The 123,500-nt window shown below is 50.3% G+C and overlaps 1 protein-coding gene across 13 annotated transcripts; it reads left to right on the forward strand.

The window, feature by feature from the left end:
• Positions 1-69,363: 69,363 nt before the first annotated feature.
• DUSP22 (dual specificity phosphatase 22) lies at positions 69,364-117,757 on the forward strand. 13 transcript variants are annotated; one of them, XR_003586267.3, is made up of 10 exons: positions 70,262-70,298; positions 75,246-75,291; positions 79,787-79,820; positions 84,475-84,557; positions 101,812-101,861; positions 110,114-110,188; positions 112,316-112,487; positions 113,342-113,414; positions 114,451-114,598; positions 115,127-117,757. XR_003586267.3 is itself a non-coding variant. In XM_060403552.1 (9 exons), the coding sequence occupies exons 3-9, from the start codon at positions 82,180-82,182 to the stop codon at positions 115,171-115,173; spliced, it is 510 nt and encodes a 169-aa protein (XP_060259535.1). In that variant the 5' UTR covers positions 69,364-69,758; positions 79,787-79,820; positions 82,112-82,179; the 3' UTR covers positions 115,174-117,757. The 13 variants fall into 13 exon arrangements, 11 of the variants coding, with proteins under 11 accessions (XP_060259535.1, XP_060259537.1, XP_042093448.1 ...); XR_003586268.3 differs by having other exon boundaries at positions 114,451-114,568; XM_060403552.1 differs by lacking the exons at positions 70,262-70,298; positions 75,246-75,291; positions 114,451-114,598 and adding exons at positions 69,364-69,758; positions 82,112-82,189.
• Positions 117,758-123,500: the final 5,743 nt, after the last annotated feature.

Raw genomic sequence — 123,500 nt, forward strand, 5'->3', positions numbered from 1 at the left:
GTTCTGCGGGAGGCCGCGTGGTCCCACGGGGTGCGGGCCTCTCCCGGCCACTGCTCTGAGCTCACAGCCTGCCCGGTCTCAGTCCCACAGCCGCCCCGTCCCTCTCCCCACACGGAACCAACATGGAGTGTGTTCCTTTGTGAGTCCTAACCCTCCGCACGTGGCCCCTGATGCTGGGCGTGCTGCTCACACCGCGAGCTCCGTGTGCGGGGGCCCATGGGCCGGGGGCCTGGGCCTGGCGGCCACTCCTGTCGCCAGCCCAGCCTGTGCCCAAGCCAGCCCTCAGGCCGCCCCCGCAGATGCCCCCCGCCTCCTCCGCTCTCACGCCTCTCAGGCTGGCGCCCCCCGCCTCAGCCTCAGCTCAGACCTTCCCCCTCTTCATCAGATACCCAGTCATGCCTCTGCTAAAACAAATGGTTTATCCTTCAGTAACATAGAGAGGTTGGCAGATCCTTTGAAAATTCCAGGTTTTCCTTTCTCCCCAGCCAGCTCTCTAGATGCAAGGAAAGTATAGACATTCTCCCATTGGTGACAAACTTTGTGCCTGGTCTTCCTAGAATGCATGAAAATAAGCATTAATTTTGAATAGCCGATAAACACCAGGGAAGTCCTAAGTGAAAAGGGGTCCCGTTAAATAATACACCATCGCATGACTTGTTCCTAAAGTGACACCTGCTGGATCACAGTCACCTAAATGCTTACTTTTTCTGCCTCCTCAACACCTATTTTCCACGTCCGCCCCTCCACCTCCGCCCCAGGGAGTGTCTCTTCCTCTCCTTCTTCCGCCATTAGAGTCCCACCTTGCCCACTCTGAGATGAACACCTGGCCTCCCGTGCTGGGCCTGCTGTTTACTCTCCTTACAGTCTTCGTTTCATTATTTCACGCAGCTTTATCTTCTCTCCTTGATTTCAAATGCACTGCCCAAGGCTTCACCAGTTTTAAGCCTTGAGCTCATTTTCAAATATGTCCACCAGCCACGATGTGTCCTTGGGTTTATAACTCCATTTGATCACCTGCAGAAAGGACATGGAAATAGTGCCTTCCTCAGACGGGATGCTGTGAGGATTAAATGAGACCATGCTTCAAAGAACCATGCATGGTGCTGACACAGGAGATATTCTCCCGAAACACCAGCTCATTAGGCTGTGGACGCCGACCAGGTCAGAAGCAGGATGTCAAGATGAGCAGGATGAAGCAGGTGGCAAAAGCCTGGCCAAGGCCGAGGAATACCTGACCGGTCTGGCAGGGGAAGCACGCCAGCCCAGGCAGCCATCTGCTGTATTGTGGGTCAGAAAGAAGCCAGGCTGGTAGCTTGACTCGCTAGCTTTCCAGCCTGTGATGGCGTGTTTGGCAGATGATACGGCTTCTTGGGAGACTGTCCAGTCACTGTGAAGAGCACAGTGTGTCTGCTCTGCAAAAGCCACTCTTGGCCAATTGTAAGAATAGGAAGTGATGACAATGATCAGCTCACTGGCCAACTGGAATGGAAGGGGAATTCTTCCACAGATCATTGTAATTCCCCAAACTGACTTGACCAAGTAGCCAGAAGGCTCAAAAGGGGCCTCTCTGCTTGTCAGCCCATGGCAGCCTGGGTGGGTATCAGTATGAGCATTTTCAGTAGCACAGGCTGGCATGTTGCTTCTGACCTGACTCAGGGAACTGCTCATGACCTTCTGACTCACCAGCACCCCTTCCTGCAGCTTCTTGATTCGAGACTCCCTCCCCCGAGGGCTAACCAATGATAAAACTCAGAACCAACAGTTATTAAACGTGTACTAGGTGTCAAGAGCTGCGTTGTTATATCAGCACAGCAACCTTATGAGGAGCCTGCATCCCTTACCCACTTGTATAGGAGAGAAGGCCAGGCTGTGATGTCTGGGTGAGTCGCCCCACATCACATTCGTAGTGAAAGGCAGCTCTGTGCTCCAGGGCTCCACAGTCCGCATTCTTAACTGTTGGACAAGGAGACTGGGCACTTCTCAGCCCAATAAATTTATGGTGAGAGTCAGTATCATAGTTAACAGGTTAAATGAGTGCATATCTGATATGATTTGAAAGGCAGTACGTAGTTATTTAAAACAAGCAAGCCACAATTGAAACGTCATCTGGATGTCCTGAAATCCTTACATTTCTCATCTCTTTGGATCAACTCCTTAAGACTCTATGCAGAGTCTTCCCTTGTGGTCCAGTGGCTAAGACTCCATGCTCCGTCTAGATCTCACATGCTGCAATTAAGACCCAGAGCAGCCCCATAAATAAATGAATTAATATTTTTAGAAAGACTCTATGCAAGCACTACCTACAAGGGCAGGAAGGGTGTGTATTAATAGGCATTGCGTGTTCAGTACCTGTCAGAGCTCCTGAGGGATGCTGGGGCACACTCAGGTATGAGACCCTCTGTCCTAGAATCTCTGTGTCACCTGACTCCCCTGCAGGTGACTCAGAACTCCCTCCATCCCGAGCTCCACCCTCACCTTCTGGTGGCCAGACAGCGTGTGCACCCAGCCCTCCCTCAGCCACTCCGTGGGCTCAAAGTCAGACTTCTTTTTACCCTCTCGGACTTCTCCATTCTAGTCGGTGTTGACACCGTGTCTTCTCCACGCAGGCTGGAACCCTCAGTCTCCCGGTTCTCCCTTTGACTTGAGAGAACCAGCTGAGTCCTGTAGATTCTCCTTGGAAGCCTCTGCCCCTGCTTCCCACTCCTGTGATTTTTGTCCTGGCTCAGTAGCCCTTTGCGCTCCAGCCGCCCACCACCCCGCCCACAGCAGCACAGCTCTGGCCACGGCGCTGCACCCCCAGCATCACCATCGGACGCAGCACTGCAGGCTGTCCACAGGGGGGCGTCCCCTCCCACCTTCTCCAGGCCCCGGGCACGTCCTTCCTGCTCTTCCTGCCCAACCGCAGCTCACAGTTCTCTTCTTTGGACTACGCCTGCCCTCTCTCCACATGAACACTCCTGAGTTTTTACTAAGACCCTTTCAAGGCACACTTTCCCCAGGGCTTTTCCCAGTGGCCCTTGCTGCTCTGTCCCAGGAGAGAACCACAGGATTGAGGACAGGACTCCAGAGGCGGATCCAAACCCAGAGCTTAGCAGCTCAGTGGCCACGGAGAAGCCACTCTGCAGAATGGAAGTGAAATGGGATGGGGGTGCAAAGTGGAATAATGGAAACCAGGCTGCTTCAGGCACCAGAAAGACAGCATGCACATAGTAATATAACACATAGTAATCTTCAGTCCAGTCCAGTCGCTCAGTCATGTCCAACTCTTTGCAACCCCACGGACTGCAGCACACCAGGCCTCCCTGTCCATCGTCAACTCCCGGAGTTCACTCAAACTCACATCCATTGAGTCAGTGATGCCATCTAGCCATCTCAACCTCTGTCGCCCCCTTCTCCTCTTGCCTTCAATCTTTCCCAGCATCAGGGTCTTTTCAAATGAGTCAGTTCTTCGCATCAGGTGGCCAAAGTACTGGAGTTTCAGCTTCAGCATCAGTCCTTCCAAACAATATGCAAGACTGACCTCCTTCAGAATGGACTGGGTGGCTCTCCTTGCAGTCCAAGGGACTCTCAAGAGTCTTCTCCAACACCACAGTTCAAACGCATCAATTCTTCGGCGCTCGGTTTTCTTTATAGTCCAACTCTCACATCCATGTACGACTACTGGAAAAACCATAGCCTTGACTAGACGGACCTTTGTTGGCAAAGTAATGTCTCTGCTTTTCAATATGCTGTCTAGGTTGGTCACAACTTTTCTTCCAAGAAGTAAGCGTCTTTTAATTTCATGGCTGCAGTCACCATCTGCAGTGATTTTGGAGCCCAAAAAAACAAAGTTTGACACTGTTTCCACTGTTTCCCCATCTATTTCCCATGAAGTGATGGGACCAGATGCCATGATCTTCATTTTTTGAATGTTGAGCTTAAGCCAACTTTTTCACTCTCCTTTTTCACTTTCATCAAAAGGCTTTTGAGTTCCTCTTGACTTTGTGCCATAAGGGTGGTGTCATCTGCATATCTGAGGTTATTGATATTTCTCCTGGCAGTCTTGATTCCAGCTTGTGCTTCATCCAGCCCAGTGTTTCTCATGATGTACTCTGCATAGAAGTTAAATAAGCAGGGTGACAATATACAGCCTTGACATACTCCTTTTCCTATTTGGAACCAGTCTGTTGTTCCATGTCCATTTCTAACTGTTGCTTCTTGATCTGTGTACAGGTTTCTCAGGAGGCAAGTCAGGTGGTCTGGTTTTCCCATCTCTTTCAGGATTTTGCACAGTTTATTGTGATCCACATAGTCAATAAAGCAGAAATAGAAGTTTTTCTGGAACTCTCTTGCTTTTTCGATGATCCAGCGAATGTTGGCAATTTGATCTCTGGTTCCTCTGCCTTTTCTAAAACCAGCTTGAACATCAGGAAGTTCACGGTTCATGTATTGCTGAAGCCTGACTTGGAGAATTTTGAGCATTACTTTACTAGCATGTGAGATGAGTGCAATTGTTTAGTAGTTTGAGCATTCTTTGGCATTGCCTTTGGGATTGGAATGAAAACTGACCTTTTCCAGTCCTGTGGCCACTGCTGAGTTTTCCAAATTTGCTGGCATATTGAGTGCAGCACTTTCACAGCATTATCTTTCAGGATTTGAAATAGCTCAACTGGAATCCCATCACCTCCACTAGCTTTGTTCGTAGTGATGCTTTCTAAGGCCCACTTGACTTCACATTCCAGGATGTCTGGCTCTAGATGAGTGATCACACCATCGTGATTATCCAGGTCGTGAAGATCTTTTTTGTACAGTTCTTCTGTGTATTCTTGCCATCTCTTCTTAATATCTTCTGCTTCTGTTAGGTCCATACCATTTCTGTCCTTTATTGAGCCCATCTTTGCATGAAATGTTGTCTAGGTTGGTCATAACTTTTCTTCCATCTTAGCTCCAATCATTGGTAGCTGTGTGGTCATAGTTAAATTGTCTGGACTTCCATTCTTTATAATTTGATTTTCTCACCTGCAAAAACGAGGACAAGTGTATCTCTTTTAGAGAAGTTTTAGGAGAATGAGAATCAACAAATGCAAAGTGCTGAGCCCATGACTCCCAACAATGGCATTTTACTGTGTCTAGTTTGTTTCTTGTCCAATAAAGCCTCACACGCAGTTACAGTGATTACTGCTCTCGGCCCTTTGCACCCCCCTTAAAGCCTTATCTTTCTCTGCCACGTTTTCTACTTATTTTAAGACTGTCTTTCCTTTGACTAAGACTGGAAGAGGGACTACTTACTTGTCATTGCATCTGTTGTAGAGGCTAGCAAAGTGCCTGGCACACAGACCTCAGGAATGTAGGATTTGGTTAAATTTGAGGAAGAAAAGGAGCCTCAGGCAGGCAAGGAGGGTGGGAGGGGGTGTCCTTTGAGACAGAGCAGTGGGGACCTCCGAGCCTGAGAACAGGTACAGGGGAGGGACCCAGGCTGGCTGGGGTCATGGGTTTTCAGAATGTGGCAGCTTCACAGTTTGCCTCCTCGGGATGATGAGAGGCTCGTGCTGCGGTGCTATGTGACGTGTGAGAAGGAAGAGATGCTTCGGTCACCCAGGCTTGGATTCAGATTTGGATTCTGCCCCCAATTGCTCCCTGAGGCTCAGTTCTCTTTCCATACAATGAAGAATACGATGACTAGCTCCAGAGAGTTTTGAGAAGATGAATTCTATGCAAAACGCCTTACAAACAGATTTTCATCTTTGACTGTGATGACTGAGAGATGTGAGGGAAAATGGCCAAAGGGCAGGATTAACCTAATCGACGATCCTGTAGAAACCCCACCGCAGCACACCATCTCTTTGGTTGTAGGAAACCCCCCTCTTGGTCCCTGCCCTCCCATGGGCTAGCAACACAGATTGCAAGTACTGGAAGTGACGCTGCGCTTCATGTGTCATAACCACCTGCATGCAGGGCGTGCCCATCGCGGTGGGGGGTGCAGGGGACACGGGCTGGGGCCCACTGCACCAGAGCCTGAAACGAGCTGTGAAGTCCACCGGTGGCCTAACGCTGAAGGAAGCCTCAGATCCAGGCTTGTCCACCTTCAAAACCAGACTCTCTCCTTGAGGCCGTGTTGTCCCAGAGATGAAGGAGACTTCGGCCCAGTGCTTGGGAAGCTCACAGTCTAATCCCAGCTCTCGGAGAGGGAAGGAACTAATTGATGTGACCAGAAGCAAGAGGCATCACACGCCCTTAATGATCAAAAGTAAAACCTCAAAAGCCCCCAGATGCCTTCCTGATCAACCGCCTTCTCTACTCCAGCCACCCTTTTCTCTTCCCCTCTGAGTAGGGAGAAGGCAATGGCACCCCACTCCAGTACTCTGGCCTGGAAAATCCCATGGACGGAGGAGCCTGGTAGGCTACAGTCCATGGGGTCGCTAAGGGTCGGACACGACTGAGCGACTTCACTTTCATTTTTCACTTTCATGCATTGGAGAAGGAAATGGCAACCCACTCCAATGTTCATGCCTGGAGAATCCCAGGGACAGGGGAGCCTGGTGGGCTGCCATCTATGGGGTCGCACAGAGTCGAACACGACTGAAGTGACTTAGCAGCTGAGCAGGGGAGCTGGGCGAAGACCAGGCAGAAGCCTCTCCTTTTGTCTGTTTTCCAGCATCTATGGAGAGAGGTTCTGCTTCTGAATTAATCAGAGCCACTTGAGAGATTTCTGAATACCATCATGTGACGTGCCGAGTGTGTGTGGTGCTGTTTGGTCTGGGCATCTGATTTTCTGAAACAAATTCCCTTTTAGTGCCAGTATGCACACCAAAGCGAGGCGGCAGCACCTTGCTGCCCTGAGGGGCTGAGAAGGGGCAGCGAGCGGATCACGGATGCTCCTGGGGAAGGGCGTCAACCTGAGAAACAGGGACGACTTTCAGTTTTGAAGATGCTTTGGCTCCTCATGGGCTTACATACTGAGGGTTTACCTTGGAAGAAAGGACCAGGCTGGAAGAAAGGGGACTGTGGTGCCCACATGGGATGCACACATGCTGGCTCCTTGGAAGAAAAGCAGTGACAAACCTAGACAGCATATCAGAAAGGAGAGGCACCTCTTTGCTGACAAAGGCCCATCCAGTCAAAGCTATGGCTTTTCCAGTGGTCGCGTGTGAGTGTGAGAGATGGGGAGATGGGCCATAAAGAAGGCTGAGCACCAAAGAACTGATGCTTTTGAACTGTGATGTTGGAGAAGACTCTTAAGAGTCCCTTGGACTGCAAGAAGATCCAACCAGTGAATCATAAAGGAAATCAGTCCTGAATATTCATTGGAAGGATTGATGCTAAAGCTGAAACTCCAATATTTTGGGCACCTGATGCAGAGAGCTGACTCATTGGAAAAGACCCTGATGCTGGGAAAGATTGAAGGCGGGAGAAGGGAGCGACAGAGGATGAGATGGTCGGAGGGCGTCACCGACTCAATAGACGTGAGTCTGAAAAAACTCTGAGAGATAGTGAAGGGGAGCCTGGTGTGCTACGGCCCATGGGGTCGCAAAGACACATGACTTAGCGAATGGCCCACAACAACAACACGATAACAGTGGCAACAGACCCGCGAGCAGCCTTGGAGACTCTCAGTCCAACCTCTCACCTTCCACACAAAGAGACCAAGGCCAGAGAGGGGGAGCAGCATGCCTAAGGCCACACAGCCTCTACGGGCAGGACCCCCATTCTCTTAGCAGCGGTTCCTCACTCTCCATCACATGGAGTCACAGAACAACGCCAAACAGCTCGGTGGGCAGCGTGGAGGCCCAAGCAGCCTCCACAGACCCCAGACCCTCCTCACAGTCGGCGTCTGTCGCCTCCAGCCTGGAGCCAGCGCCCCCGACACCACCCTCGAGAGTCGGCTCTTTCCCGGGGCTCCCCAGCCCCGCTTCTCTCCTGTCGAGGCCGCACGTTGCTGAGACTGGGGGGCGGGCGCGGAGGGCACAGCCACTGTGCCGGGCCCCGCGCGGCGAGTTAACTGAGCAGATGTGAAATAAAAGAGTCAAGGAGTAAACTGTCTACGTTTCCTTTTTACAACCTAAGTTAGTATCCTTCCTAACTAACAAAAATGAATGAGTTTCAAAAATATAGACACAAGAAAAAAGTATTTCGCAGCTGTTCACTCTTATGTAACGTTTTTCCCATATTCAGATTATACATACATCCTTAAGCATTATTTTATACATTTTTTCACATAAGTCCTGTATTTTAGTTATATTTATTCAAATTTTAAAAAAAGTGTCAAACACACAGAAAATACCAAGGAGCACCTATTTTACCTTTCACCCTGGATCGATCGATTGTTAACAGTTTGCCGTATTTGTGTTCTCCATCTCTTTCTCTGACAAACCATTTGGAAGTAAGTTGCACAAATCAGATCACTTCACCCCTGAATACTTCTGTTTGTCCTCTCTGAGAACAAGGACATTCTCCAACATGACCGCAGCAGCACTGTCACACCCGAGAATGTTAACATATAAAGATGTACATGCTTTTAATGTGATTTACATTTCTGAGAAATGTAAGCTCACACTGCTGCTACCTAGTCGATTTGAATCGGCAAAGTGTCCTGCCAGCCTGGCTCTGCCACGGCCTCCACCACCTTCCCACCCGACAGATGCTGTTGACCTTGAACCCCTCAGGCACAGGGGTGCCAAAGAAACAGGCGAGAGGAGACTGCCTCCTTTCTCATATGGGGGCTGGCTTCTAGGCTCCGCAACCAAAGCCATGAGATGTTAGTATTAGGCTAGCGTGAAGATGTCTGGGAATCCTGCGGGAGAAACACGTGGCGCGTTTCCACCTGCGGAGCCCCCTGCTTTCCCTCAGAGCCGAGCATTGCGCTGATGTCTTTCCCGCGTGAACGAGGTGCGCTTCCTGGCTGCCTTCTGGGGTGGCGTTTCTACTGGAGGGTGCTAGCAAGGCGCCCGGGTTTGCATCAACGCCTCCGCGGCCCCACGTAGCTCCGTGTGGCCCTGCAGCTGAGTGGTCAGGGTGGCGCAGTGACACAGGGGAGGACGAGCGGGCGCTTCCAGACGCACACCCAAGGGGCTCACCTTGACAGGAGCCACAAGAAGCGTGAAGCAAGGACCGATCTTTCCTGAGAAAGGAGATTAGAAACTTCTAAAAAGCTTAACAGAGCTGGAAAGACACAAAGAAGCAGCTGGCGCCCTGCAGCAGGGTCCCTACAATGCCTCCCTCTCCAGGCTTCCTCAAAGGACAGCTCTGGGGAGGTCGGAGCACACAGCACCCTGCCTTTGGGAACTGAGTTGCTCAACTGAGGGATTAAGGAGCAACTGACAGTGTGCCCCTGGGTCGGCTGCTGGCTTTCTACCCTCTGCATCAAAGGCCTCAATTTCAGTTCTTTAAATGTGTAGAGTGGCATCTGGGGAGTGAAGATGCTTTCTGATAAGAAAGGAAACCCATTTTTTCAGAAACTGGTAAAAAAAAGTTGTCGAGTTTGTAATTCCCAGAGCTGAAAGAGCTATATCACAAAAGGAAGTGAAGACTCTGTGGTCCCGAATTTGTAAGATGACTAACAAAACAAGAGAAAATGAATGAGCTCACAAGCGCAGTAACAGACACGAAACTTCCACTCGGCCTTCTTTCCTAAAAGCTGTTTTAATTTGTCCCAATATTTTCCTCAAAAGAAACGCATGTGAGTAGGTTGTAAAGAAAGATAGCTGGCATCTGTTAGGGTAGAAACTACCGGAAACGGGGTTTTGTAATTGTCAGAATAGAAACATCAAACGATGCATGCAAGCTGAGAACCTAGCATCAAGGCGCACACGGCAGGCTCACTTTTCAAGAGACAAGCAAAGTTTTAAGAGCCTTCAAATGTAATAGATCTGTTGAGGGTGGAAGTATAGACAGCTGTGTTTGAGCCTTGGGAGGTGGACATGTGCTTCCAAGGTTCTCTTTGTGTGTGTCAAGGGCCAATGGTCTTCCTTTTACCTAACAGTGGAAAATGTCATGATGACATATCCAATCAAGCCTCTGCTGACTCTTCTTCTTTCTAGTATCTGGTTGAGCTCACACAGTTGACTTCCCATGTCCCTGTGTGCTCCAGGGAGTGGAAATTCTGAGAGGCCTCACAGGGGGAGTCCCCTTCGCTCCCGCCACCTCACACCCAAAGGCAGAACAGGGTGCTGCCTGCAGCCTCACTAGCCTGGCTCTTGAAAGGACCTTCTATTCCATGCATTTTCTTATAAAAGTGAGAGGGGAAAGCCGGCACAAAAGTGGTTTAATAAAAAACACATTAGAATTAAGTTGCTTATGCTCTCATGCTTGTGGTTTGGTTCCCAGTTGACGGTTGTCAGGACTGAAGCTGCGGGGTTTTGCCCAGCAGCGACACTGACTAAGCCGTCTCCCTCTTCTGTGTCAGTCTGCTCAGAATTTGGGGAAGAGGGCTTTGGCTTTGATGAGTCCTTCCATCCCAGGTGCTTTATGCAACCTCTCCACAGCCAAACACAATGGCCAGTTACCAGAACAAACTTATGCTCCTACTTCAAACATAGACTCTTTGTTAATATTCATTGTAGGAGATGATGGTTCTCCTGGAAATAATTTTGAAGGATGTCTTCCAGCTCATATGGCCCTTACTAGGCTTACTTGGGGGTTAACTCGAGCAACTTTAAATGGTTTTGTCACACTGCCCTGTCTCCACAGTGAAGGTTAGGTTTCCTGGATCTCACTTCATCTGTCTCTCCACCTGCAGTGTGGGAAATGACTACCTTGACCACAGTGCAGGCTCTAGAAGGTTCAGGAGGCTCCCTGTGCAGTCTGGATGGGAGGGGCAAGGCTGGGACTGGGTGCTGGGAGTCAGACCCCGAAGGCATCATGTCTGCCTTGTCTTCAGGAAGCACAGGCGCTTTCTTCTGTGTGCACCCAGGCTGATCACCTGCAGTGCGGGGCAGCCATGTGTCAGGCCCAGATTAGACACTGTGGATACTGCATTCATTAGACCTTTACAGTGAGCCTAGAGGGTAGAGAAGGCCACCATCCCGTTCCAGAAGAGGAAGGCCAGGCCAGAGAGGGTTCACGGGGGTGACACACTGAGAGAGGGTGAGTGGGGCTGGAACTCTCTTTGCAAGAGAGCCCTATAAGGGCTGCGTAGTGGATATCCTCAGGAAGCCTGGCCACAGCCTGGCCATGAGGGTCAGGCAAACAAAATGTCTCATTCCTGCAAGTTTGTATCTGAGTGACCTCATCATGGCCACATAATACTGACCCTCATCTCTTTTATATGTAAAATAAGGCTCAGAGATTTCATCCCCCAGTTACCAGGTGAGAGCTTCTAACTGAAAGCCAGCCGGGTCTGCCACAGGTGCTCAGCACGTGGTCACTGTGTCCTGCTCATCCCTCTCCCTCCACCCCAAATGCCCAAATGATTTCCCTCGATGTGCGGAGAGTTGTGCCAGCTGCTGTGCCCCGGCTGCCTCTCATAGCCCATCTTCTGCCAGCCTCGCAGCAGCGACACCACCTGCCCTCCTGCTGAGAGAGGGTGTCAAGGTGAAAAAGAGTGTTCTCTAAGGAAAGTGATGTGAAAGATTCCCAGGTGCTGACTTCTATCTTTCAGCTCATTTACCCCGGTGGGAATTTAACAGCTGCTGAGGGGTTTTTTCCAGTGGTCATATATGGATGTGAGAGTTGGACTGTGAAGAAAGCTGAGTGCCAAAGAATTGATGCTTTTGAACTGTGGTGTTGGAGAAGACTCTTGAGAGTCCCTTGGACTGCAAAGAGGTCCAACTAGTCCATCCTAAAGGAGATCAGTCCTGGGTGTTCTTTGGAAGGAATGATGCTAAAGCTGAAACTCCAGTACTTTGGCCACCTCATGCAAAGAGTTGACTCATTGGAAAAGACCCTGATGCTGGCAGGGATTGGGGGCAGGAGGAGAAGGGGACGACAGAGGATGAGATGGCTGGATGGCATCACCAACTCAATGGACATGAGTTTGGGTTGACTCCGGGAGTTGGTGATGGACAGGGAGGCTTGGTGTTCTGCAATTCATGGGGTCGCAAAGAGTCGACACGACCGAGCAACTGAACTGAACTGAGGGGTGCTTAAGGGCTTCCACGACAGCTCGGTGGTAAAGAATCTCCCTGCCAATGTAGGAGACTCAGGTTGGATCCCTGGGGTCCACCAGGAGTCACTTGGTCAGCGTAAACCATCAGGGCTTATGGTGAGCTGCAGAGTCACTCCGGTTGGTGGGGAGGTTCCACGTATTTGGGGGTCTTCCCCAGGAAGCTGGACAAAGCCAAGTTGGAGGCTTTATTAGGCAGGAGTGTGTGTGTCTACATGTCTGAGTGTTCACACACATGTACATGTACGTGTCCATCATCATCCAGGGCATAAGCCACATCTGCTTCAAGGGCGCACGGAGCCCTTCACTCCTGCGCCTCCTCCTTCCCTGCTCCTCCCTCCCTCCTCCAGGACGCCAGGCCCCCTGCCTCCAGCTGGGCTGCTTCTCATCCTCCCTCCATCCTTCACCTCAGGCCCCTGCTCCTCCCCCACCCCCTCCCCGGGAAGTCCCTCCCTCACTCCTTCCAGCAGGGCTGATAGTTCCATCTGCTGGAGCCAAAGCTCTCCATAATTAACATTATTACTTTTCTATTTAATTTAATAGGTTTCCCCACTTGATTTCTAAGCCTGTGTACACATTAAGTGGTTTTTCGGCTATAAGTAGCAGAAAAATCTGACTTGAAGTACAAGGGAGCACTTGGTTTACTTATAAAGCCCAGAGAAGGCTGGGTCCAGAGTGCTTCAGCCACAGAGATGCTGCTGAGGACGGGCTCTTGCTGTCTCCAACATGGCCACCTCTGCTGAGTGCTCGTCATTTGATGTGGAAAGATGGCACCTCCCATGGCGCAGGGGTTGTATGTCTGCAAGGGAGAGGAGCAAAAGACTCTTTCCTCCACCATGTCTCTCCATCAGGAAGGAAAACTGTTTTGAGTAGCGCTTAGCTCACTTCCCCCCTTGGAAAAGGCAATGGCACCCCATTCCAGTACTCTTGCCTGGAAAATCCCATGGACAGAGGAGCCTGGTAGACTGCAGTCCATGGGGTCGCTAAGAGTTGGATGCAACTGAGCAACTTCACTTTGACTTTTCACTTTCATGCACTGGAGAAGGAAATGGCAACCCACTCCAGTACTCTTGCCTAGAGAATCCCCAGGATTGGGGAGCCCAGTGGGCTGCCGTCCATGGGGTCGCACAGAGTCAGACACCACTGAAGTGACTTGGCAACAGCAGCACCAGCTCACTTCCCCACAGATCTCACTGGGGAATCAGTTCAGTTCAGTTCAGTTGCTCAGTTTTGTCCGACTCTTTGCAACCCCATGAATTGCAGCCAGGCCTCCCTGTCCACCCCCACCAACACCCGGAGTTCATTCAAACTCATGTCCATCGAGTCAGTGATGCCATCCAGCCATCTCATCCTCTGTCGTCCCCTGCTCCTCCTGCCCCCAATCCCTCCCAGCATCAGAGTCTTTTCCAATGAGTCAACTCTTCACATGAGGTGGCCAGAATACTGGAGTTTCAGCTTTAGCATCATTCCTTCCAAAGAACACCCAGGACTGATCTCCTTTAGGATGGACTGGTTGGATCTCCTTGCAGTCCAAGGGACTCTCAAGAGTCTTCTCCAACACCACAGTTCAAAAGTATCAATTCTTTGGCACTCAGCTTTCTTCACAGTCCAACTCTCACATCCATACATGACCACTGGAAAAACCATAGTCTTGATGATATGGACCTTTCTTGGCAAAGTAATGTCTCTGCTTTTGAATATGCTATCTAGGTTGCTCATAACTTTCCTTCCAAGGAGTAACAGTCTTTTAATTTCATGACTGCAGTCACCATCTGCAGTGATTTTGGAGGCCAAAAAAATAAAATCTGACACTGTTTCCCCATCTATTGTTTCCCCATCTATTTCCCATGAAGTGATGGGACCAGATGCCATTTTTCTGAATGTTGAGCTTTAAGCCAACGTTTTCACTCTCCTCTTTCACTTTCATCAAGAGGCTTTTGAGCTCCTCTTCCCTTTCTGCCATAAGGGTGGTGTCATCTGCATGTCTGAAGTTATTGATATTTCTCCCGGCAATCTTGATTCCAGCTTGTGCTTCTTCCAGCCCAGTGTTTCTCATGATGTGCTCTGCATATAAGTTAAATAAGCAGGGTGACAATATACAGCCTTGACATACTCCTTTTCCTATTTGGAACTAGTCTGTTGTTCCATGTCCAGTTCTAACGGTTGCTTCCTGACCTGCATATAGGTTTCTCAAGAGGCAGGTCAGGTGGTCGAGTATCCCCATCTCCTTCAGAACTTTCCACAGTTTATTGTGGTCCACTGGCGAATGCTGAATCACGCATCCTCCCTCACGAGCCCCTGGCAAAGCAGTAATTTGCTACACTTTCACTGGGGCGGTCACGTGCTCCGTGAGCATAGTCGGGTCATTTTAGGGAGGAAGACGGTGTGAGTGACTGGAGGGCCTCTGACTTGGACCAGATGTAGATTGTGTCCTCAGACAACGGAAAGGCAGCAAGGGTATGGCTGAAGGGAGGAGGGAAGCAAGGAAGGAAAAAGGAAGCAAGCTAGAAAGTCGTGGTGGGAAGGGGACAGAAGGAAACAAGATAAACATTAAACAAAACCCAAAAAGCAAGGTTCTAGCTTGCAGAAATTTTTTATACTGGATTTATATTATGACTAAACATACCATCATGACTTAACTACGGCTTGACAGTTTTCAAGCATTTTGAAGCAAGCAAACTTTTATGTCAAATAAATAAAGTATCATTTTAAAAATTCTATGAGTCAATATAAGACAAAGACAATCCATTTTCCATGTGGAAGTGACGCATCACAGCTTTTAGGGTTATTCCTGATTTGGAGAAGGAGATGGCAGCCCACTCCAGTACTCTTGCCTAGAAAATCCCATGGACAGAGGAACCTGGTAGGCTACAGCCCATGGTGTCGCAAAGAGTTGGACACGACTGAGCGATTTCCCATCCACTCATTCACCTGATTTGCTCATGGGAAAGAATGTTCCTTGCCTTTCAGAGTGAAGATAAGCACTTTCCATGGAGACTGACAAGGATACAGAACAGAATTAAATAATAAATTTCTGCAAATTTAATATTTTTAAAAGGAGAGATTTCTCCCAAGCCCTCAGTGTGTAATGTGCTTGCTGAAGGCCCCCCTCAGTTCTCCAGCAGTGTTGGTGGAATCTCAGCAACCATGCCCTGGGAAGACTGACAGCCCTTCTACGGCACTGGTGTCGGAAGAAGGGCAAGACAGAAGATGCACGCTAGAAGCTGTTCTCCAGAAACCAAAGGACAAAGGTGCCCGGTCACGCCCCTTCCCACAGTGTCTGAAAGCAGAGACTCAGCCAGGCCGTGAGGGGTGGTATGTGGACCTAGTCTTACATTCCTGCTGCCGGGTGGGTCCAAACCAGTTTCAATGGTTTTGAAGTGAAACTCACCTGGGTGTGTGTGGTTCGGCCTCATTAGTCGGTCAGGTTTAGAGGCTCCCCTAGGTCAAAGTGAAACCCTCGAACTGGAGCCTTATAAGAGGCTGACCCTTATAGATTATGCAGTGTGTGCTTCAAATTCCCATCACCTGAAACAGGGGGCCTCTCACAGCCCAACAGGGCCCCCTCGCAGCCAGTGACCTCCTGGAGTTCTGAGCTGACGAGATGACTTTGTGTTTAGTGCTAACTCAGGGGAAGGCAGCTTGGACCCCAGAACAAACCCCCTTTACTCTAGACCCTGCCCGCTTTAACAGATTTCCAGTATTCAAAGACGATATACGTTCATAGAACTTATACCCAAAGGAAATCATTATAACTGTACATATATATATATACATACACGCACACAGTATACATGTCCGCACGCACATACGTGGTTCCGAATCTTGCTTTTTCACTTAATGACACAACTTGAAGACTTTTCCCTATGGTCATATTCAGGTCTGCCTCATTCTGTTTCAGTTCAGTTCAGTTGCTCAGTCGTGTCCGACTCTTTGTGACCCCATGAATCGCAGCATGCCAGGCCTCCCCGTCCATCACCAACTCCCAGAGTTCATTCAAACTCATGTCCATCAAGTCGGTGATGCCATCCAGCCATCTCATCCTCTGTCGTCCCCTTCTCCTCCTGCCCCCAATCCCTCCCAGCATCAGAGTCTTTTCCAATGAGTTAACTCTTTGCACGAGGTGGCTAAAGTACTGGAGTTTCATTCCTTCCAAAGAACACCCAGGACTGATCTCCTTTAGAATGGACTGGTTGGATCTCCTTGCAGTCCAAGGGACTCTCAAGAGTCTTCTCCAACACCACAGTTCAAAAGCATCAGTTCTTCAGTGCTCAGCCTTCTTCACAGTCCAACTCTCACATCCATACATGACCACTAGAAAAACCATAGCCTTGACTAGACAGACCTTTGTTGGCAAAATACTGTTTCTGCTTTTAAATATGCTATCTAGGTTGGTTATAACTTTCCTTCCAAGCAGTAAGTGTTTTTAATTTCATGGCTGCAATCATCATTCTGTTTAATAGCTGCAAAATACTCCATGGTATACATATGCAGCAATTTATCTAGTCTTCTATTTTAGGAAATAAAATAGGCTTCTTTGTAAGGCTTCTTTTTTTCAGCCTTAAGAATGGTGCTGCAATAAACAGTCTTAGGCATAGATATTTACAGATAGATACATAGATAGATAGATAACATTTACTTAAAAATACATATCCATGTGGTATATAGATTTGCCTTGAAAAGAACATTGCTTTTTAAATTCAGCAGGAATTGCCCACCAAAATTATCGTAACAATTTACTCTCCCAGCAGCACTGCAAGAACCCTCTGGGTAACCCTCACCAAAACTGGACTTTATCAAACTTTATTTGGCGCCATTGTTGGCACAGATGACCATTTGCATTGCATTGCTATTTTGATTTATGTCTTTAATTATGTGTGTAATTGAGAAATCTCTCCCGTGTTTGGTTGCTGTATACATTTTTATTATTATGAACTGGCTGTTGATACACTATTTTTCTGTAGAATTCTTCACTGGTTTTTACTGATATAACAGCTCTTCGCATAGTAAAGAGAGAAGCCTGTGATCTACTATGTGTTGCAAAATTTCCCCAGTAAATTGTTCATCTTTTGGCTTTGTGTATTTTTTAAGTAAAAGCTTAAAACATTTTTTTTTTGCAAAATTAATCAATATTTTTCTTTATTAATTCTGGCCTTCCTTTATCAAGATTATTTTTGAAATCAGCTATCTTTTCTTAGAACTCACAGTTATTACTAATTTTAACAGATCACAAAAATTTTAAAGGTGATTATATAATCTCAGTGGCTCCTGGGCAATGTTCCTGTGAAAGTTTTAGCAGTTGTAAGCAAGCTTGTGTCTTAAGTGACCTTTTTTCAAGGATGACAAAGTCAAATGCCATTAGCTGCCTGTCCTTCCTACCACGACTTTCTGAGGAAGCTGAATGCCACTTAAATAGTCATGTGAACGTTCATGGTAACAATTATCAATTTTCCTAGTTTTCTTTAATTATGAAAGATTCCTGGGCTATTACGGTCCTAACTGAATGTGCAGTGTATCTTATTCAATGGTGGTATCATTTCTTTTTAATTGGAGTGACATTTCTTTTGCTGAAATACTTTGACAGCGTCCTCAGGGGCACACTGAGCATGCTCAGGCCCCGTGTCTGTGGGAAGGAAGGGGGAGGACAGGCTTGGCTGGGCAGCAGCATCTGCATTCAGCACCTCTCTGATGCCCTGGGCCCACGCGTCCCTCCTTTGGAGCACAGCTGTGGCTCCGGAGCTTTAGAGATGGTCCAGGTCATGCTAAAGGCTGTGTGCTGGGAACGCATACCACACAGCGACCGGGAAATGGTTCTCAGTCACTCACAGCAATGCTGTGCCACTTTTTTCATTTCTTTTCCATAATTTCAATCCTTATGTAATGAATCAGTATTAATTTTACTTTTCAAAATGATAGTGGATGTGGGGAATAGTTGGTGTAGAAATTTAACTCTTGTTGGATGAACAGAGAAGATTCCTGAGTTCATTCATTTTGAAGCCAGTGTGGGAGGGTGAGAATACATGAGCTGACAAGGGTCCCTAAGGACCCCTGGCGGTCAGATGTCCTCACGGCCACTGAGGCGGGTTCTGCAGTGTAAGCCACGGGCCGGCAGGGATGCCCAGCAACCACCAGAAGCTGGAACAGAGACGTGGCCTTGCCAACACCTTGGTTTTGGACTTCTGGTTTCCGAAGTGTGGGACGATGCATTCTGTTGCTCTAATTTACCCTATCTGTGGCAGCCCTGGAAGCTAATATACTCAGGCTCCTTAAGTAGAAAGTTTGACCAAATCCTCCCAGCCAGGATTCACACTGAGGTGCGCCTGATCCTGAAAAGACTCTTGTTTTTTCTCTACTCCACTCTCCCCACGGGGCCACACGAGGGCTGGTGGTGGCTGGATGGTGCACCTGGCCTCCCCTGCGCCAGTGAAGACACCACGGAAGGAGGCAGAGAGGAGAAGCCGCCTCCAGGATGGTACTGCTTCTCTGAGCTTGGCAGTCCTGCAGGCAGGCTCTTTCTCAGAGCAATGGCTGACACACTAGAGTAACTGTAACTCCACAGTCTGGCTAAGAAATATGTATCTTAGGAACACAAATCAGCTTAGGAAAGGCTCAATAATAATAATAAGAGCTGCAGTAGAAGAAGAGTCCGGTGGAGAGCTTGCAAACCCCGTGCTGCTTATTGCACCTTGTCCTCTAGCTAAACCTACCTCTCAGTGTTTCTTTTATGAGGGACCTGAGTCCCAGGGAGTGTAAGTGACCTTCCTAAAGACACACAGCAGAAAGCTGGGGCTGTGACTCTTAACCCTATGAACTGACTCTATGTCAAGCGCTAACCTGATAGAAAGTTGTCGTAAGCGCTGAGCATAGGAGACAGCACCAAGGGCCAACAAGGCCACTGCCGCAGGGCTTCCAGACTAAGGGCTTGCTCTCAGCTCTTGGGGAAGATGCGCTTGTTATCCAGACTCTTGGCCCGGGAATCTTTTCTTTCACTAATTCATGTTGGGGTATAGCTGGTCAGCAATGTTCTGTTAGTTTCAGGTGTACAGCAGCGCGGTTCACTTTTACACACACAGGAGTCTATTCTTTGTCAGTTTCTCCCCATGTCAGCTACTGTAGAGCATTGAGCAGAGGCCCCCGTGCTGCACTGTAGGCCCTTGCTGGCTGTCTGTCTTATACGCAGCACTGTGTGCGTGTCAGCCCCAAACTCTCGGCGTGTACCCCACACCCTTCTCCCCTGGCAACCAGAAAGACCCAAAGGGAGTGGCTGTGAGGAGCTGGGGGCTTCCCTCGGGCCCCAGCCTTCAGGGAAGAGGGGCGGGGCCGGGCCTGAGGGACGTGTGATGGAGGAAGGAGGCAAAGCACCCCTCCTGTGCCCCCCAGCATTCATATTAATACTGACTAGTCCCTAATATCCCCTCCTTCCACAATATCTGGGGTTTGTTGTTTGGGACCAAGTACCCCGATATTTCCTTTTCTCCTCCTCTCTATTCCCCTAAAGCTAAACGTGACAGAAACAGGTAGCACTTGGTGAGAGTGGAGTCGGGCGGGGGGAGATCCCTGCAGGTGGACGAGAGCTGCTGGCGCAGGCCCTGGGGGTGAGGGGCCGGTCCTCGCAGGGGTCCCGGGCCAGCCATCCAGGGTGCCAGAGCTTGCTCCACATCATCAGATCTTACTAACACAAGGGTGCAAAGCAATAACCCTCTAACAAAAAGAAATGTTAAAAGAGACTATTTTATTCATAAATTTTCTTCTCTTTTCCACAGTGAAACCAGGAAAGCCTAAAGAGATTTTAAACTCAGGTTTAAATCAAACCTCTGATCAGTGAACGTGAATAATTTCCCATTCGAAAAAGAAAGAAAAACGGAAGGAAAAAGCTTTTGGAAACTTCCCTGGTGACTCGATTTTCCTTCACCTGTGGTGCTCTCTTTCTCAAGGCCTCATTTTCCATTTTTCAGACATCACAAAGCAGAAAAGAAACTTATCTCACATGGACCCACCCAGGACGAGGAACCCACCCACACCCCGAAGGCTGTAAGGGGGATTGTGGTTAATCATTTCACAGAGAGAAACCTCTTTCTGGGGAGAAGAGAGAGAAGAGGCTGAAATGTTCACTCACTCGACACTGACAGAATGAAATTCGAGAACTGGGGCCCGTAAGACCAAGAGGGACAGAGAAATGACGAGCGGGCGGCGAGGTAGGCTGTCCCAGCGGTGCATGCCGCTCACAGCCCCGCTGCCCTCTCTCCACGCTCCTGGAAGCCCAGGTCTCTGGGGAATTTTATCTGGGATGTTGATAAGGAAACAATAGGGTTCTGGGAAGAACTGTTAAAACAAACAATTAAGAGTGCACTTCTGACCTCAGGCCTGTGTGGACAATAAATGGAACTTACTGTAACCAGAAGCAACTTCTGTTCCCAGACCCTGTGTCTTGCCTTTGGGAGAAACTTGTTCTCAGGCAAGGCAGGCCCTCACCCCTCCCACCCCAAGACTGATTCAGACACAAAGCAAAGCTCTGCTTCCAGCCCCGCTCAGCCGGGCCCTCCACGTTCAGGCGGTCGCCCTGCCGCCGGCACGCTGAGACCTGCAGAGTCCTGGCTTCTGTCTCCGTCTTCCCAGATGCGCTATTTCTATCTTTGCTTTCTTGGTGATTCCCTTTCACCCTCAGTCTCCCTAGACGTCACCTAGGGTTTCAGAGGAAAGCATATTGTGGCACAGAATGCAGTGGGAACTGTCTGCGAATCTGGCTTTTTGATCCTGTAAAGAGAGAGAAATCCAAGTTGCTGCCAGCCTGCCGGATTTTCCTGTCTTTCATGCTACTTCAAGACTCCAAAGCATCAGCTAAAAACGAGTCTTACCACAGAACCAGTAGAAGACAACTTTCCCTATAATATGGAAAAGCAAACACACACACAGCAGCTCTCGGTGCTGACGCTGCAGCCCCGTGGGGGTCTCTTTACTCGTGATAGGAATACAAATGGCGCACAGCCCCTGTGCTGAGTGATGTGGCAGTAGGCGACAGAAACCCTTACCTGTGTCAAGCACTCGTCAATTACTTCTACTTGGAAAAAAGTTTTAATTATATGTTCAAAATGACATGTATACCCCCAAATATGTGTGCACAATATTTATTAAGTCCAGTGAAGTGAAGTCACTCAGTCGTGCCCGACTCTTTGCGACCCCATGGATCCTCCATCCATGGGATTTTCAAGGCAAGAGTACTGCAGTGGGTTACCTTTTCCTTCTCCAGGGAATCTTCCCAACCCAGGGATCGAACCCAGGCTTCTCACACTGTAGACAGACGCTTTACCGTCTGAGCCACCAGGGAAGTCCAATATTTATTAAAGTATTGTTTAAATAGTGAATGATTCAAAACCATTTGAAAATCCAAAAATGGACTCACTAAATATTTTATGGTATTTTTTTACAATGAGAGAAGTATGCAATCTTTAAAATTTGTCGTAGATCAATACTTAACCACATAAAAATGTCACTGATACATTGTAAAGTTCATAGTACAAAATAATATTTATAGTATTGTTTTTATAGAAATGTATATTATGTGATATGAATAAAGCAAAGACAAAAAAATTCCCTTAAAAACTAAAATTTATCACTAGTATTCCTAGATTATGATAAATTAAACTTTTTTCCCTTTTTCTAAAATGCTCGCAATGTATTTTGTGTCCGTATTGTATACAATTATAACTTTTTAAAAGAAATTCACTGGAGGGCCAGTTATAATATTCTTTATTTTTTAAGTACTTTTTAGTATTTTGTTCTTCATCACAATGTTCTCTCCAACATAAAGCCCATAGAAGGCAGCACAGTGCTCATTTCTACAGACTTCATTCAAACTTGAAGAGTACACTTCACAGAAATGAAAACCATTTGTGTTTCACACACCTGTTGTAAACTGGAGGCTAAAGATAACAGCTCCTGCTGAATTCAAAATAAGTTCACAAAAAACAAAAGCAGTCTCCTTAAGAAACAAACAAAACCCCCACCATCTACCACATACTCTTTCAGTGAACGTGAAATTCATTTTTTCCGGTCGATTGTCCAGTTTCTCCCATGATTCTTCCTGTAAAGTGATCACTCAAACTAGACAGCTTTTATTGATCACTGGCAGCACTGAAATCCAAGAATAGAAACTGCACAAACCTAAAACCAAACCTGCAAAGGACAGCTGAGGGGGCGCCAGCCGAAGAAACTGCGTGTGCACAGAAGCGCCGTTTCAGAGTATGAGCTATACACGCTTTTGCCTTTAAGAGTCTTTATTATACATGTGTATACATATGCACGTATGTACACATAAGAAAACAACCGTCGCTGGAGTGTCTCAGTGAAGTAAGCGGGAGCTCTGACTATATATCATCACATTGCTATTAATTAAGTTTGATTTGGGGAAGAATGCACCTCACAGAAATAAAACCGCTCGACGCTGCAAAATGGAAAGGCCTGACGAAGCAGCGTGTGTGTCTGGCCTGAGTGGCAGCGCCTCTGCTCCCTGCTCCGCCGCACCCCCGCACACCAGCGTCTCCAGGAGAGGAGCTTCTGTACGCCTGGTGACCGACTCTGTGCAGCTTCCACCCAGAAGGCACCCCTGACCCCCTGGCTCTGTAGGCCAGGGGGTCTCGAGTTCCCTGGGCCCACGAGACTGCGACAGCTGGAAGGGCAGTCCTTGGCAGACACTGCCCCCAGGGCACCATCAAGACCCTAGGCTGAAACACACCCCAGTCTTTCTGGGAAGGAAGTCTATTCAGCTGGAGGGGTGGGCTCTGGTTTGCAACATTCACAGGGACCTGCACAGATGCTCCCAAGGAATGGAGACTGGTGGATATAGTCTTCGTACTCTGCCTTGCCCCAGATCACAGCATCTTACAGAGAGGAGTTTACACCCTTCTCCGGAACCCTGGTTTTTGTGGCTACTGCCAGGAGCCACCTGTGCTTTTCCTGGCCCTAATGTCCAGCAGGACTTCTGCTTCCAGGTGCCACAGGACTGTAACCAGTAGCAAAGAATACTTAAACAGCTACCACCCCCAGGACACAGCAAGAGGCAACAGACCCAGGAGCTCAGTCTTTCCAGGCAGAGGCCATTTAGCTAATCCTCATAGCTGTAGCTGGAGGGGCTTCTAATTCAGCACACACGCAAGGGCTGACTGACACCTCCGAGGGTGGGCACTCGGCACGCTCGCCTTTGTTGAATGCCAGAGAGCCAGGGGGCTTTGACACGTGTCAGGTATCCCAGGCTTTATGTCCACACCCTGGCTTTTGCAGCTGCCACTCGGGAGAAGCCCTTTTGCCTTACTCTGTTGGCTGGGGCTTGCATCCCTGGGCCTCACAGGACTGCAACAATCAGAAGGAATATTCCAAGAAGGTTGCACCACTGGTGCCCTGCGCAGAGAGCAAAATGACAGAGGCCTACTTCCTTGTCCTGAAGCTTCAGCTGTAGAGGCGGGCGCACCTGGATCCGTGGACATGCTCACGGGGGACCTCAGGTGCTCTCCCTCTGCCTCATGGCAGCTCAACAAGCTCCCCGGAACAGGGCCTGTGCTCCCACCTGGAGCTCACCTCCCTGCAGCTCAGCAGACTCACCCAGAACGGAGCTTGTGCACCCACACGGAGCCCCAGCTTTGGCAACTGCAGCCCAAGGATCAGCTCCGGATCTCCTGGCTTCAAGGCCAGCAGGGCTCACAAGTGTGGTCGCACAGGACCATATATATTTGCGTTATTTCAGAGCTGCTACCTGATGGCCTGGCTTCCAGACAGCCTGGTCTAAGTGTTGGCCGAGGTCAACACTGAGCAGTCATGGCACACCTTCAGCTACTTGGAGATGTTAAAATACAACAGGTGCGTGGATGGTCACAAAGGCTTAGAGATACCGAAGGGCATGACTAAATGATAAGGTTCTCCTACACAAGGCCAGCCCTTTAAGACTGGGAAAAGCAGCTACTCTAACGAATGCGTAGAAACCAACAGGGAGTCGAGCAAAATGGAGAAACAGTGGAATATATCCTGAGTGAAAGAGCAGGATAAAACCTTAGAGAAACACCTGAATGAGACAAACACAAGTAAGTTACTTGATAGTGAATTCAAAATAACGGTCACACAAATGCTTTCCAAACTTGGGAGAAAAATGGATAAACATAGTGGGGATGTCAACAGAGAGATGGAAAATGTTAGAAAGTTCCAAATATATGTCACAGAACTGAAGAATGCAATAACTAAGTGAAGAAGAAATCACCAGATGGATCAACAGTTACTAGAGGAAGCAGAAGTAAGGACCAGTGAGCTCAGAGGCAGGCCAGGGCCTTATTCACGCAAAGAAGCGGAAAGAAGACAGAATGGGAAAAACAGTGAAGACAACATCAAGCGAACGGACGTTTGCTTCACAGAGAGACCAGAGTGAGAAGAGGGAGAAATGAGCAGAAAACTTCTTTAAAGAAATAACGGCTGAAAACTTTCCTAACCTGAGCAAAGAAACAGAAATCCAGACCCAGTAGCCCAGAGATTTTCAAAGAAGATTTACCTAAAGAGACCCACGCTATAGACACATTCTAACTGAGACGCTGAGAACCAAGGCTCAGGGGAGTGAAGAAGCCCCTGTTTCAAGGCTGAGCGGTCAGCTAGCCTCACAGCCAGAGCCAGCGTCTGAGCCTTCTCATTTCTAGCTGAGAAACACTCACCTCCACCATCCTCTGCTAGATCGCATCTCAGAGCAGAGACACAGCTGCCCTACCTGGAAATGCTCCCCTCTGCATCGCCTAGGCGCTCGAGGCTCTTGACTAAGTACTGCTGCCCAGGAGAGGAAGCGCAGTGACTCAGGGAGCAAGCCCATCACAGCTCACAGCTGGGAGTGCTGAGGAATCTCAGTGAGTATCGTGACCTCCCTACACACCTTGAGTTACCATGCCATCATTTCAGCATCCAGTTCAGTGGCTCGTTTCTTTGGGCAACACTATGAACAATGGCTTATCACTTCCTGTTATTTTAAAATCCGCCTATTGATCTCCCCTGGTTGATTTCTTTGTGGCCTTTGACCTGGAGTTTAAAAATAGTATTAAAGGACCTCTCTGGTGTCCCATTGGATAATAATCTGCCTGCCAACGCAGGGGACACCAGTTCAATCCCTGGTCTGGGAAGATTCCACACGCCACGGAGCAGCTGAGCCCGTGCACCGCCACGACTGAGCTGGTGCTCCAGAGCCCGCCAGCTGCAGGTGCTGAGCCTGTGTGCTGCAGTTCCTGAAGCCTGGGCACCCAGAGCTTGTCTTCCGCAACAAGAGAAGCCGCAGCAATGAGAAGCAATGAAGACCCAGCACAGCCACAAATAAATAAAGCTAAAAAAGAATTATTTTTAAAAAAATCTTATTAGATACAGTAATTCCTATACTTGGACCAATTCCGAGAACTGTGTTTTCCAGAACAGAGAATTAGTAGGGATTGCTTTGGCCTAAGTAGAGCCGAGAGTGCAGTGAAAGTGTTAGCTGCTCAGTTGTACCCAATGCTTTTTGACCCCACTGCAACCCCATGGACTGTGGTCCATCGGTCTCCTGTGTCCTTGGGGTTCTCCAGGCAAGAACACTGGAGTGGGTTGCCATGCCCTCCTCCAGGGGAACTTCCCAGTCCAGGGCGCGAACCGGCATCTCCGGCACTGTAGGCGGTTTCTTTACCATCTGCAGCACCAGGGAAGCCCTGTGTCTGGAGAAACAGCGCCTGCTTGCCTGTGCCAGTGGCCAGTGGTCTGTCTGTCATCACAGAAGGGGGACATCCAGACATACACTACAGACCAACCTCCAGGAGAGGCGAGGAGCGGAGCGACGGAGGGAGATGCTCCCTCTCACGCGGATTTTCTTCTTCTGTGCTCACGGCAGAAAAATGGTGATCATCCCCGTGGTAGAAAAAAGGAAACAGGGGCTTGGGGAACTCATAACACCGCAGAGGAAGCCGAGGGTCGGGACCTGCCTCAGCCCCCTCACCTCTGACGAGAGCCCGCTCTCCCACAGGCCCGGGCGGCCCGGGGCCCAGGCCCATGCGACTCTGAGGACCCACAAAAATAAAAGCAGAAGAACCAATAAATAATGGTGAGTGCGTAATGTCGACTCCAACCTGGACTCCGCCATTGAATCACCACACCCATAAAATAAGTTTCCAAGCACTTACACGCCAGGGAGCCACAAAGGCCAAGGCGCCCTTCACTGCATCTCGGAGGGAGCCTGTGCTTGATCGGAGGAGGCGCTGGCCCTGGACCCAGCCCCAGGCCCTAGCAGCTCCTGGGCGCCCAGGCCTGTCCCGCGGCTTTCTCAGCGTGCTGTCATGAGTCCCCCAAGCCCCTGTCTCCTTCTTTTCTCTAACACGGGGATGATCAACAGTCTTCGGCTCGAGGCTGCTGAGGGTAGAAGAAAATACGCGTAGGAGGAGGGGCAGCCCGCCTCATCCCTCCACGTCTCCCCTCTCCCGGCAGGCTGACCTGCAGCGTTTGCCGCGGACGTCTCCCTTCTGCGACCTCAGACAAGCTGCTGGCTGGGGGCACAGCTGTCAGCAGCAGCTGCCTCTCTGGGTCTCAGGTCGTCTTCCTCCCTCTCTCTAGTGAGCACATTCGGAACATCCCTAGAACCTCCCTGTGATGACGGCCACTTCACCACAGAGGAATTCACGTCTCCTGGCTTTTGCCTAAACACAAGCTAACCTCCTGTATAGAATAATCCACCTTGAGCATGTTTTTAAAACTTAGCTACATAACAGTTACTTCAACAATAAGAGACAGAGGAGAAATATATGTCCCATTAGTGGTGAAAATAACCAAGACTGATACATTCTGTAGTATCCTGAGGCCTGTCTTGCTCAGCTATTCATTTGCCATAAATATTTGTAAAAGGTTTTCAAGTGGGGAGAAAGTGGGTGAATATATGGTGCAAGTGATTCTTGTCACACAGATGCATCTTGCCACACAGATGCAGTTTAATTGAGCCCTTATTACAAGGCAATTGATCATTGCCCAAGAGAAGAACAGTTATAAGACTATTTGCATTGTACCCTGCTCATCTTACAGGCCCTTATTCCCTCCCTGCCCAGTTCTTCGAATTCTCCTGTGAACTGGCTGTAACATCTTCCTGGTTCCCTTGTTTAATCACTGAGCACAACAAGACCTTTGGTGCCCGTTCATTTCATATTGTGAGAGTCTCACTTTACTTTTTTGAAAATTATTGACATATTTTGTCACCATTGATGAGATAGCTCTTGCCTCCTTTACACAATCTTATCACGTTCTGACATGGACCAAAGCCTAAAACAAGGTCTTTAAATCATAGGCCCATGATAGGCCTAGACTATCCGACAGAAGAAAAAGATGTCAAATAAAATAAGTGTTATGAGAGGAGCGGCCTCTCTACAAGACATCTGGAAACCCAGCCTCTGATCACTGGTTTGAGATCATCAGATACACGTACTCTGCTTTGATACATGTTAGATCTGTGGGTGTGGCTGAACTACGTGAAGTTTCTATCGTACAGGGTGAAACGGCCCAACATAAGCACAGCCACAGCATTCAGTCTCATGTCTATGTACACACAGGTGCTCACAGCACACATTCATACAGAGCCAAGCCCTGAACAGCAGCAGAGTCTCCTGGGCTGACTTCAGAAGAAGCAGAGAGCCACATGTCTTTGTGTTTCTCTGTCTCTTTAAGCTCTTATTTCTGAAACTTTCAGTGAAATGTCAAGAGAAGAGGCAGGATAGTATTGTAAGAAACTTATTAATCCAGGAATTAAAAGACTTTCAGTCTAACTCTTGCTTGAAAATGTATTCATTCCATTAGTACACATCACCTTAGAAGAACTGTCTTTGATGCAGAAAGACCTTAGTTTCTCTAGAGTACCTTGTTGATCGTCTGTTTTCCCTGAGGATCTGGAATGAACAGGAAGTAGAGCTGGAGCTTGCAACTCTGCTTTGCTTTTGGCTGGTTGGCCTCAGATTTTGAAGAAGATTCTTCATGTGAACTTTTGTCCTGATTGAGCTCCTTCTGCCCGAGAGGAGAGCGGCAAACACAGACGCTAACCGAGAGCCCTTTTAGCAGGGCTGCGGTGGTCCTGAGTTTGACCCTCCTGTATTTTCGTTTCACAGAACACTTGCCCCACACAAACACGCTCGCCTACATCCATCACGGTGAGTATGCCACCCGAGACGACAGTGGCTCGGGTGGCAGAGGGGCACCGTGTCCTGCTCATGATACCACAAGTAGCCTTGGTTCAGTCGTGGCAGAGACTCTCACTGAGTCATCTGCACCTTCTCGCCTTTTCAGCAACGCATGTGACCTTCAAGCACAGACCTTAGAAAAAGGACTAGGTCGAGGGCAAGACAAAAGAGAAAGAGTAAGCACTCTTTAATATAATGGCTTCATTGGGATATTATTTGCATATCATATAACTCAACCTTTTAGAGGGTTATAGCCAGTGATTTTAGTGCGTTCAAGGGGGTGTGTGATGACAGCCACTCGTTTAGAACAAACCACTCTTACTCATTAGCAGTCACTCCCTGTATTCCCCTCCCCCAGCCCCCGACAACCACCACTCTACTTTCCAGGCCTACGGACTTGCCTAATCCTCGTGTTTTACGTAAATGACTCACGCCGTGTGCGGCCTTTTCTGTCCGACTTCTCTCGCTCGCTGTGTCTCCAGGGTTCATCTGTGTTGCCTCGAGTATGAGCATCTCACTCCTTCTATGGCTGAATAATGAGTCATTGTGCGAATAAACCGCATTTTATCAGTTCATCCATCAATGGACATTTGAACTGTTTCCATTCTTCAGCTATTATTTTAAAAATGCTGCTACTGTGAACTTTTATGTAGGTGTATGCTTTCATTTCTCTTGAGTATCTATCTAGGAGCGGGATTTCTAGGTCATGTGAGAACTCTGTATTTACTTTTGTGAGGAACTGCCAACTGTCCTCCTGAATACTGTCTATCCAGATCCATTGTCCAGTTTTAAAAATAGGATTAATTTTCTCTTTACTGTGAAGTTATAAAAATTCTGTATTTATTGTGAACACAAGTCCCATATAAGACATATGGTTTGCGAACAATTTTTTCATTATATGGATGGTCTTTACACTTTGATGGTGCCTTTTGAAGAACAAAAGTTTTAAAATTTGATCCATTCACCTATTTTTTCTTTTTTCACTTGTGATTTGGTATTGTACCTAGGAAGGTTTTGCCTCATTCAAGGATATAAAAATGTACTCCTTGAATTACTTCCACGAGTGTTATACTTTTAGCTCTTAGATTAAGCTTTTTTACCCAAATGGAGTTAACATTTGTATATAAGTAGGAGGCCAACTTCCTTTTTTGGTATGTAGATAACCAGTTCTCTCAGCGTTATTTGATGAAAAGGTTTCTCCTTTAAATAATTTTGGCATCCTTGCTAAAAATCGATTGACCACAAAGTGAGGGCTTGTTTGCAGACTCCAAGTCCTTTCCATTCATCCCTGTGTCTACCCTTATGCCAGCACCACACTCTCTTGCCTTCTGCTGTTTGGTAACAGGCTTTTAAATCAGGAAGATGAGACCCTCTTTCAAATTTGTCCTCATTTTAGAAGGTTGTTTTGGATTTTCTCTGCCACTTGATTTCCATAAGAATTTGATGCCACAAAGGAAAGCCAGCTGGGATTTTGACAGGCATCACATTGAATCTATAGATCAATCTGGGGAGTATTTTCACCCTAACAATAGATATTGGGTATTCCAACCCATGAGCACGGAGCATCTTTCCATTAGTGTAGGGCTCGTTTCATCTTTTGGATGATGCTTTGTAGCTCTCAGTTTGCAGGTGTTATATTTCTTGTGTTAAATTTGTCCCTACGCATTTTATTCTTTCTGAGACTACTAAAAATTGAATGATTTTCTTAGTTTCATTTTCAAATTGTTAATTGCTAGTGTATAAACCGATTACCTTTTATATACTGGTCTTTCACCCGATAACCTCGATGAGCTCATTTATTAGCTCTAACATTTTGCTTTATGACTTACTTAAGATTTCTGTGTAGAGGATTGTGCCATCTGCAGATAAAGACAGTTCTAATTCTCTCTTCACAGTCTGGATGTCTTTCACTTCTCTTTCTGGCGCGGTTGCCCTGCTGACCCTCCAGTTCAAGCTGGACACACGTGGCGGCAGCGGTCATTCTTGCCTTGATTCTAACCTGGGGGGAAAGCATTCAGCCTTTTACTGTATAGCATAATGTTAATTTTGAATGTTTATAGAAACTCTTTATAACATTGAAATTTTTCCTTTATATTCTTAGGTGTTTGGAGCTTTTCTTATAAAATGATGCTGAATTTTATAAAATTCTTTTTCTCCAACTATTGAGACGACCATGCTGCTGCCGCTGCAGCTGCTAAGTCGCTTCAGTCGTGTCCGACTCTGTGCGACCCCGTAGACGGCAGCCCACCAGGCTCCTCTGTCCCTGGGGTTCTCCAGGCCATGAAGTTTTGTTAATTATTTTTTTTTATTATGGTGTATTACACTGATTGCTTTTACAATGTAAACCAATCTTAGATTCCTTGGGTAAACCTTATTTGAATTAATCCTTTCTGTAAGTTACTGGACCTAGTCGTTAGTATTTTGTTGAGGACTTTCATGTCGGTATCCTTGAGGAATTATTGGTCTACAGTCTTGTTTTCTTTTTTGTGGTGTTTTTGTACCAGTGTGATACTGGCTTCATGGGATCACCTGAAAGTTCCTTCAGATTTTGCATTTTGAAAAGTTTGTGAGAAGTTGGAAATGGTAACGCTTTAACGCTCGGTAGAATTCCTCACTGAAGCCATCAGAGTCTATGTGTTCATTGTGGGGAGGTTTTTTAGTCACTAATTCAGTCTCTTTACTCATCACGTGCATGTTCAGATCCTCGTCCCTTCTTCCGTCACGTGTCCGTCACGTGCATGTTCAGATCCTCGTCCCTTCTTCCGTCAGTGTTGGTCGTTTGCTTCCGATGCACACATGTGAAGAGAAAACCTTAATCTGAAACCTCTTTCTCTCCCTCCATCTACTTTGTTAATTAGGTTCATCTCCCCTACCGTGACTATAGAAAGAAAGGGAAGGAAAAAATACTATTTAAATATTTCAGATTCCTTTAGATTTTGCTGTGGTTTCTCTTCATATACAGGGCCTCCTTTTAGCTACTGCTCCTTGTCTTGAAAACTACTCAACTATAGACGAACAGAAACACTGGGGTAGGGGAGGGGGAACCCATGGTGGGCAAGAGACGCTCCAGTGAGATCTGAGTCTATTTGCCCTAGCCATGTGGGTAAAAAATGGGCACATCAGATTTCACTAATGGGCCAGCCCACGTGGGCATTTTAAAGCTCTTACAGTGAGCAACTGTTAGAAAAGATGTGATGATTCATAATTTCGGCAGAATTGAGAACATGAAATTCTATATTTCCTTCCTCTTTAGAAGTGTCCAGAGGAAGAGAATACTGCTTCTTCTATGAAAGTTAATTGCACGTTTCCTTTCTTTCTGAATGAAATGTCACATTTATTGATGGTGAGTCACTTTCACAAAGAACTAGGTAAAAGAATGTTACAGTTCTCATATGATACCAAGGTAATTGAGCAAAGAGGCCTTATTAGAAGGAGATGAATTATTTTCCCCTTATTGTACCTTAAAAAACAAAAACTAACCACTACCACCACCACCAAATACTCCTCAAACTTGTGTTTAAACTGCAGTGAGAATAATTGTGTGTGACCCTAAGATAAATATTCATTTTTAAGCTCAATTCTATAGTTTCTCTTACACTTTCTTAAACCTGCCACTCTTTTGCAGTTATGAAAATAATGCTCACTGTGATGTCTAAGTCTCTGAATGAGGCTTTCATGTCGACTGTCAGTCTTGTTCCTCTGGCGCCTGTGTTAGAATTTTGCCTCGTTTATTTACTTATAGACGTTACTTTGAAATCAATTCAGATTTATGGAAAAGTTGCAAAAATAGCTCAAAGGACCCCCATTTTTCCTCCACCAGATGTACCCAGGTGTTACTATTTTACCAATCTATTTTGCCTATGCTCATGTTTTTTTAAAAAGCAGTGAACTCTAGGATGGATTATGGAACAAAGGCTCTCATTCCATCAAGCAGCAATCAACTGTCAACAAAATGCAAAGCGCTCACAAAGCCGTTGGCTGCTGTTCAGAACTCATCTCCAGTTCCGACCAGTTTTTTTCTTGTTTTCCTTCTTTCTTTGCTTCTTGAACCGTTTCAGAAAGTCTGAGAACACGTGTTCTCATTCACTTAATAAACATTGCAGGACCTGAAAATGTCAATTATTTCACAACTGAAACTAGCGCAAGTTTTAGCCTGTCAAGCTGACATCGTAAGCTGCACACAGGAAGCCCACATTTATTGTGGAATGTAAACAAGGTGTTATTGCTTCTTGTACTCTACAAAATAAGGTTAATACTCATTTATCAGCACATAGAGCTTAACTCGGATATTAAACAAAATAAACAGACCTTTGTTTTCTACCTGACAGTGACAAAGTGACTGTCACAACAGCTGGAACAACAGCAAAGCAGAGGCACCCTAAGTCATAAGATGTTTGCTTTCAAGCAACTATATGCTAATAAAATTCAAATAGTAAATTTCTTTTCCTTTAGATTAAAAAAAAAAAAAGATGTCTATTTCCTAGTTTATGAGAAACAATGACCCTACTTGGAGACCATAATTACTCTTTCTTTTCCATTTTCTTTCTTGTCCATGGACATTATCTTCACAGAATTAGATTATTCATAATCCTTGGTTCATGACAACTCACCGTTGGTCCATATCTTGTTGTTGTTTAATTGCTAAGACATGTGCGACAATTTGAGACCCCATGGATTATACCCCATCAGGCTCCTCCGTCCACGGGATTCTCCAGGCAAGAATACTGGAGAGGTCAACCATTCCCTTCTCCAGGGGATCTTCCCAACCCAAGGATCGAACCCGCATCTCCTGCGTTGCAGGCGGATTCTTTACCATTAAGCCACCAAGGAATCCCTGGCCCACATCTGGCTCTCTTTTATTAACTTACTCACTTATGTACTTTTAATTATATAAAAACAGCCATGGTCCCACTGCCCATCACCACCAGCACAGAAGCCTGCACTTTGGCGCGAGTAAACCCCTAGTGCTCTGGCCCCTTGGGAAGTGTGCCACCACTCTCTGTCATTCCCTTGCCTTTCTTTTTAAAGTAAACGTTTTCCTTCCTTCTCTTGATTAAGGTCAACTTATTACACTTATTCTGAGTTCTTCCTAGGTTTCGCTCAGATGTGCCTTTCACATAATCGTGTGTGAGAAAACGCGTTTCTTCATCACTGCTGAAGTAATTAGCTCTTCATTTATTCCCAGGACTGACAAGGGTAGAGCAAAAGCCCCATCTCACTGGACGATAAAACCAGAAGGTGCTTCTGTGAGCTGTCCTGTTGCCTCGTGTCGGGTCTGCTCATCGCACACCAGCTTCGGGCAGCTCCTCCTCCCCCGCTGAACAGCATCTGTGGCTAGCCAAGCTCAGAAATGGTCAACACCATGAGTTTCCTTTTCAGGAGTGTTTCTATATGATGGCTGACTTTTGAACCCACACTGAGGAAGTTTTCAAGGGAGGCTGGTTTGGGGGCTATTGTCTGTATCATCCACTGGGGTCAGTGGAGGCTGGCTCAGCCGGAGGGAGGCGCTGAGCTGGGGAAAGCACACCGGCTCCGAGCCTGGAGGCGTGAGTCGCAGCTTCAGTCCTGCTGCTCACTAGCTGTGCGACCTTGGCAAGTGGTTCTTACCTCTCTGGGCCTCAGCTTCCTCTTCTGTAGAATCAACACTTACATCCGATGATTTCTAAGGGCCTTTTCAGAGAAGGAACCTGGAGAAGGAACGGTTAAGCAAGCTGCCGAGAGTCTTGAGGCTCTTCTTTGCAGAGTCAACGTTCGGCCCCTTGAGTCCTGACAATGCAGCAGGAACACGGGGAAGAATTCAGCGCTGTGGCTCCCGACTCAGGAGCTCAGAGTCTGGCTGCACTGGGAGGTACTGTGGAAGGTAGTTTCCAATCTGCATTACTGAGCAAAGATCTGCTCACGGGCAGAGCGTCGTGTTAAGACTGCTCATGTGAGCAGCAGAAGCACATTGGCACTACCTTAATCGAAAGAGGGCGCCTGTGCTAAGAACACGGGGTACGGAGTGCTTCATGAATCGTTAGCTGAAATACAATTTGGGAGCCAGAAAAGTCCAGAGACATCAGCTTGGTTGTAGGGGACACCCAGGAGACCACCTTTGTCCATCTTTATCTCCAATTCTCCTGTCAGCCAGCTTCTTTCTTCATTTTTCCAGTAGCTGCCACTTGACAGAAAATAGCTTTGACAATCACCCTGTTCTATATGGAAGGAGACAAGCCTGTTTCCTCTGGGTCTCAATTCTGAATCCCTAGGAAAGAACTGTGGTGGCCCACTTCCGTCCAATCTACTGCAGCCAAACTGGAGTGGGGCTTAGGGAGGTTATATCACCCAGGCATGCCTCGAGTTCTTCCTCCACAAGGATGGGATGTGGAGACACGCCTGCGAAAGGCCTTCTGGCGTCAGCTCTGAGATAGGCCCGTGATCAGTGCCGTCACGCACATGTCCATGGGGCTCTAGCCCAGAACGGGTACTCACTACATGCTGTTTGAATGAATGCGCAAATGAATACTGCCGACTAAAAGTAAACATTTAAGGACAGACTCACCGAGAGAACCTCATTTTTTTGCTTTAAAATGAAACTAAAAGAATATCAGCCTAAGAGGGTAAGCCACATGATTCTGAATTAGAAGTTCCTAGAGGGCAGTGAGACTTGACACTGCACACGTGGAACATTGTATGAATCCGTGTGATGGGAAGAAACGCTGATCACGGCCCTTGGGACGAGCATGTGTTGTCTTAAAGGCATCTAACAGAAAGGAAGTGGGAATAGAATGACATCATTTCTGAGATTTCCGTGATTTGGAGGGCTTTCTCAAAGCTCGTTACATTCCTTTAAAAATGCAGATACTGGAAAAAGAACAGCCAAGGCAGACAGGGAAGGCTTGCAGCTTGTCTTCTAGTGGTCATGACCTTAAAGCCAAGGGAAGGCCGCAAATGGAGACCTGTGGCCCTTCAGAGCTGGAATGAGCCCAACCCACATCTCACTTTGCCCTCATTTTATAGAAGAGACTCAACTACTGACTGCCAGCTAGTGGCAGTGACCCAGCCTGGTTTCCAGGAATTAGTCTTTAGCAGCCACTGGTTTTACATGTGTTCAGTACTTAACAGCTGTCCTACTACTCAGAGTAGAGAGGAGAACCGAAGGCAAATGCATAAGCGAGGCTGTTAGCAATCCGGCTGTTGCTGACATAGTCAGTAGAAGTCTGGCCCTGACCCGGACATGCTCAGAGCCGAGCATCATGTTTGCAAGAAGCTACTTGCTGTGTATTAGCTGTATTAGTGCTGCTACAATGGAGTCGGACACTACTCAAGTGACTTAGCACTCATACTTGAGTACTCTCATTCTCCCTGGCCTGTCTAGCAAAGGCTTTGTTAAGCCAGGCCTGAGCCCTGTGGGCCCCTGTGTAGGTGCTCAAAGAGGGTCATGGGTCAGCATTTGTACAGTCAGCCAGCTGGTCAGCATATGAACACGCTGTGGTAGGAGAGCTGCGATCCTGGGTGTGCCCTTGTATTTACCTTTATAGACAGAGATAGATGTGTATATAGATGCGTGCTCACATAATGTATTTATATAGGTGTATATATTAAACATAGATAGAGATATAGACATACAAATATAGAGAGAGACAGCTTGTGACAGGGTATCCTTTCCCTAGAGTGTATCTGTTTTGTACCTCATGGGGCCTTTTACAGGGAAGGCATATTTGGCATTTTATTTTTAAAAATTTAAAGCTAATCACCTTAAACTAATAATTTCAAAGTTAACTTGGATCTAAAATTCATTGGGGAAGGAAGCTCATGAGAAATGTCTCCGAATGAGAATGCTCCCGTTTACAAAGTCGATGACGTGTTTTCCTCCAGAATACTGAAAGTGTTCGCAAAACACACGTCTTGGAGAAGCGGTTTCCTTTTAAAATTTTATTTTATTTTGCTCCGACTGACATCAGCTGCCTAATGTATGAGAAGCCTCCCCCTGGTGAGGTGACTCTGCCTCTGATGCCATCGCCACAGGGGAGAAACTCCTAATTTCTCTCCAGGAGGAAGGGAGCAAGTGCCCAGGACAGAGACCCACTCCCCGGAAGGAACATCGTCTAGCGCTCAGTTGAATTTGTTGGCTTAAAACTTAATTTTTCAATAAATGCTTAAAAACTGAAACTACTGCTATAATTAGTAAAGTAGGTACAAAACAAAGACTATATTTGTAAGGGAAGCGTGGAAAGCAAATTTTATGGAAATGGAAACAAAAGGCGTGGGCCACATCTTTTGAAAGCAGCCCAGAAAATGTTCTATATCTTAAACTGTTATAAGAGAGTCAACATGTAAAATGCCAACAGTATTATGTACTTGACTATATGCACACAGTATGTAATTTATATCATTACATAGTATGTAATTTGTATCTCTTTAAAAAAAGACAGAACAAACTAGCAAGCCAGCTAGTGAGCTGTGTAGAGAGCACCTCTCCGCACTTAGGATCAGCTTTAACCAAGTCCATCTCTGCTCCCGGCTCCAAACCACCCAGGTACACAGCAACTCCACTTTGACAGTTGTCTGAAGGCAACTGGTAGGGTCTGCCCGGCTCTTGTTTCTTACCCACTCTTGAATTGGTTCCACCCCTCAGGTGACAGAACTTGGGAGGGGACTCTGACCGTGTGCACTGTGCCCCTTCTGCCTCCTTGCTCAGCACGAGGGGCTCACTGGAGGCCCCTGACCCCCCCAAGCCCCGCCCCCGCCCCTGCCCCTCCTCACTGACTGTCCTGCAGGGACATGCCTGCCACAAGAGGGGGACTCTGACATTGCCTGTGACTGAATTGGGGGTCCATACTTGCCTGCAAATACAAGCTGTTTCTTTATTAATATATCAGCTCTTCTATCTGATTTCTTAATTGGCTCAAGCCTCAGGTGGGAATGAAATGTGCCAATCATCACATTCCTGCAGAGCCTCTGACACTTGTCTTCCAGGTGAGATGGATGAAAAGCTCCCCGCTTCTCTCAAACAAAAGCTGGCATGCTGGATTTGAGCCTTGCTAAAGCCTTGTAGAATTATTACTTAGAAGTACCAGCTTTTAAATATCTTTCATTTTTGAGGAAAATTGAATCCACTATTGTTTTTGATGTTTGAGAATGCTACTATATCACACTCAATTGACAAACAGACACAGAAGCCAGATGTGGGTCAACGTGTTGGCTTTGCTACTCATACGGTCAGATCAAAAAGATTGGCTTGCTCCCAAAGCCCAAATGGCCTTCAAGCTACCACACACCCACAGGCAGAACAGCTGTAGCCTCCCCCGCAGGGCAGCACCTGGCTCCTTGGGCCCCGGGAGGGGGGGACAGGTGCATCCTGTGGTCAGGCTGTTTAAAAAATGTTGAGAGTGAGAGAGGTGGAGGGAGGGAGTGAGCGAGAGCACCCCGAGGGGAGGGGAGGGGGAGATGAAGAGAGCTGTATATGTTGGCCCTGACCTGTAATGGCAGCACCAGTAGTCATCATCGCTCAAGAGCCGGGAAAGGAGAGAGGAGAGGGGGAGGGTTCTCTCCAGCACTTCCGAAAAGCTGGGTTGAGGCAGGGATAGGTGGGGACAGGGGCATGTCTCTCTTGATCGATGGTTTCAGTAGGTCCCTGAGAATGTTCTCGGCCAAAACTGAAACTAGGCTTTGCCTAGCACTCCTTTGCTCATGTTGCCTCCAGCACTGAGAGCCCAGCAGAAGGTTTAAATAACGGTTGGGGAAGACTGTCCGTGCGTGTGAACCTGCCTCCCTGTAAACATTCTGCCACCCACACTGTGGCCTCAGCAAAGGCCATGAGTCCAGACCCCGCCTGGGGCCAGCCTGGGGGCCAGCAAAGCCCACAGGGCCGGTGTCCTTCTGTGGGCGTGGAGAGTGTCCCTCTTCTCCTCTCCGTTGCCCTGCTGCACACCCTGCCGACTCTTCTGACTCTCCTTGTTGCTTGTCTCTAGCATCCACGTTGGTAGTTCAGAAGCTGAAAGTAGAAGAATTCCATTCAAATGTTAGAATTCTCTCTGCACTTACCATGTGCTATTCTAGGCGCTAGAAATGCTGCACTAAATGGAGCGGTCCACATTCCAGCACAAGGAAGCGGCAGTGAGCAAGAGGGTAGTCCCCGGAGACGACTCTGCGTGTATGCGTTTGCTCTCTATGCGCTCTCACAGGAACCGTGTGTTAGTAAGACAGGTTTCATTTACTCTGAAGATACTCATTGAGACAGTTCTTCGAGGAGAGATCATCGTAAAGAGGCATGAGCGACGAGTCACAGACAGCAACACGGATGCACACAGCTGAGTTACTGGCCATTTGGGCTGTGCAACAGGCACTTTCGTTTTGAAGTTCGCTGTGTTTCGGGAAGTATATTAAAGCCACACACTGGTTCCTTTTTAATGGTGGACAAGAAAGCTTGAGCTCACATCTCTGCTTAGTTTTAATCAGATAACCAAAAGGGGATAGTAAAAGATTTGGGCTTTTTTTTTTTTTTTTCAGATAAAGACAAGTTTGAGAGGAAGATGTTTCAAACTTATTTTATAACCAAGTCACTGTGTTGGTTTCTGTCCAGTGACAGTTGCTTCTTGGAGCCCACTTCCTCCTGCTGCCTATGCCTTTTGCCCTTACCAGCTCTTTATAAACAACAATTTATTTTGTAATCCAAAGAAAAGACACTCACCATATAGCAGCCTGCTGTGAGTGTGTAGATTTATAGACTCAACATGAGAGGAGCCTGAGACTCATGCAGTCCAGTCGCACCTGCAGCACCGCAGAGAGATGGCCCCTATCATATGTGCTGGCTGCAGGTCCCCCGGGAGCAGCTGCACTTCTGAGGGGGAACGACTACTCCACTGCTGTCTAGATGGACTTGTTAGGAAGTGCCTCCATATGCTGTGATTAGAGTCCACGTCCTCGCAGCTTCAACATGTGAACCAACTCAGACCTACGTTCTCCTGGCGTGTGGACCCTTCAGAACACAGCAGAGGCTGCAGACAGGCACTGGTGGTGTGTTACTCTTTCTGCATAAGGTTTAATTTTTAGAATAGTTGCCAACACGTAAAAGTTGAAAGATTGCATGTAATCCAGCTGCTCTTTATAAACTAGAGAATCAGGTAACCCCAGGTCTTCAGCAAGTTAGAAGAAATGGATAAATTCCTAGATAAATTCCTAGAAACATACAATCTTCCAAGACTAAATCATGAAGAATTAGAAAATCTGAATAAACCTATTATTAGTAACAGAATTGAATGGGTAATTAAAAAACAACTCCCAACACATGAAAGCCCAGGTTCAGATGGCTTCACAGGTAAATTCTACCAAACACTTAAAGAAGAACTAATACCTATTATTCCCAAATTATTTAAAGGTGGAAGATACACTTCCAAGCTCATTTTATGAGGCCAACATTACCTGGTACTAAAACCAAAGAAACCACACACAAAGAAAATTACAAGCCTATATCCCTGATGAACACAGACACAAACATTCTCCACAAAATATTAGCAAACTAAACTTCAACAATACGTTAAAAATCATATATGATCACTAAGTTGGATTCATTCCAGGGATGTAAAGATGGTTCAACATTGGCAAATCAATCAATGTGATATACCACATTAAGAAGTTGAAGAATAAAAACCATTTGATCAGTAAAGGCAGAAAAAAAGCATTTGACAACATTCAACATCAATTTACAATTAAAAAAACTCTCCAGAAAATGGGTTTAAAGGGAACATACTTCAACATAATAAAAACCGTGCATTATAGTTGAGTTCAGTTCAGTTGCTCAGTAGTGTCTGACTCTTTGCGACCCCATGAATTGCAGCACGCCAGGCCTCCCTGTCCATCACTAACTCCCGGAGTTCACTCCAACTCACGTCCATCGAGTCAGTGATACCATCCAGCCATCTCATCCTCTGTTGTCCCCTGCTCCTCCTGCCCCCAATCCCTCCCAGCATCAGAGTCTTTTCCAATGAGTCAGCTCTTCGCATGAGGTGGCCAAAGTACTGGAGTTTCAGCTTCAGCATCATTCCTTCCAAAGAACACCCAGGACCGATCTCCTTTAGGATGGACTGGTTGGGTCTCCGTAGTCCAAGGGACTCTCAACAGTCTTCTCCAACTCCACAGTTCAAAAGCATCAAGTCTTAAGCGCTCAGCCTTCTTCACAGTCCAACTCTCACATCCATACATGACCACTGGAAAAACCATAGCCTTGACGAGATGGACCTTTGTTGGCAAAGTAATATCTCTGCTTTTCAATATGCTATCTAGGTTGGTCATAACTTTTGTTCCAAGGAGTAAGCATCTTTTAATTTCATGGCTGCAGTCACCATCTGCAGTGATTTTGGAGCCCCCAAAAATAAAGTCTGCCACTGTTTCCACTGTTTCCCCATCTATTTCCCATGAAGTGATGGGACCAGATGCCATTTTTCTGAATGTTGAGCTTTAAGCCAACTTTTCCACTCTCCTCTTTCACTTTCATCAAGAGGCTTTTGAGCTCCTCTTCACTTTCTGCCATAAGGGTGGTGTCATCTGCATATCTGAGGTTATTGATATTTCTCCCAGCAATCTTGATTCCAGCTTGCGCTTCCTCCAGTCCAGCGTTTCTCATGATGTACTCTGCATATAAGTTAAACAAGCAGGGTGACAATATACAGCCTTGATGCACTCCTTTTCCTATTTGGAACCAGTCTGCTGTTCCATGTCCAGTTCTAACAGTTGCTTCCTGACCTGCATATAGGTTTCTCAAGGTATTCATAGAACCATTCAAATTCAGCTTCTTTGGCATTATTAGTTGAGGCATAGACTTGAATTATTGTGACATTGAATGGTTTTCCTTGGCAATGAACATTCTGTCATTTTTGAGATTGCACTCAAGTATTGCATTTCAGACTCTTGTTGACTGTGAGGGTTACTCCATTTCTTCTAAGGGATTCTTGCTTACAGTAGTAGATATAATGGTCATCTGAGTTAAATTCACCCATTCCAGTCCATTTTAGTTCGCTGATTCCTAAAGTGTCGATGTTCTCTCTTGCCACCTCCTGTTGGACCGCTTCCAATTTACCTTGATTCATCGACCTAACATTCCAGGTTCCTATGCAATACTGTTCTTCACAGCATCCAACTTTACTCCCATCACCGGTCGCATCCACAGCAGGGCATTGCTCTTGCTTTGGCTCTGTCTCTTCATCCTTCTGAAGTTATTTCTCCACTCTTCTCCAGTAGTGTACTGGGCACCTACTGAGCTGGGGAGCTCATCTCTCAGTGCCCTATCTTTCCCCTTTTTCATGCTGTTCATGAGGTTCTCAAGGCAAGAATACTGTAGCAGTTTGCCATTCCTCACTCTAGGGGCCCAAGGTTTGTCAGAACTCTCCACCATGGCCCGTCCACCCTGGGTGGCCCTGCCTGGCAAGACTCACAGTTTCATCCAGTTTTAGAAGGCTGTGGTTCATGCGATCAGTTTGGCTCATTTTCTGTGACTGTGGTTTTCATTCTGTCTGCCCTGGGAGGGATAAGGATAAGAGGATTGCGGGAGCTCCCAAGCATCCTTCCCACAAAGTTACCCCTCCCTGTCTTTCTTCTCTTTGGAAGCGAGCCATCAAGCAGAGCCCATGCTAAAGAGGGGTACGGGGCAGAGAGGAAGAGAGCCGCGTGTCTGCACAGATTCTTTGTCATTCCTCTGTGTACATGCGAGATTCTTTTCCTTCTTTCCTCCCTTTATTTCTTCAGTTATTCATTCATTCAACTGCTTATTTACCTTAGTGTGGAATCACAGACATTTACTTCGCACCTTGGGTTATAGTCCAATTCTATGTTATTTATTCTGTTGCTCAACATACTCCTTTCCTAATTTTGAACTAGTCAGTTGTTCCATGATTGGTTTTAGCTGTTGCTTCTTGACCTGCATACAGGTTTCTCAGGAGGCAGGTAAGGTGTTCTGGTATTTCCATCTCTCGAAGAATTTCCCACTGTTTGTTGTGATCTACACAGTCAAAGGCTTTAGTGTGGTCAATGAAGCAGAAGTAGATGTTTTTCAGGAATTCCTTTGCTTTTTCTATGACCCAGCAGATGTTGGCAATTAGAATGGAGATAAATAAAATCAAGAACAGAAAAATAGAAAGTCAACAAGATCAAAAATAGCTTTTCCCAAAAAAATGACAAAATTGGCACACATTTAGCTATACTGACAAAAAAAAAAGGGAGAAGACACATATAACTGAAACCAAAAGAAAAAGTGGGGACATATATTTTACAGAAATAACAAAATTATAAGTGAATACTCTGAACAGTGGTAACCAACAAATTAGATAACCCATACACAAAAATTAATTCAAAATAGGTCATGATCTAAATATAAGGGTGAAAAGAATACAACTTCTAGAAAGAAAACATAGGAAGAAATCTTTGTAACCTTGAATTTGTTAATGAATCCTCAGATAAGACACCAAAAATGCAAGCAACAAGAGAAAAATAGGTAAATTGAATATCAAACATTTTAAATTTGTTCGTCAAAGGACATCATCAAGAAAGTAGAAGACATGCTACAGTAAATGGGAAGACATTTTCAAATCAGTGTCTGATAAGGGATAGATGTACAGAATATATTAACAACCCCTACAACTCAACAACACAAAAACGGAAGAACAAATAAAATCAGTAAAAGGCTTGAACAGACATTTCTCCAAAGAAATACGATATAAAGAAATACAACTGGTCATTCAGTTCCATTACTTCGGTCACTCAGTCGTGTCCAACTCCTTGCAACCCCACAAACTGCCAGGCTTCCCTGTCCATCACCAATTCCTGGAGCTTGCTCAAACTCACGTCCATCTAGTTGGTGACGCCATCCAACCATCTTATCCTCTGTCTTCCCCTTTTCCTCCTGCCTTCAATCTTTTCCAGCATCAGAGTCTTTTCCAATGAGTCAGTTCTTCACATCAGGTGGCCAAAGTATAAAAGCAAATCAAAATGGGCTACCACTTTACACCTACCAGGATGACTATAATTTCTAAAATAGAAAATTACAAATTTCAGCAAATACGTGGAGAAACTAGAACACTTTTACATTGCTGATGGTAATTTTAAATGGTTCAGTCATTGTTGAAAACAGTTTGGTAGCTCTGCAAAAGGTTAAATGTAAAATAGAATTACCACATTATCCAGGAATTCCAGCCCTTAGGTATATACTCCAAAGAATTGAAAACAGGAACACAGATAATTTATGCCAATGTTTATTGTAGCATTATTTACAATAGTAGAAAGGTGGAAGGCATTCAAGTACCCACCAATACATGAATGGATACATAAAATGTGGTATATACATTCAGTAGAATATTATTTGGGCTTAAAAAGACTTAAAGCTCAGATTCATGTCACAACACAGAAGAACTTTGAAAACAATATGCTAAATGCAATGTCACAAAAGGACCAAAAAAATCACATGGTTGCTCTTATTTGCAGTGTCTAGAGTAGGCAAATTCACAGAGATAGAAGTAAATTAGAAGTCATCAAGGGCTGAATCAGGGTGGAGAGCCAAAAAGGGGTTATAGCTTACTGGGTTCTGTTTGGAGCAACTGAGAAAGCTTGGGAAATAGTGATAATGGTGGAATACAATTGTGAATGTAATTGATACCACCGAACTGTACACCTAAAAATGTTTTAAATGACAAATTTTATGTGTATACTTTCCACAATTTAAAAAAAAGAATAAAAAGTGGCCTCAAAAAAAAAAAGTGGTTAATGTGTCATTTTTCCACTTGTAATTCTCAGCTGCTATTTGTAGTAAAGGTTTTAAACAAGCAACACATATTTGCTTCTATACACACACGCAACTGAAGTGTATCTGGGGCTCCGTACAAAATTTGAGGACACGGGCTGTGTTTTGAAGGGAAGCAGAGAAGAGATGACAGGAATGCTTTTCATTATATACTATTTTGTTTCTTTGAATTTACTACTTGTTTCCTTTAAATACAAGTGGATCACAGCAAAGCTTCTGAAGGAGAACCCTGCCTTGTGAACAGTAAGGCATTAACTCAGCGGGTCCGGGTTATCCAGGCTTGTGCTTCTCAAAGGAAGGTCCAGCTACTGCTGGCCTCCTGGGAGTTAACTTCTAAGTTCTGTCAGTCAAGACTGCCTGAGGCCTTACCAAAGGGCTTATGTTGATATTCAGATTTATAGTTGGGGCCTTGAAACATGCGGTAATAGCTTGACCTCTGGAAGGAATGGTCATCTGAATTAAACGCCCCCATTCCGGTCCATTTTAGTTCACTGATTCCTAAAGTGTCGATGTCCACTCTTTCCATCTCCTGTTTGACCACTTCCAATTTATCTTGACTCATGGACCTGACATTCCACGTTCCTGGGCAATACTGCTCTTCACAGCACTGGGCTCCGCTACCACCACCAGCCACACCCACAGCTGGGCACCGTCTTCACTCTGCCTCATCCAGCCACTGTTTCTGTTTCCAGTCATCAGTTTGAGCAACCTCCAGGAGTTGGTGATGGACAGGGAAGCCTGGTGAGCTGCAGTCCATGGGGTCACAAAGATTCCGACACGACTGAGCGACTGAAGTGAACTGAACTGATGTCTATGTGAGGAGTCATCGCTTGTGTTGTTGGATGAGGGTGTTTGCTGTGACCAGTGTATTCTCTTGGCAAAACTGTTAGCCTTTGCCTGCTTCAGTTTGTACTCCAAGGCCAAACTTGCCTGTTACCCCAGGTGTCTCTTGATTTCCTACTTTTGCGTTCAATCAAGTCAGTGATGCCACCCAATCATCTCATTCTCTGTCATCCCCTTCTCCTCTAGCCTTCAATCTTTCCCAGCATCAGGGTCTTTTTCAATGAGTCAGTTTTTCATATCAGGTGGCCAAAGTATTGGAGTTTCAGCTTCAGCATCAGTCCTTCCAATAAATATTCAGGGTTGGTTTCCTTTAGGATTGACTGGTTTAATATCCTTGAAGTCCAAGTGACTCTTTTTGTGACCCCATGGACTATATAGTCCAAGGAATTCTCCAGGCCAGAATACTGGGATAGGTAGCCTTTCCTTTCTCCAAGGGATATTCCCAACCCAGGTATCAAACCCACGTCTCCCGCATTGAAGGTGGATTCTTTACCAGCTGAGTCACAAGGGAAACCCCACATAGAAATCACCTGATGGTCAATACTGAAATCAGATTGATTATAATCTTTGCAGCCAAAGATGGAGAAGCTCTATACAGTCAGCAAAAAGAAGACCTGGAGCTGACTGTGGCTCAGATCACGAGCTCCTTACTGCTAAATTCAGACTTAAATTGAAGAAAGTAGGGAACACTACTGGACCATTCAGGTGTGACCTAAGTTGAATCCCTTACAATTATACAGTAGAAGTGGCAAATAGATTCAAGGGATTAGATTTGATAGACAGAGTGCCTAAAGAACTATGGATGGAGGTTTGTGACATTGTATAGGAGGCAGGGATTAAAACCATCCCCAAGAAGAAGAAATGTGAAAAGGCAAAAGGTTGTCTGAGGAGGCCTTGGAAATAGCCAAGAAAAGAAGGGAAGTGAAAGACAAAAGAGAAAAGGAAAGATATATCCATCTGCACGCAGAGTTCCAAAGAATAGCAAGGAGAGATAAGAAAGCCTTCCTCAGCAATCAGTGCAAAGAAATGGAGGGAAACAATCGAATGGGAAGACAAGAGATCTCCTCACCAAGGGAAGCTTTCATGCAGAGATGGGCTCAATAAAGTACAGAAGTGGTCTGCACATAACAGAAGCAGAAGATATTAAGAAGAGGTGGCAAAAATTCACAGAAGTACTCTACAAAAAAAGATCTTAATGACCCAGAGAGCCACGATGGTGTGATCACTCACTTAGAGCCAGACATCCTGGAATGTGAAGTCAAGTGGGCATTAGGAAGCATCACTATGAACAAAGCTAGTGGAGGTGATGGAATTCCAGCTGAGCTATTTCAAATCCTAAAAGATGGTGCTGTTAAAGTGCTGCACTCAATATGCCAGCAAATTTGGAAAACTCAGCAGTGGCCACAGGACTGGAAAAGGTCAGTTCTCATTCCAATCCCAAAGAAAGGCAATGCCAAAGAATGCTCAAACTACCGCACAATTGCACTCATCTCACATGCTAGCAAAGTAATGCTTAAAATTCTCCAAGTGAGTCTTCAGCAGTACATGAACCAAGAACTTCCAGATGTTCAAGTTGGATTCAGAAAAGGCAGAGGAACCAGAGATCAAGTTGCCAACATATGTTGGACCATAAAAAAAGCAAAAAGATTCCAAAAAAACATCCACTTTTGCTTTATTTACTATGCCAACGCCTTTGACTCTGTGGATCACAACAAACTGTGGAACATTCTGAAAGAGATGGGGATACCAGAGCACCTTACCTGCCTCCTGAGAGGTCTGGGTGCGGGTCAAAAAGCAACAGTTAGAACCAGACATGGAACAACAGACTGGTTCCACATTGGGAAAGGAGTACGTCAAGGCTGCATATTGTCACCCTGCTTATTTAGCTTGTATGCAGAGCACATCATGTGAGATGCCAGGCTGGATGAAACACAAGCTGGAATCACATTTGCTGGGAGAAATATCAATAACCTCAGATATGCAGATGACACCACCCTTATGGCTGAAAGCAACAAGGAACTGAAGATCCTCTTGATGAAAGTGAAAGAGGAGAGTGAAAAAGCTAGCTTAAAACTCACCATTCAAAAAAGTAAGATCATGGCAACCAGTCCCATCACTTCACTGCAAATAGATAGGGAAACAATGGAAACAATGACAGACTTTATCTTTTGGGCTCCAAAATCATTGCAGATGCAAGGATTTCATGCAACCGTGAAATTTAAAGATGCTTGCTCCTCAAAAGAAAAGCTATGCCAACCTAGACAGCACATCGAAAAGCAGGGACCTTACTTTGCCGACTAACGTCCGTCTAGTCAGGGCTGTGGTGTTTCCTGCGGTCATGTATGGATGTGAGAGTTGCGCTGTGAAGAAGGCTGAGCGCCGAAGAATTGATGCTTTTGAACTGTGGTGTTGGAGAAGACTCTTGAGAGTCTCTTGGACTGCAAGGAGATCCAACCAGTCCGTCCTAAAGGAGATCAGTCCTGGGTGTTCTTTGGAAGGACTGATGCTGAAGCTGAAACTCTAATACTTTGGCTATCTGATGGAAAAGACCCTGATGCTGGGAAAGATTGAAGGCAGGAGGAGAAGGGAATGATAGAGGATGAGATGGTTGGATGGCATCACCAACTCAATGGATGAGTAAGCTCCGGAAGTTGGTGATGGACAGCGAAGGCTGGTTTGCTGCAGTCCATGGGGTCGCAGAGAGTCAGACATGACTGAGCGACTGAACTGAACTGAGCTCATCAGCAGTCACTCCCCATTCCCAGTTCCTGCCCCCCAGCCTGAGGCAACCACGAATTCATACTTGGTGTGTAGATTCGCCTGTTCTGGATATTTCATGTGAATTGATTCACACAGTATTTATCCCTTTATGTCTGATTTCTTTCACTCTACATAATGTCTTCAAATTGTTTTCAGAATTTCCTTTTTGGATTGTTTATTGCAAGTGTGTAGAAAAGCAAATTATTTTTGTGTGTTGGTCTTGTATTCTGCCACTCTGTTGGAATTATATGTTAATTCTAACAGTTTTTGCTTCTCACTCTGTATGTATGTGTAAAAACTTTAGCATTTTTGACCAAAAAATCTTATCATCTGTGAATAGATGTTTTGTTTCTTCCTTTCTAGTTTGATTATTTTTATTCCTCTTCTTGACTAACAGCTACGATTATATTATGGACCAAATGCTCCCCCCAAATTCATACGTTGAAGCCTTAATCCTTGATCTTCTGATATTTGAGAGGTAATTTGGTCATGAGGGTGGAGTCCTCATAAACACAATACAAACCCTTATTTTCTACAAAAGACACAAGAGAGATTCACTCTCTCTTCCTCTCAGCAATGTGAGGAGGCAATCTGCAAACCAAAAATAGAGTTCTCATCAGGACGCAAATTGCCTTTGATCTTAGATTTCCCAGACTCCAGAACTGTGAGAAACAAATGTCTATTGTTTAAGCCACTGGATTTATGGTATCCTGCTCTAGCAGCCCAAACTGAAAAGAAAAAAAGTTTAAAAGGCCAGAACGTACAATCCTCTGCCGAACAGAAATGGTGAAAAGGAACGTTCTGGTCTTGTCCCTGATTTCAGAGGAAGAGCTCTCAGTATCACGCCATCGAGTGTGAGCTTAGCGGTGCATTTTTCATATATGACCTTTATTGTGTTGAGCAGTTTTCCTCTATTCCTAGTTGGCTGAGTGATCCATGAAAGAGTGCTGGATTTTGTCAAATGCTTTCTCTATGTTAGCTGAGATGATCATGTAATTTCCCCACGTTGTGTTAATGGGTGTGCTGCGTGAAAGATGTTCACATGCTGGAGCATCTTTGCATTGCAGGAATAAATACCACTTGTCCATGGTGTACAACACTTTCAGTATGCTGATAAGATCAGTTTGATTATATTTTCTAGAAGAGTTTTGGATCAGTGTTCATGAGGGACCTTCATCTGTAGTTTTCTTTTCTTGTAGTGTTCTGTGGCTTAGGTATCAGAGCATTGCTAGCCTCTCCCTGATAGCTCAGTTGGTAAAGAATCTGCCTGCAATGCAGGAAACCCCAGTTCAATTCCTGGGTTGGGAAGATCCCCTGGAGAAGGGATAGGCTACCCACTCCAGTGTTCTTCGGCTTCCCTTGTGGCTCAGCTGCTAAAGAATCCGTCTGCAGTGTGGGAGACGTGGATTCGATCCCTGGGTTGGGAAGATCCCCTGGAGAAGGGAAAGGCTCCCCACTCGTTTTCTGGCCTGGAGAATTCCATGGACTGTATGGTCCATGGGGTCACAAAGAGTCAGACACGACTGAGCGACTTTCACTTTCATTTAGAATAAGTCTGGAAGTCCTCTCTTCTTAATTCTCTGAGTTTGAGGGGGATTCGCGTTACTTCCTCTTCAAATGCCTTCTGGTCCCAGGCTTCTTTGTTGGGAGACTTTTTATTACTGATTCAGGCTCCTCGCTAGCTCCGTCTCTATTCAGATTTTCTATTTCTTCATGATTCAGTCTTGCTAAGTTTTGTGTCGCCAGGTTTTTGCCCATTTCGTACAGGTTCTCCTGTTTGTTGACGTACAGCTGTCCGTGCGCCCTCTCATGTTCTTCGGGATACCTGTGGTTTGGGAGTAATGTCCCCACTTCGATTTCTAATTCTAGTGATTTGAGTCTTTCTTTCTGACTTACGCCAGCTTGCTTCAGGTTTGTCAATTTCGTTGATCTCTTTGAAGAACCAACTTCTGCTTCATCGAATTTCTCTATTGTTTTCTATTCTCTACTTTATTTATCTCTGCTCTGATCTTTATTGTCTCCTTCCTTCTGCTAGCTTTGAGGTTAGTTTGTTCTTCTTTTTCTAGTTCCTTAAAGGATAAACTTGGATTGTTGATTTGCGATCTTCTTCTTTTCTAATACAAGCACTTACAGCTCTTAATCTTGCTCTTTGCAGCCCATTCACTGCATTGTATCCATTTGACACACTGTGTTTTCATCTTTATGCACTTCTAAGTATTTTCCAGTTTCTTCTGTGATTTCTTCTTTGACCCACTTCTTATTTAAGACTATACTTTTATATTATTACATATATGTAAATTTTTTCTATTTTATTTCTGTTATAACTTCTAATTTCAACTGTGTTTAGAAAAGGCATTGTGCGATAGCAGTCTTCTAAGAAGATCTGTTGAGACTGGTGTGTGGTCTAGGGTATGGCTTCTCTCGGAGAGCGCGCCGTGCACCCTGGAGGGGGGCGTGCATTCTGTCTCTGCTGCTGTAGCTGAAGTGTTCTGTATATTATGTTTGGCAGATCTGGCTGGTTTATTGTGTTGTTCGAGTTTCTATTTCCTTACTTATCTCCTATCAGGTTGTTCTATTCATTACTGAAGATGGGAAATGAAATCTCTAACTGTTATTGTAGAACTGTCTATACCTCCCTTCAGGTCTGCCAGGTTCTTGTTCATAGATATTTTGAAGGTCTGTTTTTAGGTGTGTAAATATTTATAATTGTTATATAATCTTGCTGTATTGAAACATTATTATACCGAGATTTTTTGTCTCTCACAGGCATTTTCGATTCAAGCTTATCTTGTATGATATTAGCATATGCTCCCAAGCTCTCCTGGTTTCTATACATAGAATATCTTTTTCCATCTTTTCACTCTAAATCTTTTTATGTCTTTGAATCTAAAGTGAACCCTTGTAAGCAGCATACAGTTGGATCATGTTTAAAAATTCATTCTGCCAATCCTGTCTTTCCTTTGAGAGTGTGATCCATTCACATCTAGACTGTTTACCGGTAAGGAGGGGCTTGCTCCTGCCGCTTTGCTGCTCGTTTCTGCAGGGCTCCCTGCGTCTTTGTCCTTCGTTTCCTGCATTACTGTATCACTTTGTGTTTGATTGAAACAGTTTCCTTCCTTTTTCAGTTTCCTTCTGTGCACACACTATAGCTGTTTTCTTTGTGGTTACCATGGGGATTACATTTAATATCCTAAAGTTTTAACATTCTAATTTGAGGTTACACCTGTCTGAGTTTAATACAAAGCAAAACCTCTGCTCCTATACAACTCTGTTCTGAGTTCCTGTCTAACATCCTTTTATTTCAACCTGGGGGATTTCCTTATCATTTCTTGCAGTGAGGTCAGATGCTAATAACCCCCCTCAGCTTTTGTTTATCTGGAAACATCTTAATTTTTCCCTTATTTCTGAGGAAGAGTTTTCCTAAGTGTAGATTCCAAGTTGGCAGCTTTCTTCTTTCAGCACGTTGGTGGTCTGAGCTCATTGCCTTCTGGTCTCCAAGGTTTCTGGTGAGAACTGTGCTCATTTTGTTGGAGGTGCTGGGTGTATGTGATGAATGACTTCTCTCTTTTACTTTCAAGATACTCTCCTTGTTTTTATCTTTCAACAGTTTGAGCATAACTTGCCTCAGTGTGGGTCTCTTTGAATGTATCCTGCTTGGAGTCCATTGAGCTTCTTGGATCTGTGGATTCTTATCTTAGTTCAAGTTTAGGAAGTTTTATATCATCATTTCTTCAAGTATCTCTCTGCCCCTTTCTTTCTTCTCCTTCTGCAATGATGCCTCTGTCCCTTTTCTTGATGATGTTCCCCAGATCCCTCAGGCTCTATTCCCATTTCTTCAACCCTTTTCTGTTCCTCAGACCTGATAGTTTCAACTGTCTTTTCCTCAAGTCTAATGATTCTTTCTTTTGCCTGCTCAAACTTGCTTTTGAATCCCGTTAGTGGGTTTTTCATTTCTGTTACACTTTCCAACTTCAGATTCCTTTCTGTCCCTTCCATGCTTCATGTTTCTTTATTGACATTTCTATTTTGCACACACATTGCTTTTCCTGACTGGCCCACGTCTTCCTGTAACCCTTGAGCATCTCTAAGAAAGCTGCTCTAAGGTCTGTGTCTAGTAAGTCTGCATTTGGTCGTCCTCAAGAATCGTTTCTGTCCATTTAGTTTGTCTCTCTGCATGGGTCATACTTTCCTGCTTCTTATATGCCTTGTAATTGGTTGTTGTTGACACCTGGATATTTGAGCCTTATTACATGGTGGCTCTGGAAAGTAGATCCTCTCCATTCCCTAAGGCTTGCTGTTTTGTCTTTTTCCTACAAAGAAAAGCAGACAAACTTTTGAAATATTGGGAACACTATATGCTAAGCACTGTAACCTTTACATATGACTTTTTGTTGCTGAAAACTGTTTGCAAAATGGAATGAGATCTTTTCCTTATGTTAAAAGTGTAACAAATCCTTGACAGTTGCTAGATTATTTTGAGATATTTTCCATTTCCCCAAATTTGCAACTATCTTTGTATCATAGCAGTTGAATTTCTTTGGAGGTCATCTCACAAAGAACAAAGCTTTAACCTATTTATGGTGATAAGTAGAATACAACAAACTGTAAATGAAATTTGTGTGCTTATCGGTGGTAAAGTACACATATCAACTAAGTAACTTGGTTCTACACATTGTAAAGCAAAAATGATTCAGATTTCCCTCAAAAAAATTATACATGACCATGAATTGAAGACCTTTGACATCTCTCGTATTTAATCTTTAAGCCCCATTGTACAACTGTTGACCATAAATAGCATTTATATTTTTTCTTTGTTCATCTTAGTTTTGTCTCTCTCCCTCCATTCTTCTGTTCTTACCTCCATCTCTCTCTCTTTCTCTCATAGTTAAAATAATCTGAGCTGCTTATTTAGGGCAAGCTCTATCATTGTGCTTAATTTTAAAAAGTCATGGCAGCCTTAATAAAGGCAACAGAACCCTTATATTCTGCACATAAAAACAACTGCCAAGCACTCACCATGCGCAAGACACTGAGTGGCTTCCATGCTTCTCTGAGCCCGCACACGCAGTGCAGCCTCCCAGGGGGTCTTTCAAAACTCAGATGCCCAGGCCTAGGCTTGGACCTGCTGATCCAAAGGCAGGTAGCCAGTGGACTCCTGAGTTCCTCGCTACACCAGCCTCCTTTATACGCGTCTCTTAATCCTCGCAGCTGTGTGAGGCTGTGTCTTGCCACACACTATGCTCGAGGTGATTGACTCCCTTCGGTAAGCTGCCAGGGTTGCAGGTGTCCTTTTCTTGTTCTTGATCTTAGATAAAAAACTGTCAGCTTTTCACCATTGAGTATGATGTTACTAGAACTCCCACACAGGTAAACATACTGAGAGGTAAACAGGTAACTGCAAAGGTTACCAATTCTGAAATATTAGTGTGACATGTTATTCACATGCTTCATAGTTTTGGTAGCATCATCGCTACACATTTCTAGCACAATAACTGTAGTTCTCTTAAAGTGAGTTAAATGAGATGTAAACATTAGTATAATTCTGAATATGTTTCAATGTCATTTGGGAAAACTTTTGGCGCTGCACTGTGTTGGCCACCAACATCACATAACAAAACCGTGACACAGTCATCTAGTCAGAATTTCAAGTTTGAGTTTCATTCATGTTTACTTTTTTAATGTAACAGACATCACTTGACTAAAGGTTTATCCCATAATTAACATTTCTCTAGAATAGTCAAAGCACAAGGTTAGATTTCCAGCCATATTTCATCTACAGTAAATGTCCCTGAAATCAGGGATAATTAATAAGCCCAGTGTATGCATCTGACCTAACATGGGCCAATCAAAGTTTTTCTCCCAGGCATTTAAAGTCTGGAAATGAAAACCCAGATGTTAAGAGTTCCTGGAGGAGAGTTACATTATCGTGCTATCTCAGGGAAAGTTCACAAACTCCTGTTGCTCGGGAGTGCTCCTGCTCCTTGGGAGTGCTCCTGTTGCTCGGGAGTGCTCCTGCTCCTTGGGAGTGCTCCTGTTGCTCGGGAGTGCTCCTGCTCCTTGGAGACATGCTGGGTATTTCTCTCCTGACCACCGGTTGCTTCACTTTTGCTTTGAGTCTGAGAGAACTCACTGTTCACTGCCTAGTCAAGAACCCTCCCTCACTCTTCTTTGCTTAAACCCCTAGATCTCTCTCGTGACCTTCTCATGAGGTGATCTCTCTCGTGACCGTCTCATGAGGTGACTCAGAGTTGCTCTAAGACTTTCCAGACAATGTAGTTTGTCTCCACCAGACAGTCTATCTTTCATCCTTTCTTGCAACAAAGGTGGCCATTTGGCCCCACACTGACCAAAGACGCACGGGAAAGCCTGAAGGGGAGATTCTGTAGTGATTCCCTCTTCCTTACGGCCTAGAAAGCAGACACAGAGCCCGGCTGCAGCACCAGCGGCAAGGCCAAGACACTGAAGGGGCTAGAGTAGAAAGATGCGAGACAAATTCCCTGACGGACCACCCAGAACTAACCTCGCTGAGACTCCATCTTACCGCAGAAAAATAATTTCTATCTCTTTAAATTGCTATCAGTCATGTTTTCCATGTTGCTTTACACAGCAAAATGCACTCTGCTGCTGGGATTAAGGCTAAAGCCTTGGACTAGAGATATTATCCTGACCCAGTCTAAACATGTGAACCCTTTAAGGTGGAAACTGAAAGCAGAGTGTTTCAGAGAAGCGCAGCGTGCAGGGGACTGGCGCTGCTGCTGCTTTGAAGATGGAGGGAGGGGTCCAGTGACCCCCAGAAGAGGAAACGGTCCTTCGCTTGCAGCCAGAGGTGCTTCCCTGATGGTTCAGATGGTAAAGAGTCTGCCTGCAGTGCCAGAGGCCAGGGTTCAATCCCTGGGTCAGGAAGATCCCCTGGAGAAGGAAATGGCAACCCACTTCAGTGTCCTTGCTGGAAAATGCCACAGACGGAGGAGCCTGGCGGGCTACAGTCCGTGGGGTCACAGAGTCAGACATGACTGAGCGACGTCACTTACAGCCAGAGAGAAAACACAGACACAGGTTTCACAACTGCAGGAACTGACTGCTGCCAACTAACCGATGAGAAGGAGACAGATTCCCCTCTGCAGCCTCCAAACAGCAATGCCCCCACCAACACCTTGATTTCAGCCCAGTCAGCCCTCTAACCTACAGAATTGTGTAAGTGGTAACTCGTTAAAGCAGCAGCAGATTAGCGCATACACGTAACATCTCAGTTCAGTTCAGTTCAGTCGCTCAGTCGTGTCCGACTCTTTGCGACCCCATGAATCGCGGCAGGCCATAACCTCTCAGTAAATTCACTTTATCTCCCCTAGAACTAAAAGAGTTTTTGCAATTCAAGAATTTAGGTTCCTTAAATTAAGCCTATATATTCTCTGAGTTAAAGAGAGAACACGCTCTCCCGAGACGCTCAGACGCGTGCCCAGCATCATTGTGCTTCTCTCGCGGTCGTTGTTGGTCTGCACTCTAAGACAAGGGAATTTCCACGTCGTTCTCTGCTATTCTTCAGAATGATGTCTGGAATTGTGGTTCCTCTTTGCTGCTTCCTCCATCAACTTGGATACACTCAGCCAATCAGAAACAAATATTTGGCAGAATTAATTAGAATCACAGTAGATGTCTAGAAATAAGTGTATGAAATGAAAAACAACAAATTCTAATCTGTGATTATATTATTCAGCTCAACATATGGACAATTCATGAATATTATTAAAAGTAACTTTATTATTTAAAAACGGTCATTTGAATTCCATGTGGGATTGTTCAGTAATTATCTCTAATGGAATGCAGAGTAAGCATGCATAATACAGAGAGTTCGCACTGGAGTAACAGTTGAGTGCTGGCCCCCTGAAGCCACACCGCCTGATACAAATATCACTCGTTCTACTTATTCAGCACATGATTATACGGAGTTAGTCTCTTTCAAGGCTTCCCAGGTGGTGCTTGTGGTGAAGAACCCACCTAACAATGCAGGAGACACGAGAGATGCAGGTTCCATTCCTGGATGGGGAAGATCCCCTGGAGGAGGGCATGGCAACCCACTCCAATATTCTCGCCTGGAGAATCCCACGGACAGGGCGGCCTGGCAGACTACAGTCCATAGGGTCACAAAGAGTTGGACACAACTGAAGCAATTAGCACTCACACTCTCTTTTAACTTTAGTTTTTGATCAGTTAAAATGGGAGTGCAGTGAGTGAATCATAGACCTGTAGGCATCAAATTAATAACCCATACTAATGCTAAAAACTATGTGTTGTGTATGCAAAACCAGTCTTTTTTCTGACCACCCTAGCCACCCATGACCTACCAGAGATATGCAGAACAATGTGACGCCCTGGGAAGGGGGGGAAGCCCAGTCCCAGAGCCGCAGGCACACCTTCTGAGACACACGGGACCAGCAGGACAGACTTTCCCGTTTTGAATCCGAAGGCAGCGAGCGCTAAGGAACAAGAAAGAGCTGTCTACTCCTGGGAGGTGGCATATTTACACAATTTTTATTGTTCGTGTGAAACTCAAATTTAGCTCTATTTTTATGGCTAAATCTGGTAACCCCGTGTGTTGCAGTCCCTGCCCTCTCCCAGTGGCAGGAGATCCTGGTACAGGGTCCTGGGCAGGACTGTCTTCTGTCCTTCCCCCAAAGACAGAGGCTTTATTTCTAAACCTTCTTCAGACACAATGCATGTTCACTGGTGCCCCAAGGCTGACAATGTTTCAAAGCTCTCCCTGTGACACAGAGCTTCAGTCACACAAGGAAGAAAGATCTGGATGGGGCTCGAGGTTCTCCTGGAGTGGAAGCACCCCCTCCTCCATGTCTGCACCCCTGCGGGGAGAGGGGGCTCTATTCAATCTCCCGCCCCTCCCGCCCCCGATCGCACTGCTGGGAAAGTGGTGAAAGTCTGTGGGATGAGCCTGCGGAAGGGCGCAGGCGCTCCTCGTATCCTTTGGAGCCTTCTGTTACAGAAAGTGTAGCTCTCACCTACCTGTCTGGGGCCTGACATCTTTCCACTGTGTCCCCCCACTGGCGGGCAAGTGCTGGTGTCCTTCTGCCCTTGAAACGGCCTACCTTTCCTTGGATTCAGAGCTGTTTGGTTAACCTATGACCTCAGGTCTTTGATGGGTTCAAGGAAAGTTATAACTGTACAGTTTATCTAGATCTCACTTGTTAGAGTAGGAGAAACACTCCTTGTTTTCCGGATGTTTACAACTCCTTGTCCTTCTGTTTTTATTAGGACATAAAAAAGCACACAGCATTTTATTGTAATAAAGAAAATACAATACTTAGTACCTTACTTTCTTATTAGTCAACTATATATTAGGGGCACTTTTTCACCAACAGTGTAACCACACAAAAGCTTCTGCCAAGGGCTTTTAGGAGCACTGAAAGCTATTTCTCTCACACACTTCTTGGCTCCAAGGAGCATATGCTGACCACAACTAGGGATGTCAGAACTACCAAACCGCTGAGGTTGAGATGGATGATAAAATAAATGATTCCAAGTTAAAATCTCACAGAGCCATCCTGAAGTCTCCTATTCGGAATACACAGGCATTCTTCCTATCTCTGCGAGCCTCAGTATTGCACAGTTCGCCTCCTCGCTGGGCGCTCCTCTCTGAGTGGATTTGAAATGTTGCAAGAGCAAGACACCTCCTGCACAACGCGCATGACCCGCTCCCCGTGGGGCTCAGAGTCGCCTGTCTGCTCTTTATGCCCCTGCTACTGTCTTTTTTACAAAGACATTACCCTTGGTCTTTAACTCTTTTGGCCGTGCTGGGTCTTCTCTGCTGTGTGAGGGCGCCCTCCAGCCGCGGTGAGCAGGCTTCTCACTGTGGTGGCCCCTCTAGCTGCGGAGTCTGGACGCCGGGCACGTGGGCTTCAGCAGTTGCAGCACACGCTCACCGCCTCATGGCATGTGGAATCGTCCCGAACTAGGGATCAAACCCGTGTCTCCCGCATTGGCAGGTGGGCTCAACCGCTGGACCACCAAGGCAGTGCCCTCGCTGCTGTTCCCTGCAACATACCTGGCTGCGGCTTCTGAGCAGCTCAGCCGTCACTCGCGTTCAGTGGGGAAACAAGACACGTCGCGCACGCATTTGTCCCATCCGCTTTGGGTCGCTCTTTTGCTTCATTGCTATAACTCCACCTGCTATTCCTGGAAGACTTCATTTTATCCAGCTTTCACTACTATCTTTCCATCTCCCAATCCCTATTTTTAGTACTTTACGTAAAATTGGAACAATAGTTTCATGTTTTAAAAAAGTATTGAAATAACATGCTTATAACTATGACCTAATCATGGTGGTATCTGCTTACCACTCAGAACAAAGGTAGGAAAAATAATCACTTTCTAGAGCAACCAAAATGTCGTGATTTATGTTGTAAGATGCAACAAAAGTTACCACTGGGGTTTCTGTATTTCCTGGTGTAATTTAGCTCTGTATTTTCTACCTGGATGACCCAGAGGCATGTGAGACTCAGCATACCAGATGGCAGTTGTTGCCGCCCCATCAGCGCTCTTCCTCCTGTGCTCCCACCCTCCAAACGGCATCACTGCGTGTGCACACACCCTAGCTACGAGCCTGGGGCAAACCTTTGGTCTTCGATTCTTCCAATTTCCTGCATCTAAGTCTTCAAGTCTTATGAATGCTCCCTCCTCCCCTTTCCCCAGCCAGGCCCCACTGCAAATCTTTATCGAAGATTCTCAGTATTTGTCATCTGACAATGGCCTTCTAAGAGATCTCCCCATCTTCACTCTCACTTGCTAAAATGGTATCTTCCATAAAGCCCTCAAGATGCTCGTTTTAAAATCCAAATCCTGCAAAGGGTCCCCAAGTTCTCTGAGGAGCCGGCACTTCCTGGCATGGCATATGAAGATGCCTCTAAGCTGCCCAGCCCCCCTTGCACTGGTGTCTCTAAGCTGCCCGGCCCCCCTTGCACTGGTGTCTCGCCTCTCTTCACTTTGCATTCCTTGTTGTCACCTTGCTAAACCTCCTCAGATCCCCAGCGTGCCACTGTCTCTCTTGTCAACATGACTTTTTGTCTATAATACCCTCTTTCAGACTGCCCTTCACCCAGGCTTCATCACCTGGCTGACGGCTACCAGGATGCAACTTGGATGGGCCGCTCTTGAGCTGGGCAGGCTTGAGGCAGGATGAGCTGTTTGCTCAGCCTCTTGTCTGTAAGAAGGGAAAGCAATGCCAGCCTTTCTGCACTGCTAGGTTGAGCTAGAAATAGTAACTGCAAGGGTCTGGTGGTGAAAACAGCAGCGCACGTAACTCATACTGCGGCAGAAGAAATCTAAGTGCTTTACGCCTATCAGCTCCTTTATTATTCCCACTCAGTTCAGGAGTCACCTCCTCCATGTAGCCTTTCTTGAGTTCTCAAAACTTGATGAGATGTCTTTGCTGATCATTTTCTATCTGTCCCCCTGAATCCATCCTCGCCCTTCTCTGTCCTGCAAAGCCCTGGGAGAGTACACATGTGGAGAAGTCACGGGCTCCTTGGCCGGCCCCCAGGTTGCTTTTTTAAAGCGAGATCACAGAGCTGTTGGAGAGAGCGGCTAGGGTGCCCTTCCCCACGGCCTCCCTGACGGTCACGGCTCTGCCGTGGCTGCTCCCTTCTCTCTATTAGTTTGTTGGAACTGCTGCCATATCGAAGCACCACAGCCTGGACAGGCAACAGCTGCCATTTCTTCCAAGAGCAGGACACCCACGGCCCACAGTCCTGCAAGCCAGAGGCCCAAGGCAAAGGCGTCAGCTGGGCTGGTGCCTTCCGCGCCCCCTCCTTGGCCAAGTTCTCCCTGTGTCCTCCCCAAGAAGTACGTCCCTCTGCGTGTCTGTGTCCTGGTCGCCCCTTCTTATGAGGACACCAGGCATGACTGACCCTCCCACAGGGCCTCATTCTACCTTAATCACCTTTGTACAGACCCTCTCTCCAAACACAGTCACATTCTGAGGAGCTGGTTGACTTCGACATACAGCTGGGGAGCACGGCCCAGCCCGCAGCACCTCCCCGCCTCAGCCCTCGTCAGGGGTCCTGGCGTCGCGGCTCCAGCCTCCACTGGGCTTCTGGCGGCCTCCCTTCCAGGCGCAGGTGTGGCAGCGGTGCCCCCGCGCTCCCCCCTGCTGCCGGCATCTGCTGTGGCCCTCAGCCTGGGTACACTGTCACGAGACAATTCCTCACTGTGGCCTCATGAGCTCGCCAACTGCACTCCATTTCCTGCTGGGACGCTGACGTGGTGCTCCTCTGGGACTTCCCTCGCCTACCCTCAGCACTTACGTCACAGCACGGCAAGTGCTGACCCCCTGTCCGTGTTCCCTTTGGAACTGCAAGTTCCTCGGGGATAAAAGCCATTCCTTTTAAATTTCGTGCCTCTGGGTCTGTACAGTAGGTGACCAGTCTGCTGTGCAGTCTAACCACTGGCTGGTGCTCCCTGCTGACTCTCCCCTGCACCCTCTTGCAGTCTCACTTCCTTAGAGCACTAGCACATCGCCCCAGGCTACAGAAGCAGCTTCTGAACGGGTCTCACCCTTTCCCATCTCTTCCTCCATCAGTGCTGAGGACAGGCTAACCTGCCTAATCGGTGATGCTCAGTGGTGTCTATCCTGTCCTAACCTACTCTGCCCATCACCACCACCCGCCTTGCAACCCAGAAAAAACTTCTACCGCCGACTTTGGCTGCTGCGCACGCACCTCTTTCCACCTGAAGCAGCTGCCGTCCTTGCCTTCAGCTGGAATCTCACCCAGCCGTCTAGGGTGGGTGTTCAGGACATCACTGTATCATAAGTACTGGCCCCAAACTAGATGAGCTTGGACTGGGAGCAGGGCTGAAGGGCTAGGCTGTGGTGAGTTGCCCTTCTGGTCACTGGCTGGGGGGAAGGTGTGTGAGTATCTGAGGACGGGCCGGATAACAAGGGAAAGCCTGAGACAGCAGGTGTGCTCTGCTACTGCTCATCTGTGTGGCCCTAGGAAACCACTGTTCATTCTGGTGCCTCAGTCGTCCAGCAGCTTAGACTACAATCTGACGGCTCCAAAGGCCCTTCGAGTTCTGCGACTCAGTTTTCTTCAATATGCACCGGATGTGATTTGCTGATTTAGCTCATGATAAACTTCTATCTCTTAAGGCCACATTTCCCTCAAGAAAAAGGAAAAGAGCTTTCTCTTCACAGGCTGAATGTTTCCCAAACCTGTATGTTGCATGCCGCTTTTATTTACCTGCAGTTTCTGTACGTCCAGTCCTGTCTTGAGAATGGTACCTGTCAGTTTTGGCTCATAAGCAAGAGCACAGTCTAGGGCTGCCCTTGTTATGTCCAGTCCTGAGGGAAACGCGTCATTCCATACGTTCCAACACTGTTGAAAATAATATTTTATGAACTGAGAGTTTCTGAATGTGGCAATAAGACAAGCCCTAAATAACCAGAACCTCTGAGCTTGAAACGCACACAAGTGTATGTGTTTGATGAGAACTTGCACACGAGTGCACACGCTTGAAGAGAACACGCACACGAGTGCACACGCTTGACATGCTTGAAGAGAACGCGTGCACAAGTGCACACGCTTGACGAGACACACACACGAGTGCACACGCTTGACGAGAACACGCACACGAGTGCACACGCTTGAAGAGAACACGCACACAAGTGCACACGCTTGCCGAGAACGCACGCACAAGAAATGGGAAATGGAAGGACACATACTTTCACAGAAAAGAAGAGTCAGCTGAGGCAGTTCTGAGCACCTCCTCTAATCTCCTAAAAGCAAGCTTTACAAGCTCTGAGTATATCACGTTACATGGAAATCATTTATGTATTAAGTCCCTATTTCCAAATAACTCATGAATGAATGTGAATTAAGGATGGGAACAGTTTTGTTTTCATTTCTGTATCCTCAGCTTCTGGCACAACATGTAGAACACAGCAGGCTTCCAACAAATGTTAGTCGAATGAATGAACATGCCACCTCAGAGCTTGGAAACGGGGCCGCAGAGGACACGTAAGACGGCGCTCCCTGCAGAGCAGTGACTGGGCTGAGGACAGAGAGCAAGCAGTGAGGGGGTTGAGAGGAGAAAGAAGATTATGAATTCAAACACTTCTGTACCCAAACCTCCTGCTTTGTGAAAATCTAACCACTTTTAGGAGTCTGTTTCCCTTGAAATAAATACTCATTCAAGCATTGCGATCTCTTCGATTTAATATTTTAAGGAAAATCTATTAGGCTTTCAGGGTTGCTCCAAGACAGTTTCTGTGGAAAATACTCAAATTGAACCTAACACAACTATTGATTTGTTTCGGGAAATATCAATATGTATTTTTCTTCAGGGAGAAATACCACCATCGACTTTTCTTTAACCAATACTTCCCTTCTGGCAAGTGCCAGCTGCCAATGACGAGGGCAGAGGGGAGACCAGTGCCTGCTGGAAGCCGCCAGACCCACCCTGTAGGGGAGGAAGCAGGGCCCCTGTACACCTGGAGCCACTTGTAAACAATTGAAACCAACTGCTTAAACAATAGGTACTGTCTCTCATCTAAAGCCAACGTATATTCTCCCAAACAAACCACAGAGCAAGGGTCACCAGCTGTCCTGCGGCCAAGGAGTAAAGGGTTTCCAGGACGCAGGACATTCTATTCCAGAAAGAAGGGGACCCTGGGCAAACTGGACAAAAGGGTCCACTCATGAAAGACACTCTATCCTGAGTACAAGGACCAAACTTCTCCTCTTCTTTATCTAACAACTAAACATTTTATAAATAAGAAAATGTTTAAAACTAAAAGGAACAGAAAATGACTGATACAAACTAAAAGTATTTCTTCAGAAACTAGGTAAAGAGGGCTAAGGGATTATCACTTCCACTCTGCGAAACTATGCGATAACTAAGCACAGACTGCCCACCACGGAGGAGGCACCTCACCTCTGAGCCCGTCACAGTCAGCTGTGCGACTGGTGATCAGAACAACACTTGTACTGACTCTGAAGTCCTAGAGCTGCTATTACTCAAGGAAAAAACCACACACGTACCTTTATAACAGAAAGAACCTTCATGCGCGGCTTGAATAAAACAACCACAGAGCAGAGGCCTTCCTGCCCCACTGGCTTGGCTGTTCTGACTGCAACGAAAACAGTGAGATTTTAAAAGCAAACGTTCACCTTATATCGTGCATTCCATGATGTTCAACAGTTTGCAACAGCCTGTAATGAAACATACTCTGAATGTGTGTGTGTGTGTGTGTAACTGAATCACTTTGTTGCACACCTGAAACCAAAACAGTGCTGTACATTCTATACTTCAAAAAACTGGACGTGTTTTTGAAAGTACTGCATTGAGGAAAGATGCCCACAGATCATACTGTCTTAGGATCAGTTATCTGTGTCTCTAACAGACAGCGCACTTGTCCTCGGTCTGCCCCACAGACTGTGACAAGCGGGAGGGGACTGCCATTTAAAAGTCACAAAGTTTTCTCTGTTTAGAGACAGAGATCTCATATCCCCTTCAAAACTGTGCCTTTGATAGGGTTAAAGCACCATCGTGGACGCTTTAATTACGAAAGTGCTAAAATAAGCACCCCCTTGTACTTTGGAGCAGAATGGGAGAGAAATGGACGTCAGTATAAAGTCAAGTGCAAGTGTTTTTAGATGGAGAGCTGCTCCAGCCTGTACAGTGTGCAAGCTGTGTGTTGGTGAACCAGGGTGTGCGTGGCCACAGGCCCCCTGCCCTCGTTCAGGGGTTACTGGATGTGAGAGAAATACACCCTCACTTCCTGCTAACTGAGCACGGCCCGTTCTGCAGTAACCCTACCCTCCCTGCAGCAGCTGCTCCTGTGCTAGCGGCTGTGCCTGCCATCCGGAGTGGACGCGCTGCACAGAGAGGGCGCGCGGGTCTGGCAGGGCTGGCAGAGTGCAGGACACAGCACTGGGAGGCGGCTTTGAACGGCAGCACGCCGCGCTGACAGAACCCGTCCTGTCTGGGTGGAGGCAGGCAGCCTCCTGCAGACCGAGAGGTGGTCAGTGAGAAGTCACCCGTGCCTTGTTGTGGGTAAGAAAACGACCCCGGTCTGCCATCTAACCCGAGGAGCGCTTCACGTACAATGGTCTTTCCGTAAGGCACAGGGCTTTAACGATGAATGACTAATCAAAATACCGACAAATATTAGTAAACTGTCAACAGAGTGTTGAACAGTGACACCATTATGTAATATGAAGTGGACTTCCCCCTCACAATAAGTGAAATTTCTCTTGGGACATTCCATCCTCTGAGGAAACCCCCTTCTCCCTCCAGCCCCCTACCCAGACACCTTCTAATGTCTTCAGATCCATTCAATTTCTGTTTCACATAAAAGGGGAAGAAAACAAACAAACAGAGCTGACCAACACGAGCTCTTCAGTAGGGAAGAGCTGCAAAGCAACCCTTAGCAGATGGGGGCAGTTTCTCTGAAGGGGGCAGCGCTTTCCTTCTCTCTGCCGCTTTGGGCTGCCCCAGCCCCAAAGGCATTTGAAGAAGCAGAAGTGTGCCTCCAAGAGGGCAGTGGATGCGCAGGTGTGGTGAATGCAGACCAACGGGACCCTCTGACTCGGGACACTCAGGGAATATCCCTCGCCACTGGATCGCAGTCATGTGGCCACTCTGAATAGGATTTCATGAGGGTTCGGAGATCATGAAGATAGAACTGCAGAGAGTGCAACTGTCTGTGCGCCCAGACGAGCCTGCGTGAGAAGCAAGGCCCAAGCTGTCAGACATGGGTGAAAAAGACAACTATTCGGCTAATCTAGAAAGACACTCGTTGTTCAGATTTTGTCAGATACTTTGGGCTGGGACCATCAACTGTGAAGACTTTTTTGGTTTTTTCACCATGGAAAGTTTTGAAGGACCTGTTTGTTGTCTCAGGTAGACCATCCAGATAGAAGGAAATGCAAACCATCCCAGGCAAAAAAAAAAAAAAAAAGAACCACAGCCAACCGGCAAGATGATGCTCATAAACCAGGAATGCTTCCTAACCAGCGCTCAGAGAGCAAAGGCGGGCAAGGGCAGAGCTGCAGACTGTGCTGGGCTCTGCCGACCGCAGCCGTGGCTGCAGACCGGGAGGAAGACCACAGGGCTCTTAAGACACTGCGGGAAACGCCTCCCCCTCCTGTCATCCCCTCCTTTGCCTTCCCACTTCTGTCTCTTTCTCTCCAGTAGACACAGCATCGATTTCAAGGGGACTTCAGTCACTCCCAGATCACAGCCATCCCACTTGGAAACCCGCTGCTGTAGGGAAGCCGCGCCTGGCTGACTCAGCATTGGCAAAGGGGCTGCCGAGTCAAGGGATGAGTTACTTGTGAGCCTCACGGCTGGGTGACTGCAACAGCCTCTCAGTCGCATTTTCTCTCTTTAGTCAACAAACATCTAAAAGCTTCCCCACACAGCAGGGCTTATTTCAGGAGCTGGACACTGAGACTGAGGACAGCTTGTCCCTGCTCCCGTGAAGCGTGCAATTTTGGAAACCTAGTACTACCTATACACAGACACACGTGCTATGACCGCAGGCTGACACCACCATCACCTTCCTCCAGCATTAGGGACCTGGGCTCTGTCTTACTCCCCCTTGCCCGATGCTCTGCTCTGTAATCTGCCGAACAGCTGGCCGTCCTCTGCCAACTCTGTTGGGGACTCCATGTGTCAACAGGCTCCCAACTGCATGCATGCCAGGGGCCCCCCATTTACCTCTCCCAGGCTCTCTCTCACATCTCTCTGCCCTGCTCACCTGCCTGGGTGTTCATTCCTCTTGGTGTCTTCCCCTGACACCACCCTCTTCAGAAGTCAGTGCTCTGAGATCTGAGGTCTCCAAACTTCTTAAGTGGAAGGAGGAAACCAAGCTCATATTCAGGAGAGTGTGTGGAGGGCTGGAAATCAGCGGCCTTTTAAAGGCTGAGGTCATTGAAGGGCCCATCCTCATGGTCAAGCAGTCGACTGGACGCCCGCTCTCTTTCTGGACAGCTGGGGAGGCAGAGCAAACGTTCTGTGTTCGCTGCAGTGGTTATGGGCTCCACTTCCTTTTACTTCTGTCCACAATTCACTGGGTTCGGGCTTTTAAATAAAAAACTCTGTCATATTTGGCTAATTAGCTTTTCATTTTAACTTCTTCTTAATTTGCTTTAATCTGACAATGTGGCCTGAGGCTTCTGCAGAGGGCTGACATCATCTATTAGTGTGTATTTAAGTGGTTATCAGTGGGAGAGACAGATGGAAAGAGACACCGATAAAGACATTTCATCCCTAAAAGATATCCCTGTAACCCCACTGCACAGAGGGTAGTGGCAGGAGGTGCCCCTGCTCTCTGGGGCTGGAGGCTCTTCCGACAAGCCTCTGGGGGAGGGGGCCCCTGGCACACAGGAGTAGAGGCCAGGGGCACTGCTGAGCATCACACTGCACACAGGGCAACCCCACAAGAAAACAAAGGTGCAGCCCCAAATGTCAGCAGTGCCGAGGCTGAGACACTCTGGACCACAGTACATTAAAAAAGCCAGGGAACGTTACTTAACTACTTCCCGCTTGCGCCAAGGTTTATCTCAACTCTCTGAACTGTCAGTAACACCCCAAAGGGCTCGGCTGCCTCTAATGGCTGAACTTCTGCTTGTGGTCTTTTACCCACTCCCACCTTAAAGTTCAAAGTTATTGCTCACTGAACTCACCACTAACTGGTTATCTTTAACCACATGTGCATGGTTCTTGTTGGCCCACATGACTAGTAACCGTTCCACATTACGCACACATGAAACCTTTGTTGGGGAGTTGCTGCCAAAATCTGTGATGCTGGCTGTGCTGAGAGACACGGAAATAGCAGGAAGATAAGTAAAAGCAAAAATCTCGTGTGGCATGAAATTCCACTAGGCTTATGATGCCTTAACAATTTATTAGAGAACACTAAGGAACAAATTCTACCTTAAATGTGACAAAAGTCAGCTGCTTCTAGGCGTCTTTGTCTCTCCCTTCTTCCCATTATCAGGGGCTATAAGGAATGAGGAGGAAGACAGGAAGGAGCCTGGAAATTGCATGACACCAGCTCAGCATGAGAGCTGAACCTGAAAATCTCTGGTCTACGAAAATGAAAAGAGAGAACCAGGACCTGTCAGAATGGGCCAGACTTTCTCTTTTCCTTAACTTGAACTGCAAGACAATGGCGATTACTAGGTGGGGTCAGGTTCAAGGAGAAGGTGGATGCAGTACAGGGAGACTCTCTTATGGAAAACCTTCCCCAACACACACACACTCACACACACACACACACTCACACACACTCATGCACACACTCATGCACTCACACACACTCATTCACATACACTCACACACACTCATACACTCACACACACACTCATACACACACATTCACATACTCACACTCACACACACTCACATACACACACACTCATGCACACTCATGCACACTCATGCACTCACACACACACATTCTCACCCACTCATGCACTCACACACACACACTCACACACACATACACACACTCACACACACACTCACACACACTCATACACTCACACACACTCACACACTCACATACACTCATACACACACACTCACACACACACATACACACTCACACATACACACACACTCAAACTTACACACACACTCATACACTCACACACTCACACACACATACACACACTCACTCACACTCATACACACTCACATACACTCACACTCACACACACCCACACACACACTCACACTCACACACACTCATACACTCAAAGTTACACACACACATACTCACACACACTCACACACACTCACATACACTCACACTCACACACACCCACACACACACTCACACACTCACTCACACACTCACACACTCCCCCCACACACACACTCACACACACTCACATACACTCATACACACACTCACAACACACACACACATGCACACTCACATATATGCACACACATACACACACGCACACACTAACACACTCACACACACATACACTCAAAGTTACACACATACTCACACACACACACTCACATACACTCACACTCACACTCACTCACACACACTCATACTCACACACACTCACACACACACTCACTCACACACACACACACTGTGACTCTTCTGACTTCTGATGCTAATGCTTTCACCTTTTCTTACTTAACCAAAAATCAGAATTTGAAATGTGCTCTGGGCATATGAGTCTTGTAGGCCATACTGAATGTAGGCCAGAGTGCCACTTCTGACGGTTAGGAGGCAGCCAGAGCTGGTTCCGAGCTTAAGAGAGACTGTTAAGCAGCTGATCTGAGCTAGAAAAATAAATTTATGAGAAATAAGAGAAAGAAACTGTTCCAAGTGAACGGCAGAAGAAAACGTGGGTGTGGCCCTGTCATTTATGGGCACAACACCGACTTAGGAATTGTGATCTCACACGCTCATCTGACTGCGAGAAGCAGCAGCAGCACAGCAGAGGAGGAGAATAAGCGTCACTCGCTGATTTCGGGGTAGGAGCTTTGTAAATTTTCAGGAGGGGAAAAAAAAAAATAACAGTTCAGAAAAGTTGATCATCTTGCCCAACAGCACTCTGAGATTTAGGATCAGAGGTTGGTCTTGGGATTCCCCAGGCAGTCCAGTAACCATGCTGTGCTGTCTACACAAGAACGGTGCAGAGTAGAGGAGGAGCTGCCCAGGTGATTGGGAGGTCAGAGGGAAAAGAGGGTGTCAGGGCAGGAGGGAAGGAGCACTCCAGAAGCAAAGGGCAGGGAGGGTGCTGTCTGGTCTGGATGCCATCCTGCCCACGGGGGCCACGGTCGCAGCACACGGAGGGGGCGCTTCCTGCACAGCGCCTGCTGTGGCCCAGAAGACATCGACAAGGAGGGAGATGACTACGATGGGGTCTGCAGGCTCTTTTCAAAGTGTCAGCACTCCTCAGAATGACACAACTGCCCTCTGGAACGTGTTACCTTATTCAACAAGCATTTACTGAGCACCTGTTTTGTGCCAGGCACTGTTCCTGGCCATATGAATAAAACAGATCCTTAAAAGACAGGCCCTTTTCCTCTGGAGGGTCTTCTAGTGAGATATAGGAAAATGAGCAAATAAATATGAGAATGTCTGATCATGTTAAGTGCTATGAAGAAAACTGCACAGAGTAATATGAGAGGGACTGGAGGATCTCCTTTGGACTGGGTGGTTAGGAAAACCTCTTTAAGGAGGCAGCATTTGAGCTGAGCCCTCGAAGAGAAGAGCCAGTGACAGGTGAGACAGCTGGTTAGAGAGCACAGCCCATGCGAAGGCTCAAGGACAAGGTCAAGTGGTCATGAGACCAAGGGTGGCAGGTTCAAGGAAACACAGAGAGTCCCTGTGGCTGTGACTCTGGGAGGGAGGAGGAGCAGATGAAATGAGGTCACTGGGGTGAGCTCAGCCATACCAGAGGAATGCATCTGTCCATTTAACAATTATCAAGCATCCACTAGGTGCAGGGCATTGCTGAGGATATAAAAAGGAAAGATGAAACCCCTGGTTCGAGGGTTCTGTCTGCAAGGAAGAAGTCAGGAGTTTAGCAGGCGTGCAGAATACTTACACAGTTGTGTTAGAGAGTATTCCACTCCAGGCAGAAACACGATGTGGACATGACCGTGGTGCTTAGCAAGGGAAGGGGCTTTCCAGAAGCACTTGAATCAACACACCCATGCACCTACTCGAGCCAGTTTATAATCTGAAGAAGGGAACGCACTAGCCGTCCAAAGTCACGGTATGAGGTCTCAAATCCGGACATCTGCTCCGCTGGGGTCGGGAGGTGAGGTCATCTCAGAGATGAGTCACCGAGCCCACCTTTCGCCACCGGGTGAGCCTTCTCGGTCTTCGTGGGTGGGGCAGGGCCGTAGGAATCCCCCCACCCAGCCTAAATCGGGCGCACTCAGAAAACCCAGACAGGGGAGCTGCCAAGCCCAAGGCTCTGATTAGCACCTGATTCACCCAGGCAGTCAAGGCTGGGCGGCGACTGCTGGTAACAGGCCCCCAGTCTCCCCGGGGAAAGGCCTGCGGGAGTTTTGGTGACCGGGATCCCAGGGGAGCCTCCGCGTCACTCCCCACCGGGTAGGCGCGCGCCTGCGCGACCACCGGCCCCGCCCAGACTCAGAACGCGCCCGGCGGCGGCGGCGGCGCGCGTGCGCCCTGGCCCGGCCTCCGCGGAGCCCCCGTCCCCAGGCCCCAGGCCCCAGGCCCGGCCGCCGAGGCGCCGTCCTTCCGGAGGGCTCCGACCCCAGGGGCCTTGTCCCGTCCCCGCCCACCACCGTCCCCGGGAGACAACTCCCTTTGCCCTGGCCCAGCCTCCAAGGAGTCGTGTCCACTGTCCGGGGGTCCGGCGCGACAGGCGCCCAGCTCCCTGGGGGGCGGTGGGGGGACGTCGCGAACCCCTTCCCGCGGGGGCGCTGGCGCCTCTGCCCGGCGGCCGGGGAGCCCAGGCGCGGAGGGCAGGCAGCAGCGCAGCGGTCGGGCCGGCCGGGCGGACGCGAGCCCAGCCCGTGGTGCGCGGGAGCGCGCGCCTCCCCGCCCGCCGCACAGGCCCTGCCTGCGCCTGCCGCCGCGCCCCGGGCGCCAGACCGCGCGGCCGCCATGGGGAATGGGATGAACAAGGTAACGGGCCGCGCGCCTCCCGGGGCCCCCACCCCGGCCTCCCTGCGCGGGGCTTTCGCTGCGGGGGGCGCCCTGCGCGCCCGGGCCCAGAGGGCGGGGGCCGCGTGCCGGCGCCGCGAGGCCGGGCCGCGCTTCCGGGCGGGCGGCGCCCGACCTGCGCGCCGGGCCGAGCGGGGAGGGCTGCGGTTTCTGCCTGCTTCCCCCCCGCCCCTCTCCCTCCGCGGCACCCCCAGCTCCGCTCCTGAAGATCGCCGCCCAGGCCGTTACTAAACAGGAGGAGATAAGCGTCCCCTCTTCCGTAATGCCTTCTTCCCAGGTTTTTTACCGAGTGCGGATAACTTTTTACGGACAGAAAAGTTGACAGAGGCCTAAACCCTGGGGTGCCTGTAGCTGCCCGGGCGCGGGGCACAGCTTCGAAGCTGCCTCACCGCGGTCGTGCGGCTGCTCCCCGCCTCCGCTCGGCCGGCCCTCCAGCCCCCCCTGCCCAGACCCCTCCCGGCTGTGCCTCTCGTGCGGGGAGGGGGCCGGACCCCAGCGGCCTGGGGCAAACACGGCGACTGCCGGCCTAAAGAAAAGAACACAGAACTTTTTTTAAAAAAGCCCTCATCGAAAGCTGTCTGTTCTCGGGTGTTTGAAGCGGGCCTGGACCAAAGGGTGGACTCTGTCCTCTTCTCCTCCCCGCGGACCCCACTCACCCAGGGTCCTGCCAGGGGCGTCCACGGCCGACTCGTGGGCCCCGGGTTCCTTCGGTGTCCGCGGCCGAGGCAGGCAGGGAAGGTGCCGCAGGGAGTACCCTGTGTACCTGCCTAACTGCTTACCTGCCACGTTCACCGTGTCATTGAGACTCAGTTTACGAAAGGGCGAGTGTGCGGTTTAGGCCCGCATACCAGAGGATTTTGTTAACCAGGGTCATACCCTGCGAGGGCTTTTCGGGGGAAGGCGGGTGACAGTAATCAAGTTTGGAAAGAGACTGTTTCTTTCCTGGATAAATACTTGCATTATGTCTCCATTAGCACGGGAAGCCATCGGCACCGTGAATTTTTTTTTTTTTTTTTTTTTAGTGAAAGCAGAACCTCGAAGGGTCCTCTGCGAGGCTGTGGGGTCTGTTTGCCTTCCCATTAGTTGTGATTATGCCTCAGGTTTATTTTGGTGTTTTTCCTAGTTTTCTCCACTTGAGGTGTTCACTCCCCACCTTTTTCAGCATTTAATTTGTAGTATTTTTCTATTAAAACTGAAAGAACATACTTAGGGATACAGATCATTGCCTAAGTGTTCAAAATTATTTTCAGATTTTTAGCCAAAGCTGTCTTTTTCATACATGATTGTTACCTTTCAAAGAAAGCAGTATGTTTCTTATTAATGTTATTAACATAATCATCTTGTACTGTAAGTAGAACCAGTATCTCCAAGGTAGAAAAGGGGAAACGTGGGTGAAGATTTAGAAACGCCTTTACATCAGTGAGTTTTTATTGTGTGCTCACTGTTAGCCAGGTGCTAGTTGTGGGGGCCAAAGGAGGGTGCCGTGGTGAATGACACAGACAGGTCTTTCATGAAACCTTCAGTAGAGACCAGCAGTTGCCCAACAGAAATATAATGTGAGCTATGTGTGTAATTTAGAATTTTCCAGTAGCTACATTAAAAAAGTAAAAATAGTTAAATGATATATTTTATTTAACTGAAATATATTGTGAATATTGTCATTTCCACATTTAGCTACTAGATAAAATCACTGTTTTGCATATATATTTTTTGTGCTAAGTCTTCAAGCCTGGTGTATATTTGATGCTTAAATGACATCTCATTTGGGATCAGCCACATTCTAGGTGCTCAGAGCCGCTGTGGGTAATGGCTGGGGTATTGCATGACAGCATGTGTGTGTGCATGTGCACGTGTGTGTGATTTGAGAGAGAGAACACACGGTCCGGAGGAGTGGAGGCCCCAGAGGACAGAGAGGCAGAAATAGATGTGATGAGCACAGCCTGGACGCAGTGTTCAGTGCAGGCCAAGGGTCATGTGGAGTAAAGATGTTTAAGCTGAGATCTGAAGAACTGCTCAAAGTTGCAAGATTGTTCAGTGGCAAAGTAGGCTGCTGGAAGCCAGAAATTAAAGCCTTAACTAGAACGTGTTCGTGTATTATTGTGTAACTTGGAACTAGGCTTCGTTTCCTCTGTAAGAAAAGGAGTGGTTGGTCTGCAAACCCAGTGGAGGTAGTGTAAGGTGCTGGCCGTAGAGATGCCTTTCTGAGAACATTCAGCGCCTAGAAACACAAGCCCTTGGAACTGAAAACTTGATTTGCAAAGTGTGTGTGGGTCCTGAGGTGCCTGGCACAAGATTTATTTCCCATTTCACAAAAATCGGTCATCCTTGGCCAAGGAGAGCTTATGAGCCAAACAGTGCAGATTCTGTTCTCACTGTTTGGAACACAGCAGGTTTTATTTCTGACCCGTGTCCCTGTGGAGGGTCTTCTCATTGACGCGTGCCAGTCTGCTGTATGGCAGAACTTGTGCCCATGCCAGCTAGGTGAACGTGGCATTCTGCGCAGCTCGAGAAGGGCAGGGGAAGAGGCGTTTGCATTCTGTGCAGTTAAAGATGATGAGCAGACAGAGAAAAGAGTGCAGCAGTTGTTGACTTTTTTTTTGAGTCTCATATTATGTGCCTGCAGCCCTAGGATGTCAGTAGGCCTTATCTGACTATTTGTGCAGATTGGGAAATGGTCACTCAGATTAAGTGGCATGACTAAGGTCCTAAAGCTAGGAAGTGGCGGAACTGGTTTTGAACCCAGCTGCCACTGATTTTGATGATAGTAGAAGTCTTTACTTTAAACTAGAATGCCAGTTTAATCCAAGTGATTTCTAAAGACGCTGGAAAATAACCTGAAAAGAGCTCCCCAGAGTCCCAGATTAGTTGTAAAATAGGAAAAAGCCATCTCCTGTCTTCCTTCATGTTTGATATGGATAAAGAGGAGATGGGAAGGTTAGGCAACCAAGACTGGCCAAGGTGTGTGCCAAGGCCTGTTTTGAACTTCACCACGTAGGGTAACTCACCGAACCCCCAGACCGCCATTCCATCCCTAGGCATTTACAGGTGCCCAGCCCAGAGTCACCCACTGGGTGAGTGGCAGAGCCTGGACTCAAGGCCCGGTGGCCTGGCTCTTTTCTTCATACCGACTGCCTAGCTGTGCTGCTAAAGGCCAGTCTGGCAGGTGCCTCAAGTAGGATCAGGTTAAACTCAACAGGTTGCTGCAAGCAAATGTGTTTCTGTGGAGTCTTTGAAAATTCCTAGTTGAGTCCAAGCTCTCTCCAGGGTCTGACCACAACATCTTTTGGGGAAGGACCTGTAAAGAAAAGTCCTCATTCTCATCTTATCAGTCTTAAGTACAATGATAACTGATTAAAAACAACAATCAGATCTCTCTGGCTAAGCATCATACTAGAGAAATGTGCACGTTTTTATCTTGTCAGCCAGAACCAATGACCTAACAGTGGGCTGGAGCATTGCCCTCCTGGGGAAGCTTGTGAGCACCAGGTTTGGCTCAGTTCATCAGTCCTGTTCAGGGACCTCTTTCCTCCTCAGTGCCCTGTCTTCCCTGAAAGCAGCCTACCTGGTAGAAGTGATGCCACCCTAGCCTTTCATGGGAGACTTGCTCTTGGCAGTGGGAGGTCGACCCTTCCCTGAGTGCATTGCCTTGCTATGAGACGTGCACTGTTGTGAAAGAAAGGGGCACAGCTGTCAGAAAGCCTGATGTGGGGTGTCCACCACCCTGCTGTTCTGTGGGTGTGTTCTTGAAGGAGTCACTCAGTGTTCCTAAGCAGCAGTTTCTTTATTGCCCTCGATTAGTAGGGATGGTGGTTTGCTTAGCTAGTCTCCTTATTTGTTTTAAAATGAGTACAATGTTGCCTCCCCCAATTACTACCCAGATTCTTGGAGAAACAGATGAGAATGTACAAGAAGACAGTTTCTGCAAACTGCAAAGTACAGATTACTGTTGTTGTTTAGTCGCTAAGTCCTGTCCTGCTCTTTGTGACCCCAGGACTGTAGCCCACCAGGTTCCTCTGTCCATGGGATTTCCCAGGCAAGAATACTGGCATGGGTTGCCATTTCCTGGAGCAGTCATCTCAAATGAGATCTGAGTGACAAGCAGCCATCAGGTAGACGACAGGGCCGGGGCACCAACACCCTCATCAGAGGGAAAGGACTTGCTCCCTTAGAGCCTAGGACAGCCTCACATGGCACGCACAGACCTTCCTCGATCTGTCCTCACTCCACGCCACGGGGTGATGACTTCACTCCCACTGTGTGCTCAATTCTGGCTTGAGTCCCAGCTCGGTGATGTCACTGATCAGCCACTTCGCCCTCCATGAGCCAGGAGGAGCCTGAGCCTGCTGGAACATTGTTTCATTTATTTTCTCTTTCTTTGTCCTTAGGGATTACCAGCAGCAATTATATTGGGGAGATCTACTGGTCAAATATTTAGAGTTTTAAGTTTGAGTTGAGGCTGACTGATATAGACATTTAAAATTTATGGGCTTTTTATTCTCCTTGAAAACAAAAATGTAGCTTCTCTCCCTGTCAGTGCCCAGTTCTCCAGCTTTCCTGGATCTTGTTTTGTAGCTCTATATGGAAGAAACTACAGAAGTTGGGATTGAGCAGTTGGCTCAGATGGTAAAGAATCTGCCTGCAATGCAGGAGACCTGGGTTTGATCCATGGGTTGGGAAGATCCCCTGGAGGAGGGCATGGCAACCGACTCCAATGTTCTTGCCTGGAGAACCCCATGGACAGAGGAGCCCGGCAGGCTAAGTCCGTGGGGTCGCAAAGAGCCAGACACAACTGAGCAACTTAGCATGCAATTTGCTTTCTATTTCCAGCGCTTGAAACTGTAATTTACTCTCCCGGTCTGGAAAATGGAGTTGAAAGTTTACTCATTCAACTCTGTCCTCTCTTTACAGTCAAAATATTTGAATGCATATAAATGAGCAGCTCGCATGGTTTCAGGTGAGTTGCCTCCCTGATGTTGGTGAGGGCAGACCTCTGTCCTTGCCGGCGCTCGGCCCTGGGCGCTGATCTCCTTCAACCGTCCCACGCCCCCAGCCGGCGCAGCTGGCACAGTGTTGTCAGCCTCGACCTTCCCAGAGCAGAGAGGGGCAAAGCGGGATCTCTCAGGCCTCACCCACAGTGGTTTTCTGTCTCTCTCTTCTTTGCCTGGCCCCTCCCACCTGGCTCATGTTGCTCATCCATTCACTGAAGAGACATTTCCCTAAGCAGTGATCGGCTGATCATGGAGCAGCCACTCAGGGTTAGAGAAAACGTATTCACAGATACGATGCAGACAGCATACAGGGTCATAGTCATCTACCCCAACATTTGAGGTTTCAAAAATATACAGTTGACAGTGTTTGAAGATGGAGATGTTTCCCATGAGACCTAGATGCTGGAGCTGGGGAGCCTGACTTGTGTCTCTGCCTCATCACCTCGGGGTGTGGGGCGGAGGCTAAAGGCGTCAAAACCTCCATCCCTGAAGGACAGCCCTTGTTGAGGTATCCAATTTCCCAGAGCTATTTGGAGCCCTGGGAAGAGTTTAATCTGGAGTCACACGGTCAACTTGGCACCTTGAAGGCAGGTTCAGGAACCCTTTGGGGGACAAAGCCCAAGGTAGGGGGATCTCTAAGAAGCTGTGTCAGTAGATCAGATGGGAGCTGGACAAAGGCCTGCACCGCGGTTTCCAGAGGAGCAGACTGGTTGGGATTCCAGGGAGGTGTGGAAGCCGTGCTGACTAAGGTGGGAGGGACGCCCAGAGGAGGGCGGGCTCTCCCGCTGGTCCCTGCGGTGCCGGCGGGGCTGCTCTCCCAGCTGGGCGGGGCTTTGCTGCCCTGGGACTTGCTTGAAGATTTGTGCAGTTTATTTACATTTGTGCATTTTTCTGGGTTGAAAGGCCTACCAGATGCCTAGTTGTAAGCAACAGAATCCAAATGAGTCTGCTTGAGGTGAAACAGGGCAGAAGGCCGGGAGGGCTGGAGAACCAGATTCAGGCAACTCTGCCAGGAGCAGATCCTAGGACTGGTCTGGGGAGAGCATCTCTGCAGCTGCCCCAAGGTGCTGCCGCTGCTGGCACTACCAGTGGGCTCTGTGGGTTCTGGCAGCCCTGCGCCCCCGCTACCAGGCAGGGTGCTGTTGGGTGCTGCGCTGTCTCTGCTCCAGCCTGGAGCAGCCACGGAGGCCTGCTGCCGCTGAAGCAGAGAGCCAGTGGGCTGAAGGCTGGTGCTGCCTACCAGGCTCCAAAGTGGGGTCTTCCAAGTCTCGGAAACCAGTACACAGCTGTCAGTTGCAGGGTTTGTAACTCTCAAGCAGACCCGTGGGATGAAGGGCCCCAAGCAGTGAGGGTCTCTGCCTTCTCTAGAGAGAATGCTGGGAGCAGAGCAGGCAACTTTCCAGGGTGGAGCTTCTCGGGGAGCCTGGGCTGTCTGGCTTGGTGGGGACTGAAGAGAAGTGGGGTCCTTCAGGGGTAGGAGGCCACGGTGAAGGTTTCCGTTTGGCCTCCGTTTCCTTTGGAAAGGGTTTACCATTGAACATTTTGATCTAGAAGAGGACCCAACGAGAATGTGACTTTCAAAGGTTGATTTGATGAAATAGATAAGTTCAGTGGCTACTTCTGCAGCCTATGAGGTTCCAGACTGGGGTCCTTGGCCGCATAGCCAAGGGCCAAGGGCTGCGATGGGGCTGGGGGTAGTGGAATGCAGGGGGCTGAGCATCGAGAGGAGAGCTCCAAGGGGTTCGTTCAGCACCCGTAGAGTCATGGTTCGAGGGTAGCAGAGCCCAGAGGTGAGATATCACATACCCCTGTTTCTTCTGTTTAAAGATAATACGAAACGTATTTGCTTTTGTTTAGTAGATAAGGTAGTAGAAGTACAAAGAAGAGAAGGAAAAATGGGTCGTAAAATCTTTTCCCCAGTTAGGCCCCTTGAGTTTCTGAAGAAACTGATTGGAGTAGTGTGTGCCCTATATGGCAGCGTGTCCTTCCTGGCCTCCAGACCCCAGCTCCCCCCCGGGTGAGCACCAAGGAAGGCATTCCTTCGTACTCATTTTGATGTTTCTGAGATACAGTAAATACGAATACTTCCTTCTAACCGCCCCGCACACCCAACATCTCGGTGGCATTTGACCTAGAGCCCTGGACACCTGCAGGGCTGCCCGTCTCTGCACCCTCCGTGTCACCTCCTCCACGCCCGCTCCCAGGAGAGACCCGCCTCTCGCAGGGCTGGCCATCTCCACCGTTCCGCTGCCCATCCTCCTCTCTCCCGGCCCACTCCTCTGGGACATCAGGGCCCCACAAAGGTCCTTGGGGACCCTAGAGGGGCCACGGTGCCCCCTCCTCCCTGGGCGAAGGGCTCAACAAGGAAAGTGGGACGTTGGCAGGCCGAGCCTGTCTTGGTCAGACTGCGTCCCCAGCGCCCAGAGGGTGTCCATGTGTGGCTGGAGCTCAGTAAACCGTCCGTCCACAGGAGCCCATTCGGCTGCTCTGGGGAGACAGACCTGCTCTGCGACTATGGTGTGGTCTGTTGTAACTGGCAGCTGTTCATGGTCAATGTTATGAAAGAAAAATAATTTCAGCACATTACAAATGACAATGAAGATTTTATTCAAGACATTACAAGTGAAAGGTGGGGTTCTGCCCCCAGTACAACAGGGGCAGGTGAGTGGATGGAAGATCACTGACGGAACTTGGTTAGATGCCAAGGGTGGAGGAAGAGGAGCTTGGCTGATACTAAGAGCGGGTGGATGCTTGACAGCTGGCTTAGCAGGATTCTTTGCTAAGTGTGGCCAAGGACCAGGCCTGCAGAGGAGACTCAGAGGAGCCTGAGCTACGCTTGGTCCGGGAGGCTGTCTTTGTCCCCATCAGTGAAAAGAACTGTGCTGGTTTTGCCCTCGAATGTCTCATAAAGACAGGACACGCCCTGGGGGATGGGAGATGGTAATGACAAAGCCCCGCACAGGCAAGAGCTGCCAGGGAACGCAGTTTGAGCCGTCTCCTGGATGAGCGTGCACTGTTCTTCCATTTTAGAACAGGAATTGTGAACTGTCTGTTCCACCCTTGCTCCCAGGAGAATCCCGCAGACTGTTTCAGGAGAGACCTGCTGAGCGCTTTATCTCCTTGGCAGTGGATGCCGGGGTTTCCTCTGAGACACGGCTCTGTATTTCCTGGTTCCAGGGAGAATCCTGCCTGCCTCAGTCTGTGACTTCAGGCGGCAGCAGACGCCCTCAGTCCCTTGGGGTGCTTTCCAAGCCAGTTTTGGCTCCCAGCGTGTTGAGTCAGCCAGACTGACCACAGGGCCCAGTGCCCACGTCCCTTCTGGGTCTTGCCTCTTGTCTGGAGTGGTTATTAACAGAACCTCTTTTCACTCTCATCAGTGTCCCGTCTTGGCCAATTAGTCCCACGGTTCCCAGCACAGATGCTGAGCCTGTGTCCTAGTAGGTCCCCGCAGTCACTTTTTGGCAGCAGCTGGATGTCAGGAAGGTGCTCGAAAGAATCCACACAGCTGATGAACATTACTGCCCCTGCTCTCAGCTTTCTTACCAGGAGCGGAGGGAAGAGGGAGTGCGAAGCCGGGTGGCTGATGGGGGTGTCGCCAGGGCACGGGGCTTGCGGTGAAGCTCACCACAGCCAGTACGCTGTGTGCACTTGGAAATCACATCGGCGGTGTAGCTTCCCGGGAGGTGTCTGTATTTGAATTTCCGAGTTTCCATACAGAGTATTGCAGGGCAGAGTTGGCTTCGTACTCTGCAAAGTGGAGGGCACCTGTGACCTGCAGTCACCCATTCTCACCTCAGATCTGCTGAATCTGTGTCAAGCCTAGGGCTTTCCAGAAATCTGATTCTGGCTTGAGAACCTTAGAAGAAGTAGACGTTCTGGAGTAAATGTGTGTGCTTCTTAACTTGCACGTTTAGACAGCTCACTCATTTAGCAACTCTCTACTGAATGGTCGTCATGGGCTAAGCACTGGGCTGGGCGCTGGGTCTGCAGCCCAGCAGAGGGGACTGCCCTCCACCTGGTGATGCCCACGACAGCATCACGTGAAGGGAGCACAGAGGATGGGGGCGCTGAAGCAGGAGCCCCCAGACATGGGGGTGGGGCTCAAGTCAGGCCTCCGCAGGTTGTGAGTTGGAGCTGAGGCCCAAAGGATGGGGAGCAGGAGGGGAGGGACAGCAGGTGCGAGTCCTCAGACGGCGGTGGCCGGGTGCTGGAGCCAGAGCAGAGGGGCTGGGGAACAGGAGGCAGGACGGGAGGAGGGGCCGTGGAGACTCTGGTTTGGGGCTGGACTCAGAATGTGGCGAACACTGTGAGGCCTGGAGACAAGGAGACCTTTGGGTCTGTCTGAGAAGCTGCTGGGAGGTAGGTGTGGTGGGCACAGGCCTCGGGAGGGCCCAGCCTCTGTGTCGAGTGCCATCAGCCTGAAACCTGTAACACTCCTGTCTGGTCTGTGTCTCCCCATAGATCCTGCCTGGCCTGTATATTGGCAACTTCAAAGGTGAGTTCTCTCTGCGTTATTGTGGTAGAACATGCAAGAAGCTATTAAATAAGCGGTTGTAACCTTCTTTAAGCGGCAGTAAGTACATTCTCGCTATTGTGCAGCCGCCACCCGTCCCCAGCCCGCTTTCGCTTCCAGCCGAGTCTCTGTCCTCACTAGGCACTACTTCCTGTCCTGCACGCCAGCCCTTGGAAACCACCCTCCCGCTGCTTGTCTCTGAGTCTGACTGCTCCGGGGCCTCGTGTGAGCCGGCTCGTGTGGTCCTCCTGTGACGGGCTTACTTCACGGAGCTTGACGTCGCTCTCCCGTTGCAGTAGCTTGCGTCATAATTTCCTTCCTTGTTAAGACTGAAAAGTAGTGTGTGGATGAGCCACACTGTGTCTGTCCTTCACCTGTGGATAGACACAGGTGTCTTTTGCCAATGGTGAGCTTGCTGTTTTAAAGCTCAGCTTTAGGCTCTCATGCATGACGGAGTCGAGGTGTGGACTCAGTGTGAGCAGTCTGGTCTGGACAGGACCACCACTGGTAGCCTTATCCTTGTACCCCAACATCTCGGCCCATGGCTCAGAGAGTGGTGTAGAGAGCCCTGCAGGGTCCACCTTGACCTCTGACCTTCGTTGAACTGTACAACATGTTGGAGTTTTATTATCAAAAGAGGATGGCTAAAAGGCACATTTAGCAGTATTATAACTTGTTTATCATCTTTATCACTTTTATTTTCTAGTTAGTAGTACATTTTCAGAGACCTATTTTTTTAGTCACCTGGGGAAAATAACTGGCAGTTTCATCTCTAGCCGATTATTCTCATCACACATTTCTCTGCAACTTCTTTGATATTTACTGATATGCTATCAGCTATTGACTTTTCATTTTTAGCTTATTTGTCTCAAAATGCTCTGAGGTTGCAAAGGTGAGTAGAAAGGCACAGAGCAAAGTGTGCGGGGAGGGGAGGGGGAAGGGGAGGGGGCGGGGCTGGCCCCACCGCCTGTGAGTGGGGGGAGGGCGGGTGTGCTGTCATGGGTGGGCCGGACACAGGCAGCAACCAGCCTGCCGTGCTGGTGGGGAGTCCCTCCTCACCACGCCTCCCTCTCTGCACACACGCACTGGAACACACTCCTGTCTGTTTCCTGGTTGTGTAAATCTGCAAGTTCAGGTTCACATTGACTCTTAAAACAGTCTCTGACATCTCTGCCCTGATATTCACGTCCTCTTCCCTGAGCACACTGGACTGACAGCATCTCATTGCTGCTAGAAGGTGTTAGAAATAGTCCTGGAGTTGCTAAATTACTAAGCTCTTCTGTTCTGAGAAAGCAGCGAGTGCTTTGTGGCAGGTAGGCGAGTTGGGCTGGAATGCATGAACATCTTTTGGTTATTTAATGAGTTGTTATTAATGGTTTCGTGGGGAGAGGGGAATGTCTTTGAGTTTGGAAACAGTATGGAGTTTAGGATAAATTCTTGGATGTAGAATTGCTGGGTGAATATTCTTACAAATCAAAAACTGTTATTACAGTTTTATTAAACCCAGCCAAATTTAGGGCTTCTGCCAGGTGTCCCAGCACACTTGCAGACGGCAGGCCTTGGTCTGAGCAGCAGAGGACTGAGCTCCCCGAAGACTCCCTGCTCACGGAGAGCTTATGCGCATGTGGTGGGCGGGCTGAAGCCCCCAAGGCCGGCCCGGCTGCACGTGCGCTCCTTTCCGTAGTGCCCGTGGCTGTAGACAGCCGGGGGCATGCCATCATCGGCAGTGCATTTACACGTGTGGACAGACACATGCTCTCGGGAAGAGCTGTCCCAAGGTGTGTGTGTGCGGATGGCGCCACCGCAGAACAGAAAGGCTGGGACTGGACTGGGAGCGCGGGCAGCAGAAGGAGCAGCAGTGCCTCCGGGGCCGCTTCTGCGCTCTCAGGGGCCCAGCAGGCAGGGTTCTGATCTGTGGCACCAAGGGTGGTTGGGTTCAAAACAAAGTGATTTTGGCTTCAAACCACCTTTTTTGTTGTTGTTTACCTTAATCTGTGTTACAAGTGTATATTCATGGGGCGATGAAAATAGTCTAAGTTTAGGTTGTGGTGATGGTTAGACAATTCTGAATATACTGAAAACCATTGAATTGTACACTTTAAAAGGGTGAATTATCTCAGTAACACTTTTTTCCCCACTTTATTTTTTAAATTGAAGGATAATTGCTTTACAGCATTTTGTTGTTTTTGGCCATACATCAACAAGAATCAGTCATCGGTGTCCCCTCCCTCCTGACCTTCCCTTGCACCTCCCTCTCCATCCCACCCCTCTAGACTGTCACAGAGCCCCTGCTCCGGTTTCCTGAGTCACACAGCAGATTCCCGTTGGCTATCTGTTTTGCATGAGGTGCGGTAAGTTTCCACCTCACTCTCTCCGTACATCTCTCCCTCCCCACCCCTCATGTCCTTGGACCTGTTCTCTATGTCTGTTTATCCGCTGCTGTTCTATCTCACTAACACTGTTTCTTAAAAAAAGGAAAAAAGAACATATATATAAACAATTACTATGGATATAAGTTTGAGCAAACTCAGGGAGATGGCGATAGACAGAGAAGCCTGGTGTGCTGTAGTTCATGGGGTCACAAAGAGTTGGACATGACTTAGCAACTGAACAATAACAAAACAATTATTGATTTTCCAACTTCGTTCCTGGGTGGAGTCAGAATCTGGAAGATCCTGGCCCACAGTGTCTCCTCCAACTGTGCAGACCCTCCCCAAGACCCTGCCACCCCAGCAGCTCTGAACGCCTCTCCTGCTGGCTGCCTCACTTTGTCTGGGAGCCTAATGCTCCAGCTTGACCGTTTCACTACTTGTCCAAAATATACAGGCTGGTGGGGATTGGAAAATCACATTTGAGTTAAAATGTGGGGGATGCCTGTCTCTGGACCCTAAATAAGTCCAGTTCCTGCCAAGTTCAAAGCTCACCTAGATCACAGCTTGGTGTAGTTGGGGGCTGGGGGGCTGGATGAGTCCCCATGTAATGGATTGAGAGGCTGTTTGAGGTGGTTGGAGCAATTAAGAGAGTCAAAATAAAGTCAACATTTTTATATTACTTTTAAAGATTATTTTCCTGACTTTAGAAGTGGTCTGTGCTTATTGAAGAATATTTTGGAACGGTGCTTCTTCGTTTCCACCGTTACTCACTAAGGCTTACTCGGAATGTGGCCCTGCTATAGACCTTGAACTAAGTTGGAGCCCAGGAATCTGCCTTTTTTAAAAACTCCGGGAGGTTCTTAGGCATGTTGAGCTTTTACAGCCATGTTTTGAACACACACACACGCAAACAATAAAGAGGAAACAACATGCATCTCTGTCTCTTCGGATGGCCGCTGCCTCTTCCTGCAGCCGCCGCCCCCGTGCTTGCTGTCTCTCTGCGTTCACAAGTCCGTATTGGGCTTGTAGTTTGGCGCCTGCTCCCCTCTCCCCTGTTTCATGCTACATCCTGAGCAGCTCTCACAGCGCTAACATTCTCCAGAAACAGAATGATCAGACATCCGGTCCAAAGTCATCTCACCCTGTGTCACTTTAGAAGACATGTCCCGGGGCATGGGCCTCCTTGTCTCCCGCGGCACCCTGCTCTGTAGGTTAGCAGGAGTTCCAGCTTGAGGGGATTTGCGTGGCTTTCTTCTCTGGGTAGGTTCATAGGAAGGGGATATAATTTGGTATCTTCTTAGTTTCATATGCAGATAATTTAATAGCCAGATGACTTATGAATTACTTTGTTTGGACTTTCCAGAAAGTATCCATTTTTAGTTTAGCATAAGTGGATATAGTTGTTGTAAACCACGTCACGCCTGCATCTGGGCCCGTTCCCTGCTGCTGGACATTACAGTGGGTTAGTCTCTGGCAGGTTCCTGTATCTTAGACAGAAGATTGTTTTGTATTTAATTTTACCCTAGATTACTAATCATTAAGAGGTAATTAAAAATATTTGAAAAATCTTTCTTTTTCCATGTTCCGTGTGCATAGCTACCGTGAGGGTGCGCAACTAAATAAGCACCAGCTGCAGCATGACTTAGTGGTTCATTCCCTTCAAACAGCAATCATCATCATCATAATATTTATCAGTCTACATACTTTTCAAGCTCTGTATGACCACTTTGTATCAAAAGACTTGTCAGTCAGAACTAAACCGAGTTATCTTCAGATCACCTAAGAGCAGTAACTCTAGATTCCCTTTGTTGTTCAGTCGCTACGTTGTATCCAACTTTTGCAACCCCATGGACTGCAGCAGGCCAGGCTTCCCTGTCCTTCACTGTCTCCTGGAGTTTGCTCAAACTTATGTCCATTGAGACAGTGACGCCATCCAGCCATCTCGGTTGTCCTCTCCCCCTCCTGCCCTCAATCCTTCCCAGTATCCGAGTCTTTTCCAGTGAGTCGGCTCTTCGTGTTAGGTGACCAAAGTATTGGAGCTTCAGCTTCAGCATCAGTCCTTCCAGTGAATATTCAGGGTTGATTTCCTTTAGGATTGATTGAGTTGATCTTCTTGCAGTCCAAGGGACTCTCAAGCACCTCAAGCACCACAATTCAATTACGGATTTTTAAGAAAGAAACATGCAAGTAATTTTGTGTTTTTTCCTTAAGGAGTAATTCACTTGCAGAAAATACTAAAATGTCCCCCCTTTCTTCTGTGGCAGATGCCAGAGATGCAGAGCAATTGAGCAAGAACAAGGTGACACACATCCTGTCTGTGCACGACAGCGCCAGGCCGATGCTGGAGGTGAGGGCGCTGGTCATGCACCTGTCCGTGCGGTGCCCCTGGGCGGGGGAGCTGGGCAGGCAGCGTGTGCGCGGCAGCGACAGCTCCGTGTCCTGGCTGCGCTGAGCCTTGCTTGGCCACGCCGGGGCCTGGGCCTCGGGCTGGGCTGGGCCGGCAGGGGGTGCTTCTTGTTCTCACCACCCTCCTGTCATGTCACTACCTTGACTTTCTCGGCTGAACACCGAAGAACAGGCTGATGCAGTGTTTCCCTCTAGATTTTAAGGACATTTAAAACCTATTTTCATTCCTTTCAAAATTACCTCCTGTTGTAGAATCCCAAAGATTTCGTGCTGCTCGTTTCCTGCTTTCTTTTTCCATTTGCGCTCAACTATCATTTGCGCCTCGGCGGACAGATTGTCCCTAGAGATTTTCTAGTGCTTCTCTCTGCAGACGGTCGGTGAAGAAGCTGCTGTTGTGTTTCAGGTTTTAAAGTAAATAGGATGTGTCTGCCTGTACACTGATTCCAAAAACATCTTCAATTTTACCCTAATGGATGGTTTGAGCTGTTGGCTGGGAGCACAGTCTCTCACTGTTTATTAGCCTTGACAAAGCCCAAGCTACCTCTTTTCAGAAAATAGTGTGAATATGGTTGTTCAACGTGTGTGTGTGTGTGTGTGTGTTTCTATTTCAGGGTGGGGTATTGGAAGGGAGGTGTGGCTCATTCTGGAAGAGCCACATTCGTGTGGCTCATCATTCAAGCAGTTTTCACTAAAATTCGTATTATACAAGAGTAGGTCGTATATTCTTATTTCAAAGTCATCAGTTTTACCTGGCCATTAGAGCTGCCGGATTTCAGTCAGTGTCCAAAAAGATGAGAACTTGGAGTGATAAGCAGTTCAGCTGGCATCACCGTGAGAGCACCGCGGGAGCCGAGCAGGCTCTTGCTCTGGATCCGAGCTCAAAGTTCCCTCTGCTGCTTTGCCTCATGGTTTTGTTAAGGCGCGATAATTTGTGCTGCAGCCTGGTTTTATTGGAAACCACAGCAACAAAGCATCATTGTTTCAGAGGCCGACATCTCCTTTGAAAATAGGTATCCGTTTTCCATGTATCAACAATAGTTTGTTAAACCCACGGCCAAGCGATGGCCTAGGTGATAAGTTAAATGTAAGCTGGTCATGACTGACTTCCTCTCCAATCGCAAGATGAGGCTTAGGTTTCCTTTGTTTTAATAAACTGCATCAACGTCCTGCCTACCCTGACCCTCCAGGCTGCCTCGTGGCGTTGTACCCCGCTGCCCACAGCCGCCATCATGTAGGAAGCCAGCCGGGAGTCTGTGCCACCGCCACTTCTGCCCACAGAGCTGGCCTTCAAGTCTCGGAGGAAAGAGCCCCACCCTCGCTTGTCCCACCCCCCACTTTACACACAGGAGCAAGGGCTGGAGGGCTGGCGAGTGGAGCCCGTGCGATTGCACCCTGGTGTAAGCAGAACGTTGCTGATGTGAGAGTGTCAGTGCCCTGGGCAGACTGTGCCCCTCACCAGCCATGACTGCGTGTCCTCTTTACTCTCTGTGAGAAGCAAGGGGCACTGTGCCTTTTCCCCATGAGACTGCCTCTTTCATCCGGAGATGTCCTGTCTCAGGCCTCGGGTGCTGTCATTATCTCAGCCAGTAGGTACTTTCCCGTGATCCTGTGTTTGCTCCAAGCTAGACCTCTGTTTTACAGCATGGCATAGTTTATCACTGTCCTTATTTTATTCATTTTTAACTTCACGAGTGATTCATGAGTATGTTCTTATTTTAAGCATTAAAGCAATAGATTCTCTGATGGCACAAGTGGGAAAAACGGGCACTGCAGTGATGAGGATGAGCCTGCTCGCCTTCAGGGAGTGGACAGAGGGAGTCTGCCAGGGTCCCGAGGGCTCTCGACCTTCCCTGAGCCCTTTACCTGATGCGTAAATGTAGCCGTCTCTCTTAAATTCCAGACTCAGTTCCAGAAGCCCTAGTCTCTCTAGGCTGAGACGAGTCTGGGAAGTCGTCTCCACGTTGTGCTCTTCCTGACCCTTGGAGGAGAGCAGGACCAGGATGGGGTCAAAGGGAAGAGCGTGTTCCGTGCTGAGAGGCAGCCTGGTGAGGGCAGGCGGGACAGGGCCGCTGCCTCCTTCCCTGTCTGGGGTCTTCAAGGCCCAGAGTGTTTATGGGATGTACCCCGGCTTCCTCTGGGCAGACCCGGGCTGGGGCGGGCCAGACGTAGGGAGGCAGTTACTGTCTAAAACTGAGAGGTTTTGGTCCTGACACATCCTAGTGGAAGCTCTAGGCGTCTGGAGACTCTGGCTGGGGGAGTGCCAAGTCACGCCTCCTGGCAGGGCCCTGCCTCCATGGGACCACCTGCTCATCACCAGGGCCCGGGAGCCTAGCCCGCACAATGGCAGCGTCCTGGCCGCTGTGGCGGAACCGGACCCGGGGCCCAGCACGTCACCTCTAGCAAGTGGCAGAGCTGGGGAGGGGCCGTGGCCTTGTAGCTTAATTTCAAATAGGAATTAAGCCCAAACCGTAACTATAACGTTGAAGGAGGAACATCCCTTCCTCTGACTCCACGTTGAGGGCCGGGCAGGGGAGCTGCTTCTGCTGAAAACATTTCCCTTTTTTGTGAGATGTGTCTTCAGCGCCTACTGGTTGCTCCAGATTTGAGGGGGTGGTGAAAACTGCTGTCACAAAGGCAGTGCTGTTTCAAATCAGAAACCCCATGTTGTTTGTAGGTGCTGAGGAAGTAATATTGAGCAATGAAAGGTTTCTCCCTTCCCCTGAGAAAAGAACCAGAGGCCCGTCTTTCTAATGTAAGAATTTCGGAGTTTGTTTCATTTTTCATGTTGGTATTTAACCAGAGCACCTGCAGGAAGCAACTATTTTCCACTTTTAACAAAAATACTTTTAAAGTATTCTCATTCCTTCACTGGGCTAATGACACAAAGAATTCAATTTTAAAGTGATTTCTATTTTCAGATTAAATAGAAAAAAATAGTTTGCATACGTATATTCACAACAGGGCATGTGTGCATGCCGGATAGGTATTTTGAGCTTGAGTTCAGCGTGGATATTCTTCCCATTTTGAGTTGTGACTTGTATTTTGAACCATTTATGCATTTGTTTTTGTTTTCAAGATTAGGATGTTTTCATAGGCCAGCATTTATTCCTGGCGATTCTGTTTTATATCTTCTTTAACACGAAAACCATTTTTTGAGGTGTCCGGGCTCAGAATTTAACATTGTTGGTTCTGTTTGCAGCCGACCACTTCTGCTGGCTCTGATCCTTCCTGTGGCTGTGTGTCTGTACATACAGGTGTGTGTCTCCCAGAGCCGCTGGGTCTGTGTGGACGGTGGTCCTGAGTGCCTGAGGGGCTCCTGGAGGGGCTGGCCCCCTGCCACCTGTCTGTCTGGTGGCCCCCTCCGTTTCTCGCCCTCAGAGGTCTTGCTGCCTTCCCAGATCTATACAAGCCCAACCAAGGTGTGCAGGGGCACTTGAAGTTTAAGAAACTTGCTTCTGGGGCCACGTCTCTCTCTCTCCCTCCTCTTGCCCCTGACCCCGACGAGTCCTCCCGTCCCGCAGAGCTGGGCCCAGCTCTTGGTCCGAGAAGGACACTCCAGGGCCCACCAGCCTCAGGCCTGCTGCCCTTTCCCTGTAACATCTGCAGTCATCAAATGGCAGTCTGACCCCTGTCCTCCTGTGCTGGTCCTAGGCCACTGCGGGCACTGGGTTTCTCGGTCTCCCCAGCACTCAGCCCAGCTCTTGCTCAGAGTGCTTCTGACAGGCTCCGTGCCGAGTGCTTTTGAGCTTCACCGCCAGGTGAGAAGCCATGTCTCTGGGGTTCTGTGACTGACTGCAGGGTGTGGAAAAAGAGTGGAGTCTCACCACAGCGCCCTGTGAGGTCAGAGGTCGTGTAGCGCAGGGCTGCCTCCCCGGGCACCCCCACTGTCAGGAAGCCCGGTGTGCAGATGCTTGGCACGCGCAGTTGGTGTGGCCTGCAGTCCAGAAGAGCCTGTTGCTAAGCCCCCGCCGCCGGCTGACGCTCCTGTGACTCTGACGGGCCTGTCTCAGCGGTCTTCCGGCTGCCTCGGGTCTGCATCAGAAGCCTGGTCCTGCAAGGACAGTGCCGTCTCATATACGGACAGTGGGTGATTAATTAAAAGAAGACTTCCCACAGCAAGGCAGGTGAGGTGGGGGCAGAGTTCTCTGAGACCTCGTCTCAGGCCCCGGGGGCTTGGAGGCAGACCGTGGGAAGCTGAGAGGACTCCCCGGGCTCCAGGCCTGCGTCCCGATCCGCAGGGAGAACTGTGCCCCCTTGCCTTCCTCAGAGGCTTCCTAGGCAGAGCCAGCTCTGCCCTCCTCCCAATCTGGTGACCTTGCCAGCTTGGCTCTTAGCACCCCGAGCCCCCTCCTGTCCATGACCTTCACGTCATGGGAACTATTGCCACACGCCACACGCCTCGTCCCAGGCACACGGGTGCGGGCAGGAGGCTCCCTGCGGGTCTGCTTGTGAGCCTGTTGGATGCCACACGCCTCGTCCCCGGCACACGGGTGCGGGCAGGAGGCTCCCTGCGGGTCTGCTTGTGATCAGGAAGCTGGAGCTGGCCCTCACACCCAGCAGAAAGGCCCTGGCCAGTGGTGCTCTGTAGAAAAGAAATGCTCTGCAGCCATTCAAAAAGAAGAGGAGGGCTTATACGTATGCAGAGGAAACAGTTAACTGCTAAGCAAAAGAAGCAAGTTGTGGAATAATACCCACACTATGATCCCATTTATGCCCATCACACATTAATAATGTACTGCTGTATATACAAATATGGGGCTTCCCAGGCGGTGCTAGTGGCTAAGAACCCGCCTGCCAATGCAGGAGACTTGGGTTTGATCCCTGGGTCGGGAAGACCCCCTAGAGAAAGGCATGGAAACCCTCTGCAGTATTCTTGCCTGGAGAATCCCATGGACAGAGGAAACTGACGGGCTGCAGTCCCTAGGGTTGCAAAGAGTTGGACACAACTGAAGTGACCTAGCACGCATACACGTCCATATATGTGTGTAAAGGCACAGATAAGAGTTTGCAGGGACCGTGTCATACTCCTAGGATTGACAGAGGGGAGTCAGTTAAGAGAAGAGGGTGGGAACACAGAGTGTCACTTTTTTCTTACTTATTTTCCTCAATGGGAGGGTCTTCATAGTATCTTTTTGGATGGAGGGATCACGAAAGGAAGATGAGCAGGTGGCCACCTCTCAGAGTCTGGACCAGTGAGAGGCAGGCTGCACTTGGATGTCTAGGCGTGGCTCGAACGGGCTCTGTGGCAGCAGTGTCCCCCATGGATTCACATGTACGTGTGTGACCTCAGACGTGCTGCGTGCTCACCATCTGTGGCCAGTGCCCACAGAGTGCCTCTTTCAGACATCCCGATCTTCAGGGGGACAGCCCGCGGCACACCTTCTGACTGCGTCCATCTGATTTTCAGCATCAGTTGTGTTTCCCTTCGACTGCTTCAGTTGAGTGAGTTGACGCCCTTTTGGAGCTCACGGATCCCCTGGTGACGCAGGTTGGACCCTGGGCAGGAAGTCCTGTTCGGAGTGGCTGGCGTGGATGAGTTCGGTCACTTACTGGCATTGCCACCCGCCACACTCTCGTCACTGCTGCTGAGGTTCAGGGCCTTGAAAGCTGCTCGCTGTCGGGCCTGGGGCAGCTCTCAGCTTGACAGCCGTTGCCATCTCTCCACTGAGTCCTTGAGTGTTGGTGACACGACCTGCACCGAAGGCTTGCAGGTTTCATGTGTTGAGGTAAATTTGTTTGAAGCCAACCCCAGACTTAAATAGAAATGACTCAAATAGAAATGATTATGGTAGGTATCGAAAACTGTCTAGTAATCTCTCTTTCTTAAATCCAGCTGTGTCTGAGTTCCGTGTGTGGGGGCAGTCAAGTGCAAAGAAGGTGGCCCCCCACCACGCCGGTCCCTGGCTGCTGGCCTTCTGTGTCAAGTGGAGGTCCAGAGCTGGAATTCCAGCTTGGGTGGGCCAGAGGGGCAGAAGGCGTCAGGGGTTTGTTGGCTCCAGAGAGGAGAGAGGCCTTCTCGTCTCTGGGTGAGCGCGCCGTGCTAACTGCCTGGCGCCCTGCAGCCCCTGCCCTTCAGCTGTGGGTGGTCTCTTGACTTCGCACACTTGCTAGTCAGCCTCTCCGTGCAAGTGAAGACTCGCACAGCTCTCTCCTTCCTAGACTTTCCTCTCAAGGCCCAGTTTTATGAGCATCTCCTGTTGCGCCCCCTGCGCGCTCAGACCTGAGATTTGTGCCGAATCTCTGAGATTTGTGCCTAATCTCAGAGATTTGTGTCTCCTCGTGCGGAGGTGGGGGGTGCCCCTGGGTCAGACTCCTCCCAGTCCTCTGCGGGGTGTGACGGATAGGATCTGCCGGGACTCGCAAACCAAGGGCTCGGGAGAGGTGAGGACCGTGCCCTCTGCCTGCTGCTCCAGCTGGAACGGCAGCCTGGATGCACTGCGACAGGACGGCCTGCCAGAGCCGGAGCAGGTGGCCGGGGCGCCAGCTGGTCTGTTCGTGAAGAGCCTCGTTCCGTGGGCTGGAGGTTGGGAAGCCTTTGTGAAGAGGAGTGATGAGGCAGCCTGGCAGGACTGGTATGTCCGGTTCAGGGGGAGGTGTGTCTCAAGTGGAACCAGCCCTTCCTGAATGGTCAGGAAGGGGGAAATGAGCCCTGGGGCCATAGGACACGTGTGGATGGCGGCTGGGTACCGAGTGGCTAGGGTGGTCAGCACGGTGGGACTAGGGTGGTGCCATCTTCAGTTCTCTTTTTGGCTAAATTGGGCGTTATTCCTCGCGTTGAGCAAATGCTGGTTAAGTGCATATCTCGTAGCAGGGATTGGATATAAAACACAGTGAGAAGTAAGGTGCGGCCCAGCCCAGGAGATGGGCTTGGAGACCCTAAAACCATGCAGACTCGTGCCTTCACTGCAGAGCTGAGGGGCTGGGGCCACCTCCCTACCGGGTCCTGTGGGCCTCGCCACGGGGCCAGCACCATGGAGCGACCCTGGAGGATGAGGGGGCCAGCTGGGGAGGGGCAGGACCTGGAATCCGGGCAGCACCTGCGGGGGGCCCAGGTGTGCAGGCATAGGCAGGCTCCCGGACGCCAGAGGGCTCAGCTGAGCAGGTCTGCAGGGAGCCAGGCTGGAGGGGGCACAGGGATGATCAGGGGAAGTTTCATTTGTCAAGCTGAGGAGTCTGAGCTTCATCTTGTGTGAAGCAGTCAGCAAAGGTTCACGAGCAAAGTCAGGGGACACACTCAACGTTTCCTTCCCAGGAGGTGGGAGTCGGTAGAGCTGAAGGACTGTCGGCGATAAGACGGAGGGCGTACTGCCCTCATGCCTGAGGTTGATGGAGCACACGCTCTTGTCTTAGAAGGGCCACAGCCCGAGGGGACTCCCTTTGGTGGGGACTTACCTTCATGGGGCCTCAGTCTCAGTGCAGCAGACCGGAGGGAGCCCGCGTGTTGTGGCGGCCGGTGGTGGGCCCATGGGCGTTGGGGGTGTCACAGGCTCCTTGGGAGAAGGGCCTTCAACTCTATAGTCAGAAGTGTGAATGAGCAGTTAAAGGTGGTTAGTTGGTTAAGACCCAAAGCAGAGTTAAACGGCTCTATGGGGGCCGTTGTTGTTTTTAGCCACAGGAAAAATACTGATTTAAATGTAGCCTGGTTTACTGAAGACTGGTTTAAGCAAATCTGCTACCTGCAGGTGCTCCTCTAACTCATTCTTAGGTAGCTGCTGGCCCTGGGCCCTGCGTCTGCCCGGCCTGCAAGGGAAGCGGGCCCACCTGGCCCGAAGCTTGTGGGGAGCAGCGGCCCCAGATGGTAGGCTGGCCTCGCTGTGGCCGAGGTCCTGCCGTCCCCTCTCTTGCTCTGACTCCTGGGATGGTTTGGAGCCTGCTTGTGCCCCGAGGCAGAGGCTGGTGTCGTGCCCCAGGTCTGGATGGAGAGACTGTTCCTCTCCCTTCAGTTGTCACCACAAGGAGCACAGATGTCGTTTCAACATTCGTAACTGGGCAGGGTGTCTCCACCAGCTCTGCCCTCTCATCCGAGGGAAGACCAGTGAGTGCGTGGTGAGGGGGCGGCGGCTGCTGCAGCCCTGGCTACCAGAGTGGACGCTGTGCATCTGGGTCTGAGTGGGAGCCTCCTCCTCTGGAGCGCCAGCTGTGGACCTTGTCCCAGCTACAGGAACCGCGGAGCCTGAGAAAGGAGAGGCCGTCCAGTGTTGCTCGCCTAGCTGGGAGGGATGCTCCCCGGACCCGTGTGGTTGCCTGGGATCCGGGGCAGCAGAGTGGAGCCCGGACCTCAGCTTCGGCCTTCTGGTCTGGGGAATGGTCCTTAAGCCAAGACATTTAAAGGTCATTGCAGAATGTGCTGGCTCTCACAGTAGTAGGGGCCTGGCGATGATGGGCCTGGTCCAGCCTGAATTTACCTGTTCAACCAGACCAGTCCCCCAGCCTCCAGGTGGAAGCCACACCCAGATCCACAGATGGACCCAAATCGATTGAAGTCAGGCTGCGTCCATACAGACGCCCTGACTCGCGCTCCCAACTCGTGCGCCTGAGCTGACCCTTCCCCCACGCTCCTGCTGCAGCCCCTGCACTCGCTCGGGCTTCTTGACCAGTGCTTTCCGCCAGGCATCTTTAGGTCCTGCCCACCCCAGGGACCGCTGGCCTCCCCACACTGTTCTCCCCCTGTGCCCACTGCGAGAGGATGCAGCTGTCAAAGTAAAAATAGCCGTCAGATTGCTTTCAGTGGCAGCTGGTGGGGAGGGAGGGAGGGCTTGGTGAAGACTGCCCTTCAAGGAAGGCCTGGGATGCTGATCAGCCTTAGAGCCGAGTGAAGAAGCCCCCGGTCCTGTTGGGGGCTGGGCACCCACACTGCAGTGGGACCCATGCGCCAGGGAGCTCAGTGGCCTCTGACCCCAACACGTACCCCCCTCAGAGAGAGAGGACGCACTTCCTGATACCCAGGGGAGGCGGGAGTCATGGGCTCAAGTGCTGGCCGCATTTGTGTGTCCTGATCTGACCCTGCCCCCACAGGACTGGCCAGCTGCCAGGCTAGGGACAGCGCCCTGCTCTGGGTCTGTGTTTACTCACCCTTTTGGGGGTCTAATCCCACTTGGAGGATGCGACGTCATGCCCAAGGGACCTGGAATGCTGCTTAGGAAAAACTGCTCAAGTTCTGAGGCTCAGTCATGCACTGGAGGACGTGCGGCAGCCTGTAGGAAGGTCTTGTCCCATCGCAACGGGTGGAGTCTGAACTCAGGGGCTCAGTTACCTGTGAAAGGGCACAAACAACATCCCAAATGCTCTGCTCCTCCCCGAGGCAGGAGCCAGCACCGTCCTTCCTGCAGAAGGTGAAAATGGTGGGCCTCGTGTAGTCCAGGCGGCTGGCACACGATCCTCCAGGCCCCGCTACCTCTCTGCAGCCTGATCTGTGCTGGCAACAACACACGCCTTGTTCCTTCACCAGCACTTCCAGCCACTCAGCACGTCACACATTGAATCTTGTCTCCTTGTTTAAAAGAGTCCTGTGCCGGAAGGAAACCCCTCGGCCCCTCTTTCTAGGGAGCAAGACGCGGGGCTGAGCACGAGCGGTAGTTTGGAGTCGGGCGACCCCGCCGTGTCCCCACGCCTCCCGCACAAGAGACGAGCTCCCGGTTGTCACGGGACTATGGGAAGCGTCTCCATCTGAGCAGGGCTCGGCACACGTCCGTCAAGGGCCTGGTGGTGAGTGCATCAGGGTGCTCTCTGCCTCCCCTCTCACCCGTGTCGTGACAGGAGCCGCGGGTGGCACGCAGATGGCAGGCGAGGCTATGTCCCGATGCACGTAGGCCTGTGTGTCAGCTCCGGTCCTCATGGCTGGGTGGCAGGGTTCGCAGCAGGCACACCTCAGTGACAGAGCCTGCGTGTTCCTGGAGCCCGCATCAGGCTTGAAGCTTGGGGCTACTGTGTCCCCAGCGCAATGCACACCTGAAAAGTCCTGAGCACCCGGCCTGCCTCCACTGCAGGGACGTTTTTCCACGGTTAGTGGGTCCAGCCTATGCGTCCCGTGGAGCCATTCAGAGCACGCAGGACACGCACACGGAGGCTGTCAGGCTGCCTGGCCGGGGCTGTGCATCCTGCCGGCCACAGGGATGCTGGCTCCCTGGACAGAGGCTCTCAAGGCACGCAGGAGTTTAAGATCCGGAAATGGATCCCCTCCCTTCTTTCAGTGACCCATTATTGATGATGGCTGGAGAGAGAGGACCTAGGCTGCAGCAAGAACCGAGCAAGGACCCAGCTTGACGGGGACGGCCTGACGGGGAGCCCGATCCTCCCACGCCAACACTGTCCTGTCCTGGCGGCAGTTAAGGCAGTCTCTAGAGTCCACCTGGGGCAGAGAAGCAAGGCAGGGAGGGCTTTCTGAGGAAGCATCCCGCCCCCCAGACTCCTGAGGGAGAGAAGGACCCACAGGACCTCGGGAGCACAGGACGCCTGAGACACGGGCAGCCAGGTGGCGAGCTGTGAGGGGGAGGGGGATGGCGTTGTGATGGAAGGTGGGGCTTGGGAGGGTCTTCTTCGCTTTGCTGACGGGCTGTTTGACCAGCCAAGATGGACAGCTAGATGAAGCTCCGCCTTTGTGTCTTTTACAGCGGACTGTCCACTGATCACTCCCAGAGAGAGCTTCATCCACAGCAGCTGTCAGCGTGGCCTATGAGTCAGCACCTGTTAGGCGACCCTGTAGAATTGCTCAGTTTGGGGAGATTTTGCCTAAACTGTTCCATTTTCATGAGTCACGTCAGGCACACCCCCCAGCAGGAAGAACCCAGAAGAGGGTTGGGTGGTATGGCTGGCGTGGCCTCCCCATAGCCCACCCGTGAGGCCCAAGGAGCTCGGACACACTGACTGTGCCCACTTTAGCAAAAGGAGTTTGAGCAAAAATGAGCACTTGGCTTCTCCATCTGTGAACCTGGCCAGTCAAATGCATGTCATCTTTTGACTAACCTGAAAGAAGCCAACAGGTGCTGGAGGGCTCTCATTTGCATCTTCTCTCACAAAATCAAACTGAAGGCTAAATCTTGTCTCTCCACTCTGACCTTCCCACCCCTCCCCACCCACCGGGCACCACAGAGTTCTTGGAAGTTGTTATTTGTGGTAGAGTTTCCTAAATTTAGCCGGCGCAGAACAATCAGTGGCCAAGGGGGACGTTAAGAAAATGCATCGTCAGTTTAGAGCCGGGGCTTCAGACGCTGTATGTGCAGCTAAGGGAGCATTGCCTTCTGCGTGGCTTTCTACAGTAGTTTCCCTGAGACTTTTGCTGGGGTATCAGCAGCTAAACAGAGAGGTGGGGGGACCCCGCCCTCTGGACCTCCCCTGCTCAGTGTTTTATGCTGGTATCCAGATGCAGTCTCTGTGCATATAATTTGTACTATTTCTCCTTAAAACACTAGCTGGGGACAGTTCTTAAACTGAGGAGAAATACTAGTCAATGTGCCAGGACTTGGGTCTGGCTTCCACGTATATGAATGATCTGGGCATCCACGTGGGCTTTCTCCACAGTGAGACTCTGCCAGGGTGGGGGGCGGGTGAGCAGTAACAGACCGCGGGGCTGTCAAGCCTGGCCCGTCTGTCCGTAAGCAGTTTCAGGTCAGCAGTTGCCATCTTTTGGGCCTGTGACCTTTAAGAGTGTGCCCAGACTGATTTTTTCAGGGTTTACCTACCTTTAGGTTTATATAAAAGTTCAGAAGCTATCAAATTCATAGGGAAAGTAGAAGGTTCTGAGGGGCTGAGGCAGGGTGGGAGTTAGGGTTTAGTGGGGAAAGTTTCTTTTCGGGAAGATGAAAATGTTCTAGAGACAGATGGTGGGGATGTGAAAGAGCACATGTAATGCCAGTGAGCTGTACGCTTAAAATGGTTAATCCTATGTTACGTATATTACACCACACAACAAGTGGAGACCGTGTCTCAAGGAGACAGACTTTTTTTAAATTAGTGGGCTTGCTTCTGATCAGGTGTGAGACAGTTCAAGCTGGATTCTTTCTGGTTTTCTGCCTCTGCTCTGGACTCAGCGTTCTGGGTGAAACTAGCTCTCCTGGGGTCTCAGCGTGTTTTCTCAGACTCTGCAGTGCAGCCACCAAGCGAGCGGTCGAAGGAAACCTGGTCTTTTCGGGGGACCCCGTGCACACCCACTCTGCTGCTGACACTGCCTGGGAGAAACGAGAAAGCGAGGCTTCTGATTGCGTCGTTTTGCCTGTATTTCCCGATATCCATCCCATAGGAGTTCCTTCGCCTCCCACTGACGTTTCCTCGTAGGTTGTAGGTAGGCACAAAGGAATTGTGTTTTCTAAGGGGTCTCCTTTAGCCTTCCTGGGAGAGAGAAGACAGCTCTGCAGGGCTTGACTTTCCTTTGAAAAGTAAAATGTCAGCAAGGTTCTTCAGAAGACTCTTACTTATGATGTGTCAGAAAGAAAAAGGCAGTGAGTTTTAGAAATTGTACTTGAAACAAGCGAGAGTTTGATCCCTTTACTAGTCCTGAAATCAGACCCTTGGCCCTGCTTTTCAAGTACTTGCCTATGTATCATTTTAAGTATCATCTTTAGTTTCAGGCCCCAAGAAAGGCGAAAACCCTACTCTTGGTGGTTACTGTGCTTGTTGAAACAGAAAACTGAAAAGTATTAGAACTTTTGAGAATATAGTTAGAAAGCTCTAACCTTTTGTTCAAGACGAGCCTCTGGAATGCTTTCTGAACTTTCTTCTCACTCAAGTGCTAATTCCTGCTTCTTTTAAAACCTAACACAGAAGCTTCATCCAAAACGCTGTCCTTGGCAACCCCGCCTCACTCTGCCTTCTTCCCTGTATTTCCCGACGTTGTGCCACACTAACTGATGCCACTTGCATTGTGAACACTCAGCACATGCGTTTGTTGCCTTTTCTCCCCTCTGGCTCCCATTTTGTCAGTATTGATGCCATTCTCAGGACATGTGAGGACATTCAAAGTGTCATGGAGCCCAGGGAAACCTGTCTTTGCACTTCAGGGCCGCTCTCTACACTGATGGTCTGTAACTTGACATTTATCAGCTCCAAAAAAGCTTAATGTTAATTGCCTTTCCACCAATCACTTTTTGGAAATACTGAATTTTTATTTATTTGGTAAGAATTTTATTTCAAAAAACATAATTGATTTTAGGGTTTTTAAAATAATAGGGGTAATATGAGGGAGGAAATGCCACCTAACGGATGCTATAATGGAAATATTGGTGCTATTTCTATTACGAATTTTTCAGATTGTGTAGAATTTTGCCCTACAATAAGATATCCTTTCTTTTTTGCTAAACTTCCCATAACTTAGCTAAACACACCATGGCCCTTATTCCTGTCTCTGCGAACTCCAGCACTACAGAGTGGGCCATTGTTTAGGTCCAAGCAGATGAAGAGTCTGTTCCCAGTCACCCTGGAACATTTGCAGAGCCCTGTCCTCCAGTGTCGGGCGATCTCGAGTGTGTCCAGCGTTCTTGTGAGCGCGGAGGCCCTTCAGGCTGCCGGCACCCTGGAACATTTGCAGAGCCCTGTCCTCCAGTGTCGGGCGATCTCGAGTGTGTCCAGCGTTCTTGTGAGCGCGGAGGCCCTTCAGGCTGCCGGCACCCTGGCTGCTTTCTGAATTAGTAACTAACTGAACTGTACACGTGTGCCGGCATCACAGGCCTTCTTTCAGGCGCCTCGTGCTCTGCACTCTGGCCTCCAAGGAGATGCTTTGTGCTTTGTTAATGACTAAGCCAGGATAAGCAGACGTCCTGGGTGGTGCGCACTGGAGTCTTGGTCACGGTGCGCGGCTGGGGCGGGCGGGCTGGAGGGCTGGAGGTCACGGTGCGCGGCTGGGGCGGGCGGGCTGGAGGCTGACTCCTGTGCCCCCCGCGTGGTGTGGCTCTGGTTCTCCTGACCACCAGAATGAGGCTTGCATTTCGCAACAGCTTTCTCTCCTTCTGCTCTGCTTATAATAGGTCTTCACCGTGTCCTCATCATTCACCAGACGTCAGTAAGGACCTGCAGTGCCAGGCGTCGTTCCAGGGGAGGCTATTATTGTTGTCATTGTCTTTGAGAGAACAAGATCTTATCTTTCCTATTTTCTGTGCCTTTCTTTGAAGCAGAGGGTCCCCAGATTTGTGGCCAGGGCTGCGTGTCCGTCCGCAGATGCGTCACAGACGGGATGCCGTAGCAGCCACACGCCCGTCCCAGCTGGCCCGGCCAAGGGCCCCGCGGGGCCAGGAACAGCCTCAGCCTCTGTGGGGCCAGAGGGGGTGCCCTGGGCCACGTTGCCTGGTTCTCTCCTGCTGCGTGGGGCCGGCCCCTTTCCCTTTGTGCCTCAGGTACCACCAAGGGGAAGGAGACCCTGTCAGGGAACCTCGGAGAAGCAGAGCGCGCCCGGCACACCACGCTGGCGTCGAGCGTGGGCCGAGAGCTGCTCAGCCGCCCCCTTCTCTTCCTCTGCTCCATTTCCCTCTCTCCTCCAGACGCATGGGCTGGGCTGGCCCTGGATTCTGCTGGAATCGAGGGGCTGTGGGTTGGAACATGTAGCGGGAGCTGTCGCCTTGGTTACTAGGTACCAGGTACCAGGACCCTCTGCGTGTGGCTGGGTAGCCAGCCGCTCAGAGCAGCGGCGCCAGGAGCACGGCAAGTGGAGGCTCTGGAGGGCCGGTCGGCAGGGAGTGGGGGACGCGTGTGGGAGGGGGGCATCTCACAAGCTTCTGGGCCCGATCCACAGCCAGCCCTCCCTCGGGAGCAGGAGGAAAAGAGAGAGCAGGTCGTTTCAGTGGAGAATTATGAGCTGATCAGCGAGCGCGTCTACGCCGTGGCTTGTGTGGCCTCGGTGAGGGAAGGCATGAAATGACGCCTCCAACAGTATCGCTTCCTTTTCGCTTCTCCTTCTCCTTAAATCGGGGCTCTCGACGTCTGTGGTCAGGAGGTGCGTTAGAACTTCAGGCAGTTGCCTCGCTTTTTCCAGTGGAACAGAGGAGCCCAGGGAGAGGGGACAGACAGAGGCGGGAGACAGCGGGTGCTGGGGGGAGGCGGGCAGCCTGTGGCTCACGTTCTTCCCTGCAGCTGACCTTGCGTTTCCCCTTCGCCTGTGGGGCATTTGGCCCCCTGTGATGTGCTGCTCTGTGGATGAGTAGCAATAAAACTCATCTTCTTTAAAACCCAGAAGGCCTTTGTTAGAAGGTGTAATGACTGACTCAAAATTTAAAATGTGTGTATGTGAGAGAGAGAGAGAAGCAGGAAAAATGCTGTTTCTGGCCTCTCTGATGGTTGGAGAGAGATAAGCAGGAAAAATGCTGTTTCTGGCCTCTCCGATGGTTGGAGAGAGAGAAGCAGGAAAAATGCTGTTTCTGGCCTCTCCGATGGTTGGAGAGAGAGAAGCAGGAAAAATGCTGTTTCTGGCCTCTCTGATGGTTGGAGACAGGCAGGGGCATTGTGTCCCCTAACCCTGGTGACTCATTTGAAAAGACCCTGACGCTGGGAAAGATGGAAGGTGGGAGGAGAGGGGACGACAGAGATGGTAGAGTGGCATCACTGACTCAATGGACATGAGTTTGAGTAAATTCCAGGAGCTGGTGATGGACAGGGAGGCTGGCATGCTGCAGTCCATGGGGTCGCAAAGAGCTGGACATGACTGAGCGACTGAACTGAACTGAACTGAACCCTGGTCTTAGTTGCAGACAACAGTCTCCACTCTGAGCCATGTCAGCAGAAAGGGGCCTTTTAAGAAAAAGTCCAGGCTTGTGGTCTCCTCAGAAGAGCTGGACAGACAGGCTGTCTTCTGAAGCTCCAGGGACAACATGCAGGCCACAGGGCACAGCTGCCCGTGGTGACCTGCTACCACACCCACCCGGCACTCCCCCCCCGGGGACTGACGCACAGCGGCCATCACGACAGGGCTTCCGTCCTCCTGCCCAGGCCGCCACCTGCACCTGCTGCACAGGTGCCCTCCACCTGTCTGACTCTTCCCGTGACCCGTGTCCAAATCTGCCTCAAGCGGGTGTGTCAGACGGCGAAACCAGGCCCCAGGTCTGCACCCCAACAGCAGAGGCTGAGAGACAGTCCGTGTAGCTTCTGTGTTGGAGGGTGGGGTCTACAGCACCAAGGGCCACGTGCCCCTTACAAGGCAGCACTGGCAAGCGCAGCACGAAAGCCCCTGAGCGTGTGAGCCGACGCTGCAGTTTCAGTGCCAACTGCAGGAGCGCAGAGGACTTAGAAATGATAGTCTGGCTTAAATGCTGAGGGGCTTGCGGTTGTCAGCACGACGGCTCCACGTATCTCTCCTTCGTGTACTCTCAGGTTGGCTGCTTTTCGAGTTTCTGGTATGTCCCCCCCATTGATTTTTTGTGACATGGTGGCTATATTCTGTTTGATTAGGCTATCATGAGAAAAAGGTTTAAAAGTGGTTTATTCATTAATAAGTCTTCATGGAGCCATATTGCTTTGAAAAGTTTGCTGAGATTTCTGAACTCTGTACTTTCACCTGACACTAGAGTTTTGGAACTGTACCTTAAGTCCCTTCAAAGAAGAGGTTTTATTAAAATTCGAGTTCAGCATGATTTTTATAGCACAAATTTGCATAAACATTTTTATAGATTTTTATAGTGAACAATATGAAGTTCATTTTTTTTCAAACTGAGTCATTCTTGTAAAGAAATTAATTGGGATATAAACTTTTACAAGCAAAACAAATCACTTCCAGAGTGTGAAGGTCCAGGCGCTTCTCCAGTGCCTTATGCTCCCTGTCCCTTATGCTCCCTGTCCCTTATGCTCTCCCTGGCCCTTATGCTCCCTGTCCCTTATGCTCCCTGTCCCTTATGCTCCCTGTCCCGGGACTGACACACAGCACGTCGTCGTGATGAGGCTTCTGTTCTCAGTGCTCCCTTGCTGGCCATTCAGGGTCTCCAGCGAAACAGACTTAAAAGTGGAGAATATGAACGTGCATCGGAGGGGATAGTTTTGAAACTCAGCAAGTGGACACTTACTGAGAAGTACTCTAATTATTTCGCTTTTCGTGTGCATATGGTCATGGAAAGTAACCAGGAACCTTAATTAAAGTTTCCCCCCAGTTCCTTGGCAACAAAGGATGAGTGAAAAACTTCTCCTTTTTATTTTTTATATTTTGACCCGAGTAAATAGTTCCTTTAAATATGTTTCTCCACTAAGTATCATCTTTTTATTTTATATATTTTTTTGTCATTCCACAGGGGGTTAAATACCTGTGCATTCCAGCAGCGGATTCTCCATCTCAAAACCTGTAAGTTGGTTTCTTTCTGTATTATTTGGACATGTTAAAGGGAAAGGACGTGCAGTCACAGAGCGGAGGAACCTTGGTGCCTGGCGGCTGCCCTGCTGCAAACAGGAGGCCCTCCAAGCCTGAGCTCTGAGTGGCTGGTCCTTCCACTGAGCAGCTCTGGCGGTGTGTGTGTAAGGGACTCATTTTGTAAAGGGTGTCTCAAACCATGCTTTAGCATGCTCACCTTTCCCTGTAAGCTGTTGCATTCTGTGCAATAGAAGCAGAACATGAGCCACAAATGCAAGCTACACATGTAAATTTAAATTTTCTAGGTAGCACATTAAAAAGTAAGAAAGAGAGAGGTCACAACAATTTGAATAGTACGTTGTATTCAACTCAGTATACCCAAAAGTACAGCCAGTGCAACATGTGCTCAGCATTTTACGGATGAGGTATTTTACATCATTTTATTCATACTAAGTCTTCAAAACCTGGGGTGCTGTTTACACTTACAGCACTTTCCATCTGGACCAGCTCTGTCTCAAATGTCCAGCAGCCCCACGTGGCCAGGGGCTACCCCAGGGGCCAGAGTACTTGGGAAGCTTGTCTGAGTTGAGAGACCAGGCTTTTCTGATTAGGAAGGTCCTGCCCTCTCCTTCCCACAGCTGGAAGCATCTCCATCCAAGGAGAGAGTCATAATCACTCTCCTTTCCAGATCCCCGTGGTCATGTGAGGCCCGTGCGGCTGGGTTTGGGTGGATGGGGGACAGGGATCACAGACCCATGAGGTAACAGCTGGGACACCACCCTGTTCAGTGTCTGGAGGTAATGTGGGCCAGTTGACTTTTTCCTGAGCCTGGATTTGAGCCAGACAGCTGAGAGGCTCAGGAGCTGAGGTCATGGCTGTCCCAAACGTCCATCGACCAACTCGTTTTTGCTGCCTGTTTTCAGTCAGACACAAGGACCCTTCCAGATGACACATAGCTGTGTTTTAGCAGGAAGAGCCTGTGTAGTTTGAGGATTTGGGAGTCCAAGAGCTTGTCGGCATTCAGCTTTCGTGGCTCTCAAGCTCTATTGCCTACAAGTCCTATATTACAGAAATGTAGACCGTGAAAAACGTACCCCCTGAAGGTTGTCCACTACTGAACATCAGCCAGCCTTGGTTTTCCACTGCTGGAGAGCAGAGACATCTCAGGTTAGGCCAGAATTTTGTGAGATCCTACCTGTTTGGAGAAGGGGGGGGCATAGTCAGATAGGCTGATGTGGGGAAGACCAGGGGTTGGGGCAGGGCGGGTGGTGCAGGTCAGGCCAGGAAGGGCAGGGGAGCCTGGGTGAGGGGCAGCAGTTCCCACCCAAGGTCGTGTTCCCACGCTGACTCTCCGTGTTTCACAGGAAAAGTCCATCTTTAAGACTGAAGATGACAGAGGAAAGACTTTACAGGGTCACTAGGAAAACAGTAGTAGCCTGGATATGGGAGGAGGAGGAGTATCAGAGAACTTCCTTGGTTACTAGTCGTGTCGAGAAACAGAAGTGGTTGGAGGGCATGGTGTGTACGGAAGGAAGTGAGCCACTGCCTTTCTCTCGAGACCACAGCAATCTTCTGCCCATGTTTTGGTGGCTATTTTTAGAATGGTTGCTCTGGTCTTATCTCAAACTGAGATTCTGACATGCTGTTGAACTTGTCAATACCTGACTGGCCTTCTGACTGTTTGGAGGAGTCTGATTGCCGCACCCCTCGGCATTTGTATTCGGGGCAGATGGCCGCTGTGCTTGGACCACCCTGCCTGCCAGGACTCTCCAGCTTTGGTGCTTTGGAGGGGGCAGCCCTGGGCTTGATGTCCAGGGGTGAGGACCCCGACCCTGCCCTGTGCAGACATTAGAAATCTCAGGTTCAAGGCCAGCTCCATCAGCCTTGGGCAGGTCGTTCTAAGGCCCCTGAGCCCCAGTTCTCTCATCTGCAAAGGGCTGCCTTAAGCATTTGTGGAGATGAGGCCATGTGTGGAAGTCTTCTCTGTGACCTCCAAGCACTTTTGAAAACAAGAGTGTGTTTTTGTTCAGAGTGCATTGGTGTAGCCTGAGAGTCAGGAAGGGCCATTCTGGTGCTCGGGAGGATGTGCCCCAGGAAGGCCAGGGACTGAGGCTGCCGTAGCCTGTCCCCTGACTTCTGGCATCTCCTGGGTCTGCTCAAATCTTCTGGCAAAACCAGCCCAGCGACAGTCAACCTGGGCCCAGAGGACTAGCTCGTAAGATTTGAACTAGTTCTCTCCTGTCCCAAACATGTACAGAGGTCTTGTAAGATGTGTGGTTTGCCTTGTTTTAACTCTTTGCTTGTATCTGGATGAGAGGGTGGTCGACAGGTGTGTGCTGCAGTTGGAAAAGGGGGTCCAGACCATAATTCATCAGAGACGGCGGTATGCTCATAGGCTCGCAGGCATGTGGGTGAGTCTTTGGGGAAATGTTTATTTTTGACCCATATAATAGCAGAGCTTACACACAAGCAAGGCTTTGGGTGCACAAGTGTTCATGGCTCTGTAAATGCGTCTTGCTTTAGTGAAGTCCTGTGAAGATAGTGAAGGGAGGCTTGGAATTCGAGTGCAGTTCACATCTGGAGAGACAGCCTATGGAGCACCTTGAGTTTCTCCTTGCCTGTTACAGGTGTTCCATTGGAAAGCACAGCCTGCACTTTACCGGTGAGCATGCGTCCGCGACGCAGAAAGTCTACTAACACTGGCAAGCAGAGCCCTTGACTGTGACCTCCTCCCTGAGCTCGTTACTTACCAGATAGGGGAGCTTGTGAAGGCTGACCATAAGCCTTCAGTTTCTGTATCCCTAGCCAGTGTAGACAGTCAGGACACAAAGCCTCCTCAGGCTCTGGGACCCGGCTAGAACCAGGGCCCTTCAGGTGAGCAGTTTCTTCTTGGTGCCTAAGAGTTCTTACATTTAGGGACAAAATACATTCTAGAAAACTGTATTGCTTATTCAAACAGATTTTAAAAGTTGTGTCCAACTTAGGATAGGATTTAAGGTTAGTATCCTAAATCTTTCCCCATACATCCCTGGAGGAATTCTTCTTGCCACGTACGTCAGTTAGAAGGCCATGACCTTTGGAGAATAACTGCTTTCAGTCACTGCAGAGGCTCCAGAAAGGTCAGTTTTCTGGCTTGGCCATCTCCTCACAAACTCCCCCTCTGATCTTCCAGGAACTTAAATTGCAGAAACCTGGTTTGAGATGACAGTTAACACACAGAATTTTAGCTCGGTTCCCCCAACCACCCTGCCTCACAAAGTCAGGAAACATAAAAGTTCAAGGTCTCACAGTGGCGACAACCCCAACCCAGGCCAGTGTGTTCTGCTTGATTTGCAGAATCAGAGGCATCTAGGCTTTGTCTCAGACACACACACCTCCTGCCAGTGGCTGACGTGCAGTGGTTGAGTGAACCGAGGCTTCTGGGAGTGTTTGCTTTTGCTTTCTCTGTGTGCTTCCTCGGGCAAGTCCTTGTAACCTCATTCTCTCCTCTGTGAAATGTCTATCTCACACAATTTCTGTAGCTTTAGGTGAGGTGGTGAAAGTGTTTACAGACCCTAAGTGTCTCCAAAGAATTAGCTTCCATTTCCCGCTTATTCAGGAAAGGAGTGTTCACGTGTCTTGAGAGTGAATGGTTGGAAGTATCACTGCTTATTCATTCTTGTTTTAATATTTTTCAAGTTGGTGCCTGTATTTAGACACCATAAGAGAAGGGTTATCATTTTGTCTTCTTTGAGGAGCTGGCAGGTTTGCATCTTCACAGCAGAGCCTTGATGACAACAGAGGCTTGAGAGTCAAGCAGGGTCTAAATTTCTTGGGGTTTTTGTGGGGAGAAGAGGCGTCAGTGAAGCAGAGAGCTTGTAATAAGCAGCAGTAGACCCTCCTTGTCTGTCCCACCTCCTGTCTTTTTGTGTGTGTTTTCTTTAGTTTAGCTCATGTCTCTTGTACTTCCAGCTCTCTTTTTCTCTCATTTACATTTTTCTTTAATGTTAAAAAGCAGTTTTGCAAGATCAGAGGTAGGTGGGCCCTGGAGTACTGTCCTATTTCCAGACAGAAATGCACATCCGTAACTCCTGAGGACTTTGTAGCAGAAAGGAGAAATGTGTAGAAACTATGTGTTGCTTTCTTTGTAAGATTTCACCTATTCAACTTAAAAATCTAGTTTTTAGTCTTAGACTGTCTCTTGCTTTTTGGGGGTGAAACTGTTCTTTGTGAAATGAAGAGATAGTAGGTGGTAGAGAGGGTTTTTTGTTTAATTCTTTCTAAAACAACCTCATCTGGTGCGCTGACATGCACACCACGCATGCTTTGCCTGACTTCGCTCAAGTGCTGGCGGTGCAGGAAACGCAGGACTCGGGGACTCCTCGACAGAAGCACGTTGAAGGCCGCGAGGCCTGCCGGGTGGGGAAGTGCCTCTGTCCTGCTCACCTCGGCTGCGGTGAGAGCTGCACGGTCAGTGCAGGGCCCCGGGGGTGGCGCCAGGGCTGGACGGCTCTACAGGAAGAAGAGCTCGCTGACCTGAGCCCACCCTCCAGAGCCGGCGCCCAGGAGAACACGCCACCCACGTGCTTTGTTTTCAGCATCTTTTCTGAGGAAAAACCCCTGACGATGCTGGCCTTTCCTGGGCTTTTTCTCCTTTGCTTTCCTGTATACATACTGCACACACTTGTACACACACTTGTACACACGCATGCACACGTGCACACATACTGCGCACACACACTTCTGGACTCTGACGAGGGTCAGGAGAAGCAGCCTGGTCTGTCTCTGCTGGCTTTGGGGTAGCCCAGCTGCCCACATGGTGCTGAGCCAGACCTCCCCCAAGCAGAGTCCTTCCCGCCACAGACCCCTCGGTGGGGGCCACAGCCCACAGGTCCTGCCATCTTGGAGTGAGAAGTGACTGTTCAGGTTCAGAGGATGCGCATGGCATGGCGTGGCACGTCTGTGCGGCCCCGTGAAGGTCAGGAAGACCCCGCTGGCTCTGCTCTTGGCCTCTGGGTGGATGCCCTGGCCATGAGGAGGGCCAGCACTGACCGCAGAGGAGGAGCCAGGGGTGGTGGCCGCTGTCGGGCTGTTTGCCAGCCCCACGGAGGACAGCACTCGCCAGGCCCACAGGTCTGCTGCGCTGATGGAGCTGCACACTCACGTGGGCATGCTTCCTGTGGGTGCTCCCTGCCGGCTCTCCCCCGACCGAGCGCACCCCACATCTCTGCGCAGAAGTAAAGGGACAACGTGGAGACCAGGAATAGGGAACCTGCCGCCTGTGGGGGTGTGATTCCAACTGGGCTTCTGCTTTGATCTGGGGTTGAGCAACGCGAGGCCTGAGCCCTGGGGATTTCCCGTGATGGGGGAGGGGCTGCAGTGACCAGGCCTGGGCTCCCGTCATGAGCTTCCTCGGAAATGACCCACCCTGGGGGCCCCGAAAATGCCTGCCTCCTGGCTTTCCTTGGAAGAGGCACTTCTAGGAATGTCTTGTCTGGCGCGGCCTCATGCCCAGTCCTGTCCATGAGTCAGGTTTCACGGCGGGGCTCTGAGCAGGCCCTCTGTCGGCGTCCTGACTCTCCTGCCCTCGTTCCAACACAGTGGTGGGCAGGAGCCATATGTGGGCTTTTCCTGGACTTGACGCCTGATGCAGACAGAGGTGACGGAAGAAAGGCCAGTGGGACCCTCCTCTCGCTTCCTCGTCTAGGGCCCCTCACATGCTTGCTCTGGGCTCAGGTCAGTCTGCTGACCACACCCCCTCCCTAGCGGTTCAGGAAGGGGGCTCAGCTGTCATCTGTGCAAGACGTCAGTGACCTCACAGGGCCGACACGTCCACAGGACAAGTCTCTGGCCTGGCGTGGCCTTCATGGTGTATTCTGAGGCCACCCATGTCCTTCACAAGCTCAGGCTACTGTGTCTCGTCTCCTGACTCCCTCTTCCATTGTTGGTAGGAGGCCCGTCCCACCCACGGAGGACCACAGAGCGTGGGCTGCAGTGTGGCGAGTCCTCTCAGGAACCCTGGTGCTGCAGTGTGGCTGGGCTGAGAGACAGGCGCCTGCCCTCGGCCACCAGCTACAGCAGGCATGGGCCTGGGGTCTGGGCACATGGCCCGGCTGTGGACTTACAGTCAGAGCTGCCCGTCTGCTGGCCTGTCTGCAGGGGAGGCCGTGGTCGGCGGAGCCATTCCGCGGCCATGGGAGAGGCTCAGTGTCCTTAAATTGTGCACTTGTTGATGTCAGGTAGATGGTGCTTGGCTGTACATAGCAGGATTGACGGTCTTTTAAGTTATAAAGACATTGATTTACTTCGTTCCCTGCCCAAAATGCACAGGGCAAGTGCCCCAGGTCTGGGCAGGAGCTCCCAGAGCCGCCGTTGCACTCTGAGGCCTGTCGCCTGTGGTCACAGGGCAGCTGGCACAGCTTTGGGCACCAGCTGGCCACCCAGCACCCTGCAGGAAGCCTGAGGCAGAGACCCTCCTTTTGTCAGGAAGGGAGCCGTCCTGGAGCCCAGTCCCAGCCTCCCCTCTGCTTCTCTGCGGCTGGAACTGCTCGGAAGATGGGAGCTTCGGACAGCCTGGGAGGGTGCAGACGGATGAGCCTCCCCCCTTGCCCCCTCCGCCCCCAGCCTCAGCACTTGCCATCAGAAGAGCTCATGCTCAAGGCGGGTTTTACCTGAGATACAGGATGGACGCACCCCACCCTGGACGCTGTGCTCAGCACTGGGCAGCCTGGTCCCTGGGGCCACCGCACCCCTCCCTGCCCTCTGCCCGGCCCCTGCTCCGAGGTCTCTGCATGTCGGGGTCACCGCAGTGTCTTCCCTTGCTTGTCTTACACCACGTCGGTTTAGGGGTGGCACTTTAGTGCCCAAGGTCGCCATGTGCACTCACCCTGCGAGCGTGTGTGCACAGGGAGGTCAGCAGAAACACCCCTCACCTCACCCTGCCTTGTGGTCTAGTTGGGTCTCCACTCAGAGTCTGGAGTCTGTGGCTGGGACCCTGGCCCCTCCACACATGGTAGCCTCAGGCCATGTGAGAGATGCCTGCACCGAAGTCCTCTGCGCCTGCTGCCCAGATCCAGGACGCTCAGCTTGCTGAGTTTCTTCTGCAGTCCACACCTGGCTGCGTCTGTGTGCCCCGCCTGAATCCCCTGCTCCTCAGATTCGTTCACCCGGTCAGCCTTCATGGAACCGCAGACCTGTGCATGGCTGCGAACCACGTTCTATTCCTCTCTGAATCTCTCCAGGCTTAGCAGAGTCCCGGCTGCACACTCAGTGCTCAGTAGCTGGTGTGCTTTCAGTCCACGGGCAAAATCCACTTCAAGGCAGGAGACTTGGGAAAGCACAGGCTCTGTAGTTCCCCTCAGAGTTTTCCTCGACCCACCGCACGGTCTGGATGACACTGCTGGGCGTGAACCGGGGCGGGAGAAGAGGGCTGCTGAAAAGTGAAAGTGGCTCAGCCATGTTCAACTCTTGCGACCCCATGGACTATAGCCCACCAGGCTCCTATGTCCACGGGATTCTCCAGGCAAGAACACTGGAGTGGGTTGCCATTTCCTTCTCCAGGGGATCTTCCCAACCCAGGGATCGAACCTGGGTCTCCTGCACTGCAGGCAGACTCTTTACCGTCTGAGCCACCGGGGAAGCCATAAAAACTAAGGGTCCGGAGAAAAGATCACAGGCTCACGGTCACGTGGGGCCTCAGAGTCTGCGAAGCCCCGTTGCTGTGTGTTTCTCTGTCCAGGCCTGTGAAACCCAGTTCCCACTTCCCAGTAAAGCTAAGGGAAGGCAGGTGACGTTTCCACACCACACGTTCAGTCAGACCCCTCGGGCTTGGGGGCTGCAGTTCTGCCCCAGCCTGGAGGATGGGCAGTCCAGACTTCCTCCCAAAAGGTCATACGTGAACTGGAGAGCCCACACTGGGTGGGTATCTCCCTCACCTGGTGGGTGGTGAGAGGTCAGTGTGGGGATCACCACCCTGCTGGGTGTTCAGGGGCCCAGACTGACCGTGGGGCTGGGCTGGACCTGCCCCCAACGTCCATGTGGCCCCTGCATGTTTCAGGGGTTCCTTGCAGAGAACTTCCAAAAATCCCAGTGGATGGGCCGTCCCCTCCCAGCCTCAGCACTGCGGGTCAGATTCAAAGCCCTGGACAGTGACTGGGATCTGGACCTGTGGACTCAAGACCTTTCAAGAACCCTCAGCGGGTTTTTCTTTTCCTCATATGTTGAGTAAAGTAGAGAGATGTCACTTCTCTCTTTTTTCCTCCCCACAGGACGCGACATTTCAAAGAAAGTATTAAATTCATCCATGAGTGCCGCCTCCAGGGCGAGGGCTGCCTGGTTCACTGGTACGTGTGTCCCTGCCCGACAGCGAGGGCCTGCTCTGCCCTGCTCAGGGTCTCCCTGAATGTCCAGCACCCACCCACCTCACCCCGGCTGCGTGTCAGCCATGGTTGGCTTTTGTGCAAAGAGAGCCAAACAGTTTTTCCTTCCTTGTCACTTAGCATTTTCATTTTCTCAGTTAGGTTTTTGCAAGGACTGTCAAGGTTACTGGAAGAAAGGAGCCCCTTTGCCAGCCTCTCCCAACATCCTTTCAGAACTTGGCTCTGCTCAGTAGCCATTCAAAGCACTGTTTCTTGCTGGAGAGTTTTGGCTGCATATGTGGGTGTTCAGCATTGTGTTACTGTCACACCAGAACAACCATCGCTCCTCCATTTACAGGTTGGGGCTTTTATGTGTTTGGAGCTTGTACTTGGCTCTAAGCAGAGCTAAACAGACTTTTAGAATTCAGCAGGTCCATGCAGCTGTTGCCTGCATTCACACACTGTGTGTGTGGTATAAGCACATACACCTGTGTACACGTTCTGTGGTGAAGGCTGCTGCTGGGCGCAGACCCCAAGGACAGCGCCCCCCGCCTGGCACAGCCAAGCGCTCAGAGGCCTGCGGGCCCTCATTGCATCACTGCCAGCGCTCCTGTCATTAAAGCACAGATCAAACAGGCCCCCTCGCTCCTGAGTGAGGTTCATTCTGGGTTCACGAGGGAATCTCAGTCATCTGAGTTCCCCCAAGGAAGCTGCTGTTGCGGGGAAGGCTCTGCAGAGTCGCACAGCCCACCTCTGGGGGTGTTGCTGCCCCACGGAGGGCTGAGGGGCCTGCCGGTGGAGCAGGGGAGCCTCATGGAACCCCCAGTCGGGCAGAGGGCACTGGGTAGACTGCCTGTTTTAACAGTGTTGTTCTGCAGTCTTATGCACTTGAAACTGTGGATTTTCATTTTACTTTTAAGAAGAGCAGGATGTGTAATAAACACAAAGGGCAGGTTTGTGAGGTTCCCTTGCATTTGCTCCAGCACTCTGCAGTGCAGCTAGAGCTGTTTTGGGGGGTGAACATCTCCCCAGCTGCACCCCAAGAGGATGTGAGTTTTTTAAAAGATTTATCAGTATTTCTGATATACAGCCCAAGGGAAGAACCACTACTTGAGAGTGGTTTTTATTGTTATTTATATTTGAATAAGTGCAGGGCTGATATTCTAGGAATTCGTGTTTCATTTGGTTGTGTCAATCTGAAGATAAGCTTTTCTAAAAATGAGAAATTTGCTGAACTTCCCCATCTTAAACCGTTGCTGAGCACTCCAAGTCTGACGTAGCACAACCTCTCTGTGACCGCCTTAATTTGCATGCACATTTAAAATTGGTCCCCTTATTCAGCCTGCTGGAGAAAACTGGCCATTATCACCTGCAGAGCGTCCCCACCCCCACCCCCCAGAGCACGTGGAGTGTGCCACGCGGGTACTCTGCTTGGGTCTGTGGAGGAGATCAGAGAATGTTGGGTTAGGGCGTCTGTATTTAATGAGTTTTTTAAGTGATGACCGTTATGTGCCTAAGAAAGTGTTAGTCACTCAGTCATGTCCCACTCTTTGCGATCTCATGAACTGTTGCCCAGAAGGCTCCTCTATCCATGGGATTTTCCAGGCAAGAATATTGGAGTGGGTAACCATTTCTTCCTCTAGGGGGTCTTCCCAACCCAGGGATCAAACCCGGGTCTCTTCCACTGCAGACAGATTATTTACTCTGAGCCACCAGGGAAGAGGTACCTAAGAAAATCAGACTTTTAAAGTGTGAAGCTGTCTGAATGGCTGCGGTTATAACTGACTTATTGCTGGGTTCCTGGACCCTTCAAGTTCCCAGATGTCCTCTCGCCACTTTTCTGTCCAGGGAACGGGGACTATCTGAAGGGAGGTCAGGAGAAAGAGAATCATAACACGGTGTCTGGAGCCAGTAGACAGCCGACCGAGACTGAGGCCACGTGGGGGAGGAGTGCCCGAGACCCTAGTGTGGTAAAGCAGAGAGCGCTGGTATGCTTCCGAGCGATTTCCGAGGACGCGCTGGCTGGCTGCCCACTCGTAACCGAGGACAGGCAGCTTCCCAGGTGCGCCCGCTGGCCGCCCCGTGCCACACTGAATAGCTCCCAACTTGCAGCCTGGCGGGGGTCTCCAGGAGCGTGACCCTGGTGGTCGCCTATATCATGACGGTCACCGACTTTGGCTGGGAGGACGCCCTGCACACCGTGCGCGCAGGCAGGTCATGTGCCAACCCCAACCTGGGCTTCCAGAAGCAGCTGCAGGAGTTTGAGGAGCTCCAGGTCCACCAGGTAACTGCACTGCACCTTCACCCCCAGGCCGGATGGCTCACAGTCTCCCTCCAGCCTCTCGCGGCCTTGGCGCCCGCTGGACGCCTCAGAGCTGACTGAGGCCACCTGCAGGCCCCGCGCCGCTGAGTGAGGGCGCCGGGCGGGCCGGTGAGGGCGCGGGGCAGGCTGGTGAGGGCCCGGGGCGGGCCGGTGAGGGCGCCGGGCGGGCCTGTGAGGGCGCCGGGCGGGCCTGTGAGGGCGCCGGGCGGGCCTGTGAGGGCGCGGGGTCCGGGCCGCGCCGGGTGGGCCTGTGAGGGCGCCGGGCGGGCCTGTGAGGGCGCCGGGCGGGCCGGTGAGGGCGCCGGGCGGGCCGGTGAGGGCGCCGGGCGGGCTGGTGAGGGCGCGGGGTCCGGGCCGGTGAGGGCGCGGGGCAGGCTGGTGAGGGCGCGGGGTCCGGGCCGGTGAGGGCCTGTGAGGGCCGGTGAGAGCGCCGGGCGGGCCGGTGAGGGCGCGGGGTCCGGGCCGGTGAGGGCCTGTGAGGGCGCGGGGCAGGCTGGTGAGGGCGCCGGGCGGGCCTGTGAGGGCGCGGGGCAGGCTGGTGAGGGCGCGGGGCAGGCTGGTGAGGGCGCGGGGCAGGCTGGTGAGGGCGCGGGGCCCGGGCCGGTGAGGGCGCCGGGTGGGCCTGTGAGGGCCCGGGCGGGCTGGTGAGGGCGCCGGGTGGGCCTGTGAGGGCGCGGGGTCCGGGCCGGTGAGGGCCTGTGAGGGCCCGGGCGGGCTGGTGAGGGCCCGGGGCGGGCCGGTGAGGGCGCCGGGCGGGCCTGTGAGGGCGCGGGGTCCGGGCCGCGCCGGGTGACGCCCCGCTGTCGCCCCCCCAGTTCCGCCAGTGGCTGAGGGACGAGTACGGCGAGAGCCCGCTGCGGGACGCCGAGGAGGCCAGGAGCATTCTGGGTAAATACAAGGAGCGGGGCCGCGCGGAGCCCCCGGCGGGCGCGCGGCGCTGGCCCGGCCTGCTGGGCCCGCCCCCGCTGGCCCACGGCAGCTACGCCCCGGAGACGTAGCCCGCGCCGCTGCCGCCTTCCGCCGGCCTCTCGTCGCTGCCTGGCCTGAGGACCGGACGCGGGCGTCCAGTGGATCCAGGCTCCTCTCAGAGCCCCCAGCCGCCCCCCCAGCTTCCGTGCTGCCAGACTCTGCTGACTGTTATGCCCACGGGCGGGCCGGGGGGTGTGACGCGGGGGTCTGTGTGACACGGGGGTGTGCACACAAGTGTGCAGGGCGTGTGTGACACGGGTGTGATGTGTGTGTACACAGGTGTGGGATATGTGTGTGAGACATGGGTGTGACAGCACATTTGCACACGGGTGTGTGTGTGACACGGGAGGTGTGCGCATGGGGGTGTAGACATGGATGTGTGTGACGCAGGGGTGTGCGTGTCGGGGTATCATCATGAAGGCCACACTCCCCAGACTGATCTCGTGGCCTCTCCTCATCTGAGACCCACTGGGCGGCATCGGGAGGTGACTGTGGAGAAGCTCTTCTCCAGAGCATCCTGGGCCTGCCAGCAGACAGCAAGGAGACCCCTGCGGCCGTGGGGGCAGCCTCCTGAGGGTGGTCCTGGGGTGTGGAGGGGTGAGCAAGCCTCCCTCTTGCCAGCCCTGCTCAGCCCTGCCCTTCTCAGAGTCCCACTTGACTCTGTCCACCTGCACTGGTGTGGTGTGGGGAGCACCCCAGACGCCCGCCCTCAACTCTCGTCCAGCTCCTCCCTCCCGGCCTGCTGCCGCCCTCTTCCTGGGCCTCTTCGCAAGGCATGCATGCACCTTTGGGATTTGGGAAGAAAGAGTAGTTATCAGGCACGGTCACAGTTTGCATTTACGAATATGTTTAAATGCCTGTGAACTCATTAAGCAACCTATGTCTGCCGTGGATGTGAGATGATCTCAGCTACCTCATTAAATGGTCTCTGAAAAGCTGTTTCTCGTCTTTCCAGTTGTCTCTGCAGCCTTGTGCTAAAGTATGTGGTCGCAGTTGCTTTGGAAGCCAGAGGGAGAGGAGTGCGTCTCTGGGCTGCTCGAAGCTTCCGACTCGGGCTTTGGGAGCGCCTGGTGGTGGGTGATTCTGACGCCGGGCTGTGCTGGGTGAGACCCACAGTGTGGCCTTGGGTGTGGCCCTTTGTGTCGACCCACGTGGTTTAAGCACTCAGAGCTATCGAAAAAACATGCTCGGCCTCTCCCTATAAAGCTTTCTCTGAACCCCACCACGGAAGGAACCCTGAGTAAGAACAGCTTTCCCTGCCTTCAAAGGGTGGGCCCAGATGAACCCCTGGGCCCCACACGTGTGCAGAGGGCAGGCCCAGATGGACCCCTGGGCCCCTACATGTGTGCAGAGAACGGGCCCAGTGAGCCCTGGGGGCCCCACAAGTGTGCAAACCCCAGCTGGACAGCGGGGAAGGGAAGCCTGGCTGCGAGTTCCCCACCAATAGCCGAGACAGTTTGCTCTAAAGTAATTTTTTTCCTTAAGCCAAAAAGGAATGTGAATATGTGAACAGGAGTGTTTAGGAATCAGCGTGAATGCTTCAGTGCCTGCTTAGTGTGAATGCCCGGATGCATTCTTGCCCCTGAAATGCTGTTTCAGTGCTTGTCACCTGTGGCGTTCTTTCTCCACAGCCGCCCCAGGCATTCTGAAGTCCTGGCCCTTTCTCAGAAGACCATAGCGCACCTGAGACACTGCCAGAGCTTAGGTGCTGCCGGAAGAAGAGCAACCAGAGTCCAGCTTAGGTGTCCAGACGCCATGTGCGAGCGCGCACTTCGTTGCTCCACGCTGGGAGCTACACACCCTCTTTGACAGGAGAACAATTCTGGCCTAATTCCTTGTTTGCTGGAAGCTGTGCTGCCCCCAGGCTGTCTCAGGGCCCTGCCGGGCGCACCCTGCTCCTCGGGACTGTCTCTCGGGCTGTGTGGCCCCAGGCACCTCCCCATCCTCAGCCCGGGTATGGAGCCCACATGCTCCTGCCACAGGCACCGCGAGGCGGGTTTGGGGGCTGCCCTGCTGTGTTTTAAGGCCACTGCCCTCCTCCAGAAGGGAGTGCACCAGCAACAGGAGACGAGAGCTCCCTTCCCTGAGCAGCGGGTGCCCTGTGCGCGGGGGACATTGGAGAGGGGGTGCGCCGGGCTCCTCAGGGACTTCCCCTCATTCCAAGCTCGGCTTCAATCCAAGAATGTTAACTGGTGTGGACAGCAGTTTAAGACAGTTTCCCAGTGTTTTCTCATCTAACTAGCGGGGGGTGGGGGGCGCAGGGGTTGGGTGGAAGGAAATGTGATTTTTGCTTAAAGGAGAGGTTTGGCTAAATGGAGGCAATCGAGGGCTCGTTGGCTGAGGGAGGCTTGGCCCGTGCCCTGAGTGTCCAAGGCCGACGCGCTCCTGCCACGGGCTCAGAGAGCACCCTGTGCCGGAGCAGGCCTGATAGGTGTGGGATGATGGGTGTTAAAAATGCTAATTCTGACTCGGCAGGACTGCCCGGGGGACGCACAGGTGGTCCCTGTGTAGCTGCTGGGCCTCGAGGCCTGAGGGTCCCCCGGGACCCGCCTGTGGGTGAGGGCAGGGGCAGAGCCTCGGAAGACCCGGGCTGAGCACAGGGCGTGAGGAAACAGCGGCAGGATGGCTCCTGTTGGGACCCCGCTGCTCGCGGCGCCAACAACAGCCGCCTAGTGACTGGTGCTCTGCAGGTCACACACTGCCCCGTGAAGCTTGTAAACCACAGAGCAGATATTTCATTCACTCGAGGCTCAGAGAGGCCGAGGAACTCACCGGAAACTGCAGATCTTAGTGCGCTTTGCCTGAGCCTGGTCTCCTGGTCCTGAGTCAGTGTCAGGGTGAGCGGGAGGAGGGAGCAGTGCCCCAACCCTCAGTCTCAGGGGCTTGTGAGGCTGGCCCAGGGCCCAGGGGAGCTGGCAGCCCCATGTTCACTCTGAGCATAGCTTCCTGCCTGCTCCCCCAGCCTCTCAAGGGGGTGGTTTGGGGCGTGGTAGGTGGTAGGCAATTCCTGTCCTCACCAAAAGCTCATAGACATTTCTACTGGGATGGTGTTGACCACACTTAAATGTTAGAGGTAGAGGCCCTTCTCCATTGAAGCCCAGACAGGTATTTAGTTTACATGGAAAGGGAAGGTGACCCACCTGCCTCAAGGCGGAGCAGGTCGTGGCCCTGGCAGCTTCCTTAGGCTCTCTTTTCTGTGATTTCCTCCAAACGCAAGCATGTCCAGCCTGGTCTCGGAACTGTGGCCGATGGTGGAGGAGACCCGCGCTGCTTCTCTTTGTTCAGTCTCTTGCTGGTTCGCTTGAGAAATGCTTGTCCATCCCGGTAGGCGCTCTGGGACCCAGGCAGGACGCACAGACCCGCCCTGAGTCTCAGAAACAAAGGCTGGGGGTGCTGACAGTTGGGAAGCCGGCCATGAGCACTAGTGTAGGAGCTCCTGGCGCTCCGTTTGGGAGGAAACAGGCCATCCCGGCGCGGGGTGAGGGTCGTGTCCTGGGAAGGCGTCCCAGAGACGGAGGCTGGAGTCCAGGTGCGGGAGTGGCTGCACAGGGGAGGGGAGTCTGGCGGGGCCAGCACATACGCAGGAGAGAAGGCTCAGCCACTGCGGACCGGGCGAGTGTGGCATGCGCGGCGGTGACGGGGCAGACGCAGGCCCAGGCTCTCCGTCTGCGTGGTGCTGCCATATAGCGACTGGCTGGCTCAACGAGCCCTGGAGCTGCAGGGCCGGTCCCAACATGGAGCCTTTCGAGCGTGTGGACGCCGTCCTGTGGACGCTGCGGGGGGCTTGCCAGGCGTTCTGGGTGAGCAGGCGCTGTGACGGGTGTGGGGGAGGGTGCACAGGCCACGGTGGGGACTGCTCAGGGGGCCGCTATCACGGCTGTCCAGGTGATCATCACAGCCCGCGGCGGGGCTGTGGGTGGAGATGAACAGGCCCGAGGGAGCGAGGGGGCTTAGGGAGGCTGAGGGTGGGCAGCTGCTCCAGGGCTGGGCCTCTGGGTCAGCCCTCTGGGTCGGCCTCTTCCACAGTGGGCTCTGCCGCGTTGAGGGCAGACTGAACGGGGCTGCCAGCCTGAGGGGTCGGCAGGGCTGCCCCCGCTAGGACCCAGCTTTGCAGGCGAGGTGCTCAAGTCTGTCCATGAACCCGGAACTGACTCCCAGGGAGCTAGACTTGTGATGATTAACATCCAGTTTAGATATCCAATTTATTAATTTATTGTGAAAGAGAAAATACTGGGTTAATAAAGACTAATTTTACCCCCTAACTAGGTTGTCTTTCATTGCCGGATTTTTGGGAGCCAGTGTGCTCTACACCTTAACAGACACGATGCTCTAAGTTAAATATATCTCAATAAAGCTGAGAAAACGAGTAAAGCATCCTGTGAACTGGTCCTGAGACATCACCCTGCCCTCCTGATGTGGTCCTGACAGATGCTGTTGCCGTAGCGCCCGGGAGCACCTGTGCAGCCTCCAGCCACAGAGGTCTCTGTCTGGCCCCCGGCAGCCGCCCCGGTGCGTGCTCCTCTGCCCACACTGGCTCTCTCAGGGTGCCTTTCTAACCTTTGTTAAGCAGGCTTCTTCCTGGCAACGGTCCCTGCAAGGCTTTATTATTTATGGCGTGCTGGCTCCCCACGTCTGTCCCAGCAGGGACCCCCACTTCCAACTTGTGGGGCTGCTCCTGTTGCTGCTGCTTCGAGACAGCCTGTGAACCCGTGTGTGTGTGCACTGCTGTGTCTTAGAGGACTCCTCAGCCTTCAGGGGCGTCACGTGTGCAAAGCCAAGGGGCGTGTCAAGCCCAGGTGGCTTGGGCAGCAAGGGGAGATCAGAGCTGTTCATGACCTGCCGCCCTGCACACCAGCATCTAGTCTTGAAAACAGGGAAACAGACACAAAATCCTGTGATCCCATGTTAGGCGACCCCTCCCTGCCAACACTGAGTTATTAATAATTTTATCAAGAATGTGCTTTCAACATGCCTGTATTTATAGTTGTGCTTAACAAGAAATCACCGAGACCTCGGAGGGAAGTTCCTCTTCCCTTTCCTTTTCATTGCCCAGAGGAAGGGAGAAAAAAGAACAGCAGTCTCTGACTTGTCCCTGAGGCTTGAGGACGTTCACTGTCCCTTCTGAGGATGCACTGGGGTCTCCTTGGGCTTTCAGGGGCTTGAATTCAGGGGTGCAGCTGCATTTCAGGGGCACGTTTGCCCTCTCATTTCCTCCCAGCTGCAGTGACGGGCTGTGACATTTCGGCCAGGAGCGGGGTTAGCATTCTCTCCCACCCCCGAGGCCCCCACCTCGACAAGGGCTGCAGGGCTGGGCTGGGCTCGCCATCCACGGCTGAACACCTGCAGCTCTGGGGTATTTTGGCTCCAGGTGAGGTCGATTACGAGGAAATAGCCGTCTGCGGTTCCCTTTCCTAAAGCCTATGGTTCAGTTTGAGAGGATGTGAGGGGCGGCGTCGACCAGCGAGGGAGCCAGAACGCCCGTGCGTGGACAGCCTTACGGCGTCCTTCGTACCAGGCCTGTTTAGGAGACCCGGGCACAGCGGGGGGCTGTGTCGGGGGAGCAGCCCCTCTCGGGGTGGCAGGATGGTTTCTGGAGACAGTGCGGGTCACGCCAGGTGCGGTTGGTGAGCTGGACCCAGGCAGGCGCCCAGCTCAGGCGCTCTGTGCACTTCCCTCAGAGTCCACTCGCCCCCGGACGCGGCAAGGCCAGCACAAAGAGGAACCACGCTCCCTGGCGAGCGGGCCTGCTCCATCCTCTGCCAGTCACTCTGGGTTTCCCCAGGGCGCTGATGGCAGCCTGTTTAGAACAGAAGAATCAAGAGGCCTCCATGTGTGCCCCAGAGAAATGCCACCTTCTGCTTTGCAAAGGGTGCGCCCTTCACAGCAAGAGGCCGCAGGCACCCAGCTTCCTCAGAAGGGCGTCCAGAGAGGCCCCTCCTGTGGGATGTTCTGTTCCCCCGGTGTGTGTGCAGCACGCAGCAGCCGTGACAGGGCGGCAGGCAGGAAGGCGTGAGGCCAGCTCCGTCTTGGGGGCGCAGGGGGCGTCTGGCTTCCCACGGCACAGCGTCCCCTCCTGCCTCGTCCACCGCCGGGAGCTCGGAGCTGCGGGTCCGGATGTGTAGTTGGGGTGGCGGTGGTGCAGGGCAGGGAGAGTGCGGCATGGGCTGGAAACCAAGCCGGCAGGGTCCTGGAGTCTCTGGAACACCTGGGGAAGCCCCGAGGAGGCAGCTCCCTCCCGTGGAGAGCCTCTCCATGGGGAGACTGGCGTGAAGGAAGCCCCCGGGAGAGCTGGGGTGGGGCTGGCCGGCGCCCTGCTGCCCTAGGGACCCCCTTGTGCACCCCGCCTCCCATCTGGAGGCCAGCGTGGCCAGCCTCTGGAGGGCCAGCGGCCACTGAGCACCTTGTGTGTGGTGCTTCCCTGAAGTCACCCCTCTCAGCAGTCTCGTCACATGGATTTTACTATTATCCCCAGTTTTTGGATGAAGAGGCCAGATTCTAGAGAACTTGAGTGTTGCCCAGTCTCAGGTCAGAAAGTGGCCATGTGAGCCTGGAGCCCTGGAGCCTGACCAGCCACCCCAAGGTCGTCTCCCTTCTGAACACCAGCGTCCCTGGAGGCGCGGGCATCCCTGCCGGCGCGCTCTTAGGAGGCCATGTGGGGAGCGGCCAGCACCTGGTGAGACCTGTGGTGTCAAGAAGTATGGAGGGCTGCCTCCCGTCCTGACTCCCAAACCCGAAGCGCAGCCGCCTGGCGGGCGTCCTGCTCGCTGTGGGCCAGACTCCGTCCCCCTGGCCAGGCCCTCCACAGGGGAGGGCCGGCGACCCCGTGACAGGACGGAGGACGCGCCCCCGGCTTCTAAGAAGTGTAAGTGTGGGCAGCTGGTGCTGAAAGTGGGTTCTAGAGAGAGGAGCCCGGTCGCCTGCACGCTCTGCCCCAGCAGTGTGGTGTCGGGAACCGGCCTGTGACTCACCGCCCTCGTCTTTAGAAACTGTCCCTGAAGCATCCATGCCTCCTGGTGGGGCCCCGACCTGTACTTTCCCGTGGCTCACCTGGACGAATGACCCCCTCTGAGGGAAGGCCAGCGGGGTCAGGAGTCATCTGATGTCTGCTGGGAACCGTGCCCTGCCCCGTGAAGGTGGGGCAGGACCTCGGTCAGGCCTCGGTCAGGCCCCGGTGCCCACCTGCGCAGGTGCCGGGACTGCCTGGGGGAGGGGAGGAGCGCAGCTTGGCAGTCCTGTTTCAGAGGCTTTTCGGTTGATCTGGAGACAGGAGGCAGTCACTCCAGAATGTTCTGTGAACAAACACGCTTAGAAGCACAAGTGCAGGCCAAGAGGGTCCCCGGTGCAGGGTATGCTGGCTGCGGATGGGAGCCGGGGGAGGGGCAGTGACGAGCATGCGGGGTGGGGGTGGGGGTCAGGGGCTCAGGCATGGCTGGGCCACTTGGAGGCAGACATGTGGAGGCTGTGACTCACGGGCAGGGTGGGCTGGAAGCAGGGACTAGAGCTGTTGTGGGGGTGGATGTCCCATGGGATGCCCACAGGCCCTTCCCAAAAGCCAATCCACCAGGCAAGGTGGTGGGCGCAGGTCAGTCCCCGGCACCTTGGCGTGGCAGCAGGCAGTGCCGGTTTGGCTTCCCCAGAGCAGAAAGCGTCAGGTGCCAGAAGTGACTGGCGGGGCAGCCTCTGTGGACAGAGGGCTGTTGGGCCGCAGAGGTTCAGGTGGGAGAGGCCAGGAGAGAGCATGGGCACCCTGGGGCACCTGGCACCGAGGTGTGACCCTCAGAGGAACTTCTGCACGGAGTCCCCGTCAGGGGCTGCCGGGACTCCTCACCCGAACTCCAGGCTCCAGTCCTGGCGCTTCCGGGCTGCGTGGTCACCGGATGCCCCTGGCGACCTGAGTGCCCGCCCTGCCCCCAGCACCGGGACTCGGGAGCCGGGGTCCTTGCGCCCCGGCCGCAACCCCGCCACTCCTGCTGGAGGGGGAGACACACCGGCTACAGAGCACTGATGACGCGTGCCTCGTAGTCATGAACAGCCACGGTTCATCTGTCTCCCGTTACCACCGAGAGCCAGCAATCCTGAGCCATACAAGTGCTAAGAGACTCCTCCTCCCAAATTTCTGTGGGTGATCTACGTCTCAGTAACCACTGTGTGTGCGCTGTAGTTTTAATAATATAATGGCAACCTCAGACATGGTCGTTTTAAATACATACCCTTTAATTAACAGTGTCTTCTGCATGGACGTGAACATGGAGAACTTCCGACTAACAGACAGCACCGGCAGAGAGAATAAGCCAGTCTTAGTTTTGTCCTTTTCTTTTTCAGTAAATTCAGAAAATGGCTCAGACACTAAAGAATCTGCCTGCAATGTGGGAGACCTGCGTTCGATTCCTGGGTGGGGAAGGTCCCCTGGAGGAGGGCATGGCAGCCCACTCCAGCGTTCTTGCCTGCAGAGTCCCATGGACAGAGGAGCCTGGTGGGCTGCAGTCCACAGGGTCGCAGAGAGTCGGACAGGATGGAGCCATTGACACTTCGCGTTCAGAAAGACTTGGGATCTGAGCCCCGTGGGGGGAATTTGGTCCCTAACATGCAGAGTAGGTTTGAAATAATCAAGGGCAGCCCCTCTGTACAGTTACCTACCTAAACGACATTGGGACCAGGAGGCATTTGAAAGCCACCAGAACTGGTCCCAAAGAAGCACAGCAGCTGCTGCGCTCAGTGGCGTCCGACTCTTTGTGACCTTCTGCACTGTAGCCACCAGGCTCCGCTGCCCATGGGATTCTCCAGGCAAGAACGCTGGGGTGGGCTGCCATATCTTCCTCCAGAGGATCTTCCCGATCCAGGAATTGAGCCCAGGTCTCCCACATGGCAGGTGGATTCTTTACTGTCTGAGCCTCCAGGAGAGAACTATGGACTTGCTGTTAATGGAATTTGACATCAAATGGGATTTCTATGAATCTCTCCCAATCTTATCCTTTTAACACTTTTCCTATTTGTTACTTAACATGAAAGAAAAATTTCAAAATTAAAGCACAAGTGGTCTGTGATCAACGATGAGTAAAGATAGGCTGAAAGGGAATTCCCTGGTGGTCCAGTGGCTAAGACTCTGAGCTCCCAGTGCAGGGGGCCCAGGTTCGATCCCTGGTCAGGGAGCTAGATCCCACATGCTACAACTAAGACCCAGAGCAGCCAAATAAATAAATAAAAATTTTAAAAAAAAAAAAGATAGGCTGAAAATCTGACATGAAGAGAAATTTAGCTTTGACACAATCATCTACAAATTTGCAAAAGTTAAAGCTTTAAAACAGACTGTAGTTACTCATTAATGTGAAGGACCAACACAGAGATATATATGCATTTTCCCATTTTTCAAAATATATTTTTATTGCAGTTGAAAGTCCATGACTTTTTCTATCCTTTTTACTGTTTTGTTCCCGTTTACTTATTGGCATGATGCTAAACGTAAAATTCAGTAAGAAGGCTCCTGCAGCGCGCTTCTCTCCTGTCCCGTATTCTTTTTCGTTTCATTTCGTGGCCGTTCCCGGCTGTCACGTGGAGACTCCTGGTCGTCTGTGCTGTGTTAGGGATCCGAGGCCCTGAGACTGTCAGTGTCACTTCGGCCTGTGTCGGGGGGCCAGTCCCATTCTGATCTGTATTTTTCATATTTCCTAATAACTGGGGCGGGGCCAACGTGCTTCCATTTCACTCTCTGTAGAGGCTGACTTCTCCCATGTCAGTTTTTTCTGGCCCTTTCTTCAAAGACAGTTGCAGTGCACTGCCGCTCTCTGAGGGCCCTGGAGAGAAAGCTCTCTGCTTCCTGCACAGCGTTCTCCTGTGGTGTCCCTTCCACTCAGAGACTCAGGTACAAACACGTGCATTTCACAAGAGGCTCAAGTACAAAAACGTGCATTTCACAAGAGGCTCGGGTACAAACACGCACGTTTCACGAGAGACTCAGGTACAAACTCGGATGTTTCACAAGAGACTCGGGTACAAAAGCGTTCGTTT

This window comes from Ovis aries, chromosome 20 (assembly GCF_016772045.2).
Source record: "Ovis aries strain OAR_USU_Benz2616 breed Rambouillet chromosome 20, ARS-UI_Ramb_v3.0, whole genome shotgun sequence".
Classification (NCBI taxonomy): Eukaryota; Metazoa; Chordata; class Mammalia; order Artiodactyla; family Bovidae; genus Ovis; species Ovis aries.

Coding starts and splice junctions, on each gene's coding strand:
- DUSP22 (XM_027958922.3), top strand. CDS start 75,259: ATGCATATAAATGAGCAGCTCGCATGGTTTCAG. Junction 101,862..110,113: donor GATTCTCCATCTCAAAACCT/GTAAGTTGGTTT, acceptor TCCTCCCCACAG/GACGCGACATTTCAAAGAAA. Junction 110,189..112,315: donor GAGGGCTGCCTGGTTCACTG/GTACGTGTGTCC, acceptor CCCAACTTGCAG/CCTGGCGGGGGTCTCCAGGA.